This window comes from Leuciscus leuciscus (genome assembly GCF_965113295.1).
Source record: "Leuciscus leuciscus genome assembly, chromosome: 1".
Lineage (NCBI taxonomy): Eukaryota > Metazoa > Chordata > Actinopteri > Cypriniformes > Leuciscidae > Leuciscus > Leuciscus leuciscus.
Window position 1 is genome coordinate 26,654,666 of NC_138725.1, and position 144,179 is coordinate 26,798,844.

General features: G+C 40.3%; 4 protein-coding genes and 1 long non-coding RNA gene across 13 annotated transcripts; 3 read left to right on the plus strand and 2 right to left on the minus strand.

The window, feature by feature from the left end:
- Positions 1–20,616: 20,616 nt before the first annotated feature.
- Positions 20,617–73,917, minus strand: LOC309497802 (uncharacterized protein). 8 transcript variants are annotated; one of them, XM_082168096.1, is made up of 18 exons: positions 73,837–73,917; positions 70,644–70,995; positions 68,921–70,556; positions 67,075–67,434; positions 63,133–63,555; positions 56,798–57,226; positions 45,633–46,079; positions 39,703–40,149; positions 38,985–39,407; positions 30,725–31,141; positions 26,281–26,538; positions 25,938–26,192; positions 25,608–25,850; positions 25,179–25,436; positions 23,452–23,754; positions 23,110–23,358; positions 22,950–23,033; positions 20,617–22,647 (listed from the first exon to the last, which is right to left on the minus strand). In XM_082168096.1, exons 2-18 carry the CDS (start codon positions 70,975–70,977, stop codon positions 22,581–22,583), a joined length of 6,633 nt encoding a protein of 2,210 aa, XP_082024222.1. In that variant the 5' UTR covers positions 70,978–70,995; positions 73,837–73,917; the 3' UTR covers positions 20,617–22,580. The 8 variants fall into 8 exon arrangements, with proteins under 8 accessions (XP_082024222.1, XP_082024223.1, XP_082024226.1 ...); XM_082168097.1 differs by lacking the exon at positions 73,837–73,917 and adding an exon at positions 71,257–72,342; XM_082168100.1 differs by lacking the exon at positions 56,798–57,226.
- LOC309500030 (uncharacterized protein) lies at positions 26,545–30,661 on the plus strand. The gene is made up of 2 exons (XM_082171570.1): positions 26,545–29,327; positions 29,361–30,661. Exons 1-2 carry the CDS (start codon positions 28,611–28,613, stop codon positions 30,174–30,176), a joined length of 1,533 nt encoding a protein of 510 aa, XP_082027696.1. The 5' UTR covers positions 26,545–28,610; the 3' UTR covers positions 30,177–30,661.
- A 26,066-nt stretch (positions 73,918–99,983) lies between the features above and the next one.
- On the minus strand, positions 99,984–109,404 carry LOC309501468 (uncharacterized protein). Of its 2 annotated transcripts, XM_082173590.1 has the most exons (10): positions 109,271–109,404; positions 104,500–104,690; positions 104,041–104,161; positions 103,808–103,914; positions 103,632–103,694; positions 103,257–103,340; positions 102,988–103,125; positions 102,340–102,560; positions 101,408–101,567; positions 99,984–101,042 (listed from the first exon to the last, which is right to left on the minus strand). In XM_082173590.1, the coding sequence occupies exons 2-10, from the start codon at positions 104,687–104,689 to the stop codon at positions 100,993–100,995; spliced, it is 1,134 nt and encodes a 377-aa protein (XP_082029716.1). In that variant the 5' UTR covers position 104,690; positions 109,271–109,404; the 3' UTR covers positions 99,984–100,992. The 2 variants fall into 2 exon arrangements, with proteins under 2 accessions (XP_082029716.1, XP_082029717.1); XM_082173591.1 differs by lacking the exon at positions 109,271–109,404 and having other exon boundaries at positions 104,500–105,088.
- A 1,381-nt stretch (positions 109,405–110,785) lies between these two features.
- On the plus strand, positions 110,786–112,075 carry LOC309503824. The gene is made up of 2 exons (XR_014207883.1): positions 110,786–111,662; positions 111,821–112,075. It is a non-coding gene; the product is annotated as an uncharacterized lncRNA (long non-coding RNA).
- Positions 112,076–112,163: 88 nt separating this feature from the next.
- On the plus strand, positions 112,164–122,290 carry LOC309498019 (alpha-2-macroglobulin-like). The gene is made up of 34 exons (XM_082168493.1): positions 112,164–112,373; positions 112,596–112,779; positions 112,846–113,002; positions 113,114–113,166; positions 113,331–113,351; positions 113,453–113,618; positions 113,700–113,784; positions 113,857–113,971; positions 114,050–114,170; positions 114,252–114,361; positions 114,431–114,601; positions 114,680–114,907; positions 114,995–115,207; positions 115,286–115,435; positions 117,719–117,844; positions 117,917–118,010; positions 118,309–118,456; positions 118,551–118,776; positions 118,862–118,985; positions 119,056–119,177; positions 119,252–119,303; positions 119,399–119,482; positions 119,571–119,747; positions 119,888–119,963; positions 120,043–120,199; positions 120,267–120,341; positions 120,427–120,589; positions 120,671–120,855; positions 120,924–121,142; positions 121,227–121,348; positions 121,467–121,548; positions 121,637–121,720; positions 121,793–121,898; positions 121,982–122,290. The coding sequence occupies exons 1-34, from the start codon at positions 112,291–112,293 to the stop codon at positions 122,020–122,022; spliced, it is 4,320 nt and encodes a 1,439-aa protein (XP_082024619.1). The 5' UTR covers positions 112,164–112,290; the 3' UTR covers positions 122,023–122,290.
- The last annotated feature ends 21,889 nt before the right edge of the window (positions 122,291–144,179 follow it).

Here is a 144,179-nt window from a genome sequence, read left to right on the forward strand (position 1 = left end):
GTTTGGGCATGGGCTAAGAAAAGATGTGCGGCCGTTACTGAGCGCATGTGTTTTCAGGACATTAACACTTGATGGCTTGTGAGTTGTTCCTAGGCAGATGTCACCCACGATGACCCATCCCAGGTCTAGCCTTTGCGCATAAGGAGCACTGTGGGGTCCGTTAATATGCTCTCTCACCTTGTGCACCCGCAGGATATCTCTTCCCAAGAGTATGAGGATGGGAGCGTCTGGATCCACAGGAGGAATCCTCTCAGCAACTCGCTGTAGGTGTGGGTGACAACGTGCCACCTCAGGAGATGGGATCTCTGTGCGGTTATCAGGAATCATGTCACATTCAATCAAACTTGGTAGTGGTAGTTGTATTTTGCCATCTATGGATTCGATCATCAAGTTTGTAGCTCTTCTGCCCATTGCTTTGGTTACCCCTGAGCAAGTTTTCAGTGTGTATGGATATTGAAATGTTATCCATACACACTGAATGTGTATGGATAACATTTCAATGTTATCCAGAATTCTTTCATCTTAATGTTAAACAGATGAAAGAATTCTGATTTAGCGAGTGACTTATTACTTTGTTCGTCTAACACCGCATACATTTTCTTTGCTTCCTCTCTTCTTCCAGCAGGATACACTATCACTGGACTGATTTTGGAGCAGGAATGTTGACCATCTGAATTGCCGCATATCTCTGAGCATTTGGATGTCACTGGTGTCAAAGCGTTTCCACTCACCTCCCCGCCATCATCTTTGTCGGCTTCTTGGCTCCCTGTTGCAGTGGGAGGAGGACCAGGATGTAGAGCTGTTTCTCACTGTTACACTCCAGACATTTAAGTGTCACTCTGCAGTCTTTTGCCATATGCTGTACTGACCCACAACATCTGAAACAAATATGGTTCTCTTTCAGGAATGATTTTCTCTCGTCAATATGTTTAGCTCTGAAGCTCCTGCATTTTTTTAGCGGGTGGGGCTTTTTATGTATAGGACATAGCTTATCAGGACTTTCCATAATCTTCTCACCAGAGCTACACTGGATAGTCATATAATCTTGTGGAACATCTGTTTTGTGCACAGTCACAGAAGCTCTGTTGCCACTTATTGTGTATTTCTCAGTTTTAAAGCTCTGGGTGCTGGAGGATGTAAAGGCAAAACTGGGGTCGTTTTTCACTCGTGCCTGTTGTCTTACAAAGCTGGAGAAGAAACGAAAAGGTGGAAATGCGACTCCATTGTCATCCTTATATTTGGATCCTGTGGCAACCCATTTCTCTTGCAAGCTGTAAGGTAACTTCTCCACAATGGGATTTACTCCACGAGCTGTATCCAAATATGACAAGCCAGGTAAATATCCTCCCTCTTTTGCACACTCTATCTCCTGAAGAATGTCACCTAACTCCCTTAGCCTGACATTATCTTTGTTGGTGAGTTTAGGGAAATCTTCAACCTTTTTTAGCAGAGCATGTTCTACTGCTTCTGATGACCCATAACATTCCTCTAGTCTTTGCCAGACTAAGTTGAGTGCTGCTGTTGGGTTGAACACATGCACAGAGCGAATCCTCTTTGCCTGCTCTGCAGATTCCTCACCAAGCCATCTTGTTATCAAATCCAATTATTCCCTTGATGAAAGGTTGAGATCTTGGATGGCACTTTGGAATGATGCCTTCCATGCCCAGTAATTCTCAGGGTGGTCGTCAAATTTCAGAAGACCTGCACTCAACATTTCCCTCCGAATAAGGTATTTTGTTACGTCTCGCACACCTTGAGTCTCGGATAAAGGCTTCCTTTGAAGATGAAATGACTCTCTTGCAGGTTCCGGGTAGTGAAGTTTATTGTCAACTTCCTCTTTTTGTTGTGGTTGTTTGACATGATCTTTTCTGCTATTAACAACTCTGTTTTTCTCATAATGATGAGAATCTGCGTCCTTCATGGCCATTTCACACTGCGCACGCGCCACCTTGTGGCAGGCTAGTGGATCAACCTTCAATGGAAATTCCCCAGAGTGTGCTCCTGAATGTTGCCTGACATATTCAGAGGTGCGTTGAGCTGAACTGATAGGTAACTCTAATAACTCTGGACTAAGTTCACTCTTGATCGACTTATCATCTTCTTCATATGCTGCCGCTTCAGCTGTTGCAGCAGCAACAGCCTTCTGACTTTTTAATATATGGAGATTCGCTTCAAGGTCAGCTTTTTGATTTATGATTCTGGCTTCTTCTTCTGCAAAGAAAAGTTCAGCACGGGCAGCCTCTGCCTTAGCCCGAGCTTTTATCGCTGAGGAACTAGCTGTGGAAGCTCTACTTGACTGTCTTGAAGTACGTGACTGTACTGACTTTGCACATGCGTCATCACTTTGAGTAGCTTCTTGCTGTTTTTCCACACTCCCATTCTGAGAAGATGGCTGGTACTTTTTGCCTGACCGTAGACTCATTGTTGCTGCACATAACCTTATTCAATTGTGCCCGCCGTGCGCTTGTCCTTTTACTTTACTGTCCTTGCAATGAGTTGCTTTTTCAAAGCTCGACAGTTAGCTAACAGTGTAAAATTCTCCTTAAGAAAACACAAGGCATAACTTTTCTTGGGTTCCACGAAGACTTTACTTTTCTTATTATACTGTAAAACTGTAACAGGAAGGAATGTCCTTCCTGCTCAGCTACTGTTCGGACGCTCTTGCTTACTGCTCCGCGCTTTGCTCTATCGCTTTTATATTTTATCTTCTATACTTTTATAATTTGAGCTCCTTTTATCCTAATTTTAACTTCAGCAAATCAGCACAGTGCTCAAACGACAAAGTTTGGATTACTACAAAAACGCAGAATTCTTCTACCCGACCAGCTTACATTCCAGGGAAAGGAAAACACAACTGCCTACAAGGATAAGAGAGAAAATGCCTCTTCTGGAATCTACTTGCTGCACTAACTGCCACAGACTTTTACAAAGGATTGCAGTTCTTGAAACAAAGTTATTTACGGGACCACCAAACCAGACGGAACACACAACAGAGCTTCGTCATGGACGCCCTCAGCATATAGCCGGTGAGTCCCATGAAACTAGTGCTCCTCGACAGGTAGAGAAACAAGCCGATCGACTTACAAATCGATGGCACAAACAGGGAGCGAGACCCAAAGGCACTCGAGACATCAGATTGTCACGAGCCTCACATATTACCGCAGTAGCATCCTCTACCCCAGATACAGCTCTGACAAAGATTGCAAACACTGGTCTCCTAGCAACACCTTTACATCTTGAGAACAGATTTGAAGTACTAATGAATGTAAATGAGGAATCCCCAAACGTGATGAATGTGATCGAACACAGACTGTATCAGCCAGTAGCTAACACTGATGCTAACTGGCGCTCAAGGTCGAGCAGACAGCGGCACTCAGCTCAGAGCGCAGCCGAGCCCAGGACTCTGATAGTGGGGGACTCCATAATCAGAAACATTAGCTGCAGGGATACAACTACGTGCTGCCTTCCACAAGCAACAACTTCTGATATAAACAGGGAACTTCAGAACATTCTAATGAAACATAAGACTGCAAATCGACTCATCATTCATGTGGGGAAGAATGACATTCATAAAGAGCAGTCAGAACTCCTTAAGAAGGATTTCAATGAACTTTTTGAAACACTTAAAAAACTGAAAGTTCAGACATTCATCAGTGGACCACTCCCAGCAAGAGGGACAAACAGGTTTTCACGGTTACTTGGGATTAATACATGGCTGCAAAAAACCTGCAATATCAAAGGAGTAAACTTCATTGACAACTTCAATCTCTTCTGGAGTCAGAGACAACTATTTCATCGGGATGGCCATCACCCAAACAAACTTGGTTCAAGAGTGTTAAAGGACAATATCTACTTCTCCCTCAATCATCCTTCTGCAGTGTGTGCCAATCCACTCAATCAGAACGGCACACACACACCTGGACACAGTATGAATGACCACAGGACTTCACTTCAGAATGGACATGATGTTGACATATCACACAAGGACAATGATAACACCACTGAGCCACAACAACCTCTGCTCACGGACACCATCTCAGCTGAGCCCTGCCCACAGAGCTCACCACAGACAGACATATCAGAACTGCTCCAAGATTCAGCACCCAAGGACGACTTCCTGGAAAACAGCCAGGGAAGCCAGGACAGCATATCACAGCCTCCTATAACACCAGAGCAACAGCCCCTTTCACCAGACACTTTTTCCCTCTCGCCAGCAACTCCACTCCTGTGCTTCTCACAGAAAATGGAAGAACTGGTGCATGCTGGAACCAGACTATCCCACTCTTTTGCTGCAAGCCCCCAGATATCAACCAAAAAACGTCGGGCACCGCTACCACCAAAGCCTGCGGGCCGAGCTCGCCCTCCCCCTCCTTCTGTGAGAGCTCTTCGGCCTCTGCCACAAGGCCAGGGCCCACACCCTCCTCCATCTGCTCGAGGTGAACCAAAAACAACTGATACCAGCTCTCAGTGATGTGTGTCGGGTCCCCGCTTTGATAACAGTAACTTTCTCATATGTTTACAGAACAAGCGGGAACCCAGTGTGCCTGTATCTTTCTCTATCGCTGTTCTATTACAAGATAGAAAGTCTAAGGCCTTCAATAGCCGTAGAGCAAACTCAACTAATCTGGTGCCTGTTGCACGTCTAACTAAGAGATACTTCCTGCTCAGCTACTGTTCGGACGCTCTTGCTTACTGCTCCGCGTTTTGCTCTATCGCTTTTACATTTTATCTCCTATTTTTTCTATATTTTATTTCCTTTATTTTATTTCCTTTTATCACCTAATTTTAACTTCAGCAAATCAGCACAGTGCTCATACGACAAAGTTTGGATTACTACAAAAACTGAGAATTCTTTTACCCGACCAGCTTACATACCGGGAAAGGAAAACACAACTGCCTACAAGGATAAGAGAAAATGCCTCTTCTGGAATCTACTTGCTGCACCAACTGCCACAGACTTTTACAAAGGATTGCAGTTCTAGAAACAAAGTTACTTACGGGACCACCAAACCAGACGGAACACACAACAGAGCTTCGTCATGGACACCCTCAGCATACCGGTGAGTCCCATGAAACTAGTACTCCTCGACAGGTAGAGAAACAAGCCGATCGACTTACTAATCGATGGCACAAACAGGGAGCTAAACCCAAAGGCACTCGAGACATCAGATTGTCACGAGCATCACATATTACCGCAGTAGCATCCTCTACCCCAGATACAGCTCTGACAAGGATTGCAAACACTGGTCTGCTACCACTGCCTATACATCTTGAGAACAGATTTGAAGTACTAATGAATGTAAATGAGGAATCCACAAATGTGATGAATGTGATCGAACACAGACTGAATAGGCCAGTAGCTAACACTGATGCTAACTGGCGCTCAAGGTCGAGCAGACAGCGGCACTCAGCTCAGGGAGCAGCCGAGCCCAGGACTCTGATAGTGGGGGACTCCATAATCAGAAACATTAGCACCAGGGATACAACTACGTGCTGCCTTCCACAAGCAACAACTTCTGATATAAACAGGGAACTTCAGAACATTCTGATGAAACATAAGACTGCTAATCGACTCATCATACATGTGGGGAAGAATGATATTCATAAAGAGCAGTCAGAACTCCTTAAGAAGGATTTCAATAAACTTTTTGAAACACTTAAAAGACTGAAAGTTCAAACATTCATCAGTGGACCACTACCAGCAAGAGGAACAAACAGGTTTTCACGGTTGCTTGGGCTAAATACATGGCTGCAAAAAACCTGCAATATAAAAGCAGTGAACTTCATTGACAATTTCAATCTTTTCTGGAGTCAACGACAACTGTTTCATCGGGATGGCCATCACCCAAACAAACTTGGTTCAAGAGTGTTAAAGGACAATATCTACTTCTCCCTAAATCATCCTTCTGCGGTTTGTGCCAATCCACTCAATCTGAACGGCACACACACACCTGGACACAGTATGAATGACCACGGGACTTCACTTCAGCAGCAAAATGGACATGATAACACCACTCCGCCACAACAACCTCTGCTCACGGACACAATCTCAGCTGAGCCCTGCACACAGAGCTCACCACAGACAGCCATATCAGAACTGCTTGAAGATTCAGCACCCAAGGACGACTTCCTGGAAAACAGCCAGGGAAGCCAGGACAGCATATTACAGCCTCCTATAACACCAGAGCAACAGCCCCTTTCACCAGACACTCTCTCCCTCTCCCCTGCAACGCCACTAATGTGCTTCTCACAGAAAATGGAAGAACTGGTGCATGCTGGAACCAGACTATCCCACTCTTTTGCTGCAAGCCCCCAGATACCAACTAAAAAAAGACAGGCACCACTACCACCAAAGCCTGCGGGCCCAGCTCGCCCTCCCCCTCCTCCTGTGAGAGCTCTTCGGCCTCTGCCACAACGCCAGGGCCCACACCCTCCTCCATCTGCTCGAGGTGAACCAAAAACAACTGATACCAGCTCTCAGTGATATGTGTCGGGTCCCCGTTTTGATAACAGTAACTTTCTCAAATGTTTACAAAACAAGCGGGAACCCAGTGTGCCTGTATCTTTCTCTATTGCTGTTCTATTACAAGATAGAAAGTCTAAGGCCTTCAATAGCCGTACAGCAAACCCAACTAATCTGGTGCCTATTACACGTCAAACTAATATTGCTGTGGGGAAAAGTAAGTCTGTTAAGTTAGCTCTTTTAAACATTCGCTCACTTAAAAATAAATCACTTCTAGTCAACGACTTAATAACCACAAACAACCTGGATTTTATGCTTCTAAATGAAACCTGGCTAGAAGACAGCTGCAGTGCAACAATCCTCAATGAAGCAGCCCCTCCTAACTTTACTTTTATGAGTGTCTGCAGAGCTGTGAAGAGAGGTGGGGGTCTAGCTGCTCTTTTTAAAGATATCTATCAATGTAAGCAAATATCATTTGGGAATTACTTGTCTTTCGAATATCTGGGTATTGTGTTAAAAGGTGCTCCACGCATTTTACTTTTCATTATTTACAGGCCTCCAAAATACTCTCCAGCCTTTGCTGAGGACTTTACAGAACTGTTATCAACAATTACCTCAGAGTTTGACTGTTTTGCCATTGCTGGAGATTTTAACATCCATATAGATAATGCAGAAAACAATATGGCAAAAGAAATCAAAACTGTTTTAAAAACTTTTGATCTGACTCAGCATGTACATGGACCCACACACAATCGTGGACACACTTTAGATTTACTTATCAGTAAGGGTCTAAACATTTCATCGATTGTTATTAAGGATGTAGCACTGTCTGATCATTTCTGTATTTTCTTTGATATATTGATCTCTCCTGCCACTGAAGCTAGATCTGTGTCTGTCAAGAGGAGATGCTTAAATGAGAACACTAGTGTCCAATTTATGAAGGCTATATCTTTAACACCAAGCATATCTGCAGACTCTGTTGATTTTCTCCTTGATTCTTTTAACTCAAAAGTTAAAGGTGTAATTGATGATATTGCACCTGTGAAAGTCAGGAAGAAGAGTGGCAGACAAAAGGCACCTTGGAGAAACTCAACAGCAGTGCAAAATATGAAAAGACAATGCAGAAAAGCAGAGCGCATGTGGCGGAAGACAAAACTTGTAGTCCATTATAACATCTACAAAGACAGCCTTCATGCTTTCAATATGGAACTAGGCAAAGCTAGACAGACTTTCTTCTCAAATATTATAAACAGTAATTTAAACAACACACGCACTCTTTTTGCTACTGTAGAGAGACTGACAAACCCCCCAAGCCAGATTCCCAGTGAAATGCTCTCAGACAGCAAGTGCCGTGAGTTTGCTTCTTTCTTCTCTGAGAAAATCAATAATATCAGAAAGGTGATCAGCACATCCTTGACTTGCGCTGGGGTCAGACAGATCAAACCACCTGAGAAAGTAGTTACTATGTCTGATTTCAAAGAAATTGATGGCAAAATTTTGGAAGAAACCGTACAGCACCTTAAAACATCAACCTGCGCTCTTGACACACTTCCCACATCGTTTTTCAAAAGTGTGTTAAACAGTTTAGAAGCAGATCTTCTAGAAGTGGTAAATGCTTCACTTCTCTCTGGGAGTTTTCCAAACTCCCTAAAAACTGCAGTTGTCAAGCCCCTCCTGAAAAAGAGCAATCTGGATAAGACCATATTAATAACCCTCTGGGGACCAAAAACGCGCCCGCGCGTTTTGCTCGTTTTTTTTTTTAGCAATGAAAAATAAACACAAAATGCTCTGTTAATTTTGATCTTTCATTTTCGTGTAATACATCAATCGATCCTGTTCAGTTTCTATTTTTTTTCTGTATACTCACAATACAAATAAAGTGTTTTGCTTTTTGACAAATAAAGAAAAACTAACATGATGCTATTTCTGCCTTCTCTCTGTCAGTAAACTCCCATTTGAAACGCGTTCGAAAATTATCTATAACTCCGCGAAAATTCAGTCAAACAGGCAAACAGACCCACGGGCATAAAGCTTGAGATCGCAGCTTTTAAATGAAGTAATTTATATAAAAAACAAATATTATCAGCTTCTGTAATCTGTATAAAAAGAGAGCGACTCCAGTCGAGCTCATTAGGAGCCATTCAAAAGTAATTTGACCACGCCCCGGAGAGCGCGTGCTATTCAAACGCAAATTCTGAGAACCATTTCAGTCTGTGAAACGCCCCCACATCAGCTGTAAACAAAGAGGCATAATATAGCCTACCTTATGGAGAAAATTTTCCGTGCTGATATGAGGAGCAGATCCCGCTGAGGAGTGAGGTAGGCTAAGTTATCCTTTCTCAAGTGTTAATGTGGAATAACGTTATGGAATAACGTTGTAGGCTTATGTAAACAAAAAGATGAATCGCGTTTCTATAATATGAATAGCGTTTCTGTGAGATGAATGAAGGGTACATATTTGTAAAGACTGTTTAGCCTAAATATGAATCGCGCGTCTGTGTGTGAAAGAATAAACTGCTTTTACAGTTACAGTTACTGCGTTACAGTCAGGCGAAGTATGAAAGACAACATTTTGTTGACTAGATTTGGGTACAGTTTTTACTGTAGAATATACTGTCACATCAAATAAGCTTTTCTGCTCATATATATAAAATACTATTTTGTCAAAAATAAAGTCATAGACTAAGATGTTCCAATGTTGGCTATATTCAAACTAATGAATACATATGATAAAATGTAGGCCTATAATCTTTTTTTTTTTTTTTTTACAAAGAAAGAGTACTTTTTTTGCAGAAATATTGCTGAAATTGTAATTATTGTTGTAATTGTAACCTTTTTAATAAAATAGCAAAACATATTTACAAGATAGATGTAAGCAAAATCTTAAATGGTCAATATAAGTCTTCTTCTAAATATATAGGCTATTTTGTCCTTGCATTGTGGCTCAGTCAGTGTCACACCTGAATGAATGGCTAATTATGCAGAGTCATTATGCAGAGTGGGTGGGACTGGGTAATCTAAGGTGTAAACTACTCCTCCCCCTCGCATATTGGCTTTCCAAGCAAAACCTGTTTTACACCATTTAAATCAATGTATTTTTTTTTTGTGAACGATAAAGCAAGACTATTTTCACATAATTTTGAAGCTAGAACTCCAAGAGAAAACATCCATTAGTCAAAAGTCTTGTGGGCACATATTTTGTATGAGTTTTGTGGTCTTATTTCAGCAACTTTCATTTTTATTTTTTTAAATAACCACGCATAAACATTATTCTCTTAAAAATACAAACATCTACATACATGTTGCTCGCATATTATGGTAGGCCTGTTTGTGCTATATAGAGTGAATTTACACCTTTGCCATTAACATGTTTATAAATAACTGAAAAAAGCACAAATGTCAGAGCATGTCAGAACATCTCAAGGGCCCCAAAAACAGCTTGGTCCCCAGAGGGTTAAGCAACTATAGACCAATCTCAAATCTTCCTTTCATAGGTAAGATCATTGAAAAAGTTGTCTTCAATCAGCTGAACAAATTCTTATGCTCGAATGGATACTTTGACAATTTTCAATCTGGTTTCCGACCGCACCACAGCACAGAGACAGCGCTCATAAAGATAATAAACGATATTCGCTTAAATACTGACTCAGGCAAATTATCAGTGCTGGTACTACTCGACCTCAGTGCTGCATTTGACACTGTCGATCACAACATACTTCTGGACAGGCTGGAAAACTGGGTGGGGCTTTCTGGGATAGTCCTAAAATGGTTCAGGTCATACTTAGATGGGAGAGGTTATTATGTTAGTATAGGAGACCATAAGTCTGAGTGGACATCCATGACATGCGGAGTCCCTCAAGGCTCAATTCTTGCGCCACTCCTGTTCAACCTGTATATGCTCCCAATGAGCCAAATAATGAGAAAGAACCAAATCTCTTACCACAGCTATGCAGACGACACACAGCTCTACTTAGCCCTATCGCCCAACGATTACAGCCCCATTGACTCCCTGTGCCGATGCATTGATGAAGTCAACAGTTGGATGTGTCAAAACTTTCTTCAGTTAAACAAAGACAAAACTGAAGTCATTGCGTTTGGAAACAAAGATGAAGTTCTCAAGGTGAACGCATACCTTCACTCTAGGGGTCAAACAACCAAAAATCAAGTCAGGAATCTTGGTGTGACACTAGAGTCAGAGCTTAGTTTCAGTAGTCATGTCAAAGCAATAACTAAATCAGCATACTATCATCTGAAAAATATTGCAAGAATTAGATGCTTTGTTTCCAGACAAGACTTAGAGAAACTTGTGCATGCTTTCATCACCAGCAGGGTGGTTTATTGTAATGGACTCCTCACTGGCCTTCCCAAAAAGACCATAAGACAGTTGCAGCTCATACAGAACGCTGCCGCCAGGATTCTGAGCAGAACCAGAAAATATGAACATATCACACCAGTCCTCAGGTCTTTACACTGGCTCCCAGTTAAACTTAGGATTGATTTTAAAGTATTATTACTGGTATATAAATCATTCAATGGCCTAGGACCTCAATACATTGCAGATATGCTCACTGAATATAAACCCAACAGATCACTCAGATCATTAGGATCATATCAGCTAGGAATACCAAGGGTTCACTCTAAGCATGGTGAGTCTGCTTTTAGCTATTATGCCAGCCGCAGCTGGAACCAGCTTCCAGAGGAGATCAGATGTGCTCCTACTGTAGTCACATTCAAATCCAGACTCAAAACACATCTGTTTAACTATGCATTTACTGAATGAGCACTGTGCCAATGTTCGTCCGACTGTTTGTACTGTATTTTATTTTTTATTTTTCTAAACTGTTTTAATTATTCTTATTTCTTTTTATTATTTTAATTTCTTCTATGTAAAGCACTTTGAATTGCCATTGTGTATGAAATGTGCTATATAAATAAACTTGCCTTGCCTTGCCTAAGATTGATGTAGGGGAAAAAAGTAAGACTGTTAAGTTAGCAATTTTAAACATCCGCTCACTTAAAAATAAATCACTTCTAGTCAATGACTTAATAACCACAAACAACCTGGATTTTATGCTTCTAAATGAAACCTGGCTAGAAGACAGCTGCAGTGCAACAATCCTCAATGAAACATCCCCTCCTAACTTTACTTTTATGAGTGTCTGCAGAGCTGTTAAGAGAGGTGGAGGTCTAGCTGTTCTTTTTAAAGATATCTATCAATGTAAGCAAATATCATTTGGGAACTACACGTCTTTCGAATATCTGGGTATTGTATTAAAAGGTGCTCCACGCATTTTACTTATCATTATTTACAGGCCTCCAAAATACTCTCCAGCCTTTGCTGAGGAATTTACAGAACTGTTATCAACAATTACCTCAGAGTTTGACTTTTTTGCCATTGCTGGATATTTTAACATTCACATAGATAATGCAGAAAACAATATGGCAAAAGAAATCAAAACTGTTTTAAAAACTTTTGATCTGACTCAGCATGTACATGGACCCACACACAATCATGGACACACTCTAGATTTACTTATCAGTAAGGGTCTAAACATCTCATCGATTGTTATTAAGGATGTAGCACTGTCTGATCATTTCTGTATTTTCTTTGATATATTGATCTCTCCTGCCACTGAAGCTAGATCTGTGTCTGTCAAGAAGAGATGCTTAAATGAGAACACTAGTGTACTATTTATGAAGGCTATATCCTTAACACCATGCATATCTGCTGACTCTGTTGATTTTCTCCTTGATTCTTTTAACTCAAAAGTTAAAAGTGCAATTGATGATATTGCTCCTGTGAAAGTCAGGAAGAAGAGTGGCAGACAAAAAGCACCTTGGAGAAACTCAACAGCAGTGCAAAATATGAAAAGACAATGCAGAAAAGCAGAGCGCATGTGGCGGAAGACAAAGCTTGTAGTCCATTATAACATCTACAAAGACAGCCTTCATGCTTTCAATATGGAACTAGGCAAAGCTAGACAGACTTTCTTCTCAAATATTATAAACTGCAATTTAAACAACACACGCACTCTTTTTGCTACTGTAGAGAGACTGACAAACCCCCCAAGCCAGATTCCCAGTGAAATGCTCTCAAACAGCAAGTGCAGTGAGTTTGCTTCTTTCTTCTCTGACAAAATCAATAATATCAGAAAGGTGATCAGCACATCATTGAGTTGCGCTGGGGTCAGACAGATCAGACCACCTGAAAAAGTAGTAACTTTGTCTGATTTCAAAAAAATTGATAGCAAAATTTTGGCAGAAACCGTACAGCACCTTAAAACATCAACATGCGCTCTTGACACACTTCCCACATCTTTTTTCAAAAGTGTGGTAAACAGTTTAGAAGCAGATCTTCTAGAAGTGGTAAATGCCTCACTTCTCTCTGGGAGTTTTCCAAACTCCCTGAAAACTGCAGTTGTCAAGCCCCTCCTGAAAAAGAGCAATCTGGATAAGACCATATTAAGCAACTATAGACCGATCTCGAATCTTCCTTTCATAGGCAAGATCATTGAAAAAGTTGTCTTCAATCAGCTGAACAAATTCTTAAGCTCGAATGGATACTTTGACAATTTTCAATCTGGTTTCCGACCGCACCACAGCACAGAGACAGCGCTCATAAAGATAATAAACGATATTCGCTTAAATACTGACTCAGGCAAATTATCAGTGCTGGTACTACTCGACCTCAGTGCTGCATTTGACACTGTCGATCATAACATACTTCTTGACAGGCTGGAAAACTGGGTGGGGCTTTCTGGGATAGTCCTAAAATGGTTCAGGTCATACTTAGATGGGAGAGGTTATTATGTGAGTATAGGAGACCATAAGTCTGAGTGGACATCCATGACATGCGGAGTCCCTCAAGGCTCAATTCTTGCGCCACTCCTGTTCAACCTGTATATGCTCCCAATGAGCCAAATAATGAGAAAGAACCAAATTGCTTACCACAGCTATGCAGACGATACACAGCTGTACTTAGCCCTATCGCCTAACGATTACAGCCCCATTGACTCCCTGTGCAAATGCATTGATGAAGTCAACAGTTGGATGTGTCAAAACTTTCTTCAGTTAAACAAAGATAAAACTGAAGTCATTGCATTTGGAAACAAATATTAAGTTCTCAAGGTGAATGCATACCTTCACTCTAGGGGTCAAACAACTAAAAATCAAGTCAGGAATCTTGGTGTGACACTAGAGTCAGACCTTAGTTTCAGTAGTCATGTCAAAGCAATAACTAAATCAGCATACTATCATCTGAAAAATATTGCAAGAATTAGATGCTTTGTTTCCAGACAAGATTTAGAGAAACTTGTGCATGCTTTCATCACCAGCAGGGTGGATTATTGTAATGGACTCCTCACTGGCCTTCCCAAAAAGACCATAAGACAGTTGCAGCTCATACAGAACGCTGCCGCTAGGATTCTGAGCAGAACCAGAAAATATGCACATATCACACCAGTCCTCAGGTCTTTACACTGGCTCCCAGTTAGATTTAGGATTGATTTCAAAGTATTATTACTGGTATATAAATCATTCAATGGCCTAGGACCTCAATACATTACTGTACTGTATTTCATTTTATTTTCTAAACTGTTTTAATTATTCTTATTTCTTTTTATTATTTTAATTTCTTCTATGTAAAGCACTTTGAATTGCCATTGTGTATGAAATGTGCTATATAAATAAACTTGCCTTGCCTTGCCTTGCCTAACAAAGAGCAAAAGACAAAACAGAAATAAGATCAAACCAAAACAGATACCTAAAGTACACAACTTATAGCAACAGAAATGCTGAGTCATAGCTAATAGCTATGCTAACTATCAGTTTAGTCATTTGACATGAGAAAACTCCAATAACCCAAAGATATGCCAAGTACAATTACTTTTAACATTTTTTAGTAATATGTACAGTACTTACGGACAAATAGTATCCAAGGCAACAATGTAAAAAGAAAGAAATGCAGCAGGAGAAAACAGCACTGGCGCTCTGCTCTGCAACTAAATTGTTATGGAAATTTACTAAACTAAAGCTACTGCTGCTTGATAGCCAAAAGGGGGCACTGTTGCGCACACAATTATGATGAAAACCCAAACTCTTAATTTACTTTAGAGAGGTCAAAACAATTTTGACAGTTAATTATTAAATAATAAAACAGTAGAACAACATGTAAATCACCACAGTGGTAGTCTGTGAGATGTAGAACAAGAATCTGGTGGACTTTGCAGAAAACAATTTTATTTAATTTTTTTTTATGAATTTGTTAAATATTGCTATATAGCCAGGTATACAGTATAGGACTTTGACAGTTAATTATTAAATAATAAAACAGTAAAACAACATGAAAATCACCACAGTGGTAGTCTGTGAGATGTAGAACAAGAATCTGGTGGAGTTTGCAGAAAACAATTTGATTTTATTATGAATATATTTTTTTAAAGTCTGCCGACACCAAGCGCATACACATTGAGCCTACCACGCAACCTCGTGTAGACGCGCAATATGTTTTTAAGCGTAGATGGCGCGACCGCGCTTCTCCGAAGCACAGATGGCGTGACCGCAGTTGCATACACACAGCAGCAACGCGTCACTCACATCAGCTCTGAGGCATTGCAGAGTATGCTCAAGGTTTCCATACTCGGCCAGGACAGGTGAATCTTTTAGAAATCCAACTCTCTGAGGATGTTTCAGGATGTTGTAGCAGTTTGAGTTGGTCTTAACTGTGCTTGGCAACTCATCAAAGTTTAAAAAATTTGCCACAAATTGCCGTTTGCTCTGCAGTGTTCGTATGACACTAGTGTAAACTGCATCACCTTTCTGTAAAATGCGGTCTAAATCGAAACTGTGCAACTCATTAAGTTCATTATGGACAGCTAGGAACATTAAAGCATTGCACGTACACTGACGGCCTCTGGAGTAAATCTTGTACCTAGAATCGCTTTGACAGTGGGATGCTGCGACAGACAGGACATACATGTTTGCATCGACGCTATTTGACACAGAGTTACGGCTACTGGAGCCACCCGAAGCTTCTTGCTTTCTGCGCTGTTTCTGAGATGCACTCCTCTTACCTTTACTCGGCATGGTGATGTTTTAACGCTGATAAATAAATGTAGTAGGCCTAATGTATCAAATTACTGATTATTGAATAGGCTACTTATAAATTAAATGGAGCTCCTTCAAGAATATGAAAACCGTGTAGAAGTAAATTTATATCTCTCTCACCGTTTCTGAAGATTCAGCAAGTGAAAGTAAAAAAGCAAATGTTAGCAGTTTGCAAAAACACCAAATAAAAACACTTCTTATTCTTAATATTTGTATTATAATGTATCAGTTGGACTCCAACTATCTAAGTAAAATAATAAACAATTATATAAAGTACACAATATTTAATTGATCTATGAAAAGGAACGTACTATACTACAATGAATATATTTTACAGTAAATATAAAATAGAAACTAATATTAGTTTAGACAATTTATATCAAATTATTTGACCAATATAGGAAATTTGACCAAAAAAAAATCTGCCTGTAATCGATAGTTAAATGTGATATAAATAATACAGAAACTTGTAAAATGCTAACCACTGATATCACCAAACAATATTAGACTGGTTTATAAAATTACACCCAAAGATTGTGAAATCAACTATACAATATAGATGTTACAAGACTGAACTTACTAAACAGAAACTGGACTTTATTAATAAGAGCCGATTCAAAGCAGTCACAAAAACTAAACACAAGCTAAATAAAGTTAAATATGTGATAATACTATAGAAAATAAACAACCCTATGTAATGTAAAGCTAAACAGTTGGTTATCAAACAAATGAATGTGTGTGTGTGCTTGGAGGATGATCTTCCAACGCAGTCCTCAGATCAGCCTGGAGATCAGCAGACTGGAGATCAGGAAGAGCAGCTGGGCAAACTGGAAGATCAGCAGGGCAGAATGGAGATGGAGCTGGTCCCTCTTTCAGGCTGTCCGGCACTGTAAATCAATTGGTTATTGGGTTCAAAGTTTGGGTTTGGTTTTTGGGTTCAAAGTTTGGGTTACTGGCTCGTTTTTAAAGATGCGTTAGCAAGCTGCTTCGGTGCGTTATGGGGTTTGTTTTGCATTGGGGAAGAGATTGCATTGGGTGCGTTTTGGTTTGCGAGCAAGCAAGCAGAGCAGCGGCGTTTTGTGATCCAGGCCAGATTTTTTGTCAGTTTGGGAAGAGAAAGTGAAGAAATGGCAAAGGTTTGAGAAATAAGCAGGATAAAGGTTTGAGTGAAAATGGATAAAAGGTGTTTATAGGACAGGATAGGATAGGACAGGACAGGACAGATAACACACACACACACACACACACACACACACACACACACACACACACACACACACACACACACACACACACACACACACACACACACACACACACACACACACACACATGCAGAGACACATACACACAGAAGAAGAAAAAAACAAGTTAGTTACATTCTTAACACAGAAAAACAGGAATTATTTAATTATTAAATGTTAATAAAAACTATATTGCCATTGCATGAATCATTTTGAATACAATAATAACATCTATACGTAACTTACTTTTTTTGTTATTACTGAAGATGGAAATGATTATTATTATATATATTTTTTAATCTAAGTAATCAACAATCCCAAATTTCACTATAAATATTTGTTGTTGTTGCAAAAACCTGTTTAACAATTCTACTCCCCTAGATGGAGAAGACTTCCAATCTACTGTAGACAAGAAAAAAAGAAAAAGATACAATTTAGATTTGTTCACACAGGTCAAATAAGTCCTCATGTTCACATTTATCAATAGTTTGTATTGTAATACACTCTTCTTCAATATATATTATGTTGTCCCATAATAATTCATTAACATTCTGCAGTGATTTTAAAACTTTCTACCAATTAAAATTAAGTGAACATACAGTGCAAATGGCATTACAAATTAGCATTACAGTAGTACTTACATGGTGAGCTTCTCCAGACATGAGCAACACTGCGAACAAGAAAACAATCTTAAGTTTTAACAGCAAAACAAAACTGCCAACATTTTTCATTCACTATGATGATAAAGCTAACAATCTGTGTAATTGCACATGTTTAATAATGGTACTTTACTCACCTAGATGGACAGAAGATGTCCAATATACTGTAGACAATACAAAAAAAGACAAATTATCTAAAAGTTGTTAAACAATGTCCTTCAAGATATATTGTTTATGTAGTCCAATATTGCATTAACATTTAGCAGTAAGTGTATGCAGTGCAAATGGCATTACACATTAGCATTACAGTCGTACTTACATAGTGAGTACCAGTACATAGTGAGTAATAGTCACCAGATATGATGAATGCTGCAAACCAAAGAAAACAGGTGTAAAAAATTCCATTCCGTTAAAAGATAATCGTAACAATGTTAAAAAAGCACTATAAAAAATATTACTCATTAAATAAACAGACTTTAACAGAAGATATATTCAAAACAAATTCATGATGATACTCAACCAATAATTTTGAGTAATTTAGTTATAGCTGTGGAGTTTGGCAAAATAAATAAATAAATTAAATAATAAAATTAAACTGCATTAAACCAGCAGAATGTGATGCATTCATATTAATGGATGAGCAGGGCATGTGGATCTGAAGTCTGGAGATGGCAGATGATGGGAGATGGCTCTTAAAAGAGCCTTTGGGTTCGCTTATGCTATGAGAAAAACAAAAAAGAAGAAAAATAAATCATCAAAAACCATCTTATATATTATATAGGTGTGTGAGAATTTGGAAAGCATGATTATAAAAGAATACTTACATAGCAGAGGCAATGACTGTTATCTGAAGTGTAAAAGGAAGAAGAAAAAAACATCACTGAATATCTGAGTCAATGTGCAGATTAATTATATACAATCTAAAGAGAAGCACTGATCAATCAATATGCTATGCCTATGATCATATAATGTCTATAATCATATACAGTGAGTCTGAATAGAATAGTGAGAAATAGAATACTTACTGAGCAGAACAAATGATCTGATTTCACTAGAAGAAAGGGAACAAAAAATAAGCAAATTAAAAGTAAAATATTACATAGGTCTGCATGGATAAACATGTACTGATGAACTTTAAACAGTCAGTACAGTAATAGCTACAGTATCTACAGACATTATATCAAAATGCTATACTATTATTATGTAAGCGTTATCATTTATACTTAGCCCCTGGAGTTAACAGACATTTAACTGCACTTTAACTGTACAAAATCACCATGTGGCACAGAAAAATTGTTACTTCTTAGGATGCTAAATAATTAGACAAATGTATAGACAAACAAACAGGATATATTAATTTTATATTATGATAATTTTATACTAAAAAGTCAAGGGTCAAGAGCACAACTAAAGCAAATGCTAACCACCATCATGGTGACTTTAAAATACAACTATTGATTTCATTAAAACGGAAATGAAATATAGTAGGCCTAAATCTGGTTAGTAATAAGTGAAGCTGGTAATGCTGTTTGTGGAGTTGTTTACTCCTCCTCTGCTGAGATCTTCACAGATTTAATGTGCTGCCATGAAGTCACATTTTTTTGCGGTGCTTATTCCAACCAAAATTCAACATCTGTCTGACGTTGGAGCTTGACGCCAAACAAACGTTGGGTTTAGACGTCAACCTGACTTTCATTTTCAACCAAAATATGACGTCTGACTGACGATGGATTAGTTGGAGTCCAATGTCTTCCTGACGTCACAGTGACGTACTGTGCCTGCTGGGTATAAAATATATATGTGAAAAAAATACAAGGTGAATACTTTTGGCTTTTGTATGACAAATTTCTTGAGTCTCATTTTGTAAGTCAGAAATGTCCATTTATAACAAGCTTTACTTTTTTCAAAACCATTTAGATGCCGAAAGGGGGTCGAACTGATCTGACAATGTTTTGTTTATTTGCAGAAGATTTTCGATAAAATAATTAAATTCCTCATTATTCTGTGTATTCTTTTTTTTTCCAGCTTGTAGGTGCTTATACAGCAATGGCATTTTCATATTTATTGTTGCCACACCATGATATTTTATGTTCTTACTTCATTGTAATTTCTTGACACTCCATAGACTATTAAACATTTTGGTTTGTGACTGTCAATTTAATTCAATATTTTCAGCATTTTATAGGCATATTTCTTACATATGAAATCAAAACTACAAGCCTAAGGGTTTGCTGTTTATTTCCGACTTATTTAAAAACTGATTGTAAAAAAGCCACTTTCATTTAACCTTAATGCAAGCCCTTCTTCAGATTGAACTTTAACCTAATGGCTTTACTTTAACTTTAAAGGAACACTCCACCGTTTTTTGAAATAGGGCTTATTCACTTTCTTTCCTACATTTAGATAGGTGGGCAAATGCATTTTTGTCTCAGTGCATGCATTGTTTTAGTTTGACAGGGTCGGCGCTAGCTTAGCTTAGCACAATGAATGGAATCCTTTGTTGCCAGCTAGCATGTCCTGAGTAAAAGTGATATAAAAAAGTAAAAAAACCCACCTAATTACTTCTTGTGGCCTGCGTATTCACAACAAGTACAAATAGTGATGCAGATTAACACTAGGCGATTTCCTAGGCAGATATTAGGAAAACTGGGGGGTCTGGGGGTAATATAACTGTAATATATTAGTGAACACGAATGGAAGACACTTCAACAGCTGCTCATCTCTTTCTCAAAGATGTTGAGATGTTTTATGTTCTGTAAGCTCTCAGTCGTCCTACTGAGATTCCCTCATACAGACACATTCAACATCAACTGAAAAACACTGAGATTGTTTCAGTGATTGGAGCCGTTGTTCCAGCAAGTCTATAGAAACGGAATTGCCATGGCAACAGCGATGATCATAAACTCTGAAGAGGAAAACACAAGTGCCCTTATCGTCTCTCCTAATGTGCATCTCGATCAGATCGTCCTCTGTTTCTCTAACTTAGAATATTGTTCAAAAGAACTGCTAAAATCAGATGAATATGTTTAAAAAACTAAGTTCAGTAGCTTTAAATTCAGAAAAAAACTTTTATTAAAGTCCAGCACAATATTATGTTTCAAAATGAATGTATGCTGGATATGACACGAATACGGAAAATGTCAGATTTAATTTTAATCAGTAACAGTTTATTAAAGCTATGAATACAACACAGGATTGAATGCAAAATTTATCAAAAATACATCTGAAAACCAGTCAAGTAACAGTATGACACCTTGTAAACGTCCTGTTAACATTTGTAATACATTATATATAAAAGATATAAAAACGAAATCAAGTTTTACTCGCCTAACTGACCAATCATTTCAGTCAGAGGAATGAGGTGAGTGTGTTTTCCTGAGTAAAACGTCTCTCTTGTATTCTGTCTGCAGTAAACACTAGAGTTCAGGCAGTCAAACGGTTTCTACTCTTCTTCATGATGAAGAGGAGAAGATCAGGTAATCAATGGAGTAAATACATTAGTGTATGTCCTTCAGTTTGGATGTTTTCATTATTAATGAGAGGGCAGTCGTGGACTAATGGTTAGAGAGTCAGACTTGTAACACAACAGTTGCGGGTTCGATTATCAAAGAAACGACTGAGATGCCCTTGAGCGCGGGCACCTAACCGGGGGTTTGTGTGTGTGTTTGTGTGTTTTCACTACTGACTGCTCCTAATGTGTGTGACCTAACTTGGATGTACAGAGGACAGATTCTGAGCTTGGGTTACCAAACTGGGCCTTTGCCTCACTTCACTTTCCTTTCACTTTCACTTTAACAAATCATTGCTGCCCTCTACTGGAAATACATTGAAATCGAAAATTAAATATATCAAAAGCATCTTTAGGATTCACAAATTACTAAAAATAATCATCTACAAACAGTTAAAAATTAAATCAAAAATGCAAATCTGCAAAAATAAAATCTATCATCCATCCATCATATATTCAGATTATGCTGATAACACACATACACAAATATTCCAACAGCAGTGAAGCACGTCAACGTCTTTTTCAGAATAAAAGCTTAACCACATTATGGTTTGTCAGTGTTGCCGTGTCGGGTTTTTTAAGATGCTCAAACAAGTTGTGCATGTTACACACATCACCTTAAAACGGTTTACATCTAAACTGTTGCCATTCGTGAAAACGGGTCATAAATGCAATGCAAGGCCCATATCCAATGAAGCATAAACATCTGGGAAAACATTTTAAATACAGAGATTAAATAATCTCTCTCTAAAGGACTGAAAGCTGCATGCATGCTTTGGCTGTCTTCGATAATTGGTTGAAAAAAGGGGAAAAAGGACCAGACATCCATATTATCAGTAAAGAAAACTAAAAGAAAACATTTTCATTAAAAATGAAGATTAAACTAACATAGATTTTCATGACTCCAAAACGTACTAAAATAGACCACCAATTAATTTTTCGGTTTTGATACATAACATATCAAACTTGAAACCTTTACAACTCGCCTGAATTAAACATGAAAAAGCCTCAATAGCAAAAACACTGAATTGAAAGACTTCGCTGAAATATTTAACCCTGTTTTTATTTTAAACGATTCCAGTTAGCATATTATTTACTTTAGAAGACTACAAATGCTAAAAATAAAAACTAATATAAATACTAAAATATATCAATAATAAATACTAAAACTAGAATAAAAACTAAATAAACTGTCCCTGAGAAAAATGACACTATGAATGACTACTATGAAAGTATTAACTACACTAAAACTAAATTACAGTGAAATCTAAACTAAATTGAAAATAACATAAAAACTAAATTCAAAACTATAACCCTGCATGACAAAAATAATATAAAAGAATGGAGAAGAGGAAAGAAAGTTTACAGATGGATTTGGTCATTTTACAAAACAGTTAATGCAATAGATTATGACTGAAGATGATGATGATGATGATGAAACATGAATATGGTCAAAAATCTGCTGCTAGATTCATCTCTGGGACTCTGATGGGCTGATTCTTCAAAAGTGTTCACACCTTTTACCTTTTCACGAGCCTCTAGATCTCTCTAGATCTGCTTTGGTTGTTTCGCTTGTTGATTCCAGAGAGAGTTTATTATCATCACCAGATCTCAAATCGTGGGTCTGTGAGGAAGAGCTTTCTGGATTCAATCCTGTTGTTAAAGAGCCTACAGATACGAACACACACTGATATTAGAAACAGCAGCTGAAACAAACACACCATCATGAACAGAAATCAGATTTATAGACATATAAATTGTGCCAATGTTTACATTTCTTTTTTAATGGATGATAAATTGTAGTAGATAGCAAAGGAAAAACAGTAACAAAATGGCTTTGAATAAAAGAGAAAACACTTCAACTCAGAGATCGCAGTTTTATTTCTGAGCCTCATGTTTGTTGCTACTGTAAGACTTCAGCTCAAATAACTTGAGAAGGGAATGTGATTCTGTGACGTTCAGACACACACCTTACTGTCTTTATGTCACTGTTGCGGCAGACGATACTGTAGATTCTCTGAGCCCCAGTGTCACTGATGCTATTGCCACTAAAACTGCAGATCAAACAAACAAATCAGACAAAATGCAAAAATACTACAGATTATACTTCTTTGTGTCTCAGTCACTCACTCAATGTTTTGTGCTTTGTGGAGGTTTGGGAGCAGCAGATCCAGGCTGGGATCAGTGAGACGGCACTGACTCAGATCCAGTTCAGTCAGTCCTTCAGAATATTCCAGAATCAGCGCCAGACCTCGACAGACCTGCGGCTCCAGAGGAGTCTGACTGAGGTCCACCTCGTCACCCAGAGCTCGAGAGAGAGACTCCGCTTCCTCAGGACTCACATGAGCCAGAAACTGAAGCAGCAGAGATTTATCACAGCTGAAACACACAGAGAAAGAGATGATTTACATACATATTTATATTAGATTTCTGTCTGTTTGTGTATGAATGTAATCTGTTGATGTTCCTCACCAGAGTTTCACAGCATGTAACACTGGGAACAGCTGGTCCATTCCAGCTGTGTTAATCTCACAGTCCTGTAGAATCAGCTGTGTGTGTGTTTGAGCTCTCTGAATGACTGTGGTCATCACACGGCAGTCCTCAGTGGTCAGATGTAGAGTCTCAGAGTGTGTGTTTGCTGTCAGATCCAGAGCAGAACGACAGGAGAAGTCCAGCTTGTGTTGCAGGACGGAGAGCAGAACTGAGGAAAACTCCTGCTGGACATCAGAGACACTGCAGCAGCGAAGCATCTTCAGTAACAGCAGCCTGTCAACCCTGAACACACACACACACACACACACACACACATCATCAACACTACAGCAGCGAAGCATCTTCAGTAACAGCAGCCTGTCAACCCTGAACACACACACACACACACATCATCATCAACACTGCAGCAGCGAAGCATCTTCAGTAACAGCAGCCTGTCAACCCTGAACACACACACACACACACACACACACACACACACACACACACACACACACACACACACACACACACACACACACACACACACACACACACACACACACACACACACACACACACACACATCATCAACACTGCAAGCAGCGAAGTATCTTCAGTAACAGCAGCCTGTCAACCCTGAACACACACACACACACACACACACACACACACACACACACACACATCAACACTGCAGCAGCGAAGCATCTTCAGTAACAGCAGCCTGTCAACCCTGAACACACACACACACACACACACACACACACACACACACACACACACACACACATCATCAACACTGCAGCAGCGAAGCATCTTCAGTAACAGCAGCCTGTCAACCCTGAACACACACACACACACACACACACACACACACACACACACACACACACACACACACACACACACACACACACACACATCAACACTGCAGCAGCGAAGCATCTTCAGTAACAGCAGCCTGTCAACCCTGAACACACACACACACACACACACACACACACACACACATCATCAACACTGCAGCAGCGAAGCATCTTCAGTAACAGCAGCCTGTCAACCCTGAACACACACACACACACACACACACACACACACACACACACACACACACACACACACTGCAGCAGCGAAGCATCTTCAGTAACAGCAGCCTGTCAACCCTGAACACACACACACACACAATCAACACTGAACACACAGACACACACATCATCAACACTGAACACGCACATCATCAACATACACACACACAGACACACACACACATCATCATCAACACTGAACACACACACGAGCATCATCAACATACACACAGTTTTTTCCCCCTATAAAATACAACTAACAAAATAATTTGTCTTTAACTAGTTGCAAAATAACGCAAGCTTTGATCCACAAGGCTTTTATATCACACAGATCTGTTGAATGTAAGAAACAGGCCGAGAGAAAGAGGAGAAGAGAGAAATCAGGAGTTTCTCAAATGAAAGGCTGCATATCTCGACTTTCACGTCATCAACACTGTCGACGGCTGTTTCCATTTGTAGGATCTTTGGAGAGCAGCCTTTAAGACCGCAGATTATTGCCATTTAGCACTACATTAAGTCAGAAGATTTAAAGATTTTTAATACAACACTAGACTCCAGTGTTTAATGCTCCAGAAGGACTGGTAAAGGAGGAACGTAGCCTTTGCATTGAGAAGCCTCTCCAGAGAAAAGCAGCGAGACCTGATGTGGGAGACGTGTCTGAAGAGAGGCACAATGCTCTCCAGCTCCTCCTCTGGTATGGAGGTCCACAGCAGGTCGAGTGAAACTGCAGTGCAGTGCTGCAGTGTGAAGCGCAGCGCCGCACAGTGGACAGAGTCCAGATCTCTGCTCTGCAGGGTGATGTAGTTCTTCACTGAACTCAACAGACTGGCCACACACTCAACAGAGCCGCTCTCATAGATCTCTGTGATTACAGACAGCATGAAGACAGAGCTCATCCTGTACACACACACAAATCATCATGATTAAAGATTGATCCTTCGTATCATTTCTTATTCAGTTCCAGATTTTATGTGAACATTAAAACCTTTAAATCTTGCCATTCATTTAGAGGTTTTATATCATTTCTAAAGTGTTTTTGAGATAGAAATAATTTATTGAATAGCTTACCGTTTAAACTGAATCCTGTTCAGAAACGGCAGGATTTCTCGGATGTTGCACTGAATGTTGCTCTTTCTGAAGTTCACAGTGATTTGTTGAATTCTGTGCTGCAGGAAATAGTGAAGCTCTTCCCAGCTCAAGGAACAGGAAGTCAGATCTCCGTCCACTTTCTGCAGGAAGTGCTGAGTCAGTTCCTCTTCCTGAGCTTCATACACACATTCAACCAGCTTCTGGAGACTTTCTTTAGATGGTCTACACACACAGAGCTTAATGTTTTATTTCTATGCCATGATAAATATAAGGTCAAACACTGCTGAAATGTGTCTTATAGTCTAATACCTGAGCATCACTGGGCCCTGGTGACACAGTAGGACAGATGGAGAAACAGACGCCATCTTGTATTCAGTCAGGTTCAAACACTGGACAGTCCAGAGTCTCAGAAAGATGGCCAAACTGCTCAGGACTCTGGACCACTTCCTCTCTGACAGCCGTTTACCATTCAGATCAAGTGTGAGTTCATTAACAGTGACAGGAGTTTGAACCCTCATTGACCTCAACACCTGCACTATTCTCAGCACCATATAACCACTCAGCCTGAACAAAACAGTACGCATTGTAAATATTAGCAGGGAAATCAATCAAGATCAACATCTGAAATGATTATTAATAATCCTGTCTGTACCTGAGTGTGTGTATGTGTGTGATGTGTCTGAAGAGAAGCCTTGTTCCTCTTAGAGAGATGGCTTCGGGTTTTAGAGTGAGGCTGAGTCTGTCAGAAGAGAAACGTAAGACTCTTCCCACAGACCTGCAGGATTTACTGGGTAAACTTCCTTCCAGACTGACGGAGGAGCCGAGAACCTCCAACAGTGAAGTCACCAGCTCTGGATTCTCTCTGAGCTGAACCACTTTAACTAAAGTTAACAAACACCGCTCAGAACAGCTGAAAAATACAATACATACTTGATTAAAATGACATATGACTCATTACAATTGGAAAAAGAAATTAACAATGCATTGTATTTCATGTGCAAAAAATCTAAAGGCTCTTAGGGCCAGTTCACACAGAACGTGTTTCTCCATTCACTGCGTTACTTGTCCATTGTTTTTCAATGTAATCATGCGCTAGACGGACGTGTTTGACCGCTGCGCTCGTGTCTCGCACAGGCCCCGTTCTAGGATTGCGTGACTTGGGGGGAATTTCAAAAACGTATGTAATGTTTGTTGGTCACACTTGATTCAATTTATGATTCATTGTTTTGTTTTTCTTTTCTTTTTTTGCAAATTCAGAATGATTTACTTTGATTTCTAATGCAATTGTATTAAATACTAGATAAAATGCATTTTTTGCAGTTTTTTGAATACCTTCTTTGTCTTTTTAATACTTTCTATGAAAAATAAACTACTTAGTATTGTTTATTGCATGAACAGTAATTTTAGAGGAACTTTAAATATATGTACAGTTCCAGTCACATGATATTGTTTACATATAGACCACAAGACATAATAATAACTGAATTTACACAATAGATCCAGTTCATATGTGTTGTTTCCTGAATGATCAAAAAGCTGCAAACATTCACTGATGCTCAAGGCAACACAACACATTAAGAGCCGGTGGGTTTGAAAAGGAGGATTGGATCATCTTTATTTTATTTTAAGATCTTATTTTTTAGTGCTGCCCTGCAGAAGCTGCATAAATACTTACATATTTCCAGATGACAAAATAAGAACAATTTACCCCCAATCATCCTGTGTAAATATTTACACACCGCTGCATTTTAATGCATTGTGTTTCCTTCTGGAGCGTCAGTAAATGTTTTCAGTTTGTAAATTATGTACATTTATGTAAATTCCATATTTTACTAGAATAGTTACATATTTACATTTTTTTTTTCTTTTTTTTTCTAGATTTTTCATGGGCTAAATCACAATTTTAAAATGACCAATTAAAATGTCCAAGTTTTCCATGATTGTGTAGCAATGCATCAATGGTGTGAGCGCGTTTAAATACAAGAGAGCAATTATGAAGGAGCTGTCATCTGTCTCTAGTATTTCACGTTTGTAACCAGAGTATGTGAGCGGTGCGGAGTGGGAGCGGAGCGAGGAGCGGAGTTGCGTGATTTTGCCAGGAGCGAGGAACGGATTTTTTTAATGTCGGAGCGTTGTGATTTTCTCTCGCTCCAAAAACGCTCCACTATCGCTCAGGACCAAACCACTGTGAGGCAACGGAGGGGGACTCAAAATGTTTCTAATCATATTTTGCATTTGTATTGTTTTACTAGTACCTTCACAAACATTTATATAAAGTATATATCATGTAATTAATTTTACACATGCTTTTAATTATATTTTTACCGACCCCCTCGCGATTTCTACCTGTGCAACTCCATTAAATGATGGATGATTTTATAAGGCCCTGCCTGTTTACACGAGAACGCTCGCGGGTGAAAACGTAAAAATATTTTATCAGATGTGCCTTTCGTTTAGACGGCGACAGCGTTTTTGGGGCTTTAAAACGCAAAAAAAGTGAAACCACCCTCCAGAGTGGAAATCTTAAAAACGCTCCACCGTCGCGTTTCCATCTAAACGGTAAAAGCAAAAGTCTGCTAGACAGTGAAGGCACCGATCAGTGCTTCACATTGCCACCTTGCCGCTGAGTGCATACTACATTGAATTTCACACACTTTTGCGTCACCATATGCACGCAGATTCCCCCCCCCCCCCCCCCCCATAACGGTCGTCTAAACGCAGAATAAAAGTTATTACTTTCGCGTTTTCTCTTCAGATCGTTTCCGAAATATTACCGTGAAGAAGGGGAAAAAATATAAATGTATTGTAAAAGGTAGTGATGACAAAGGAGAACGCGAGTGCGGGGAGGTGATTACAACGTCAAAAGATTCCTTGTGATTCCTATTTTGCTTTGTTTTAAAGTGAGCTAAAGGATAGCCTAATTTATTGGTTTGGGGAATAACCAGGAATCCAGCAGTACGGATCTCGCCTGATCTTCCCAGCATGAGCCGGGAGTTCGCTGGACAGATCGCGGCCTTGGCCCTGGATAGCCTCGATCTGTTCCAGTACACCTGGGGGTTTGTTCCTCTCGCTGCCTCTTGCTCTCTGGGTGACGAGGCAATTAAGTTGTGTTACCGGCTGGGGGCTCAGGAGGTCGACCCGAGAGCGCTCCCCGATCTCTCTGGTCTGGATTGGAGAGAGGCACTCTCCAGATGTCTGGAGAGCTTCCTTCCGTGGCACGCCAGTCCAGCCGAGCCTGCACTTCACGCCAGTCCAGCCGAGCCCGCACTTCACGCCAAATCTGCTGAGACCAAAGCAGTATGCGTCGTGCCCGCCGCCCCTGAGACTGAGAGCGTCATGCCCGCCGCGTCTGTGACAGCAAGCGTCATGCCCGCCAGCACAAAGTCTTCACCGCTGGTCCCATCCAGCACTGAGCCCTCTTCACCGCTGGTCCCGTCCAGCGCTCAGTCTTCTTCGCCGCTGGTTCCGTCCAGCACCAAGCCTTCACCGCTGGTTCCGTCCAGTTCAGAGTCGTCTTCGCCGCTGGTCCTAGCCAGCTCAGAGTCCTCTTCGCCGCTGGTCCTGCCCAGCGCTCAGCCTTCTTCGCCACTAGTCCTGCCCAGCGCTCAGCCTTCTTCGCCGCTGGTCCTGCCCAGCTCAAAGCCCTTGCCGCCGCTGGTCCCGTCAAGCTCAGAGCGCGCTGATCCTGATCCAGAGACTGTTTACGTCACTTCTGCCGATCCAGAGACTGAGCTTCACGTCACTTCTGCCGATCCAGAGACTGAGCTTCACGTCACGTCAGCCGATCCAGAGACTGAGCCTCACGTCACGTCCGCCCGTCAAGAGTCTCGTCCCGCCGAGACTGAATCTGTTCCTGAGCCTGAATCTGATCCTGATACTGAGCCTGAATCTGTTCCTCTTCCTCTTTCTGCGCCTGTGTCTTCGGACAAGATGGCCGACTCCACGCCTGTGTCTTCGGACAAGATGGCCGACTCCACGCCTGTGTCTTCGGACAAGATGGCCGACTCCACGCCAGTGTCTCCGTACAAGATGGCCGCCGCCGAGCCAGTGTCTCCGTACAAGATGGCCGCCGCCGAGCCAGTGTCTCCGTACAAGATGGCCGCCGCCGAGCCAGTGTCTCCGTACAAGATGGCCGCCGCCGAGCCAGTGTCTCAGGACAAGATGGTCTCCGCCGAGCCAGTGTCTTCGGACAAGATGGCCGCCGCCGAGCCAGTGTCTCCAGACGAAATGACCACCGCCACGTCGCCTGAGTCCTCAGCAGAGATGGTCGCCGACACGGTGTCTGTTCCTGTTCCTGAGCCGGTGTCTGTTCCTGTTCCTGAGCCGATGCCGGTTCCTGTGCCCTGGTCGCCTGCACAGCCTGCTCCGCCCTGGTCGCCTGCACAGCCTGCTCCGCCCTGGTCGCCTGCACAGCCTGCGTCTCCAGGTCCTCTTCCGCTCTACGGGCCTGGCCCTCCATCCCGCCCCCGGGTCCGCCTCCGCTCCACCACCCTCCTGGACAGTTTTGGGAGCGTCTGGAATTCGCTCCTTAAAGGTGGGGCTATGTAACGGTCACCAGCTGGAGTGCCCTTGAGAGCCACCAGAGGGCACTCCACATAAGACTATTATCACTCACAAACTACATTTCCCATAACTCACTGCCCGGACTCATCACTGATCACATTCACCTGTACCTCATTCACTGATTGCATTCACCTGTATCCCATCCTGTTAGTCTCAGTCTATTTATACCATGTTCATTCATTCACTCACCACAAAGTCTTGTTTAAGTGTTACACTGCATTTCTGAGCATTCTCCTGGTTTTCTTGTCTCTTGGTTTTGGATATCTTGCCCTGTTCCCTGGATTACTCTCTTGCCTCTGGTCCCTGCCTGTTTTGTTTCTTTGTTTGTTTCTTTGTTTTGACTGCCTGTCTGTGTATGACCTTTGCCTGTACATTGGATTACGCCTCTGGATTGCCCCATACAATAAAGCTGCGTTTGGATCTAAACCTTTGTGTCTCGGAGCAGATCGTAACATTGACACATTCTGTCACCAAACTAAGAATAATATCAACCTGAGAACACTGACACTGTAAGTTGTTGTAGATTCTCTCACCTCAGCTGTGAGATGTAGGACAGACACTGAAGGAAACTCTTCACTTCTTCCTCTGAACATCCTCTCAGCTCTACTGGTTTCTTCTCTGTCTGGAGTTTCAGCACTTCCAGGAGGACGGAGGTCTTTCTCTGTGAGAGATCTATGATCCAGACATCAGGTAACTGGAAAACTGACTGTAATGCTGGAAGGAAACTCCTGCCTGTTTGAGTCTCATAGTTCTTCACATGTGAGTAAAGATCCAGCAGGAAATCACTCTGTTTAATTATGTCAGTCTCTTGATAACGTAAAGATGTGTAGGTGAAGACTGATGATAACAGTTTCAGCATCTGCTCTCCTGTCTGTGTCTCAGTCTCTGCTGCTTTACTGAAGAGTCTCGGAAGAAATCTGTTTTGAACACTTTCATTCAGATTAGAGAATCTGTAACAAAATGGAAATGAGAAATGTGAATAAATAGAGATATCACTGAACTTATTATAGCTATGACGTGACTAAATAATACAAATTAAAATAATGTGTTTGTTTCCTGTTTTCAGCTCACATTGTTGTAAACACTTGAGACAGAACATCAAATTAGTCATTAAATACTGACAGAGTAATTAACACTTTATAATGAATACATTTCCCCCTAAATATATATTTTAAAAGTATTTACCATCTCACTTTTTTACTTAATTCTTAAAGTGTTTAAATATTGAACAACAATATGTGCCCTGAAATGATCAACTTACATTTGAGACTATTTTTCTAACCTCAGCAAAACAATGGACTCTAGTCAATTTATCAATTATAAACTACTCTAAATAATTTCATCTATTTTCTATGCTATGTAAAGTTGTTAATGTCTCTGTGATGACGAACCTTTGTGATGACATCATCATCAGAGTGCCATTTCGGTATGCCTTAGTGAGTGTTAAATGTTGTTATAATTAGTCTGCCTAGTATATCGTTCAAGCACTTTGTTTACATGTCATTACATCATCCTAAGTACACTCTTGACTAGCTATTGACGCTAGCAACTCCACAAGGACTACATTCAGTAACATCATATAAGTTACATTTCTTTGACTGTTACGGTTAGCACTTGAAGTGTAATAATCACAAGGAGGCAGTCTAGTGGTTTTTACAGACTGTTTATTGGTCATTTAAATTATGCAGTTCTGTGGGATTGTATTGTGCTTTCCTGTTGATTCTTCTGTGCTCTGCTCGTTCCGGTAGTGCGTGTAACCCGGAACGTGCTTATAATAGCAGCGGTCATACCATTTTGTATAACTAGGGGGTAGTGTTGTCAAAAGACCCGGTACTTCGGTACCAAGTCGGTACTAATTTTTTTTTTAACGTCACGGTACCAGGTTTTCTCAAACCCGGTACTTGATGCGCGTGCATGCCCGAAGCGCGTGCAGTTGCGTCCTCTTCATAAAAGCGCTGATGGCGATCGGCGGTGCTGCTGCTGATGTGGTGCTGATGTTTTTGCGCGTGCAGATACGTTATTTCAAATGGTGCGCGGCAAGCGCGCGCATAATAGAAGCGGCGCGCTCGCTTTTCCATGTGCGTTCATGGATGCATAGCAACGACAGACGCCACGGGAGTACAAACGCTTGTGCGAACTGCGCTCTCCATGACGACGAGGAAGTGTGACATAGGCCTATTAATTGATTTCTAGCCCTTGCATTAGCTTTACTACTAGATATATTTATGGAGATGAGAAATAAAAAGCCGTCATTAATATCAGTCCGTCAGAAAAGCAGTTCTAGTCTCATTCTTGGCTGGATAACTCTTAGCAGGTTTAAAAAGCCCTTTTAAAGTTAAATATGAATACAGTTTTGGATTAAATAAAAGTATAGTCAAGTCAAATAAAACATATTTTATCTCCTGTATAGTTTGGTAATGCTACAATAAGATACCATTCATTAACATCACTTAATGCGTTATCTAACATAACACATTGAGTGAACAATATATTTTTATATGTTTGTGAATGTTATTTAAAGGGGACATATCATGCTAAATGCACTTTTTTAGCCCTTAAATGCATTTTGTTGTATATTTGGAGTGTTTAGAAGTACAGAAAAGATGAAATTATTCTCTTCAGGTGCTTCGTTGATATCTTTATATTCTGTTTTGGTCATATTTTTCAACCGGTTCAGATTTTTCTGTTATCTATGACGTTTTTTGAACTATCACGTCACAGTATTTGCAGCGGAACTGCCAAATAAGGACATTGACTTCCGGCCCAACACTTCGAGCAATCCGCCATTATTATTTCTCGCTGCAATTTTGTAGTCCAAGCTAAAGGATGCAGAAGTTACGAGAGGGTAAGTTAAAATGTTCGGTTGTTGGATGTAGTAACCCACACGCTTCATTACACCGTCTAATTTAGATGAACTGCCGTGCTTGTGACAGGAGCATGTTTAACTGAAAGAACGAGCAGAGAGAGAGACCCGGTCGCGCGCGCGCTCACTCTCTCTCTTCAGAGCCAGGCGAAAGTGTAAACAAGACATCACCGTCTCCAAACTAGACGCTGTCTTGCTCTCTCTCCCTCGGACATATTAATCAAAATAAATCGACACGGTGGTAAAAGGTCGGAAGACCAAAGTTTCATGTGTAAATACAGTACACACCATTGCGATACATCCATATGAAGACGTTGTTCTGCAGGTTCGTCGTCTTCATTTTCATCTCGCTCCGGCTCTGGCTCGAACATGTAAGGCTGGCTGGACAAGTCTTCCGTTGTTGACATTTTGTTAATAACGTGTGTATAAAAGTTTCTGTGCGCTAGATACCGGTAATCCTATCTCTGCTACCAGACTACAAAAATGGCCAAACGGGGTGGAGTTGAACCGAGTGTCACCGCTACAACCTGGAGAGGGGGCGGGGTATGAAGTGTCTCAATATTATTTAAAGAGACCGCACCAAAACGAGTTGCTTTCAGAAGCACATTAGAAAAGGGGTAGAAAAGGGGCCTGTGGATCTATAATAATGAGGAATTCAGACCCAAGCATTGCAGTTCCGCTTTATATAGACTACAAATGTATGATTTATATGTAAAAAGGAACAATTTAAAAGCATGATATGTCTCCTTTAATACAAAACACTTGATTGGTCATGTTTGTTCACTTCATTCATTGTGCATTAAATAATGTTAACAGAAATAATGTTAACTTTTGATTTTAAAAATGTATTTTTAAATTAACCCCTAAAGGAGAATAATTGCGACAGTATATAACTATTGTTTTTTTTGTTAGGTCATTTTATCTAATGTTATCTAACAAATGGAATCTTATTGTAAAGTGTTTTTAATACTACAGTTTCCATCTTTGTGATATACACTTTAATATAATTATGTAAATTTAATCTAAATTAAGCTTTGGTACCGAAATTGGTACTGAGAACCGTGGATTTTCACTGGTATCGGTACCGAATACTGAAATTTTGGTACCGTGACAACACTACTAGGGGGCAACATATGTGGGGAGTGTGATGTTTGTTCTGTTTAATGTATGTTTATTATGTTAACAGTTACTTTGCTTAAAACTGCACTCACTGTATTTATTGTGCTGTAGAAAAGAGGTTGTTGTTTTAATGTCATTAATGTAATGGGCATTATTAGAATAAGGCTACCCCAGCTAGCAGGGAACGTTCTCAGAACGTTGGCTTACATTCCCTACAAGTTTGGTTAATGTTTTAAAGAAAACATTTGAATGTAATGTTCAAAGAATTTTTTAAGGATGTTTTCTCATTTCAAATAATGTTTCTATAAGGTTAAATGTAAACTAAGATATAACGTTTTAACTGTAACATTTTGAGGATGTTTTTAGAGAATGTTGTCCTACACAGCAAAAACTCCAGTGTTAAATTAACTCTCCTGGGAATTTATTTGATCCACACTCAAAGGGTTAAAGTGTTAAAATATGAGTATTAAACGAACACTGAAGAGTGTTAAAATTAATTAGATAATTAAGTTATTAATTGTGTGATGATTAAGTATTATTGAAGACACCTGATGTTAACAAGCAGAATCACCAAAGGAGAAAATCTAATTTTAAGTTACCATTATGGTGATCAGTGTTTGCTTTAGTTGGGCTCTTAACCCTTAAACTATTAACTTTAGATCTTGTTAGGCTGTTGTAACCGAGTTATATCAGTCAGATGAACAAAGATAAAAAATGATCAGGTGGTGTTGGTTATGTTTTGACATAATCATCCATTGACCTGAATCGTTAAACTCATTTACATTTAGTCATTAAGCAGATGCTTTTATTCAAAGCGACTTACAGAGGTCTGAAGTTTAGACAGTTAGGTTTGCCTTGTTGATTACAGCAGCCCAGTGATTTTATAGCATACGATTTTGTAGCATTTTCTATAGAATCAAAAATATTTCTTAAAAGTTCTGTTCAAAAGATTTTGAAAAAAAATGTTTTATTTAGACACACAGACATCAAGAGTCTGCCTGTGAATCTCAACAATGGTGACAATAATAAAGCATGTTGCAGTGCATTCTGGGTGCCACCAATCAAAACTCATTCATGGCTCCCATCATGCATTGCAGTATGAATAAATTATTATCTGGATTGTCTTATTTATTTCCTTTACCTAATTAAATATTTCATTTGTCACCATTGTTGAGATTCATACACTCAATCTTGATGTCTGTTTGTGCCTAAACTATTTTTTTTTTTTTTTTTTTTTATTAAAAAAACTTTTAAGAAATACTTTGGATTATATTGAAAATTCTGGATCTCATTTTTTAGAATCACAGTGATGCTGTAATCAACAATATAAATCTAAGTCAGAGATTAGACTCTAAATGGGTTTTGTGATTCAGGTCAAATGATGATTATGACAAAACATAACCAACATTATCTGATCACTTTCTCTCTTTGTTCATCTGGCAGTTATAACATGTAAGAGTACCCTTACAACAGCCAAACAAAATCTTAAGTAAATAATGTAAGGGTCAAGAGCCCAACTAAAACAAACACTATTCTCCATAATGGTGACTTAAAATTGTGATTTTCTCCTTCAGTGATTCTGCTTGTTAACATCAGGTGTCTTCAATAATGCTCAATCATCACTCAATTCATCACTTAATTATCTCATTAACTTTTATCACTGGAGTTTTTGCTTTGTAAGTTTTAGGAGAACGTTCTGGGAACCAAAATAAAACTACCTGCTGAAAACATTATTAGAACTTCATGGTAATGTTCTCAGAACGTTTTTAGAACAAAACATTTCTAGCTGGGACCCTGCGCCAATGGTTTTTCCCATTTCCGTTTGGCGGGAAGATTCCTTATTTAACCAGATCGTTCCTGTGATTAAGGGGGGTTGGTGGTTTGCTCTGTTACTAGAGCACAGTAGAATGTGAGTCCTACTGTAGATGGAGGGCTGTTTCAGCTATTTTCCTTTGTGTTCAATCTGCAAAGCACAATGTTGCCTCATAAGCACTGATCATGTAATTTGTTTTATTATTTATTTATTTATTTATTTATATTATCAAGTTGTAGTCTACTCTACACGGATTACCAGACATGGGGACTTGTGACTTGGTGACTTGGACTCGAGTCGACTCGAGTCGCTATTTTTATGACTTGTGACTTGACTTGACAAAAAATAAAATACTTGAGACTTGACTCGGACTTGGAAGTTAAAGACTCGGGACTTGACTTGACTTGAGACACGATGACTTGAATGACTTGAGTGTTAATCACATCATGTTTTCAGTTTGAATATAAAATATATAAATTATTTTAAAAAATAAAGTTGATTACCCAGCTGGAGCGCAGGCTGAGAATAGCGTTGTCGTGACTGGATCATGACACTATCATCAGTCATGCCCTCTCGTACCTTACGCACACCACGCCCACTTAGATCAGATATCACATCAACATGTCAGCCGGAGGGGTACCGAGGGTCATCGCTTTCGGCTTCAAGAATTATTCACAAGATGGCAAAAAACGAACAGCGCTTTGCAAGACATGCAACATTAACAGCCATTCTGCCCAGTAAGTGCTTGTCAGTTTGTTAATGTTATCTGGTTAGTTGGTAGTTAGCTAATGTAATAATAGCTAAAGCAGCCATTAAGGTTTTATCAGCGATTTCAGGCCCAAAAAAGGCCCAAATATAAATGATCACATTCATTTAATCTTTCCTAACGATCCGCTAGCTGCCCGCCCCATAAGCAGGCGGTCAAAAAAACGCGTTTCTGTAGGCCCACGTAAAAAAAAAAACGCGTGTGTGTGTGTGTGTGTGTGAGAGAGAGAGAGAGAGAGAGAGAGAGAGAGATAGAGAATGAGTGAGTGAGTGAGTGAGTGTGTGTGTGAGAGAGTGAGTGAGTGTCTGTGTGTGAGAGAGAGAGAGAGAGAGAGAGAGTGTGTGTGAGAGTGAGTGTGTGAGAGAGAGAGAGGAGAAATGTAACAAAGTTTAATGTTGTACGTAAACTGTGTTTGAGAGAGAGAGAGAGGGAGGTGTTCAGAGAGGAGTCTGTTGGATGTTAAGCTGTTATTTGTTTTATGGACTCAATGTTGACAATTTAAAACATTTCAAACACTGTTGGCAGAAGTGAAAAATAATTTTTTTTATGAAGTTACAATTTTGTTTGATTCCATGATGTATTTTACTGAACATGAGTATTTACAATGCAAATCCAAATTATTGTAATTTACTGACAGTTAAGGGCCATACACACCGGGACGAATATCGGCGCGCGTTATTCGCCAGCGTTTTTCAACGCGTTTTTTGTGTTCACACCCAAGCGATTTTCGCTGACGATGAGCCGAGTGAACATGCAAATTCATTCCCTGACATTAGATGGCGCTTAATGTAAAACAGAAATACAATACCACTCCATAACAGTATATACTCTGCAATACCACTCCATAACAGTTCTCTTTTATCAAGATTTTTGTAGTCGCTGGCGCGTTTGTCATATAGTTCTTTATGTTCTGACACCAACGAGACCAGCAGCTCTACATTCATCTTGCCTTGCATCTTCCTCGTCTTATTTCTTCCCGGCAGTGTCTGTCTATGGGCAGTGTAGACGCTACTTGGCGTACATCTTCTTCGCTGTTACGTATGTGTGCTCGGCAAGACCGTTTTGTGTTTGAGCGCCCCCAAGTTGTGTTTTACTGTAACTTCAGAAGCTCCAGACACGTGAGCAAAAGCGCCAATCTCATTGGTCGGATAGTTTTTGACGCGGCGCGTCAAACCAAAAAAACGAACCCGAGGCGTTAAAAAAAAAAAAAACGCTTTTACGCGTGGCGTTTTTCGCGTCGGTGTGCACACTCACATTGGCGCCCTTTGATTAGTCACGAGGCGTTAAATGTCGGCGAATATCGCGCGCGAAATTCGTCCCGGTGTGTACGGGCCTTTAGGCTACTTATATCTTGTCTTTTCACTTTATTAAGATCAGATTCTGCAGGTAAAATTACAATAATAAGGTGACTTGACTTGACCTACTACAGGACTTGACTTGACTTGACTTGCCCAAGAAAAAAATACTTGGGACTTACTTGAGACTTGAAGGTTAAGACTTCAGACTTACTTGAGACTTGCACATGTGTGACTTGGTCCCATCTCTGCGGATTACCCTTGGATTGTCAATAAATTATTATTTTTTTGCACCGGAATCCATCTTGTCATGCCATGCCTTCCTGACTCCTCTCTAACCCTTGAACTACAGCACCTGGCTTTGGACAGTCTCAATGATTTGTATTAAAATATTACATAACTGCCTACAGTTATATTCAGAGAAGAGCATTTCTATTATTTTGATTATGACAATGGAAAAAAACTGCTAAAACCAAACAATTAATGGAGGAAAATGTACTTTCTGAATGTAAGTGACAAAAGGAGAAATACGCTATTTGGTTCAACAGCCGTGGACAGATTCTTTACTTTTTATTTTGTTCAACTTTATTTATTTTTATTGCAGTTTTTTATTTATTTATAGTTCTTGGTTTTAATATTCAAATTTATAAACTTTTTAAGTACTGAATTTGTCCTTACTGATTGTAATATTTTATATGATGTGTGCATTGAATTGTGTTATGAATCCAAAACTTTCCCTTTCTGTATTAAAAATCAATATAGTAAAGGAGCAATGTATTTCCAAATTACACCCAATCCAAAAAACTACATAAAATGCATTTTCTCATCAATGCCTTCCTAAAACATGTTTAATGATGAAAAAAAGAAATATCATGAATATCAATGCCTGGGTCTCTGAGAGTTAAATCAACAATCAAAAGCATGTAAGTTCAGGTACCTCAGCTGTGAGATGTAGGACAGACACTGAAGGAAACTCTTCACTTCACTCTCTTCCTCTGAACATCCTATCAGATCTACTGGTTTCTTCTCTGTCTGGAGTTTCAGCACTTCCAGGAGGATGGAGGTCTTTCTCTGTGAGGTATCTATGATCCAGACATCAGGTGACTGGAAAACTGATTGTAATGCTGGAAGGAAACTCCTGCCTGTTTGAGTCTCATAGTTCTTCACATGTGAGCAAAGATCCAGCAGGAAATCACTCTGTTTAATTCTGTTAGTCTCTTGATAAGGAAAAGATGTGTAGGTGCAGACTGATGATAACAGTTTCAGCATCTGCTCTCCTGTCTGTGTCTCAGTCTCTGCTGCTTTAGTCAAGAGTCTCAGAAGAAACTTCACTGCATCACTGATATTCCTATAGTCAAACCTGTTTCCCCCCCAAAAAATACAATAAACAGACATAAATGATCACAAAATTCTGACAAAGACAAGAACGCAGAAATTCTATTTGTGCTTGAAAGCACATTTCAGCTTCCTTTGTTATAAATAGTTGAATAAGTGCATCGGATGAAAGGGAAAAAAATAATAATTTAAAACTCAAATCATTGTGAAAATGATTTTAAATTAATATAACATATCTTTCCTTAAACAGATTCAGATACAGTGAAGTGAAACTGATTGAGAAGTAGGTAGAGTAAGTGAATATCCAAAAGTTCAGGTACCTCAGCTGTGAGATGTAGGACAGACACTGAAGGAAACTCTTCATTTCACTTTCTTCCTCTGAACATCCTCTCAGATCTACTGGTTTCTTCTCTGTCTGGAGTTTCAGCACTTCCAGGAGGACGGAGGTCTTTCTCTGTGAGAGATCTATGATCCAGACATCAGGTAACTGGAAAACTGACTGTAATGCTGGACGGAAACTCCTGCCTGTTTGAGTCTCATAGTTCTTCACATGTGAGCAAAGATCCAGCAGGAAATCACTCTGATCAACAGGATCATAATCATGCCACTCTTCATCAAAAGGGAAGGTTTTGTAACTGCACACAGACGACAGCAGAGTAGAGAATCTTGTTCCTGTAACTGTGACATTTTCTACAGAAGCAACACTGAGATTCAGCAGGAGTTTCACTGCAGACTTCTTCATTTCTTTATTATCATAGAACCTAAACCTGATAAAATACAGAAAACCAAAAATCTCATTAATTCATGACAACATACAGCATTTATAAATCAACTATACAGTACATAAAAACAATTATTCTGATAAGAAGAAACATAAAAGCAACATTTATATGAGGACAGAATCTAATGACATTTATTACACTTTTTTCCAAGGTCCATATACAGTATAACGTGTAGCGTCTGGACAGAATCACGATGACCGATTCAGTTCTAAACATCAGAAAGCTTTTAACCTTTTTGGACTTCTTCATGTAAATCACAGGCCTAGCGCCGATGAGTCTGGATCAAATTGCCCTCATTGTCACTTTAGTGTCCTGGCAGAGGCTGAACAGAAACACCTTCGTGAGCTTCAAAAAGATCTGAATCAACTCAACTTCCCTCCCACGCCAGGAACAAAAGAACATGTGGCTTGGAAACTGGAGAAACGCACCCAATATACAGAGACATAGACATCAGCTGTGCAGCCTCGCAGCGCGGGTGTTTAACGAGCAGCTGGTGCAATTGCACTTCAGCTTTTTGCTTCGGAGCCAAGCACTTCGATGCGTCTTACAGAGAGTGTGACTTACTTCAACGAGCTTTTCTGGACCTCTCCTTCCCGGTGCGGGCGTTACAGCACGGCAGCGCGAGCGGTCTTTTTTCGATCGCTGCATCGGAGGGTGGGTCAGACTTCTCCGCGGATGACGACTCTCCTTCGGGTGTGCCAGCGGTGCCTGAGACGGACCCAGAGATGATGGCCATGCATTCCCGGGCCGCCAAAGGGGTCGGGCTCATGTGGAATCCTCCACCGTGTCCCGAACCCTCGAGGTTAGACGATTGGTATCTCGGGGTGGCGCGCGCTGGTTCTCAGCAACCCGGTACCCAAAGCGGTAGGTGGGTCGTGCGATGTCCACCTTGGTGGTCCAGGAAAACCATCTCTGGCTGTGTCTGGCCAACATGAAGGAGACCGACAAGCTCCGGTTCCTTAACTCCCCCGTGTCCCAGACCGGCCTCTTCGGCGACGTGGTCGAGAACTTCGCCCAGCAGTTCTCGGCTGTACATGAGCAGACTGAGGCCATCTGACATATCCTGCCGCGGCGGCCAGCTGCTGCCCCCACCCCACCGCCTGCGGCCCCTTAGTCTGCTCATCGCCGAGGGCGGCCTCCTGCGTCTGTCCCTGCTCCCGCGCCGCCGCAGCAGCCTCCATCTAAACGGCGTCGTGGAGCCAGTCGCAGGCAGAACAAGCGGTCCTAGGACGGGCGACCCAGAGATGGCAGAGACTGACCGCATCGCTCCATCCCCCGGAAGAGGGCCGGGTGGAAAATCCTTGTTTTCCTTTTGTTTTTGTTCCGCCGCTGGCCTCAAAACCAGCGGTACCCACATTTTCAATAAAAGAGCGGTTTCTTCCATCTCTAGGTCCGAAGAGGGCCCGGAGAGCAGTGGGGGAGATAATCCTCACCACTCTCATCCGCCTCTTCTATCGCCAGCAGGCAGCAGTGTGCAGTTCGAGAACGCAACCAAGCCGTCTCCTGCACCTCCAGCCTCGTGGAACCAGGTAAGTGTTGCACAGCACACTCAGACTCCGCTACGGGCCGCCTCCCAGAGAGAGCCTCCCGAGCCGAGCCCCTGTGTTCCACCTCGCTGCCCCACTCCGGGATCGCCTACGGTCCCTTTGGTCCCGCTTGTACGGTCTCTGTGAGCCTGGCTAGCGCTCCCCAGTCCGTCTCACTGGCTCATTCGGACCATCAGGCTCGGCTATGTGATTCAGTTCGCCCGGCGTCCCCCCATGTTTTGGGCCATCCACTCCGCTACAGTGAGAGCAGCCGATGCCCATGACTTGCGCGCGGAGATCGCAGTCCTACTGGCGAAGAACGCGATAGAGCCGGTCCCTCCAGCTGATATGAGGTCAGGGCACTACAGTCCCTACTTCATTGTACCCAAGAAAGGTGGTGGGTTACGACCGATCTTGGACCTGCGAGTTTTGAATCGGAGCCTTCACAAGCTACCGTTCAAAATGCGATCGACCTGAAGGACGCGTACTTTCATGTCTCGATTCTTCCTCGACACAGGCTGTTTCTGCGCTTTGCGTTCGAGGGTCGAGCATATCAGTACAAGGTCCTGCCCTTCGGGCTGGCCCTGTCTCCCCGTGTCTTCACGAAAGTCACGGAGGGGGCCCTTGTTCCCATGAGAGAACAGGGCGTTTGCATTCTCAACTATCTCGACGACTGGCTCATACTAGCACACTCTCGAGATCAGTTATGCGAACAGGGACCTCGTGCTCAGGCACCTCAGCCAGCTGAGCCTTCAGGTCATCTGGGAAAAGAGCAAACTCCCCTCCGTGCAGAGGATCTCTTTTCTCTGTATGGAGTTGGATTTGGTCGCACAGACAGCGCGCCTCACAGAGCAACGCGCTCAGTCGGTGCTGAACTGCTTGAACACGTTCAAAGGCAGGACGGTGGTCCCACTGAAATTCTTTCAGAGGCTCCTGGGGCATATGGCAGTGGCAGCAGCGGTAACCCCGCTCGGGCTGCTTCATATGAGACCGCTTCAGCACTGGCTTCACGGCCGAGTCCCGAGATGGGCGTGGCATCACGGCACTCACGACAATCACACCGGAGTGCCGCCAGACCTTCAGTCCGTGGTTAGACCCCTCGTTCCTTCGGGCAGGAGTCCCCTTGGAACAGGTGTCCAGGCATGCTGTGGTATTCACAGATGCCTCTGCCACCGACTGGGGTGCCACGTACAATGGGCATGCAGTGTCAGGGGTGTGGACGGACCCCCAACTGCATTGGCACATCAACTGCCTCGAGTTGCAGTACATCTCGCTCTGAGCCGCTTAAAAAGGCCGCTTCAGGGCAGAGACGTGCTGGTCCGTACGGTCTACGGCGTATGGTCTACGCTCCCGTCGCATGACGCAACTCGCCCGCCATCTCCTCCTTTGGAGTCAGAAGCATCTAAGGTCGCTTCGAGCCATGTATGTCCCCGGTGTGCTCAACCGTGTGGCCGACGAGCTACCCGGGAGAATGGCGACTCCACCCCCAGGCGGTTCAGCTGATCTGGAGAGAGTTCGGAGAGGCTCAGGTAGACCTGATTGCCTCCTCAGAGACCTCCCACTGCCAGTTGTTTTACTCCCTGACCAAGGGAACACTCGGCACGGATGCACTGGCACACAGCTGGCCCTGGGGCCTCCGCAAATATGCATTTCCCCCAGTAAGCCTACTTGCACAGACCCTGTGCAAAGTCAGGGAGGACGAGGAGCAGGTCCTTCTGGTGGCTCCTTATTGGCCCACCTGGACTTGGTTCCCAGAACTCATGCTCCTCGTGACAGTCCCTCCCTGGCCCATTCCTCTGAGGAAGGATCTTCTGACTCAGAGACGGGGCAACCTATGGCACCCGCGTCCGGACCTCTGGAAACTCCATGTCTGGGACACGGAGAGGTACTTAACACCATCACTTCTGCGCGAGCGCCGTCTATGAGACGTGCGTACGCCTTGAAGTGGAACCTGTTCGTCGAGTTGTGTTCCTCCCGCAGATAGGACCCCCGAAGATGTTCGATAGGGTCAGTGCTTTCCTTCTTGCAGCAAGGGTTGGAGCGAAGGCTGTCTTCCTCCACCCTTAAAGTACATGCTGCTGCTATTTCAGCATATCATGACCACATAGATGGCAAAACAGTTGGAAAGCACGACTTGGTCGTCAGGTTCCTTAGGGGGGCGAGACGATTAAATCCTCCTCGTCCCCCCTCCATACCCTCTTGGGACCTTTCCCTGGTGCTTAGAGCACTTCATGATGCTCCCTTTGAGCCTTTGCAGTCAGCAGACTTAAAGCTTCTCTCCTTGAAGACTTTGCTGCTATTGCACTGGCCTCGATCAAGAGGGTAAGGACCTTTTTTCTTTAACCTTTATTTAACCAGGTTATCTCATTGAGATTTGAAACCTCTTTTCCAAGAGAGACCTGGCCAAGATGCCAGTGTGTTGACAGCGGACAGTAACAAATATAAACAACAAACACACATACATAAACAATCAGCATAAGACTACTTAAAAATACATATTAAAAGCAGTGACAGCAATTTATAGCATCTATTTCCAAAGATTTCATGTAATGTTTAAATTGACCAAAAGAAATCAAATTTTGCAACTTCAAATCAATCTGCAATGTGTTCCATGTGGAAGCATTTTCGGTCGACGAATCGTGCCTAGAGTTCGGGCCGGGTGACAACCATGTTGTACTGAGACCTCGGCCTGGCTATGTGCCCAAGGTTCCTACCACTCCCTTTAGAGATCAGGTAGTGAACCTGCAAGCATTGCCCCTGGAGGAGACAGACCCAGCCCTGGCGTTGCTCTGTCCCGTTCGCGCTCTGTGTATGTATGTGGACAGAACTCAAAGCGTCAGGACTTCAGACCAGCTCTTTGTCTGTTACGGAGGCCAGCAGAAGGGAAAGGCTGTCTCCAAGCAGAGGATGGCCCACTGGATAGTGGATGCCATCGCCTTGGCTTACCACGCTCAAGGCATGCCCTGCCCGCTCAGGTTGCATGCACACTCCACGAGAGGCGTTGCATCCTCCTGGGCACTGGCACGTGGCTCCTCGCTAACAGATATCTGTAGAGCTGCGGGCTAGGCGACACCTAACACGTTCGCTAGATTCTATAGCCTACGTGTAGAGCACGTGTCCTCCCGTGTTCTCACCCTAAACAGGTAGAAGCACTGTGAGTACCGGCTCTGTCGGCTTGCTGCATCCTACTGTGCACCTGAGGGAGGGAACGGAGACGTACGTCCCGTTGCCACATCTGCTGCTAGCCGCCAGCTTTTCAGGCTTGGCTCCTCAGCAAAAAACTGAAGTGCAATCGCACCAGCTGCTCGTTAAATAACCGCGGTGCGAGGCTGCACAACTTATGCAAATGATTGCACGCCAATGTGTATTGGCCTGTTTTAGTTTCACTCGAAGTAGATTGGCCTCTCTAACGAGATTCCTATCTGTCGTTCACCACGACGTACGTCTCCGTTCCCTCCCTCAGGGAACGAGGGTTACCATATGTAACCGAGACGTTTCATTTATTAAAAACCATTATATGCTTGATTGTGTCTGTTGCTGCTCACAGATCATAGTCACTGAAATGTTTGATCTTTAGCCACCAGCTTTTATACTGTTGAGTGCTTTAGTTAGTAATCTAATAGAACAGAAAAGTTATTCTTCATGACCAGAAGAATAATCTTTCTCAAGAGTTGATAAGAAGATTGTACCGTTTCCTTTTTGAGCTAATTTGCTACAAAAGTTAGTTGAGGTTTCTAGAACCAGTCAGTTTAAATTTCCTGACTATTTTCCAGCTTCTCTGTGACCCTTAGGATAACAGTTTTTTTTCAATCAATTTTACACATTTCTGCATCTAAAGGTGAATCAAAAACAATAAAAAAAAATGAATGATCCATTTAATACACAAAGACTTACTTCAGCTTTTTTAAAACATGTTGAGCAAAAGGCTGTACAATATCTTACCTCAGCTGTGAGATGTAGGACAGACACTGAAGGAAACTCTTCACTTCACTGTCTTCCTCTGAACATCCTCTCAGATCTACTGGTTTCTTCTCTGTCTGGAGTTTCAGCACTTCCAGAAGGACGGAGGTCTTTCTCTGTGAGAGATCTATGATCCAGACATCAGGTAACTGGAAAACTGACTGTAATGCTGGAAGGAAACTCCTGCCTGTTTGAGTCTCATAGTTCTTCACATATGAGCAAAGATCCAACAGGAAATCACTCTGATCAACAGGATCATAATCATGCCACTCTTCATCAAAAGGGAAGGTTTTGTAACTGCACACAGACGACAGCAGAGTAGAGAATCTTGTTCCTGTAACTGTGACATTTTCTACAGCAGCAACACTGAGATTCAGCAGGAGTTTCACTGCAGACTTCTTCATTTCTTTATTATCATAGAACCTAAACCTGATAAAATACAGAGAACCAAAAATCTCATTAATTCATGAAAACATACAGCATTTATAAATCAACTATATAGTACCTAAAAACAATTATTCTGATAAGAAGAAACATAAAAGCAACATTTATATGAGGACAGAATCTAATGACATGTATTACACTTTTTTCCAAGGTCCATATACAGAATAACGTGTAGCGTCTGGACAGAATCACGATGACCGATTCAGTTCTAAACTTCAGAAATATTTTAACCTTTTTGGACTTCTTCATGTAAATCACAGGCCTAGCGCCGATGAGTCTGGATCAAATTGCCCCCATTGTCACTTTAGTGTCCTGGCAGAGGCTGAACAGAAACACCTTTGTGAGCTTCAAAAAGATCTGAATCAACTCAACTTCCCTCCCACGCCAGAACATGTGGCTTGGAAACTGGAGAAACGCACCCAATATACAGAGACATAGACATTCTTTCCATTTAACTCATAATTAAGTCATCCCAGAATGTATATGACATATTCCTGTGTATGAATGTCCCCAGCTTATATTAGCCTAGTTACAACTTTCTAGCTGTGTTAGTTAAACTCTAAGTGCTTATAGTCAAGTGTAAGAATGTTTCTCTGCTTTGATATCTTCCAGCCATATCTTTCTTGGTATTGAAATATTCCTCTCATTACGCCTTAATTAACAATGTTTAGTGTTACGATAAACTGTATAATACTGTTTTTACCATCCTTTGGAGTAAAATTGACCAATTCTGACATCATCATTAAACATGCAGATTAGACTGTCAGAAGGAGACGAAGAAACTCTCTCCCGCTAAACGTTCCAAACTACTATTGGTCATTTCACCCAAAATAGGTGTGGACTGATTTATCCTTAAAGGATGATGACAATAGCTCATTTTCACTCATTCCTTCTTCCCTGTCCGCTCTTTTTCCTGTCCTTCGGATGAGACAACATCTTCTTGATTTTCGGCAACTTTGCTTTCAAGTTAACCTTTTAATCTTCCCGCAGACGACGCGCCCTCCAGAAGAACCCAAAGAACACTTCAAGCTCACGAACCACGCACCGAGGATCCACACACACACACACACACACACACACACACACACACACACACACACACACACACACACACACACACACACACACACACACACACACACACACACACACACACTCGCTATGCACCAAAGAATAAGTGCAAGTATTATTTCTATTGATATTTAGATATTTAGATGTTTAAGATTGTTTGCCCCTGCCTTAAGGTGATTTGATTCTTTGCTGGCTCTCATAGATGAACTGTTTGTGATATTTGCCATTCCTTAATCTCCTCTCTCTCTTTCTTTACTTTTCGTTATTCTGTATATATGTATTTTTTTTTACGTGTAGTCGTATGTATTTATAGTTCCCTTATCGGTCGGTCACTCTCGACGTACGTCGTGGTGAACGACAGATAGGAATCTCGCTAGAGAGGCCAATCTACTTCGAGTGAAACTAAAACAAGCCAATACACATTGGCGTGCAATCATTTGCATCAGCTGTGCAGCCTCGCAGCGCAGGTATTTAACGAGCAGCTGGTGCGATTGCACTTCAGCTTTTTGCTTCGGAGCCAAGCACTTCGATGCGTCTTACAGAGAGTGTGACTTACTTCAACAAGCTTTTCTGGACCTCTCCTTCCCGGTGCGGGCGTTACATCACGGCAGCGCGAGCAGTCTTTTTTTCTTTTCTCTCTTCTTTTTCTCTGTCTTTTTTGTTTTGAGGTATTGAGCAAACAAAAAAGCTGTTATAACAGCTGGTAAGGTGCGCCATCAGAGCGCTCAAAAGCTGTTCTTACAGCTGGTAAGACCTGCCAGCGAGAGAGAGAGAGACAGCACACAGACAGGTGCACATTCCTGTCTGTGTTCGCAGTGACTGTTCCCCGTGACTGTTGGGGAACAGTCGTGTTCCCCAAAGGTGCGTGTTTCACCTTTGGTGCGTGTTTCAGCACCAGTGAGAGCAGTCCCTAAAAGAGCTTACACAGATAGAGAGCGTCTTTTTAAAGATGACTTTCTATCTGTGTGTTTCTGGATGCGGTCGTTAGGGATGGTCACACACGCTGCCTCGTGTGTCTGGGCATTAACCCTCTGAGGTCGAGAAACGCGCCGACGCGTTTTGCTGGATTTTTTTCACATAGCAGCAACATAAACTTAAATTACTCCATCATTTATGGTTATACAGAAAAAAGAAATATAAAAAAATAATCTGTGATATTTCTACTTTTGTATGTGTCCACTTACAATCAAATCAAAACATTGTGCTTTTGTAAAATAAAGAAAATAAACAGGGTGTGCGTTCTGCCTCTCCGTCGCGGTGAACTTTTTTTTCTTGAGCACGTCTATAAACTGAAACAAAACTCAGCGAATACTTGTCACACATTTATGAGCCATATACCTTTATACACATTTAAGTGCGTACTTTTAAATGATCGGATTCAAACTGAAAACAAATATTCTCTGTTTAAGTAATTTGTATAAAACCAACAGGATGTCCAGTATCTCAAACGCTTGCTAATTACTTTTTAATTCGACACGCCCACTCACGCAAAAGTGATTCACATGCAAATCTCCACATGCAACGCGAACGCCCTCGTTACCTCAAACACAAAACACCAAAAAACTTAACAAGTCTCTGCTTTTCGTCGAGTTTGGAAGACACGTCTGAGCTTACATTGGATTTACCCCCAGAAGAAGAAGAACGCGATTTGAAGACAAGAAAGATGTAAGGTAAGAAATTCTTACTTATTAGATTATGGTATTGTTGCATAAACTTCACATTGCAGTTGAACTGTTGCTAGATATATGGTGAATATTATACTATTTAGACCCGTGTTTACTGTTAAATACTGTTTGTGGATATCTGCTCAAACATAGATATGTATAACCATAATGTTTAATATTTTGGAGCGCGATGGCGTTTGAATGTATCATATTTTGGAGCGCGCTGTGGGTTTGAATGTATCATATTTTGGAGCGCGCTGTGCATTTGAATGTATCATATTTGGAGCGCGATCGCGTTTGAATGTATCATATTTTGGAGCGCGCTGTGGGTTTGAATGTATCATATTTTGGAGCGCGCTGTGCGTTTGAATGTATCATATTTTGGAGCGCGCTGTGCATTTGAATGTATCATATTTTGGAGCGCGATTGCGTTTGAAAGGAAAAATGCACCAAACATTAGGCTTTATGTTTTTACTATTATCTCATTTCATATCATCATAACAAATGGAAACATTTGAAGTAACATATGATAATCAATATATTTTTCTCTAGCGTAGTTGTTCTTGAAATCTTTTGGAAGATTTAATTTATTGTTATTATTATTTTATGCAGCACTGCGGTAGCCTATGCCTACAAGGCACAACAAACCTGGTGTTCATTATCATAGCTGCCAACTTTTGAGTTTTGCTTGGAGTGAGATTTATGTTTTGGGGGGGGGGGGGGGGTTATGTTGACAAGATTATGTTGACATAAACAAGATTTATGTTTTTTATTTTTTTTTCAATAAAAAAAATTATTGCATCACAATAAGTGTATTGTGATTGTCAAAACATTTTAGTAACTAAACTGAATTTTATTAGGTTTAGCGACAACATGTTACAATGTTTACATGGTTCAATTTCTGGTAAGCTACGCTTTTTTATTATTTCAATTCAATTCAGTTATTGTGATTTGATTTAATATTGACTCATTTGGATAAATATTAGGTAGGCTACACAAGATAGGCATTCATTTTTCTCAAGAAAAAAACAACTCACCTAATGCTGTAAACATACAGAGAGCCCTATCAGCTGGCAGTATTATTTAAGGTTAAAAAATAACACAAATTAAATATAATGCGTTTTTTTTATTATAATAACAACTTTATTTAATGATATAAGTAAAAATATAATAAATATGCAATATAGTACACATATTTAGCCAAATACACTCTATAGCTCTTTTTTTCTAGGCAACTAACGTGCTATAGCCTATATTATGGTCATTAAATGGCTTTCCTGAGGTAAATGTTATGTGACATGATTGTTCTCCAGCTGTTTTATTGACACCTTTGTTTGATTGATTGGTCGATATTATGTATGAGGAATATACATTTCGGTAAGTTGTACTGTATCTTTCAACAGTGTTCATTCGTGTTTAAAGTTATTTACTATCAGCAAGAGATGATCGGTTCACGTGCCGCTAGGGATCTGTCGCGTCACATTTACAAGCGCCAAAACGGTATTTATTGTATGAATTTCGTAATAAAAGTGACAGAATCTGAGAGCTGAGATTTTTTTTATATCATAAGTAACCTGCTCTGTCTAGTCTGTCGGTCTCCGTGTCCTCTTTGCTTCGCGATTTTTCTGTGCGTGAGAAAATGGATGTGTGGCGTGAGCGCGTGTGAAGAGTGGCAATTGCGTGAGTCTCACGGTGAATGCGTGAGAGTTGGCAGCTATGCATTATATATTGTTGGAAACGTGTGTGTGTGTGTGTGTGTGTGTGTGTGTGTGTGTGTGTGTGTGTGTGTGTGTGTGTGTATTCTGTGAATTTTAAAAAGAAATTTTAACCAGAAAAATCTAAAATCTATTCCCAAAATCGTGCAGCCCTATAGTTTCACTTGATATCAGTATGTTCACAGTTTTTTCTTTTTTTTTCTTTTTCTTTCAGGGACCAGATGCAACTGAGTCCTGCTGACTTCAACATTCACATGAGTCTCTGTACATGAACATGGTAAAGTGAAAATCAAACACCTTGGAAATTAAAGGTATGTACAATGTTTTTAGGAATGGCACAAAGGTCTCTGTCTTTGGATCATTGTTTTCAATGTGCTCTTTTGTCATTTGTTGTGTATTTTTGGATTATGTTGTGTTGTAAATAAATCCAAACAATCTAAAAGCCATTCTTTTTTAAATCTCCTCATTCTTTGTGCAAGGTTGCTCTGAATGACAGGGCCTGATCGCTCCTAATAGGGCAGTTAGGGGAGTGTCTTTGTCTTTCTCAGGTGTTGAAGGCTTACATATTCATGAGATGATCACGCCTTTTCGCATAAGGCTTTTTCACACAAAACACGTCTTAGAAATTTTAAATCAATATATTGTCTTATCTGAATGAGCAGTCAGGGTGATTTTCACATAGTTTTGGAGCAAATGTTCTAGGCTACGTCATACAATTTTCAAAAGTCTTGTGAAGAAATAATCAGTATGGGTTTCATGGCCTTATTTCAGTGAGAATTTTTTTTGTATTTTCACAAACCACCCATAAATGTCATTATCTCAAAACTACAAACTTTTACATACATGCTGCTGATATATTATTGTAGCAGAGTTTGGAATCCTCCACCGTGTCCCAAACCCTCGAGGTTGGACGATTTATATCTCTGGGTGGCGTGCGCTGGTTCTCAGCAACCCACCCCAGTGCCTTTCTTCCCGGAAGTGCATGAGGAGCTTACGGGGACGTGGACGGCACCTTTACCTGCCAGAAACCGTCCCGGTGGCTCCTCCTCCCTCACCACCCTTGATGGCGGGGCGGCTCCCGCGGCTCCGGCTCCCGACGCGTATCCCGCCAGTGGAACGGGCCGTTGCTATGCAACTGTGCCCTAACTCCACTTGGCGTGGAGAACCGTGTCTTCCTTCCCGGGCCTGTAAGTACTCGTTGGATTTAACCGGCAAGGCTTGCAAGGCTTACAAGGCCTGTGGGGAAGCTGCCTCTGCCATGGCGTTGCTGCAGGTCCATCAGGCCAAGGCACTGAAGGACCTGCACGAGGGTGGTCACAATCCCCAAGTTCTTCAGGAACTTCGCATCGCAACGGACCTCGCGCTTCGTGCGACGAAGGTGACCGCGCGGTCGGTGGGACGTGCGATGTCCACCTTGGTGGTCCAGGAAAGCCATCTCTGGCTGTGTCTGGCCAACATGAAGGAGACCGACAAGCTCCGGTTCCTTAACTCCCCCATGTCCCAGATCGGCCTCTTCGGCGATGCGGTCGAGAACTTCGCCCAGCAGTTCTCGGCTGTACAAAAGCAGACTGAGGCCATCCGACATATCCTGCCGCGGCGGCCAGCTGCTGCCCCCACCCCACCGCTTGCGGCCCCTCAGTCTGCTCGTCGCCAAGGGCAGCCTCCTGCGTCTGCCCCTGCCGCAGCAGCCTCCATCTAAATGGCGTCGTGGAGCCAGTCGCAGACAGGCCGCCCCGCCCGTCCAGGCCCCCGCTAAGAAGCCAGTAACAAGCGGCCCTAGGATGGGCGACCCAGAGATGGCAGGGACTGACCGCATCGCTCCATCCCCCGGAAAATCCTTGTTTTCCTTTTGTTTTTGTTCCGCCGCTGGCCTCAAAACCAGCGGTACCCAAATTTTCAATAAAAGAGCAGTTTCTTCCATCTCTGGGTCCGAAGAGGGCCCGGAGAGCAGTGGGGGGAGTGAATCCTCACCACTCTCATCCACCTCTTCTATCGCCAGCAGGCAGCAGTGTGCAGTTCGAGAACGCAACCAAGCCGTCTCCTGCACCTCCAGCCTCGTGGAACCAGGTAAGTGTTGCACAGCACACTCAGACTCCGCTACGGGCCGCCTCCCAGAGAGAGCCTCCCGAGCCGAGCCCGTGTTCCACCTCGCTGCCCCACTCCGGGTATGCCTACAGTCCCTTTGGTCCCGCTTGTACGGTCTCTGCGAGCCTGGCTAGCGCTCCCCAGTCCGTCTCGCTGGCTCATTCGGACCATCAGGCTCGGCTATGCGATTCAGTTCGCCCGGCGTCCCCCCAAGTTTTGGGCCATCCACTCCACTACAGTGAGAGCAGCTGATGCCCATGTCTTGCGTGCGGAGATCGCAGTCCTACTGGCGAAGGACGCGATAGAGCCGGTCCCTCCAACTGATATGAGGTCAGGGCACTACAGTCCCTATTTCACTGTACCCAAGAAAGGTGGTGGGTTACGACCGATCTTGGACCTGCGAGTTTTGAATCGGAGCCTTCACAAGCTACCGTTCAAAATGCTCACGCAGAAACGCATTTTCGAATGCATCCGACCCCTTCGGGCTGGCCCTGTCTCCCTGTGTCTTCACGAAAGTCACGGAGGGGGTCCTTGTTCCCATGAGAGAACAGGGCGTTCGCATTCTCAACTATCTCGACGACTGGCTCATACTAGCACACTCTCGAGATCAGTTATGCGAACACAGGGACCTCGTGCTCAGGCACCTCAGCCAGCTGGGCCTTCAGGTCAACTGGGAAAAGAGCAAACTTGCCCCCGTGCAGAGGATCTCTTTTCTCAAAATGGAGTTGGATTCGGTCGCACAGACAGCGCGCCTCACAGAGCAACGCGCTCAGTTGGTGCTGAACTGCTTGAACACGTTCAAAGGCAGGACGGTGGTCCCACTGAAATTCTTTCAGAGGCTCCTGGGGCATATGGCAGTGGCAGCAGCGGTAACTCTGCTCGGGCTGCTTCATATGAGACCGCTTCAGCACTGGCTTCACGGCCGAGTCCCGAGATGGGCGTGGCATCACGGCACTCACGACAATCACACCGGAGTGCCGCCAGACCTTCAGTCCGTGGTTAGACCCCTCGTTCCTTCGGGCAGGAGTCCCCTTGGAACAGTTGTCCAGGCATACTGTGGTATTCACAGATGCCTGGACACCGACTGGGGTGCCACGTACAACGGGCATGCAGTGTCAGGGGTGTGGACGGACCCCCAACTGCATTGGCACATCAACTGCCTCGAGTTGCAGTACATCTCGCTCTGAGCCGCTTAAAAAGGCCGCTTCAGGGCAGAGACGTGCTGGTCCGTACGGTCTACGGCGTATGGTCTACGCTCCCGTCGCATGACGCAACTCGCCCGCCATCTCCTCCTTTGGAGTCAGAAGCATCTAAGGTCGCTTCGAGCCATGTATGTCCCCGGTGTGCTCAACCGTGTGGCCGACGAGCTACCCGGGAGAATGGCGACTCCACCCCCAGGCGGTTCAGCTGATCTGTAGAGAGTTCGGAGAGGCTCAGGTAGACCTGATTGCCTCCTCAGAGACCTCCCACTGCCAGTTGTTTTACTCCCTGACCAAGGGAACACTCGGCACGGATGCACTGGCACACAGCTGGCCCTGGGGCCTCCGCAAATATGCATTTCCCCCAGTGAGCCTACGTGCACAGACCCTGTGCAAAGTCAGGGAGGACGAGGAGCAGGTCCTTCTGGTGGCTCCTTATTGGCCCACCCGGACTTGGTTCCCAGAACTCATGCTCCTCGTGACAGTCCCTCCCTGTCCCATTCCTCTGAGGAAGGATCTTCTGACTCAGAGACGGGGCAACCTATGGCACCCGCGTCCGGACCTCTGGAAACTCCATGTCTGGTCCCTGGATGGGACACGGAGAGGTACTTAACACCATCACTTCTGCGCGAGCGCCGTCTATGAGACGTGTATACGCCTTGAAGTGGAACCTGTTCGTCGAGTTGTGTTCCTCCCGCAGAGAGGACCCCCGAAGATGTTCGATAGGGTCAGTGCTTTCCTTCTTGCAGCAAGGGTTGGAGCGAAGGCTCTCTCCCTCCATCCTTAAAGTACATGCTGCTGCTATTTCAGCATATCATGACCACATAGATGGCAAAACAGTTGGAAAGCACGACCTGATCGTCAGGTTCCTTAGGGGGGCGAGACGATTAAATCCTCCTCGTCCCCCCTCCATACCCTCTTGGGACCTTTCCCTTGTGCTTCGAGCAGTTCAGGATGCTCCCTTTGAGCCTTTGCAGTCAGCAGACTTAAAGCTTCTCTCCTTGAAGACTTTGCTGCTGATTGCACTGGCCTCCATCAAGAGGGTAGGGGACCTGCAAGCATTTTCGGTCGACGAATCGTGCCTAGAGTTTGGGCCGGGTGACAACCATGTTGTACTGAGACCCCGGCCTGGCTATGTGCCCAAGGTTCCTACCACTCCCTTTAGAGATCAGGTAGTGAACCTGCAAGCACTGCCCCTGGAGGAGACAGACCCAGCCCTGGCATTGCTCTGTCCCGTTCGCGCTCTGTGTATGTATGTGGACAGAACTCAAAGCGTCAGGACCTCAGACCAGCTCTTTGTCTGTTAAGGAGGCCAGCAGAAGGGAAAGGCTGTCTCCAAGCAGAGGATGGCCCACTGGATAGTGGATGCCATCACCTTGGCTTACCAAGCTCAAGGCGTTCCCTGCCCGCTCAGGTTGCATGCACACTCCACGAGAGGCGTTGCATCCTCCTGGGCGCTGGCACGTGGCTCCTCGCTAACAGATATCTGTATAGCTGCAGGCTGCACAGCACACTCAGACTCCGCTACGGGCCGCCTCCCAGAGAGAGCCTCCCGAGCCGAGCCCGTGTTCCACCTCGCTGCCCCACTCCGGGTATGCCTACAGTCCCTTTGGTCCCGCTTGTACGGTCTCTGCGAGCCTGGCTAGCGCTCCCCAGTCCGTCTCGCTGGCTCATTTGGACCATCAGGCTCGGCTATGCGATTCAGTTCGCCCGGCGTCCCCCCAAGTTTTGGGCCATCCACTCCACTACAGTGAGAGCAGCCGATGCCCATGTCTTGCGTGCGGAGATCGCAGTCCTACTGGCGAAGGACGCGATAGAGCATCTTTTGCAGCGATTTTTGTGTGAGCATATCAGTGGACACCCCTGACCACTCGGTGAGTTTCACGTCTTTTTAAACGAAAGTTTAATGCATTTTAGGAAGGATTGTTCCAGTGCACATTTGCAGCCATTCTGGAGGTGGGGGGGGAAAGCGAAAGAAACCTAAAATTCTCGGGACAGCAGCATGTGTGCAAATTTTTATCTTAACCATTCTATTTTATCAGAAACGATCTGTAAACAGGGCTTTAAGTGTAAAATACCGAACTTGTCCTTTAAAGGATGATGACAATAGCTCATTTTCACTCATTTCTTCTTCCCTGTCCGCTCTTTTTCCTGTCCTTCAGATGAGACAACATCTTCTTGATTTTCAGCAACTTTGCTTTCAAGTTAACCTTTTAAACTTCCCGCAGACGACGTGCCCTCCGGAAGAACCCAAAGAACACTTCAAGCTCACGAACCACGCACCGAGGATCCACATACACACTCGCTATGCACCAAAGAATAAGTGCAAGTATTATTTCTATCGATATTTAGATGTGTTTAAGATTGTTTGCCCCTGCCTTAAGGTGATTTGATTCTTTGCTGGCTCTCAAAGATTAACTGTTTGTGATATTTGCCATTCCTTGATCTCCTCTCTCTTTCTTTCTTTACTTTTCATTATTCTGTATATATGTATTCTTTTTTTACATGTAGTCGTATGTATTTATAGTTTCATTTATTTAAAATTATACACTTGATTGTCTCACAGATCATAGTCACTGAAATGTTTGATCTTTAGCCACCAGCTTTTATACTGTTGAGTGCTTTAGTTAGTAATCTAATAGAACAGAAAAGTTATTCTTCATGACCAGAAGAATAATCTTTCTCAAGAGTTGATAAGAAGATCGTACTGTTTCCTTTTTGAGCTAATTTGGTACAAATGTTAGTTGAGGTTTCTAGAACCAGTCAGTTTAATTTTCCTGACTATTTTCCAGCTTCTCTGTGACCCTTAGGATAAAAGTTGTTGTTGTTTTTTCAATCAATTTGTACACATTTCTGCATCTAAAGGTAAATAAAAAAAATTTTAAAAAAATTTAATGATCCATTTAATACACAAAGACTTACTTCAGCTTTTTTAAACATGTTGAGCAAAAGGCTGCACAATATCTTACCTCAGCTGTGAGATGTAGGACAGACACTGAAGGAAACTCTTCACTTCACTCTCTTCCTCTGACCATCCTCTCAGATCTACTGGTTTCTTCTCTGTCTGGAGTTTCAGCACTTCCAGAAGGACGGAGGTCTTTCTCTGTGAGAGATCTATGATCCAGACATCAGGTGACTGGAAAACTGACTGTAATGCTGGAAGGAAACTCCTGCCTGTTTGAGTCTCATAGTTCTTCACATGTGAGCAAAGATCCAGCAGGAAATCACTCTGATAATCAGGAACATACACATCAAAAGGGAAGGTTCTGTAACTGCACACAGACGACAGCAGAGTAGAGAATCTTGTCCCTGTAACTGTGACATTTTCTACAGCAGCAACACTGAGATTCAGCAGGAGTTTCACTCCAGACTTGTTTTCTTTATCATAGAATGTAAACCTGATAAAATACAGAGAAATAAAAATCTCATTAATTAATGACAACATGCAGCATTTATATATCAAATATTCTTATAATAAGAAACATAACAGCAAAATGTATTTAAGAGGACTAAATCTAGTGACATTTATTACACTTTTACAAGGTCCATATACAGTATAATGTGTAGCGTCTGGACAGAATCACGATGACCGATTCAGTTCTAAACTTCAGAAAGCTTTTAACCTTTTTGGACTTCTTCATGTAAATCACAGGCCTAGCGCCGATGAGTCTGGATCAAATTGCCCCCATTGTCACTTTAGTGTCCTGGCAGAGGCTGAACAGAAACACCTTCGTGAGCTTCAAAAAGATGTGAATCAACTCAACTTCCCTCCCACGCCAGGAACGAAAGAACATGTGGCTTGGAAACTGGAGAAACGCACCCAATATACAGAGACATAGACATTCTTTCCATTTAACTCATAATTAAGTCATACCAGAATGTATATGATATATTTCTGTGTGTATGAATGTCCCCAGCTTATATTAGCCTAGTTACAACTTTCTAGCTGTGTTAGTTAAACTCTAAGTGCTTATAGTCAAGTGTAAGAATGTTTCTCTGCTTTGATATCTTCCAGCCATATCTTTCTTGGTATGGAAATATTCCTCTCATTACGCCTTAATTAACGATGTTTAGTGTATTACAATAAACTGTATAATACTATTTATAAAACGGTTAGTTCCAATCCTTGATTCTGATTGGTCAATAGCTGTGCTTTATTCACGATAAAACACGGCTATGACCGCTTCACCCAACGGTTCTATTTATCACTGCGCCCATAGCAACACCCTTAGCAACCACACGTATCAACATAACATTCTCGCCGAGAATTTGTAAAGCAGCAGGCACCTCCAAGGTTTACACAAATCACTGCCTTCGCAGCACCATGGTGCAGAGATTGTCCGATGCTAGTCTTGAATCGAGGGAAATTATGTCTGTGAGTGGACATAAGTGTGAAAGTTCACTACAGAGCTACTGGAGGCCAAACTTAAAACAAAGAAAGCACTGGAGCGACATTCTTGCTGCAACAGAAAACACTGCTGACAGTGCTGAGCCCCAACTAAAGAGAACCGCGTTAAATATCACCACAGTGGAGCCGATTGAAATGAGACAAATATTTAATGCGTGCACAATAAACGGAGATGTTCAAATAAATTTAAATAAACAACAATAAAAAAAAGTATCTCTTGTTAGGCAGCATTTTAGCAACTAAATTAATAACATTAATACAATTTTTTTTTTTTTTTTATTTCTAGCGGAAGGAATGCTTTTATTGATTTAACTTCATGAAAGTTGCACTAATACATTTTTTTTTTTTTACTTTAATATTGTGTGGTAACCGTTTTATAAAAGCAATAAGGTACTCGAGGCAAGTGCTGTATCGTGAATAAGTAACGGCTGAAGGGGTTGCAGGCACTCCGCGAACAACGCCCTTCAGCCGTTACTTATTCACGATACAGCACAGCCTCTCGTACCTTATTGCTTACTTTTACCCTCCTTTGGAGTAAATATGACCAATTCTGACATCATCATTAAGCATGCAGATTAGACTGTCAGAAGGAGACAAAGAAACTCTCTCCCGCTAAATGTTCCTAACTACTATTGGTCATTTCACCCAAAATAGGTGTGGACTGATTATCCTTAAAGGATGATGACAATAGCTCATTTTCACTCATTCCTCATTCCGAACTGAATTCAGTTAGATTGAAACAAATGTGTGCATGTAAACAATGAATGGCGACCGCAGAACGCAAAAGCTGAATCCCGGACATTTTGGATGATCTCGACGGCCGGACATGTCCGGGAAAAAGAGGATGGTAACCCCTACTACTCAGCTTTCTCCACAGAACAAGAGCCTGCTAGCTTAGCTTCTAAAGAAAGACGACTGTCACTGTGTACATTCTGTGAGTGAGATCCCACCTCCTATGGGCGGGTTGAAGACATGCAGAACAGCTCCTCCTACTGGCTGTAGTCTTTAGCCTCTGGCCAAAAAATCCTCCGATGACGCAAAATGACGATTTTTGAGTCATTGGAGGATGTTTTCCAGACAAAAAATACATAAATCTCTCGTCTCAGGGGGATATGAGGGAGGAAAGCACGGTAATTCGAAAATACTACAGGTTTTCTACTAATACAAAGCTTAATGCTAAATCCTGAAGTATCCCTTTAATCAACATGAGAACAAAGTCCAACATGTAAATGTGCCAGATTTAGCCATACAATTTCATCTGCATGAAGATGCGTTTAAGATTGTTTGCCCCTGCCTTAAGGTGATTAGATTCTTTGCTGGCTCTCATAGATTAAAGGTCCAATATGTAACAATTTTGTAATAAAATTTCCGAAAATAACTTGCACAGTGTGATATATTTCCTCCAGTTGTGTACTTACAATATCTCAAAAGTCTCCAAAGTTTTTTTTATTTCAGAGAAATTCCGATTTTAAATAACTGTCCGTCCCAGAAAAGAAATGTCGCCTCTCAGTGACGCAATTTCCGCACTATCCTTTTTTTCCGGTGTGGACCATGTGATATTCCACCACACCGGAATATCACATGATCAAATGCGGAAGTGGTGGTTATAGCGTTATAGCCACAGACTGTATGGTTATCGTTGTTATGGATCACGATTACTCTTTGGCGAGTATTGAAGTGCCAACAAAAAGAAAGCGTCCATATTCGGATACATGCAGACTGTGTGACAAACGGCGGAATAAAACCCGGATAAATATCGGCCAGGCGTTTTCGAGATGGAGAGATCTGCGTGACAATCTTGGACTTGACAGAGACTCTGCTCTCGCGAGTGTATTGATAGACAGGTAAGCAAATCAATTTTTTTTTTTATTGTACAAGTAACGTAATAATTACAGTAAAGATGATTTTAATATGAATTACACCACATGCCTGTACAACCCAACAAATCATTTGACAAATAGCTGTAAGTTGTAACGGGATAATATAGCATAACATTTCACGTTCCTTGCAGTTCATTATTTATGATGACATAAAATAATACGATCAGACATACAGGTAATACAAAAACGAATAAATTACCTCATCCGTGTTCATGATTCATTAATTCCATTTAGATACATCGCTAGATGGTGAAAATGCATTAAAAACGACATCTCCCATCTTCACCTCCTTCATAGCGTCATCAAGCTTCGCCTTTGTTATTGTTGGAAACTGCGCCCTCTTGTGGTGAAAAAATATTACATATTGAACCTTTAACTGTTTGTGATATTTGCCATTCCTTGATCTCCTCTCTCTTTCTGTCTTTACTTTTTATTATTCTGTATTCTTTATTTAAAGGTGCCATAGAATGGAAAACTGTATTTAACTTGGCATAGTTGAATAATAAGAGTTCTGTACATGGAACTGACATAACGTGAGCCTCAAACACAATTGTTTCCTCCTTCATATGTAAATCTGATGTTTGCAAAAGACCGCTGAAAAATGGGCGAATCCCAACATAACACCGACTGTGACGTTGCAGTCAGGATCATTAATATTTACACCCCCAAAATTTGCATATACCAGCCCATGTTCTAGGCTAAGCAGTAACGTGGACCTGCACAGCCGAATCATCAGAAGTTCTGCAGGTATTGTGAAGAAGCAAGCAAGGACAATAGCGAAAATGGCAGATCATGGATATATATGTTATGTTCCAGGCAGTGCAGAGGATGTGAGCACTTTTCACACCCTTCCCACAGAACAGAACTGTCAACAGGCATGGTTGATGTTTATCTACAACAGGATAAAGCACCACTTTAATTCACAGTCGTTAGTTTGCTCTGCCCATTTCACCACTGACAGTTTTTCTAACCTGGGACAGTCTCAAGCAGGCTTCGCTCATCGTTTGATACTGAAGGCAATTCCAACTATATTGCCATTACAACCCCTACCGCAAGCAGTAACGTTAGTGATTTCATCCACTTCTTGACTGTTGAAGTCATTTCTGTTTAAATCTAAAGTTTCTTAGTAAGCTAACAACATTAACAATAATTTACCCTTTGTTGTCGAACGCAAGATGCTAGTACAGTAATGTTAACCTTAGCTAACTAGCAAGCTCCAAGTAACGGGCATAGATAACTAAATAGTATGACAACCTATTTACATGGAGGTTAATATTATTTCAGGCCTGTGTTGTCAAATAAATCTGCAAAATACAACTGTAGATACATCTATAGCCGCGTTTCCACCGCAGGAACTTTCCCCAGGAACTAGGAACTTAGGGCTGGTACTCGATGTGTTTACACCGCAGGAACCAGGGTCTAAATGAAGTTCCGGGTAAATATTTCCCCCTCCGATAGTCCCTGCTCATGAGGTAGTACTTTTTCAAAGTTCAGGAACTTTCAGGGGTGGGACTTGTGCGCTGCACAAGCTGATTGGTTGTGTTCACACCGCATTTTGGTTGGATGATTCCACGCAGCATTTTATTTTTATTTTTAACCTTATTTTTAACCGACACGGTTCGTGTCGTGGCTTCATGCAGTAAGAGTTGTCTGTCTGCAAATATGGAATTTAATAAAAAAAAACTGGTGGACTGGCGACGAGTTTCAGGCTTTATTAAGGGTATTTGTGGAAGAGGAAACTATCTGCGCGTTCGTCTCAGCCATCTCACGGTCAATGTCCGCAATAGCTGATAACATACAAATGTTATATCTAACGTTAGCATTACGAGCTTACTGAACACGCTTTATCAGTGCTCGTCTCTTTTCAGCCACAGCTTTTATTATTAAGTCATTATGTTTACACATTGTCATCTAGCCTATTCCAAGGTTAGGTTAGTAAAAAACAACTATTTACAAGACTGTCACTATTTATGATTGATAGACGGGGTTCAGGCTTTTTTTAAGCGTATTTGCGAAAGAGGAAATTTTTGCGCGTTCGTCCTAGGCATCTCACAATAACTGATAACATACGTTGTCTAATTTTATACGCATACAAGCTTTCTGAACACGCTTTAGTATCAGTGCTCGTCTATTTTGTTTTGTTAATTACCTCGTTAGTAAACCAATACATAACTGCAGCACAGTTTGAATCTCTTCCATACTTATTATAAATGTGGCGCTCAAAACTGATTACTGTCCGTCGCAAACTGGGAGGAGCAGTTGCGCGCAGTTTACCTTCTCGGTACTTTAGACCACGGTGTAAACGCAGAAAGCAACCGGTCTGGGGCGAAAAAAGTTCCTGGGAAAAAAGTTCCTGGTACAAATTGTTCCGGGTAATTTCGGTGGAAACGCGGCTTATGTCAATCCCTTTTGTCGGGTTGCCTTTATTTCATCAACAACACATAACTCATGAGCTAACCATTAGATTGGTTGCTCACAGATAGCTCACTCGCTCCTTCAAGCTAACGTGACCTTCTCCACCACTTAAGTTGAAACGATTGTCATTTAACAATGCATCTAATCAATTTGTTAAAATATTTTTAGTTTGAGAACTGAAGTATGATTATTTTGCATGTTTGTATTTCAGAGTACATCACAGCTCATGTGTACAAATCTGTGAAACAACCAATCAGAGCAAAGCTCAACATTATTATTCATGACCCTTCCAAATAAGGTAATAACAGCCCATTTCATTCAAGGGACAAATCCTAGGGTTGTAAATGGACATGTAAAACCGTATCTGGAGAACTTTTGCCCTTACCTAAGCCACATACCTTCTATGTAGATATCAGAGAACACATTATATATATATATATATATATAACCTAAGCCCTAAATTTATTTAAATATTTCCTTTTTGAGCTAATTTGATTTAATTACAAAAAAAAATTAATGATCCATAATAGTACACAAATACCTACACCAGTTTTTTTGTTTTTTTTAAACATGTTGAGCAAAAGGCTGTACAATATCTTACCTCAGCTGTGAGATGTAGGACAGACACTGAAGGAAACTCTTCACTTCACTCTCTTCCTCTGAACATCTGCTCAGCTCTACTGGTTTCTTCTCTGTCTGGAGTTTCAGCACTTCCAGGAGGACGGAGGTCTTTCTCTCTGAGAGATCTATGATCCAGACATCAGGTGACTGGAAAACTGACTGTAATGCTGGAAGGAAACTCCTGCCTGTTTGAGTCTCATAGTTCTTCACATGTGAGTAAAGATCCAGCAGGAAATCACTCTGTTTAATTATGTCAACCCATTGATAAGGTAAATATGTGTAGGTGAAGACTGATGATAACAGTTTCAGCATCTGCTCTCCTGTCTGTGTCTCAGTCTCTGCTGCTTTACTGAAGAGTCTCGGAAGAAATCTGTTTTGAACACTTTCATTCGGATAAGAGAATCTGTAACAAAATGGAAATGAGAAATGTGAATAAATAGAGATATCACAGAACTTATTATAGCTATGACGTGACTAAATAATACAAATTAAAATAATGTGTTGTTTGTTTCCTGTTTTCAGCTCACATTGTTGTAAACACTTGAAAAAAGCACATTAAATTAGTCATTAAATACTGACAGAGTAATTAACACTTTACATTTACATTACATTTAATCATTTAGCAGACGCTTTTATCCAAAGCAACTTACAAACGCTGTGTTGATGTATTACAAATTTATTAAATATTTAATTTAGGTTGCAACAGTAAAAGTTGAGTACATTGAAGTTAGCATTTTAAGATTCAGTTATGATGATTATATCAAGAGATTCCTGCCAATCCTGTTCTCTAATTGCTGAGACGACTCTCACCCTCACCCTTTGTCTTTATGCATTTCCTGACCATTAAGCTCAATGTACAGCTGTGCTTTTGTCTCTATGATAATGTTAATGTATGGGCAATCTAGTCAGGCTGATTGGATTAGCATATATATGCATTTGAATAGTTATGCTGATTGGATTGAGACTGGTAACCAGGGTGGGAATTATGTAATTTTAGGGGCAAGGCCATTTGGCCTCCACCTTTTCTTTTTTTTTAGGGGCACCAAGGCCATATGACAGGGCACAAAGGCCATTGAGTACAATTCGATGGTTTTCCCATTCAGATTGATACCATAACATCCTAATTTGGAATAAGACATGGATTATGACTTTTTTAATAAAAAAACAAAAAAAAAAATTAATGAGAGAGAGAGAGAGCGCCATTACATCCAGAAGGTATACACCCTCACACAACAATAGAAACAACATAAATGCCAATAAAATCATTCAGAAACACCACAAATGCCAATAAAAGCATCCAGAAACAACACAAATGCCAATAAAAGCATTCAAAATAATAACGGCTGACAGGACAAGAAAGTCAGTTTTTCTGAGGTGAAAAACTTTATCTCAGCGTACACTTAAGTCACTGCCTGGTAGTTCCTAGTGTGCTGGGTTTTCTGAAGTAGTCATGATTCGCCTCTCATAACATAACATGCTCTAAACACGCACGCAGAGTGGAAAAGGAGGCGCGGGGAGCAAGGATCAGCGCAAATTTTAACTATATCGATATGCGATATGGTCTAATTCCATATCGCATTTCAAAAATATATCGATATATTTTTTATATCGATATATCGCCCAGCCCTACACTGCACCTACGCGAATCCATGAACTAATTGAAGTTCAGAGACTACTTGGGTGGCTCGCTGTAATTCAAAGCAAGCCCACTATGCCGCACTGGCGCTTTATACATGGAACTTGGACAGGGCCAGGGCACACAGGCCACTGTGGCCGTACAATGATTTTTTTTTTCACGGGGCATGAAGGCCAAAGTGTAGGGCAACGGCGGCCATGGCCGCGTGGCCGCGGTATAATTCCCACCCTGCTGGTAACACGCTGGAGTCTAGGGCGGTTCCTTAACCTGTATACTTAATTTATATGCTTTGTTCAACCTCGATAAATCCCTCCCCCTAAATGTATATAAAAGTGCAAGGCAACTTTCTTTAGATTAGACTTGATGATGATGAACTACAGACTTGATGATGATGAACTACAGACATAATAACAGACAGAATAAATCTCTTCTGCTTATAAAATCCATCTCAAGTCTCCTGGTTTCTGCTTCGATGAAGGAATAAAAGTTTCCAGCAGCGGAGAGCAATAGAAGCAGTGAAACTAACAATAGGACAACAATATGTAAGTGTTGTGATGATTTCCAGTTTAGTCTAACGCAGTATGTGTATTTTTTTTTTTTTTTAATAGATATAAAGTAAAAGAGAATAGAAAAGAAAGTGTTAGTATTAATGGATCAAGTGTTGCTGAAAAAGATGTGTCTTCCTCCGTTTCTTGAAAATGGCTACGGACTCGGCAACGCGGGTTGAGTTCGGCAGGTCATTCCTCCAGCAGGGAACCGTCAAGGAAAAGGTCAGTAAAAGTGATTTTGTGCCTCTCTGAGATGCACCACGAGTCGACGTTCACTTGCAGAACGCAAGTTTCTGGATGGCACGTAAGTCTGGAGTAATGAGTTTAGGTAAAAGGGAGCAGAGCCAGTGGTTGTTCTGTAGGCAAGCGTCAGTGCCTTGAATTTGATGAGAGCGGCAACTGGCAACCAGTGCAGTTTTGTGAAGAGAGGAGTGACTCTCTTCGGCTCAATAAAGACCTCTCTAGCTGCGGCATCTGGATCAGTTGCAGAGGTTTGACAGTGCAAGCTTTTTCATACTAAAGTCTTAAAGTGTTTAAATATTGAACAACATTATGTGCCCTGAAATGATCAACTTACATTTGAGAACATTTTTCTAAAGCTCAGCAAAACAATCAAATCTATTCAATTTATCAATTATAAACTACTCCAAATCATTTTCATCTATTTTCTATGCTGTGTGAAGTTGTTAATATCTCAATGATTTGTATTAAAATACTACATTACATAGCCTACAGTTATATTCAGAGAAGAGCATTTCTATTATTTTGATTATACCAGACAATGGAAAAAACTGCTAAAATTAATGGAGAAAAATGAACTTTCAGAATGTAATTGACAAATTCTTTACCTTTTATTTTGTTCAACTTATTGATTAATAAATGAATAATTGTGTATCTGATTGGTCCAGTCGGCACATATGAATAGACATTTCACAGAACTCTGAAAGGGGTCACACACACACACACCGAATGAGAAGCGCAGCGATGGGTCTTTAACATTGAAACACATTGTTTTCAATGAGTGTACGAACACCGGCAGCGTCACTCGATGTCTGTCCGCGGTGCACAGATACAACACTGTTCATAATCCTGACGCACCACTGAACATAGTTTTTAATTCAATTACATTAAATTTGTCCAGAATTGTTGTTAATGTACATACTGACTTCACCCTGTGCTGCAAGATACATTTAGTTTTACTTCCGTAGTTTTACAGCTTGAATAAAGCCTAAACATATTGGAAAAATATATAATAAACGTAACCCCATCTAATCTTTCATCTTGCCCTGTTGTGCCATTGCTAATTATTAAACTAAAGTATAGAATATTAATTTCATTGAAAGAAAAAAGTTTGGTTACTTTTACAATCTTTTACTGTATATAATGTAAATCTGTTATAGTTTCACTGTAAAAAAAAATTACATCCCCAAGTCAAAAATTTCAAGTGACCGATAACATCTAAATTTTTCAATTAGTCTGACGTATTATTTCTCATTGAGCCAATGTTAACAGACTATTGCAACAAGAATTTCACTTGGGCCAATTGAAAAATTTAGATGTTATCGGTCACTTGAAATTTTTGATTTGGGAGGGTTAGACATTTTTTACAGTGTTGGTTGACTTCGAAATTGAGCTTGTAGGCATAAAATGTGCGCAGATTCAAACCGATTCAAAATACAGTGAAGTGAAACTGATTGAGAAGTAGGTACAGTAAGTGAATATCCAAAAGTTCAGGTACCTCAGCTGTGAGATGTAGGACAGACACTGAAGGAAACTCTTCACTTCACTCTCTTCCTCTGAACATCCGCTCAGCTCTACTGGTTTCTTCTCTGTCTGGAGTTTCAGCACTTCCAGGAGGACGGAGGTCTTTATCTGTGAGAGATCTATGATCCAGTCATCAGGTAACTGGAAAACTGACTGTAATGCTGGAAGGAAACTCCTGCCTGTTTGAGTCTCATAGTTCTTCACATGTGAGTAAAGATCCAGCAGGAAATCACACAGTTCTGGGTTGTTATTGCAGCAACTGCACTGAGATGCTTTATGGAAGAATTCACGAAATAATGTGATTTGCTTCAGTGGTTCTTTCCAAATCTTTAATCTGCAACACAGAAATCATATATCAATAATAATAATACAAAATTTAAATTATAACAATTAAGCAAATTAATAAAGAAATACATTACTATGGCAATAATTCTATTGTACTATAAAATAAAGACATTTAATAATAATAATAATAATAATAATAATACAATTTAAATGTACAGAACATCAGTAAAAGTATAACACTAATATTTATGTATATATATAACCCATCATTTAATTGTGACTTAAGAAATGATCTTTTGAATAATATTGAATATTTTTCCTTTTTTCTTGCATTTTGTGCTGGTGGCTGTACCATAGCACAGGGGGTGGGGGGTGGCTGTTATCATTTATATCCTACTCTGCGTGGATGTTGAGAAGTATATAGTTTAAAGGCTAACACAGCACAAAATGCAAGAAAAAAGGAAAAATATTCAATATTATTCAAAAGATCATTTCTTAAGTCACAATTTAGCAAAAGTAAAAGTGAAAAAAAGGAGAGGAAATGGCAATTATCCATTGATAAAGTAACGGGGGGGGGGGGGGGGGGGCTGGATAGATTTTTTAATGGATAATGGTTAAATATTGAAATAGGAAATACATTTCAGATTTCAATATTAATAAAATGTTTTAAATAATCTTACACCATTAATTAATTAATTTAATTTAATTTAATTTAATTTAATTTAATTAATTAATTAATTAATCGTAACTACAGTGTAAATACATTCATGCCATTTCTGAACTGAATTAAACAGTCTGTGATAAATTCAAATTTAGATGCAGCTTTTGGGGGTAAAAAGTCATGGCCATTGTAGTCCAAGAGTTGTTGGTTGACTAGTCAAATATCATGATCCTTCTTTAATAAAGTAGGGGTGTAAAGATACACTCATGTCGCGATTTGGTAAAATACACAATACTGTAATCATGATACCATTTAAATGTAATTCTGTCACTGAAACTTAGCTTTTTTCCTTTGAATCATCAAAATAAAAGTTCAAATTAAAATTCTGTCTTCATTTACTCACCCTCATGTCATTCTCGCACATCACACACACATACATACATATATTTGAACGTCTGTTTACACTACAATATGTGTGTTGATCAGTAATTCTGTTCATCATATAAAGCGATCATGTCTCTTCAGAACACTAGGATTAAACTGATCGATTGATTTTTTTTTTTTTTTACAATGCTTTTTAAACCTTGTTGGATCTTTTACGTTTTATGGAAATGAGCTTTAAATAGAGGGACAGAAATCTCTCAGGTTTCATAAACAATGTGATGAATGAAAATCTTACGGATTTAAAACGACACGGGGGTGAGTGCATGATGAAAGAATAAATATTTATTCTTAAGGTATTTATAGTACATTATAAATACAATAAGCTCAGTCTGACAAAAACTATATTGCGATTGATTTTCACATCCACGATACATTGTCACATTTTTTTTTTTATATTGCTATATATCGTTTCACCCCTATTCCCTGGTACCTGATCTTGGGTGAGCAGCTGAGTATCATGTTCATTCCTGCGTCAGACATGTTACAGTCCTCCAGATTCAGATAAACCTCTTTATCTCTGGACTGAGTGATCACGTAAGCCAAAGCACAACACTGATGAGGGTCGAGATCCTCTTCAGGCTCAAGCTGATGGTCCATCTTCTCCAGGAACTTTAAGCACGCTTCAGGAGACTGGAGCTCATACAAGCACTGACACACATAGAGAAGATCAAACTCTTCACTTTCACTCTGAGGTTGGAGGAAAGTTTCCAAAAACTTCTCAATGAACCAGTCAGATGTTTTCTTTATCTGATCCTCTGGGAAGAGACATTTGATGAGTTTAATGTTGTGTTCTCCCAGAAGTCCACATAGGAAGGGAAGAACATGTTTCATGTGTTTATTCTCCTCAGTCTGACAGAGTTGTAGGACTTTCTCAATTTCATTTGGATGTCCAAGAAGCCACAAAGCTGAGAAGAATTCCTGCATTGTGTTATGGAGAAACACACAGGATGTCATTGCTGAAGATAGTGAGTCTGTGGTTGTGATCATTTTCAAAAAAGCATGACAAATATCTTCCTCAATACTGCTTATGTCTGGAAGGATCAGGGTTTTCTGCATAGTTGCATTGAATGCATTTTCCATCAAGAGATGAACCTGATCTTTGTTCTCTCTCAGGTATTTATCTATTTGCTGAACTGTTTTATTTTTATGTTTCTTCACTGCAAGACGGAAAATGTGGATGTACATTTCTGTGACTGTGTGTTGATGGTTGAAATCTGTGTCATTTTTAAACGGAATGAATGTGGCAACCATGAATGCATACATTGGCACATGGCTGAGACTGAACAGCTCTTGATTCTTCAAAACAACATCTAGAAGAACAGGATCGTGACCCAACATCTTCTGATAGTAAGCGTTGATAGACTCTTCACTGAATCCTTCAACATACACTTTCAGTGTCGGCCAGTTGAAAAGAGGCTCATCTTCTTCTTCTGATCTGCATGTTATTATAATCTTTGCTTCAGGTAGAAGCTCGTGATCCATGATCTTCTTTAAGACAGAATGTTCTTGCACACAAGAGACTCCATCAAATACAATAATAACATTCTCAGAGTTTTCCTCAATATCTTGAAACACGTCCTTTCTGTCTTTTTCCATTGGTTTCAAATACACTTTAAACAAAATAGATTCCAAATCGTCATTGGTAGAACCGGACAAAACACTTTCATCAAAGTAAAACATGTAGTCCAGCTCTCGGTCATCTTTCTCTGCCCACAGACGCAACATTTCCTGGACAACTGTAGTCTTTCCTATTCCAGGTTTGCCTATGAGGAGGATGTTCTTATCTTGGCATCTCAGCAGATCCTCAGGTGAAAGTGCTTGTTTCTCAGTAGGAATGTAAGAGATGAGCTTTTTGGGCCGCAGCTTTTTGCATTTTTTGTTTTTCCATTTGATTTTGCATTGAGGAGTTTTCATCACAGAGTCTCTCTCTAAAACAACAGGTATAAAATGGAAGTTTCCTTGTGCCTTGCCATCCCGGTATTTACCGTAACGTTCTCTTTGGTTCTTCAGAATCCTTTTTGCTTTCTTCTTGAGTGCTGTCTGGTAGTTTTGACAGGGCTTTGTACCTAAAACAGCAATAAAAACACAATTTACATTGGAAATGTGTTAATTTCACCAAAATGTTTTTTTTTTTTTTTTATGTATCTATTTACCAAATGAACAGCTGGTCTCTTCATCTTCCACTCTTAATGGAAAACAGCTGATCCAGGGGTGTAAATCAGGATGTAATGTCCTCTTCTTAGTGACATCCAAAATCTTGAGTAATTTATAACTGGCCTCTTCCCCTTTTTTAGTGACCCAGTCCAATATACATCTGGCTTTATCAAACTCTGTCTTCTCGGCTTTGAGATCTTCGACCTCATGGTCATTGAAAACCCTCTGCTGATAAAGATTCTCCATGATCAGAGGAAGGTTCTCCATATGGGTCACCAGTTTTGCCCAAGTATTTCTGAGGTACTCCGTAGGAGACTGCCGTGCACAAGCCATGCTGCAGGCATTTCAAACCTGAGGTACAAGACAGATGTACTCAAACAACATTACAATTATCAATCAAATTTCCACATTTGAGCAATTTCACACAGGAGTGTAATATAGAAAAACATCTTAATACACTAGGTTTATGTGAACTTAATTCTCTATAATCATACTACTCAAAGTGCAATTACTGTATATGTTTAGCTCTATCAGATGCCAAAAGCAAACAAAAAATGGTGCTAATATAAACTCATGCTATCTGCTGTAAAACTACCAAATCATGATTCTAACCTTTATTTTCATACCAAAATCTCAGATGGCCATTGATTCCTCTTTAATGAATCGTTAAAATATTGGTGTCCAGGATGCAGTGAGCCTAGAGACTGAACACCGTGAGTTTTTAACGTGAGAATTAACTAACACAGAAGCGCAGAGGTCTTTGAGCAAAAAATAAATAAATAATGCCAGTCACAAATTAGAAGTTTGAAGAAAAAAGTAGCAGTGCTTCACCTTCTGAGAACCCAGTACGTATACGGTTAGAAGATGTCTGTGTCTCATGTGACCTTGTTATTTGTACACGCTGTGACTATACAAATCACAACATGTAAATAGGAAAATGTTGGCGTTATTTTGTCACTTATTGGGAGCAGTCGGGTCTTTTTTTTTTTTTACAGACCGGGCTTTGGTCGGACTCGGGCTCATTTAGCTTCTCTCTTTTCATCGTGCCCATAATATACGTGCAGAGCGCAGGCTACTGTATGAAATATTGTTATATTGATAATATTATAAAATATGCAACGCAATATGCAATTACGCGAGTGCAATGCATTAGGTGACAGTTGACCATGGAGAGCATCAGGGAGAAGTTGGAGTGTGGGGAATAACTAAAAGTTCTGGAAAAGCTACATTTTAAAAGAGTTTTGATTTGATTATCACAACAAACAATGAGCCTGAAGCCTTCAACAGTGGATGCTATTCTTTTTCTTCACAACACTCGCAAATAAACAGTGAATGAGCCTAACGTTACTCAGTTCAACAGATTTTTTATTTATTTATTATATTTTTATTATTATTTAACGTTAGCCAGTTGGCGAAGAGTTCTTTGAAACGTTGTTTTACGGTAAAATTACTTAACATCAAAAAAAGGTAGGCCGTAAATCTTTATTTACTGCTGGATCACATTTGGCTATATTACTGCATGCTTATGCTTCTCTGTAATGGACAGTCTGTATTAATATTTGTGGGCATAATTGTCGGTGGTGGTAATTATGTTTGAGGCCTATAATAAAATTTTACCTAGTTGCGTGTGTGTATGTGTGTGCGTCTAGCAGAGACAGCGGGCATCAGAGAGCGCGCGTCAGAGAGAGCTTAAAGTAACACTGACTACGTTTACATGCAGCCAATAACCCGTTCAAAACCGGGATATTAGCAATAACCCGGTCGCGCACGGCCATGTAAACACCGGCAAAAACCCGGATATGCTCATATCCCGGTTTTTAAAAACCCGGATATTATACCTGGGGTACCCCCTTTCTAACCCGAATATTTGGTCATGTAAACGCGTATCGGCATATCCCCATCAAAAGGGACATTGATTTGTGTTCTGCGCATGTTCTATTCGCAAGGAATCTTGGTCTTTTGAGTAGGGACAGCGCATACAGAAACCCGCGTGCAGTATACCGGAAGTAAACAAGAAGTAGAGGTAAACATGGCGAGACGCAGCACAGCACCACACTTTTGGAGCGAGGAGGAAAGCGCAAACAAAGGCGATCGCTATCTGCCCCAAACTATTCATTATCCGCGTGCTGCTGCTGTTGTTGTTGTCTTTGGATACAGGAAAAAGAATCGGAAATGACGCATATTGCGTCTTAAGGAAGTCCGTACGTCCAGACGCTAACCGTGCGTCGCCGTTTACATCGGGATATTGTAAATTCCATGTATACAGGAGTAACTCTCTCTGCTCACGCATGTAAACGCGTTATTCCGAATGTTTCAGAAACCCAAATAGTGACTCTAACCCGACCATAACCCGGATATTGGCTGCATGTAAACGTAGTCATTGATGTTGGTCTCGGGTCGGGTTCGGGCTGAAAAATTGCAGACGTTTTCGGACTGGGGCCGGATTAGTTTTGCCCCGTGCAGGGCTCTAAGCAGTATGCTAGCTGTAGCCGTTCACCTCCAGTCTTTGTGCTAAGCTAGGCTAGCGGTGGGTGGGTCAGACAGAGTTACAGAACGCACGGAGATGAAAAGGGTATGTATGGACTTATCTAACTCTGGGGGATACGGTGAATAAGCTAAAGTCCCCAAAAAGTCGGCATGTTCCTTTAACTTCAAGTTGTAATATGAAAAACAAGACAGGAATTACTGATGTAGGCTACTCTACAAATTTTAGAACGGCAAGATTTTGTAACGTTTTTGAGAAAAGTCTCCTCTGTTCACCAAGGCTGCATTTATTTGATCTAAACTACAGCAAAGCCAGCGCCCAGCGAGCACAACTGTTTTTATCGCATTCAATGCAGACTGCAAACTTGCATTGACAACATAAATATTTACAGGCTGTACTTAAATTCACAAAGTATGTTGTTGTTGTTTTTTTTTTGTTTTTTTTTTGCGGCGCAAGAAAGCTGTAATCATCCTTCCAGTTTATCCGAAGATATACAGTATACAGACTTACAGAGTTCAGTTCCCTTAATAGAAGCAACCAAAATGAAACCGAAACCACATTGAATGAATCATGCGACGCGAAAACTGACATAAAATGATGCAAAGCATGAAAGCATACGTACAAATACAAAGAATATAACGATTTGTTTCAATCAAAATGCAAAATCAAGCTATTTTTGAGCTATTTTGTACTGGATGAAAATTTACCCGCAGCAAACTTTAGACAGCACAGGAAAGACGGACCTCAGCCGACTTCTTCTTTTGTTTTTTGGTGGTTGGCAAACGAGCTTGAGGTGCGTTACGCCTCCTACTGGGATGGAGTGTGAAGCCTCGATGAAAGAAAGAAAGAAAGAAAGAAAGAAAGAAAGAAAGAAAGAAAGAAAGAAAGAAAGAAAGAAAGAAAGAAAGAAAGAAAGAAAGAAAGAAAGAAAGAAAGAAAGAAATTATGTCCTTCTAATCAAATCTGTATCTCTTGAATACTTTATAATAATATTATACACCCTTAACTTTTTCTGTGCATTCAAAAATATAAAATATATTGTGTAATAGACTAAATAATTTAGGGGATTTTACATGATTAATTCAGGTAAATTTCATTAAAGAAATCAAGCCTTAAAAACTACTCAAAAATATCATGTGTATATCAAGTGTAATATTGTTACCATATTTTTTAAGTAAATAGCACATACCATTTTTACAGTGTTGTGGGGTCCTGTTATCTGCTGAATAAGTCATAGATTAACTTATTCCAACCCTTGGTCCAATTCATCAAAAAAAATCCATTATCCAATATAAATGTTTCCTATCACTCTCCACTTTGCATAAATTAGATGTTGAAGCGATCGGTCTATAATTTGATGCTATGTGATCCTTTCCAGGCTTGGCAATTGGAATTATCAGGGCCGTAGCTCGAGGAAAAAAATATTGATGTGGGCCCCCACCACCCTCCACCTTGGAGCAAATGCAAATGAAATCTGAAACTAAAGCAGCTTGCATGTCTCAAGGGTGATTTATGTGCATTATTCGGTTGTTACGTCGTGACGTAACCACTCTCCGATAATACTCTTTCCGGGTCCAAAGTCCAGGTCCTCTCTACCTACCTACCGCTTTCGCTAGTGTTTTGGTTATTATTGAGTGTTTTTACAATGCCGCAGTGCTGTGTCCCGTGTCGGGAGCTAACTCACTTCAACCTCGTAAATCTTCTTTTTCATTGATGCCTGGACTCTACCCTTAATTATGCCACCTGAGTGATGAGCTACACTAACCACTCTGTTGGTGTTAAAGGAATTTAAACCCTTTTTGACCGCCAAGGGTGCCTCACTAAGAAGGACGTGATCGTAAATAAATGTACAGGTTTCACCGTTGTTATTTCTGGACGAGAGGAGCGATTGGACCCAAAACGTCACGTGTGACGTCAGACTTAACAATCGGATAGCAGTCCATTGGGTGCAAATGTGACTTAACCTTTTACTTCTAGACTCTCTCTGTGTGTGTGTGTGTGTGTGTGTGTGTGTGTGTGTGTGTGTGTGTGTGTGTGTGTGTGTGTGTGTGTGTGTGTGTGTGTGTGTGTGTGTGTGTGTGTGTGTGTGTGTGTGTGTGTCTGTCCTGTATTCAGTCAGGCAGTGCTGCTCACACTTGATCATCCCAGTAAGGGGGGTTTTGGAGGGAGAGAAAACTCGATAAAGACCTTAAATGCTTCATATTTCTGCTCTGTATGTCAGCTGTATACAAGCAAATGACTGCATTATTTTTTTTCCAAGACCCGAAGGAAGAATAAAAACAAAAAGGTCAAAATCATGACTATATTACAGTTTTTCTGAATTGCTAAAACACTAAATCCCATTGTAAAAACTAAACTGGCAACTGCCAAAACTCTTTTATCAAATCAATCACACTGTTGTCAAAATCTTAAACACTATTCATCTGTTTAGGACACAATTTGCGAATCTGAATCGCCCATTTACCAAAACTCTAAACACATTCTCAAACACAGAACACAACTTTACAGTGTCATACACTTGTACCCAGAATGGTGCACACAGGCTACAGAAGTTAAACACAACTAACACACTGTTCTCATCCTTTACACACTACCACTCAAAATTGAAAACACATGTGTCCAATCAGTGCACACAATTAGAAAACAGTATTTAAGCCTAGTCAAATGCAAATGGCATGAGTTGATCCAACAATGGAGCAGAACAGAGGAAGAGGTGGAGGAAGAGGAAGAGGAAGAGGAAGAGGAAGAGGAAGAGGAAGAGGAAGAGGAAGAGGAAGAGGAAGAGGAAGAGGAGTCTGTGTCAGAGGTGGTGGGCGAGGACAAAGACCAAGCAGATCAATCATTTCAAATCACATTGGAGCAACTGTCATAGATCATGTTCTGGTGCATGGCATGACTATGAGGGAGGCAGGGCAACGTGTGCAACCAAACCTAAGCAGGTTCTCAGTGGCTTCTATAATCCGGACCTTCAGAGAAGAAAACAGGTAAAGTATACTTGTCTCAGAAAGGGGACAATGAGACATAACTTTTCCATGGTACTGTGTTTTTACAGTAAAACATTTACTGAATAAAATGTGTGTGTATGTGTATACTTCTAACTAAATGGGGTTCTTTTTACAGAATTGAAAGACGGCCTCATGAGGGTGGAAGGACACGCATGTTCTCACAACACCAGGAGACACTTATTGTGGATATGGTCCGTCAGAACAATGCAATTCGACTGCATGAAATACAGCAGCGGATTGTAGAAGACAACGTACATTTCGAGGGAATAAATAGTGTGAGTCTGTCAACAATTGATCGTGTCCAGCAACGCAACAAGATAAGGATGAAACAAGTTTATCGTGTACCATTTGAGAGAAACAGTGAGAGAGTGAAAGAGCTACGATGTCAATATGTGCAAGTAAGTAAACTCAGTACTAGAAAGTACTGTGTAGTTTGGGAAGCAGCACATGTACATCTTACTGTGTCATTTATGGAACTAAATGTAGTTTTCACTGTGTACAGAGAATCTTTGAGCTTGACTCAATGGCTATGCCTCATGAATACATCTTCATAGATGAAGCTGGATTCAATCTAGCCAAAAGGAGAAGAAGAGGTCGCAACGTGATAGGTCAACGTGCCATTATTGAACTGCCTGGCCAGCGTGGTGGAAATGTAACCATCTGTGCTGCCATCAGCTGCTATGGGGTTCTCAACAGTCATGTTACTGTTGGGTCATACAACACCGAACTGCTACTAACATTCCTGGATGGTCTACGGGGTGCTCTACTCGAGCAGAGGGAGCGCGAGCAGGTGGAGCGTCCCATGTATGTTGTCATTCGGGACAATGTGAGCTTTCACCGTGGTCCGAGAATACGCGACTGGTTTCAAAATGAGCAGCATTTGATTAATGTCTTTCTTCCACCATACTCTCCCTTCTTAAACCCTATCGAGGAGTTTTTCTCGGCATGGAGATGGAAAGTGTATGACCATAACCCTTACACACAGGAGAACCTAATTCAAGCAATGACTGCACTGTTAACCCTTGCTGTAAAAAAAGGCGTAATTCTGACAGTATCATACTATTTTCCATTAAAACAGTAATATACCGTAGAAAACAAAAATAGCCTACAGGAATATACTGTAAATTAACAGTGCTCAAAATCGACACTCAGAGGCTGTTTTCCCAATCACACCCTATACCCTCATTCACTATTCCCTACATTAGTTCACTAATATAGTCCCGTTGACAGAGTGAATGAAAAGAAGAGAGTGAATTGAGACACTGATGAACACCTGATTAGCAGAATCACTGAAGGACAGAGAAAAAAGAACAGAAAAAAGAGAAACACAAGAACTACAACTGACTTCCAGTAACACTGAGTGTGAAACCAGTTTACAAACCAGTTTACGATTATTTATTTCATACATGTACAAAAGTTCTTGTTGAGAATTAACAGAGATTTAGTTAATAATAAAGTTTGTTGTCACCATGATGAAGATCAGTATTTGCTTTAGTTGGTCTCTTGTCCCTTGACTTCTTACCTTTTATCTCTCTCTGGCTGCTGTAACAGTGAGTTTATAAAACACATTTGTTATGGCAAGACAGAGCCAAGAGTAAAATGATCAGGTGTTTTTATTCTTTTGTGATGATGTCACAATCATCTTGGACTATCTGATTTTCAGATTTTTCCTGTATTTATTCATTGAAATTATGGGTATGTCATATTTAGCATAAATCTGTGTATCTACAAAATGAAATCAATATTTCTGTAATCAGGTCTTCTGAAAAATAACAATCATATAGTGTATTCAATTTTATTTTACTCCTGCTTTGTTCAGACACACAGATATCAACAATCAGCACATGGATCTCAACAATGGTGAAAAGTTTCATGTCGCAATGTATGCTGGGTTCCAGGATAATATAAAGCTCCCAGCATGCACTGCTGCATGAATAATAATAAAAATATTAAAAAAATATTGCCACCATTGTTGAGATTAATGTGCTAAATTGTGATATCTCTGTGTTTCTAGAACATAGTGTAGCGCTGTTTATGCATGATGTGTTAAAAAAAAATAGTCATAGTAATTTATTGCTGTGGTTTCACAGTGGTGCTAATGTAACACTTTTGATCAAGGATAAAACACTGAATGAATAAGAATTAATTCCTTAGTGAATGAACAGGCAATATGATGATTTTGTCATCATAAGCATTACAACCACAATCATTCATAAACTGTGTGTGCGCACAAATGTGACTTGCAAAAACACAGCTCAAGCAGCAAAAGAAAAACAAATGTTTTAGCATCAGCATCCCAACTAAAGCAAGCACTGATCTCTATAATGGTAACTTCAAGCAAACATTTTCAATAACAACTTCTGTATGACAGAAATAAAGTCATACTGGTTAATAATAAGTGTAATAATGTGTAATGGCTGGAAGTCAGTCGTAGTTATTGTGTTTCTCTATTTTCTGTTCTTGTGTTTCTCTTTTCTTCAGTGATTCTGCTTATTAACAGCAGGTGTTCATCACTAATGCTCACAATCACTTACATATTCTCTTAATTATCTCACTGCAACACTGTCTCAATGTTACTTTTTACTCTTTGTAGTGTGGATTTCCCTGTGGGGTTGAAAGGGTTAACAGTGTAAGATAAAAAGACACACCCACAAAATGTATTTTAACAGTAATAAACTGTAAGTTATAAAACAGGTTTATACTGGCAACACTGTTGCCAGTAGTTTACTGTAAAATTTAGTTTTTTGGGTCACCATTGTGCAGAAGAGTAGAGCCTGTGCTTCAGTCCAGGAGAAGATCTACAAATATTGATGAAATGCTGCATGTTGCTTTATTTAACAGGTGGTGACTGTGTAGTTGCTGGTCCAGTGGAAATCTCTTTATTTACAAAAGTTTTGTTGTGGTTTCAAATGAAATAAGTTCACAGTAATACTTTGCTCACGTTATTAATGCATTATACATTTTAGTTTAATACATTTAAATGACAGTTGGTCAATTTAAGGTTTCTGCAAGTGAAATTAGTTAACTCGAGTTTTAGTGCATTTCACAGTAACATACTGTAGATTACATTAAAGAACTGCACAATTAACAGTAAATTACTGGCAACAGTGTTGCCAGTATTTTACTGTAAAAAAACCCGGTAAGGTCTAACAGTGTGGAGCATGTGGCGACATCAGCGTGGAATCTTGCCAGGGCTGGATTCGGCATGCTAAAGGATTCTTTCCCCGTTGCCTTGCAAGGGAGAACATAGCATTTGACGTGGATGAAGTCCTGTGGCCTAACCCAGCAGAGAGGCGTGATCCTGAGGCAGAATAAATGCTGTAAACATGTCTTATTTTTTTTTTTTCTTTACATAACTTTTGTTTCTCTTTTTTGCTGCAGTTTTTTTAAAAGCTTTATTTCATTTCTTTTTGTTTAAATCTGAGTACAAGAATAAAATGATTCCCGCTATCCCACAGTGTTTTGCATTTTATGTAGTGTGTAATGGTTGCTAAGTTGTGTTTGCACATTAGCTGGTTTTGTGTGGTTTTTGATGGTAGTGAGTGATTTTGATTAAAGTTAAAATGGTTTTGGGTCAAATGTTTGGTTTTGCAAGAGGAGTCAGAGGTTTTGTGAATGTAGCTTGAAAATTGGGTTTTGTGTTCACAGTTTAGAGAAAGGAGAGCAGGTTTCAAGAAATGTGTCTTAGCAATTCAGAAAAACTGTACTACAGACTATTGAAGCAAACTGCTAATTTTCATTTACCTTAAAGAATTGTTATGTTCTAAAAATTTAAATAAATCATGTGAAAGTCACTTTTTTCTTTGAAGAAAATATTACTTTGTATGAAGTCACTGAAATTGTTCAAACTGTAAAGATGAAAAGTTAGTATTTTCTGTATTGGTGTTTGATGCTAGTGTTTTTCTTCTCAGTGTGTTCTGAGTGACAGTGTGTTATCTCAGTGAGGGTTGTGTGTAGTGTTTTTACTCTCAGTGTGTTCTGAGTGACAGTGTGTGTTATCTCAGTGAGGGTTGTGTGTAGTGTTTTTACTCTCAGTGTGTTCTGAGTGACAGTGTGTGTTATCTCAGTGAGGGTTGTGCATAGTGTTTGGCTGCACTGAGCCTGTTTTGAGCCATGTGTTAAGAGTTGTGGTGTTTGGAGTGAGTTTTGCAGGTGATGTGAACTGTTTAGCTCAGGTGACTGTTGGTAGTGCAGACTGTAGTTAGAGTTTTGCACATGTAGCTCCAGTTGTTCTCACTGTCGTTTAGCAATCGAAAAAAACTGTAAGCTTGTCCTGCCAATTCAACACATCCTCATTTGAGCCATCGATTTCATTTTCAACCATAAAACTGTTCTCAATGGGTATTATTTTCTTATTTAATCATCCGACTCATCTGATAATTTTTATCAACTGCTGAGCACGATGAATCAGTCCGTTCTTAGGGAGTTGAGCGTTAGTGGAAGATCTTCTCCAGCGCCTTTCTCTCCTTCTCCGTCTTGAGAGCTCTCCTTGCGTTGTCCCTCCGGAGGTGTTCAACTATAAGATCGTCCATTAAAATCTCAACCTTGTCTGTTACATTAACATTTCTTATTTCTGGGTCATCTCCATCCGTTACATTCAAAGCATGCAGATAGTGTTTAATATATACCATTTCTGGGGATTTATCAGAAGAATTCATAATCATCTGTTCTCCAGTTCCAACATTTATTACAGAGGGGAAGAGACAGGGCAAGAGAAAAACAAAGAGAAAAAGAGAGTGATGGAGATGAGGAGAGAAAAATTATCTACTTCCCACTGAAATGGTTATAAAGCTATTGTTATCCAATTTTTTGGCCTTCAAAACATCTTAAAATGCACATATGTAGATCAGAAAAATCTAAACCGAACCCCCCCTAACAGCCTCACATTTGGGACCTCAGTGATTATAAGACTCTGCCTTTATAAACAGCCGATATCCTAGTAATATGCATGTTAATAAGCAACTAGTTAATAGTGAGAATTAGATCCTAAACTTAAGTGTTACCGTTTTTAAATCATACACTCATTGGGAGCTGAGCCCCGCTAAAATGAAAAACCTGTGTGAAGCTCGAGCATTATGTGATGATGATGTTGTGTATATGTGGCATTATGTGTTGAACTGAACTAACAGACGTGATCCACAGATCCAGGAGAAACTGAAGTCAGTGTGAATGCTGGATTATTATACAGAGGTACGACACGTTCATTTATACTGACAGCTTTATTTATTACTTATTTATTACTTTATTTATTTATTTATTTATTGGGGATATTTTGGGGATATTTAATTTAATTTTATCAATCAATAAATTCCTCTTGAAACAAACTTTGTTGTATTATTTTAATTTAATACTGTGAAGCTGCTTTGATGCAATCTGTATTGTGAAAAGCGCTATACAAATAAACTTGACTTGACTTGACTTTATAACATTAAACTATTAGTCAGTCTGTAAAAGCTTCATCAATAACTGTTGATACACTGTTAGACCTTACCGGTTTTTTTTTACAGTAAAATACTGGCAACACTGTTGCCAGTAATTTACTGTTAATTGTGCAGTTCTTTACTGTAATCTACAGTATGTTACTGTAAAATGCACTAAAACTCGAGTTAACTAATTTCACTTGCAGAAACCTTAAATTGACCAACTGTCATTTACATGTATTAAACTAAAATGTATAATGCATTAATAACGTGAGCAAAGTATTACTGTGAACTTATTTCATTTGAAACCACAACAAAACTTTTGTAAATAAAGAGATTTCCACTGGACCAGCAACTACACAGTCACCGCTTGTTAAATAAAGCAATATGCAGCATTTCATCAATATTTGTAGATCTTCTCCTGGACTGAAGCACAGGCTCTACTCTTCAGCACAATGGTGACCCAAAAAACGAAATTTTACAGTAAACTACTGGCAACAGTGTTGCCAGTATAAACCTGTTTCATAACTTACAGTTTATTACTGTTAAAATACATTTGTGGGTGTGTCTTTTTATCTTACACTGTTAACCCTTTCAACACCACAGGGAAATCCACACTACAAAGAGTAAAAAGTAACACTGAGACAGTGTTGCAGTGAGATAATTAAGAGAATATGTAAGTGATTGTTGAGCATTAGTGATGAACACCTGCTGTTAATAAGCAGAATCACTGAAGAAAAGAGAAACACAAGAACAGAAAATAGAGAAACACAATAACTACGACTGACTTCCAGCCATTACACATTATTACACTTATTATTAACCAGTATGACTTTGTTTCTGTCATACAGAAATTGTTATTGAAAATGTTTGTTTGAAGTTACCATTATAGAGATCAGTGCTTGCTTTAGTTGGGATGCTGATGCTAAAACATTCATTTTTTTTTTTGCTGCTTGAGCTGTGTTTTTGCAAGTCACATTTGTGCGCACACACAGTTTATGAATGATTGTGGTTGTAATGCTTATGATGACAAAATCATCATATTGCCTGTTCATTCACTAAGGAATTAATTCTTATTCATTCAGAGTTTTATCCTCGATCAAAAGTGTTACATTAGCACCACTGTGAAACTACAGCAATAAATTACTATGACTCATTTTTTTAACACATCATGCATAAACCAAAAAAAAAAACAGAGCTACACTATATTTTAGAAACACAGAGATAGCACAATTTAGCACATTAATCTCAACAATGGTGGCAATATTTCTTTTTTATTTTTTATTATTCATGCAGCAGTGCATGCTGGGAGTTTTATATTATCCTGGATCCCAGCATGCATTGCGACATGAAACTTTTCACCATTGTTGAGATTCATATGCTGATTGTGGATATCTGTGTGTCTGAACCAATTAGGAGTAAAATAAAATTGAATGAACTATGATTGTTATTTTTCAGAAGACCTGATTATAGAAACATTGATTTCATTTTGTAGATACACAGATTTATGCTAAAAATGACATACCCATAATTTCAATTAATATATACAGGAAAAATCTGAAAATCAGATAGTCCAAGATGATTGTGACATCATCACAAAAGAACAAAAACACCTGATCAACTACCTCTTGACTTTTTCTTGCCATGTCAAATGTGTTTTATAAACTCACTGTTACAGCAGTCAGAGAGAGATGAAAGGTAAGAAGTCAAGGGACAAGAGACCAACTAAAGCAAATACTGATCTCCATCATGGTGACAACAAACTTTATTATTAACTAAATCTCTGTTAATTCTCAACAATAACTTTTGTACATGTATGAAAGAAATAATCATAAACTGGTTTGTAAACTGGTTTCACACTCAGTGTTACTGGAAGTCAGTTGTAGTTCTTGTGTTTCTCTTTTTTCTGTTCTTTTTTCTCTGTCCTTCAGTGATTCTGCTTATCAGGTGTTCATCAGTGTCTCAATTCACTCTCTTCTTTTCATTCACTCTGTCAAGTGGACTATATTAGTGAACTAATGTAGGGAATAGTGAATGAGGGTATAGGGTGTGATTGGGAAAACAGCCTCTGAGTGTCGATTTGGAGCACTGTTCATTTACAGTATATTCCTGTAGGCTAGTTTTGTTTTCTAGGGTATATTACTGTTTTAATGGAAAATGGTATGATACTGTCTGAATTACGGCTTTTTTTACAGCAAGGGTTAACAGTGTAGTTGAATACCCTGGACTTCAGTCATGTACAGTTTCTCTTCTTCCTCTCATGTTTCCTGCAGTGATTGTGATTATTGTTGAGATCGCAGTGTTTGCTGCTCCTACTGTCCCAGCCAGCAGAGCCATGTGGGGCCCAAATGGGTTTGACCTGGGCTATCTAACTGGGACCCAGCCAGTTTTGCACCCAGTTTCCATGTAGGCCCCACATGGGTTTGCCCAGATGAAATGAACACTGCTTAGTGTGCACACTACAGGCTGTTTAATGTAACACTTAATCAGTGTTGGAGGTAATGAGATAATTAAGTGATTGAATAATGATTGTGCATTATTGATGAACACCTGCTGTTAACAAGCAGAATCACTGAAGGAAAGAGAAACACAAGAACTACTTCCAGCCACAGCCTTGGATGAAATCAACTGAAGATAAAATACATCAAATCTCTCAAGATCTGATTAAACAACTCCACAAACAGCATTACCAGCTTCACTTATTACTAACCAGACTGACTTTATTTATGTCAGACATCTACAGAAGTTCTTATTGAGAATTAAGAATTAAGAAGAGGTTTAGATGTTGATTACTTATTTGAAAGTAATAGTTTGATTTGATGTTACCATTGTGGCGATCAGTGTGTGCTTTAGTCGGGCTCTTGACTTTTTAACATTAGTTTTTCTCTGGCAGCTGTGTCTGTTTGTTATGGCGAGAACAGCAAGAGAAAATGTAATCAGATGCTTTAAGCTGATTGATGATAAGAATATAATCATCATGTATTGGCTTAACTCACTGATATTATGTGGGAGGTTTATACGGGTAGTTTGTTATTAATTCTGTTTTATTGTTGTGATTCTACAGCAAGAGAATAATAGAATTTAATCAGAACATCAAACGATTTTTAACACACCATTTACATATTTTGGCCTCCTGTGAGTTTCACTCACACACAGACATCAAGAATCAGCATATGAATCTCAACAATGGTGACATGCTTCATAGTGCAATGCATTCTGAGTGCATCATACGAAACTTATCCATGGCTCCCAGAATGCATTGCACCATTGAAGCATGTCACCATTGTTGAGATTCATATGCTGATTCTTGATGTCTGTGTGTGAGTGAAACTCACAGGAGTCCAAAATATGTAAATGGTGTGTTAAAAATCGTTTGATGTTCTGATTAAATTCTATTATTCTCTTGCTGTAGAATCACAACAATAAAACAAAATGAATAACATACTACCCGTATAAACCTCACACATAAAATCAGTGAGTTAAGCCACTACATGATGATTATACTCTTATCATCAATCAGCTTACAGCATCTGATTATAGTTTTTCTTGCTGTTCTCGCCATAACAAACAGACACAGCTGCCTGAGAAAAACTAATGTCAAAAAGTCAAGAGCCCGACTAAAGCACACACTGATCGCCACAATGGTAACATCAAATCAAACTATTACTTTCAAATAAGTAATCAACATCTAAACCGCTTCTTAATTCTCAATAAGAACTTCTGTAGATGTCTGACATAAATAAAGTCAGTCTGGTTAGTAATAAGTGAAGCTGGTAATGCTGTTTGTGGAGTTGTTTAATCAGATCTTGAGAGATTTAATGTATTTTATCTTCAGTTGATTTCATCCAAGGCTGTGGCTGGAAGTAGTTTCTCTTTCCTTCAGTGATTCTGCTTGTTAACAGCAGGTGTTCTTCACTAATACAAAATCATTATTCAATCACTTAATTATCTCATTACCTCCAACACTGATTAAGTGTTACATTAAACAGCCTGTAGTGTGCACACTAAGCAGTGTTCATTTCATCTGGGCAAATCCATGTGGGGCCTACATGGAAACTGGGTGCAAAACTGGCTGGGTCCCAGTTAGATGGCCCAGGTCAAACCCATTTGGGCCCCACATGGCTCTGCTGGCTGGGGTGATTCTTCTTCAGATCATCTGTGCAAGAAGAGCTGGTGAGTTTTGAGCCGCACACAATCTGATGATTCACACTCATCTGATCTGGAACATCTGCAATCATGATAAAAACACATACGAGAGGTCAGTCAATGCTTTTATTTTGCAGGGAGGAAGGACTCGAAGCACCCAGAGGAAATAGAGATGCCTGCAATATTACAATAAAATACTGATGAGTTTAGAGCCAATCTGCAACAATATTTACAATAGCAAAAACTCACAGAGGATTGTTCATTGTTTTATTTTCTTCTTCTCAGAAAACAGAGAAAAAACTCTGATCACAATGAAGAAATAGTGACACCAAGTTTAGATTACATTTTCTTGTGCTTCATATGTAAACCGCTTTAAATATAATATTAAATACAGTAATGGACAGATTCAGACTGTATAATCCTCTCTTTGTTCTGTGTGATGGAGCTGATCTGGTGATTCTTGTATCTTCTGCTCATTCCTGTTTTTAGCATCTTTTAAAAATTTTTTGAATGATTAATGCTAATTTTCTTAATAAAACCTCTGCAATTGTGTTTAATATGTCTCCTTTCCTGAGATGTTTGTTACAAATATGTTGATTCCCCCTCATGAGCTCGTAATGTATTGTAATATAGAATAGTCAGTGTGAGTATTAATGGGTCGAGTGTTGATGTAAAAGAAGTGTTTCAGTCGTTTCTTGAAAGTGGCTTAAGTCTCAGCAGTTCTTAGAAAATTGGTTTGTTACTGAAATGCTACTCCTGAAATGCATATATCTTCAACAGTCGGACACTAGAAGACTGAAACCAGTTTCATCTTGACCTGCTAGATACACTGTTCACAGCAAAGTCTTTGGGCCTTATTTTAACGATCTGAAACGCAAGTGTCAAGCGCAAAGCGCAAGTAACTTTGTGGGCGGGTCTCGGCGCTGTTGCTATTTTCCCGGCGGGATAAATGCCTCTTGCGCCCGACGCAAATCTAAAATGGGTTGGTCTGAAGTAGCTTCATTATTCATAGGTGTGGTTTGGGCGTAACGTGAAATAAACCAATCAGAGCGTCATCTCACATTCCCTTTAAGAGCAGACGTGCTTATTCCATAGCTGATTGCTATTGTAACGGCGGATTTGCCAGATCTATCTATCTATCTATCTATCTATCTATCTATCTATCTATCTATCTATCTATCTATCTATCTATCTATCTATCTATCTATCTATCTATCTATCTATCTATCTATCTATCTATCTATCTATCTATCGTAATAATGTATGATTTGCAAAAATGAAAACTGCTGCTTCTGTGTAGATGAGAGAATAAAAGTGTATGCGCGTTGTGCACACGCAACATTGATTATGGCCAAGCATGCGCCCTTAAAATAGCATATGAATAACATGCGCAACGCGCCACTGACTTTAAACAATTTTTTCCTGGTTAGTGGTGCAATTGTTTTCTAAACCTGCAAAATAGCATGAAGGAACGTTTGCGCCGGAACACGCCTCCTTTTTTGCGCTGAACCGCCCCCGCGAGCGCAAGTTCATTCCCTAGTTTAGCGACGTGCTTCTGTGGAGGGAAAAGCGCGCTTTGCGCGGGTGCAAAATAGGAATGATACTTGCGTTGGTGTTCAAAGTCAATTGCGCTGGGTGCAAGATAGGGCCCCTTGTCTCTCATCCCGAGTCCTCCAGTCGGGATTATGTAGAAATTAGGCATTATTCTTGTTTAACAGCTGTTTGCAAAAACACAGTCTGTGTCAAATCAGAATCATTTGTTTTTCATAGTGCCTGGTTTGTTAACTTTCACAATCCGTTTTTGTTTCATGTTTAATGCTCTGTCCACTTTGTCTTGTGTTATAATGATATACAGGCTGTGCTGATGAATAATGGTCCAAGCCATTAGATAAATCAGCTTTAGGAAACGCAAAAGAGGAATCAATTTCGGTGTTCGAGTGCTATCTGAAACCCGCCTTTCTCACTCTCTCTCTCTCTCTCTCTCTCTCTCTCTCTCTCTCTCTCTCTCTCTCTCTCTCTCTCTCTCTCTCTCTCTCTCTCTCTCTCTCTCTCGTCCCGATCTTAAATATATACTTAAATAAAGCACTGTGGGACACAGTTGTCACTGTTTGGCATGTCAACTAATAATTTCATACTTAAGATATGAGAATGCAACATATCAAGCTTTACACTCAAAATAATTTATGAAGACCGTTTTGACACACCCCACCCATCCCCCATAAAATAAAAATAAAAATAAATAAAAGATTTTTAAATAGCCATGCATTTTACTAACCTCTTTAAGAGGAAGAAGTAGATTTTCCCCCTGTGTGGATGCCCCATCTTGGACTGGTACCATATTTTACGGCTGTTTTTGACCTACACTCTTTTACATGAGCACTGTTAGACCTTAACGGGTTTTTTTACAGTAAAATACTGGCAACACTGTTGCCAATAATTTACTGTTAATTGTACAGTTCTTTACTGTAATCTACAGTATGTTACTGTAAAATGCACTAAAACTCGAGTTAACTAATTTCACTTGCAGAAACCTTAAATTGACCAACTGTCATTTAAATGTATTAAACTAAAATGTATAATGCATTAATAACATGAGCAAAGTATTACTGTGAACTTATTTCATTTGAAACCACAACAAAACTTTTGTAAATAAAGAGATTTCCACTGGACCAGCAACTACACAGTCACCGCCTGTTAAATAAAGCAACATGCAGCATATCATCAATGTTTGTAGGTCTTCTCCTGGACTGAAGCACAGGCTCTACTCTTCAGCACAATGGTGACCCAAAAAATTAATTTTACAGTAAACTACTGGCAACAGTGTTGCCAGTATAAACCTGTTTCATAACTTACAGTTTATTACTGTTAAAATACATGTTGTGGGTGTGTCTTTTTATCTTACACTGTTAACCCTTTCAACCCCACAGGGAAATCCACACAACAAAGAGTAAAAAGTAACATTGAGACAGTGTTGCAGTGAGATAATTAATTATGTAAGTGATTGTTGAGCATTAGTGATGAACACCTGCTGTTAATAAGCAGAATCACTGAAGAAAAGAGAAACACAAGAACAGAAAATAGAGAAACACAATAACTACGACTGACTTCCAGCCATTACACATTATTACACTTATTATTAACCAGTATGACTTTATTTCTGTCAAACAGAAGTTTTTAATTGAAAATGTTTGTTTGAAGTTACCATTATAGAGATCAGTGCTTGCTTTAGTTGGGTTGCTGATGCTAAAACATTACTGTTTCTTTTGCTGCTTGAGCTGTGTTTTTGCAAGTCACACTTGTGCGCACACAGTTTATGAATGATTGTGGTTGTAATGCTTATGATGACAAAATCATCATATTGCCTGTTCATTCACTAAGGAATTAATTCTTATTCATTCAGAGTTTTATCCCCGATCAAAAGTGTTACATTAGCACCAATGTGAAACTACAGCAATAAATTACTATGACAAATTTTTTTTAACACATCATGCATAAACCAAAAAAAAAAACAGAGCTACACTATGTTTTAGAAACACAGAGATATCACAATTTAGCACATTAATCTCAACAATGGTGGCAATATTTCTTTTTTATTATTATTATTCATGCAGCAGTGCATGCTGGGAGTTTTAAATTATCCTGATACCCAGCATGCATTGCGACATGAAACTTTTCACCATTGTTGAGATGCATATGCTGATTGTGGATATCTGTGTGTGTCTGAACCAAGGAGTAAAATAAAATTGAATGCCCTATATGATTGTTATTTTTCAGAAGACCTGATTACAGAAATAAAGATTTCATTTTGTAGATACACAGATATATTCTAAATATGAAATACCCATAAATTCAATGAATATATACAGGACAAATGCGAAAATCTGACATGTCCAAGATGATTGTGACATCATCACAAAAGAACAAAATCACCTGTTTATCTTACTCTTGACTTTTTCTTGCCATTTCAAATGTGTTTTATAAACTCACTGTTACAGCAGTCAGAGAGAGATGAAAGGAAAGTAGTCAAGGAACAAGAGACCAACTAAAGCAAATACTGATCTCCATCATGGTGACAACAAATTTTATTATTAACTAAATATCTGTTAATTCTCAACAAGAACTTTTGTACATATGTGACCCTGGACCACAAAACCAGTCTTATGTGTATTTTTTTTAAAATTGAGATGTATACATCATCTGAAAGCTGAATACATAATCTTTCCATTGATGTATGGTTTGTTGGGATAGGACAATAATTGGCCGAGATACAACTATTTGAAAATCTGGAATCTGAGGGTACAGAAAAATCGAAATATTGAGAAAATCGCCTTTAAAGTTGTCCATTTCTATTGGCGATAGTGCTGCATTCACTCACAAAAATAAATGTTTTATATATTTAAGGTGGGAAATGTACAAAATATCTTCATGGAACATGATCTTTACTTAATATCCTAATGATTTTTGGCATAAAAGAAAAATCTAATTTTGACCCATACAATGTTTTGTTGGCTTATTGCCACAAATATACCTGTGCAACATAAGACTGGTTTTGTGATCCAGGGTCACATATATGAAATAAATAATCGTAAACTGGTTTGTAAACTGGTTTCACACTCAGTGTTGCTGGAAGTCAGATGTAGTTCTTGTGTTTCTCTTTTTTCTGTTCTTGTTTCTCTGTCCTTCAGTGATTCTGCTTATCAGGTGTTCATCAGTGTCTCAATTCACTCTCTTCTTTTCATTCACTCTGTCAAGGGGACTATATTAGTGAACTAATGTAGGGAATAGTGAATGAGGGTATAAGGTGTGATTGGGAAAACAGCCTCTGAGTGTCGATTTGGAGCACTGTTCATTTACAGTATATTCCTGTAGGCTAGTTTTGTTTTCTGCGTTATATTACTGTTTTAATGGAAAAGGGTATGATACTGTCTGAATTACGCCTTTTTTTACAGCAAGGGTTAACAGTGTACACCTCACCTGATTATTCAGATCTCTGAAACACAAGCAATGTAATAAGGTGAAGGATGCCGACAGCTTTTCTTTAGTGCTCTATCAAAGAGTCAGATGCTTAAATGGACACAAGTGTTGAATCTTCACAAAGGTCTCATGTTTAGGAGCGCAGTGTTTCATTTAGGGCGCGGAAGTTGCCGTTTCCTGTTAAAGGTCGGACCTGCAACTGAACTGTTTCTTCATACAGCAAAAACTGCTACCACGTCGTCTCTTCTTGTTGTTCTGTCACTCCATCTTCCTTCCTCTCTCACCATGCACATCTCTATGCCACTCACTCTTCATCTTTACATATTTAGTCTCTATTTAAACCACCACAGTGCAGTTAAAACAGGATGCTCTGCTCTCATATTTTCCATGGTTTGACATTCTGTAGTTTGTCACCCGTCTGTAGCTGCAGCACACTAACTTCGCATCATTTGACGTGAATGGCCCTTGCATTGTGTGATCCGTTCTGGTGAATATTAGCAGATAACATTCAGTAGTATTGGAGAAGACCACTGATTTGCATTAGGAGAGGGAAAAGCTTTAGACCGCAAAGGAACAAAGGTGTCGAATCTAACATGTACCAAACTCTCTGTTAGGAAGAATCAGTGGGAGAATGTGTTTTTTCAAAATAAAGACAGTGCTCATTAATCTGAGCATATCATGACTAGTCTATATGTAGATTTACATCCTAAAAGCAACTGTAAATTAAAGGAAATAAAAGGGAAAAAGAAGCAGTTTTTTTTTTTTTTTTTTTTTTTTTTTTTTTGTCTCTACTGAAATAACTGGCAACAACAAAAATAAAAACACAAAAAGTTTAAAACAAGAACCATCTGCATTATCTACACACTAAAGGGAACAAATGCTTTACTATTTCCAAGGGAGACATAATTGCATAAATTTGTTTATGATTTGTTTTCATAAACTTGAATCACAAGTCCTATATAATCAAAGCATAGACACTGAACAAGATCAGGGATTCAAGCAATTACATGATGATATCATCATCATCATCATCATCATCAATAAACAGCCAACATCTCCTGATCTCATTTTCTCTTGGCTTTTTTAGCTACAACACATGTGCTTTATTAACACACAATTACAGCAGTCAGAGAAAAATGTATATTAATGAGTCAAGGGTCAAGAGCACAACTAAAGCAAACGCTAACCACCATCATGGTGACCTTAAAATACAAAATATGATTTCTTTAAACCAGAAATTAAATAAAGTAAATCTGGTTAGTTTTAAGTGAAGCTGGTAATAAGTGTACGGCCATGCATTTCACCTTTTTGTTTGGCAAAATGACATCAGCAGAGGTCAAAATCTTGACATCAAATTGACATCGACACTTTGACGTCAATATGACTTTCATTTTTGACCTATTTCGTGACGTCATTTTGACATCAATGTTGATGTCATATTGATGTTAAATTTGCGTCAATGTGCCCGCTTTGTTTGATTGCAGTGCCTCGAGAAGGGTTTGGACTCGGCCTGAAGACAGTGAAAGAAATATTGTTTTTAAACTTCCTCTTCCACTTCTCTCTGTCCAGTCCATATTAATCACTTTCACCCTCTTTTATCCTGTCTAAAGAACTCCATCATTCCCCTCTGTTCAAAGGGTAACTAAACCCTAAACCAACTTTTTTTAGTTAATGATCTGTAAGAATGGGGCTTTATTAGTGCTGTTCATTGATTCAAGTAGTGTTTTTGACATTTGTGTTTAAAGTGTTTTAATTTTACAAAATATGGTGTAAAAACGTCTGAGTGCTGCCCTCTTCAGGTTGAACAGTGGCTACTGCAGTTGAATTTTCCTATTGGAAGTTGTGGTACCCTCTGACGTCAGAGGGTACCAGTTAACCACGCCCTTGCCTGCAGAGAGATACGTCACAGATACACGCCCCCTCTCCACTGGGCTCTGCCTACTTTTCCAGCATTTTTCAAATATTGCCAGTGGGTGGAGTCAGGCTCTGACCAGGGGTTTAGTTACCCTTTCAACAAAAGCACTGCCAGTTACAAAATTATGAAACAACAAAACTCAAAGAACTCATTTGTTTATTTATTTATACATGTGTTTATGCTTGTATATGTTAATATATCATGAACCATGTAACACATTTTGGTGCTGTCAAGACTCCTGAGGATTTTTGTTCTGCACAATATTTGCATTGACCAGCAGGTGTCGCTGTGTGCATTTGAAACCTTGAGAAATCAACCACATTTACACACATCAGGCTGAAGCTTCATCTCACCATCACTACCTTCAGGTTCACTTAGCTCAACAGTTATATGGTATATTCGCAAAAAACAAACAAACAAAAAAACACTTCACATGAGAGTATTCGCTAAAAAATGAGTTCCCTTTCAGACTGTAAAGTTCGACGTCACATCAGAACGTACCGATGAATTGGGATCTGGCCTGAGAGATTCTCCTGTTTATTCAGCTTGAAAGAGTGAGTGCTCCTGCCATTTCCCCTGTGCGCTTCAGCACTATAAAGAGAGATACAGTTCCCTGAAAGAGCGTTATACACGTGTGACACTGCGTCTTTTTCAAGATGTCGTTCCACCCGTGTGTTTCTGGATGCGGTCGTTTCCTGGCGCCGGCTGATGGTCACAATCGCTGCCTCGCATGTTTGGGCATTAAGCACACTGAGGTAGAGTTCGTGGTTCAGTGATGTTCTCACTGCGGGAAGATGATCATCTCTGAGAAGGAAATAATTGTTTAAGGTCTGGTGTTACCCGGACACATTTAAATGGTGAACAGACATGAAGTAAAGCTTGTTATGATATGTTACTCCCTGTGTCCGTCTCATGCTTTCCGCTAACATAACATGGTGTCAGAAGTTTAGGAAAAACCAGTTAAAGGGATAGTTCACTTTGAAATAAATTTTTGGTATGTTTTATACCGCAGACTGGTGCATAGATATATACACACTAGATGTCGCATTGTCTACGGCAGTTCATTGGAACGAATGTCTTTAAGGCGACATCTAGTGTATATATCTATGCACCAGTCTGCGTACACGTCAGATCAGATCACTTGGACATGGCTGTGTATAAGTGGTAAAAACTATATAAATACTGTTCGTTTTCTCACACAAACCGCTCGTTTCGTGTCTTAGGCCATCAATGTGTACTTACGATGGGGAATTGTTTAATTTGGACGACGGGGAATTGTTTTAATTTGGACTCCGTGCATGCTCTTTGAGACTGTGACCATAGACCTGCATTATGACTGACAGACAAGAACGGTTTGACCTAAAAATATCAAAATTGAAACTACTGCGGAAAAAAAGACACCTACATCTTGGATGCCCTTGAGGTAAGCTAAAACATACCAAAAATTAATTTCAAAGTGAACTATCCCTTTAACTGTTAGTTGTGATGCCGCCATAAATACTCGGGAGAGAGTGTGTGCGTGGACAGAAAACGAAGATTAAAGCGGGGCTCAGTAGTTTCAGGATTTCTTCGCTGTATTCTCTCTTTTTGCTCGCAGGTTTCTCTCTAGAGCTCCCCCCACAGCTTCGGAATAGATATTTGACAACACTGTTGTAAAAACTCGTTGGCGATTCTCAGACACCAGAGGCTAGTAGATCAACGACATCAAAACAGATGGGACAATCTTTAAAACGTCTTCTTCATTCGGGTTCAAACAGCGTGAGGGAGCGCAATAATGAAAGCATTTTAGCAGATTTCTTTTGGCCGTAAAGCAATTGTTTACATCGCGAGACCTGATATCACGCGAGACTTCCTGACGCAGCGGCCGGTGGCCCGCCGGCTCAAAGTTGCAAGTGCGGATTTTCCTCTCACGGGCACCAGGGGTGTGCGAAACGACCACCATTCAACCCGAAATAAGTAATATAACCATTCCAGTGACTCCGAAGCTGTTCAGTTAAGGTAAAAAAGTTACTTAGAGCACCTTTAAAGCAGAGATCGGAGAAGCCGCGAGTGAGCGAGACGGAGAAAAGAGGACAGATGAGCTGGTGAGATACAGCAGGAAAAATAAAAGGAGGTGACAATGGATGATGAAGCAGCAAGTATGCGGCATCTGATGCCGTCGCTGATGCCCCCAGGCAAGTTTGATTTCAGCCATATTAGTGAATGGCCCAAATGGATGCGATGCTTTGAGTGTTAAGAATTGCGTCAGGCGTAGACAAGCAATCACGAGAATATCAGGTTAATACGTTTATGTATACCATCGGTGACGAAGCTGAAGATATCCTGAATGTTCTTCCCCTGTCTGAGAAGGAGAAAAAGTCGTATGAGACAGTGGAAAAAGCGTTCACACAGCATTGTGTAAGCAAACATAATGAACATTTAACAGACGTAATCAAGAGGCAGGAGAGTGTATAGAAGCTTTCATCTCTGCTGTACATGCTCTGGCAGAACATTGTGAGTTCGGAGCTTTAAGAGACGAACTGATGAGGGACAGAATTGTCGTTGGTATACAAGATGCAAGACTGTCTGAAAGTTTACAACTTGATCCTGCACAGCAAAAACTCCAGTGTTAAATTAACACTCCTGTGAGTATATATGAGTCCACACTTGTAGAGTGTAAAGTGTTAAAATATGAGTGTTAAATTAACACTCAAGAGTGTTAAAGTTAATGAGCTAATTAACCCTCTCAAGGCAGGTGTTGCTGATTTGCAACAGTTAAAAACTAACTACCTTATTACTCCAGATACATATTTTATGAGTTTTTTTTACTCAGAAGTACCACTGCAGGACTTGGTTGTCCATTAGCAACAAACAGTTTCCCACTTGCTCACCAGATGGCAGTGTAGTCTCCCTTCCAACATGTCTGTTTCCATGGGTTCCCTGAAACTGATTTTCTTGGCATCAATTTCGTGTAAGTATCACTATCAACCTCCATTAATTTGAAACTAAAACTGCATAAGAAGAATCATAAGTGTATATAGACACAGTAAATGCCAATTAGTAGATTTTATCTCTTCTGGATTTTTCCCCTGGTGCAGCTCTATTTCAACGTTGCAGATTTGCAACGTGTGGCCAGATAGGTACCACTGGATCCCACATGCTTTATCTACTAGTTTGCCTATATTTTGAGCAACAATTTATACTAGGGTTATTTTCCTATCACCAGTGTTTACGTATTACTTTGAGGTGTCACTGAGGGTATATCATATGGAAAATTTAATAATTTGGAGCAGACGAAAGTTTTACTCAGCCAGGGAAGTCATTGAGTACATTTGCCTTCCTGATGGTGCTTTATCTGACACAGAATCCATTCCAGACGATAAAATTGCTGCTCCTTGCTCCTGAAGCATACGAGTCTGACTCCAGCTTTGATGATGATAAGCCACTGGCAGCAATACCAAAAGCTAATCTCAACCACCTTGATGTTGAAATTCGTGGCATGCATGCGGGCGGTGGCACTGGGGTCCCGGATGGCGGTGGGCCTCGGCCGGGCCCGGCTCCGGTCGGCGGGGGGGCCCCCGGCGGCTGGCATGGGCTCTTCGTTCCGGGGGCCTGCATTCTTGCCTCCCCCGGACGGGGTGCCGGGTCCGGGGTGGTGTTTTGATCAGTTCGTGGACGGGTCTGTGTTTGGACGTGTTTCTTTGTGGGCGGAGGTGTGCATGCGATTAGATTTCCGTGCGCTTTTTAAGACCGGAAGAGCAGTTGTTTGCGTGGGCTACTGGCTTTGTTTTCCGTTTGAGGCCCTGTCCCAAATGGCACACTCCGGACTTGTGGACTTCCTCAGAGTCCACACTTTGGTGACGTCATGTAGTGCAGACCTATAGGGCCCTTGGCGCAAGTCCATGAGAGGGCATTGAGAGGTATTTTTGGGACAGACTCGATCGGCATGCCGGAAATAACGGTCTGGTTGTTGTTGGACAGGAGAAATCACATTTTTTGCGCTCCGACGTCTTATCTGCATGTCCACTACACAGCCTAATTTTACAGTTCTGTATTTTGATATTGTGTATGCCACCTGGGCATTAGACAATAGATAGCCTACATCATGCTTATTTAAATGATACAGTTGTACATAATAATACATAATGTTCCATTTGAACTAAGATTACAATTTTAAAACATAATTTAAACATATTTTTTTTTCAATTTACAGGTTTCAATATTCATACTATGTTTACATATGACTCAGTAAAGCCCTGCCATAATGCGATCGTATTATTAAACGCGCTATTATTGTGTTTGAGACATCAACCACTGCTCGATGACCATAATGTTTGCATAAACTGTAGGTAACAACTGGTAAAATGTACATTTAGGTCATAAAAACCGTAATATTTTCTTCTCAGCCATGTCAACAATTATCTGTGAGTGAAATCTCCTCTCATCTGTTGTCTGATTGGCCTTTCGCACGGATTCCTGGGTAGTTAAAGGCTATTTGCGCCTTTGGGAGTTCGTGTGTTCCAACTCCACGAGGAATATCTTTAGATCTGAGTGATTGATTTTGCTGAGTTTGGGCTCTTTTTAATCGCGCGAGTCTGCTGAAAATAATGATGTGCATTTTTCTACGATCTGTGCATGCTTCGTGAAGTTATAAGTGAAAACCAAACGCGAGTGCTTCATGAGTACTAGGATAGGTGCGTCTGAGGTATTTTTTGTGTTAGAAAGCCGTGAGGAAATATCTTTAGATCTGATTGATGGAATATATTGAGTTTGGGCTCTTTTTAATCGTGAGCTCCTGCTGTAAATAACGATGTGTCATTTTTCATGATCGATGTATGTTTCATGAAGATACGAGTAAAAAGGCCAAGTCTAAGCTACCTTGCTAGGCTGTGTGAGTCTGTGGATTTTTTGTGTGTTAGAACTCCATGAGGAATATCTTTAGTTCTGAGTGATGGATTATGTTGAGTTTGGACTGTAAAATGCTGTAAATAATGATGTGTCATTTTCCACAATCGGAGCATGTTTCATAAAGTTACAAGCAGAAATGTGTCTAAAATTCAGAATCCTCTCCAACCTTTTTGTGGGCTACCTCAAGGGATACAATAATCTTTTTGAGTTTGTTATACTCAAAAATATTTATTATACATATAACATGGTGCTTTTTAACTTTACCTTTACCTTTACTTTTTTTTTTACTTTTTTTATTTTTTTATTTTTTTTACTTTTCACCATAATATGCGAAATAATAAAATATCTTGAGATCTGGTTCTGGTTCAGACAGTTTTAAACAATTCCTGAAAAATTATGAAAATATATATTGACTTTTTTTTTCTCTATAAACCTATAGTAGGCTATGTGTTATCAAAAACAAATATTTAGTATAAATATAAATGCAAAATAAATAAACTGCCATAACTTCTAAACAAAAAACTTTACTGCATTAAATTTAATAACATTACGTTTAATAACAACTTAATAACTTTAATAACATGACTATATATAAAAGTTTGTTTTACTACAGTTTTACTACAGTAAAGTTGTGGAGTGAAATGTTTTCTAACTGGTTTGTTCTTGGAACAATGTTTCGCCTGTTTTTTGCTCTGTTTCGTCTTTTAACTAACTTAAATCACATAGTCATCTGTGGGTTTATAATAGAGAATTCTGCGCTGAATTGAAATGCTTCTCAGTGGATCGCGCAGCTCTGTGTAATAATTTTCGCGTTATCGAGATCAGCCCTGCTTGCTTTGGCCGCGCACAGATCAAACAAGTTTCGTTCCGCTTTTTGAGCGTTTCCCATTTGATGTTTATCAGACGCAACTGCTATATAGCCTACTATAACTTATAACTATTCAAATATAATGCAAGCAAATTTAAAAGTGCAATAGCTAGGTAAGCCTTATAAAACTATTAAGTGGCTAGTAGGCCAACTCTTTTTTTTACACGTAGCATATAAGTGATCGTATTAGTGCCACTGCTGTTGGCTGTTCATATTGCTTTATTATACTTTTTTTTTTTTTGTGCCGACGGCCCTCGGTTGGACGGCCGTTCTGGACTTTTCCAGAACGCACAGATTGTCAGTCCGTCCCTGGCTACAGTAGATAGCCTACATGTTAATTTTTCTCAAGAAAAAATACATATCACATAATGCATACAGTCAGCTGGTATTATTAAAGGTTAAAAATGAACAAATTAAGTTAAATATAACTTGGTTTTCATTATAATAACAATTATGACACAAGTAAAAATATAATACAAATGTAATATAGTGCACATATTTAGCAAAATACTCCTCTCTGACTATAGCTATTTTTTCTAGTCAACTAAGGTGTTGGTCATTAATGGCTTTCCTGAGGTAAATGTAACGTTCTGTGACATAATTGTTCACCTGCAGTTTTATTGCTTTTTCCGTGGTTGAAAAACACTGATTGATCGATATTATTTATGAGGCATAAATAAATACCTTTCAGTAAGTTGTACTGTATCTTTAAATAAAAAGTAACAGATGATCGGTTTACTTGAACTGAGGCGCTACAGCGATCGGTCACGTCACATTTACAAGCGCCAAAACTGTATTTATTGTCTGAATTTCGTAATAAAATGGAAAAAAAAATTCATATGAAAAGTAACCTGTGTGTTTGTGTTAGATATTAGTTTTTATGTGTTAGTATATAATCAATAAAGTATCCCACACAGCAAAAGGACTCCGCAGCGGATCGGCCGCGGAGGTATCGCGGCTTCCGGAACGGACCCGCGAAACGGACCCGTATCGGCGTCCACTTGCGCGCAGTGACGGATCCGCAATGAAGGCGGATCGTGGACCCGCCGTGGCTCCGTACGGCCTCCGCTCTGCATCCGCGATTATTGATACACATCCGCCGCGGACTCAAAAAATAGTGGCTCATTTGGCCCGGGGTCCATTTTGGACCCGTTTATCTCATTTTTAAAATCCCTTCTGTTCTTGCTGTAGGCTAGGATAAAATAGGATTAACTAAACTATAGGATAAAACCCAAAACTATCACTAGGCCTAAGTAACCTATGTTACTACAGCATATAGACCTTAAGCTTAAAATCTGCATTGCATTGCCTTGTATTTTTAACCTAACAATATTTATAGGCCTAACAGAAAAGTTCCAATACAAGACATACATTTACTGTACAAAAGTAATCACTACTCAATGGAAATATGAAATTGACATTTACATTTATGAAAAGTTGTAGGTTAAAGGCTATGCAGTTTTTGTTAAGTATATGTTGGCTTGGCTAATCTACATTCATTTTGCAGTCAACCTAATTTAATGCTTTATAGGCCAAGGTCGGTGCAAACATAAAATATTTGATCAATTAGGCTACAACTTCAATGAAATGCTGCACGATGCACAGCTAAACTATCAGAAAGTGAGTGAACAACAAGAGGTTCAATAAAAATGTTTTATTGTTAATCACTTCTATCACTCAGTTTGTGTGGATGGAGGCGGGACACGTCTCCTCGTTGCCCGATCTGCCGCCAGGTTGAACCACCTGATGGCGTGCTTTGTGACCTCCGCATCCGTGGCTGAGCGTGTCACTGTGTTTTTCCTCACAGCACCTGTAATAAAACAGACAGATATGTTTATGTTTATGGTATGAGATGGAATATTAAACGAAATATAGTAACACATAGCAGTTGAAGATGGAGATGACTGATAAAACAACATTTTTTTACTTTGAATTAGAAATGTCAAATAAAGATATATTGCGGTCTCTGCCATTGAGACATGGGTACGTTATAAGTGAAAGACACCTGAAGCGCGTTTCGTCTCAAATTTGCTGGTTTGAATGAGCCGAAAGCCAGCGCGCAAAGGGAGCGCGTGCAGCGTGTTAAAAGCTGTATCACCCCAGTTTCTACACATCTAACGTTAGCTCCTTTTATCAGGCACAATGGGATCTCTCTGTTCATTGAACAACAATGGTGAGTACAGAATCCAGCAGTTAATAACTGAGTCTTCTCTTACCACAGGACAGTAATGGCAGAATGCAGCGGCGGATAACGGGGTCTCTCTGTTCATAGAACAACAATGGTGAGTACAGAATTCAGCAGTTAATAACTGAGTCTTCTCTTACCACAGGACAGTAATGGCAGAATGCAGCGGCGGATAACTGGGTCTCTCTGTTCATAGAACAACAATGGTGAGTACAGAATTCAGCAGTTAATAACTGAGTCTTCTCTTACCACAGGACAGTAATGGCAGAATGCAGCGGCGGATAACGGGGTCTCTCTGTTCATAGAACAACAATGGTGAGTACAGAATTCAGCAGTTAATAACTGAGTCTTCTCTTACCACAGGACAGTAATGGCAGAATGCAGCGGCGGATAACTGGGTCTCTCTGTTCATAGAACAACAATGGTGAGTACAGAATTCAGCAGTTAATAACTGAGTCTTCTCTTACCACAGGACAGTAATGGCAGAATGCAGCGGCGGATAACGGGGTCTCTCTGTTCATAGAACAACAATGGTGAGTACAGAATCCAGCAGTTAATAACTGAGTCTTCTCTTACCACAGGACAGCAACAGCGGAATACAGATCTTCACAACGACACACAGAGCAGAACTTCTCCTTTCTCTAAATGATTAGTTCATCAATAACTAACCACTTATAAATGACTTACAACTGAACGTTATTATAAAGTTCAAAAGAGAACATCAAACGTCCAAAAAGTCTATGGTATAGGATCCAGTCTAAAAAAAAGGCTACACTGTCATATTGGGAAGATGGTTGCTGTGATTTTTAAGGCTGCCCTAACATTTACAAACTATTGACTTCCAACATATTTAATATTACTTTGAATTATATACTTACTGAAAAGCAAGGTCTTTGTTGTCATCCTATTGAATGACTTTTTGTTATTAGCCCCCTTCCAGTTAATTTGATGAGACACCTCATCTGTGAAGATCCTGCCCAGGATGTTCCAGGTCACCCTCTTCACATCCTGGCCTCCAATGGTGGCCAAAGAAGAAATCTAAAAGGCAAAGGCATCTTTTTTAAATAGACAGCAAGGTAAACATTTCTAAGCTCAAGTTGAATTTAAAGGTGCATTTAAAATATTTGTGTTCCTTTTGAAAGTGTCCAGAAATGTAGAAAAAGATAGAAAACTTCTATGTTTCTACTTTTGTCTCTAAAGAAAAAAAAATTCTTCTAAATGATGTTTTATTAAAGTTCGGGAGGAGCACATTCAGATAATTAACATGGGTGGAGAGGTGTATAGATTCAGCAGTCTCACCTCAATCCATTGCCAGTTTAGCAGCATCCCTCTGCCACCCCTTCTCCACACTTATAGTCCTAACTACTTACATACGGAGGGAGTACTCTGTGTTTGGGCCGAACTCTGAGCTCGGAGCCCTCTCCCCGGACAGCACGCCATATACACATTAATCTTTACCCCCTCTAATTGTAAGTGTGAACTCGTGAAACATGAAACATGTACTTGGATCACACCCTCATGGACCTGTGTCACCTTTAAACACATTAGCCATGTTTCCACTGTCGGGCCAGGGTCGAGCCAGGCTAGTGCGTGCCAGGGCCAGTCGCGTTTCCACTGTCACTTCCGAGGCTATTAGCCCGGCACGACCCGTTTAAAGCCCTGGCCCGACAGTGGAAACGCGGCTAATGTCAAACCAGGGAGATTGTCGCTCACAGACAGAATCTTACCACTGCTTCAATAGAATATTTGCAATAATCATGGACAATCAATAAACCTAATGGCACCATTCATATTAAATAAGAAAACTCACCACTCTCTGTCGAGCTGGGCCATTTGATGGTTCTTTTAAAAAGATTTCGAATGCCTCCACTGCCTCCAATTGTTCCAGGGGAAACTGGATATTTTCAGGCATCTCGACATCTGGCCCCGGGGTGCTGTTCAGCCTGCTGGTGAGGTAGTTCACCTTTGCCACAAGCTGGTCCTGTTGTTGTTTGATTGTTTCCAGCAGGCTAAGGATGTGGACCTCAGCCGCTGTTGACAAACATGAAATATAGCTAAAATGTAGTGCATTAAAATATATCATGTTTCAGTGTTTATCCTCATTACTCATAATACTGACATTAGTTAATGACAAAAGTTATTGTCAATAACTAGGGGTGGTGGTGGCGCAATGGATAAGACACATGCCTTTGGTGTGAGAGACCCGGGTTCGAATCCACTGTGAGACACCAATGTGTCCCTGAGCAAGACACTTAACCCCTAGTTGCTCCAGAGGCGTGCGACCTCTGACATATATAGCAATTGTAAGTCGCTTTGGATTAAAGCGTCAGCTAAATGAATAAATGTAAATGTAATGAATAAATGTCAAAGTTTGAAGAAAATATGTGATGGCTGTGGGAGTTTTTTCCAAAATTTTTGGCACAGAATGACCCTCTAGTATTTGTCAGTTATTGCTCACCAGAACAGGGAATGGTATCAGCCATTCTTCCCCCTCGCCATGTTGGTCTATATGTCAGGCTTGGACAGGCTTCCTCTGTTGGCCGCATGTTGAGGGCTGGTGTGGGGGGTGGAGGGAGTTGTGGAGGGACTGCCGTTCCTGATCCATAGTGAGGTGAGCGGTGTGTGAGAGGGGGACATTTTTTATTAAATGGTAGTAATCTGTTAATCATGACTGATAATACACATGGGGCCTTTCTATTCACTAATATTTCAGAAATCAGTCCCTACCTTGAGTAACTCTGCGCATGGTAAATGCGGGTGCAAGGAGTTGAGGTGGTAAAGGGTTTTGCTGTCCTGCCCCATAGTCAGGTGCTAAGGGAGAGAAATTGGTAAATGTCTGTGATCTGTTAACCATGGTAGTCTGCAAGGCTGCAAGCTACAGGGCAAACAATGGCAAACAAAAAAATCTCTGGTCATGCTAAACATGAATTTATGTTTCAACATTTTGGTATTCTACCTATTTCAACCCCATGAATGGATTGACATTGAAAATCTGAGATGGTAATGCAGATTTAATCTATTAATTTGAAACAGAGTGACCATTGCTGTGTTAATATTGATGGGGCCACTGTATTCAATATTATTTCGGAGAACAGTGTTTACCTAGACAGTTTTCTCCAGGTTGAGAATTTACTCTGCTGCCTGGCACTCGGCGAGATGGTGGAGCTAAAGGTATGGATACAAGGAGAGGGGAATATCTTTAGCACTAAGAATGTTAACCATATCTTTAATATTAATATTATGATATGTTATTTCGATGTTAAGAGATTATTCCTTACTCGGCCAGTGCAATTGGCTTGAGGCTTCAGCTGATACACCAGGCATCCTCAGAGATGCAAAGTCACCATTTTCTTCCTCACTCTCATCAGAGTCCCCAAAATGATGGCTGTTAAAAAAATGGCCAAATATACATAGTACAAGCATCTCTGGTCTATTTTTGAATGTTACGGGAAAGAACCTTCCTATTACTGCATAAACATAACAAAAACAAAACAGAACAGAACACACTTACACTGGCTTCCTGAATCTTTTTTCCGGCAGCTCCCCCTCCTGCTCTGCGTCAGACTGTAGGTCAGAGGTGTTGCAGCCAGTCTGATACTGATTCATTAGCCTAACGGCATCTTTGTAGTTGTCTAAAATTGATTATGTTAAAATGAACATGAGTTTCAAATTAGCTGTAGAGCTGCACAGAGTATTATTATTATTGATGATGATGATGATTATAATAATAATTATTATTATTATCATCTTTATTTAACCAGGTTGGTCTCATTGAGAACACAAAATATCTCTTACAAAAGAGACCTGACCAAGAATAGCATCAGTAGATATATATGGAATATTTTAAACAATGCAAGGCAAAGACAATTTCATGGGCATTTTCAGAAAATAGAAATAATACGTTATTTCAAGCAGAAGGAGAAACAACCATGAAATTATTTTTAAACAAGAGTTTTATGAATTGGCTTACCACAAGTTCTGACGATCTTTACGTCATATTTTGGCCAGTTTGGCTCATGCTTCTCATTGTTAGCGGCTGCCCTTTTCACCCGTTCAGTGCTCTTAAAGCTGGGCCAGTACACCATCCCATCATCATACCAATCAACTGGAACAACAGCAATGTCCTTGCTTGCTTGGAACTCAATTAGGTGAAAAGGCATCCTTAATGTAGAAAGAAAGAAAAGGGGTATTTATTAATCATCAAAAAGGAATAACATGACTAAAGCATGCACAAGTGTAAAGTGTATACAAATAAGCAAGTAAGATAGCCTGAAAGTTAACTAGAATGGTGCCCCAGGGTGGGAAGAAGTATAAGGAAGGAAAATGTACAGGTCATAATAGCTAGGTAGAACTTAAGCACAACTGTAAAGTAGGGTACTATTGCAATTTTTTTGGCAGAATGTGTTGGGGTGTTGTTTCATAAAAAAAATCATTGCATAATGTTAATAATTTAGTAATTATAGTCTATTGTATTGAGAAAGGTGGGACATGTATCAAATTGCATGTTAAATTCAGCATAAAATATCATTTCCCCTGGCATTTTATTTCGATGTTAAGAGATTATTCCTTACTCTGCCTTTTACAGGATAATATGTCATCTCATATTTTGAAAATGTGAAATTATGGGTGTAATCAGTGTATGGAAAAATACCAACTTTGTGAAATACTTACAGCAAATATTCATCCAGACAGAGTAATGGAAGTCATAGTCAGTAGTCAACTATATTATTAGAGTTTTTAACTTTAACTGATTGTTTAAACTGATTGATTGAACTGATTTGTGTGTTTTTTTTGTTTTTTTTTTCATTTAGTGGAGGAGGGGTATGGCCACGAAACCATCCCTGTATGGCAAGGCTACACATTTCTGTTGCAGCGCTGACACTTCAACCGACTTCAGCTCATCAGATTGATCATTTATGACAAATATGTTCATTCTGTCGGAGTTGAAGGGATATGTATAGAATGGAGACTGCCGGGAAAATTCAGTGTAAATAGCGTACACACCATTATCATTTTGGATAATGTTTTTGATAAGGCACACTTTATCCCCCACCAGAAACATGTTGTCCCCTGTTGTTAATTTGATGGTCCACCTTTCAACTCGCATTTCCCCATATTGCGCATTTACTCCCATGCCAACAACAATTGGGCCCACAAAATGCTCCCTTTTCAGTCTAATGTCTGCATCAGCATCCAATTTGGTAGCTGTAACTTCCGAAAGGCGCCGAATGAGTTGAGCTAAAGGGAACTCCGGTTTTCTAATGAGTTTTTTTATTTTCCCAAGGTGGTTCTCATATGGGAATGCTGAAAAAGAATCCAGACAGCCATGCCTCTTCACCTCGTCTGCCAGGTGGACCAGACAGTGGACATTGTATACAATCTGGTCTGTCCCATACAGCTCACCAAAATGGTTTACAAAAGATTTTAGCATTTGTCCAGCATAGTCAGCAAGGTTGAGATGTTCAGGGCTTATCAAAATAGATATAGCAGTTGACAGGAGCATGAAATTGTGGTACATGTTCCGGTCCAGGAATCCTGCCAGCACCACTGGGCCAGTGTACAGTAAGAACTGTCGGAATTCAGTCGCCTTCCAACGGTCCAACTCCCTAAGCGACCGTGGTCTCCTGGCAAACTCAATTGGCACGTAGGGCCTCATTGACTGGAGTTTGCCTGACATCCTGTCTACTATTAATGCCGGCAGTCTTACTGTTAACGGACCCCGGAGCCAGGTCTGGAGCAGTTTCCTTACAATGCCCAAACACACTAGATGCATATAATCCAAGGGAAACTGCGATACCATGCCAACTTTCACATTTTTAAATGGATGTGGCCCCTCGTGGTGGTGTAGTTCATCAACCTTCATATTGAATGAGATGTCAGTTCTCTGGGGGTGCTCTGATCCAGGGAACGTCATACGCCGGTTCTGGTATTGCCCTGGGTGTAGGCACTTATCGCACCCATGGTAAGCATTATGGGCCTTTGTTTTTTTTACAAAGGACCGTGCAGGGGCATCACAGATTACCGTGTGAAGCTTCATTTTAAGGTTCTTATCTCCAATGCAAAACCCAGCCTCTAGCTCCTGTAGTTCATTGACAAAATCAGATAGGAACTCTGTGGCCGAACTAGGTTTTTTCGGTCCACAGTAGGCCCCAATGACCACAGGTTCCTTCATGGGGACGGTAACCAGTAAGCCAAGGATGGGCCACAGCTGTACAGTGGAACTTTTAAATAAAGGTAGACCATCTATATTAATCTGCAGCCCCAATGTCATGCCCTCTGTCAGTGTTTTGGCATATTTGCTTATAGTGGCCTTCAAAGAGGGAAGGATGCCAAAGTGATGGTAGTTCCCCCCAGCCTTCTCCTGAATAGCATAATGTGTTTTTGTCTTGAGAAGGGTCCTACCATCCTTTGGCAGATTGGGATGGGTTATATGGAGTATACTCAGCAGTGCAGTCAGCGCAACAAGGGAAATGCCAAAACTCACTGCCCAGTTGGCAATGTTATCGGAAAGTGATGTTAGGTCATCATCATTTTCAGAATTCGAACCTGATGTCCCATCCCCATCACAATACATATCACCAAAATCTGCCTCCAATTCCATGTCCTCTTCAGTTAACACTTGCACCTCTGGCATTGCATGTGCAGCTGAAGAGGGTGGGGCAGTGTTCTCAGAAAGAACTCTGTCATCTGCCACAATTCCTGTCATGTCCATATCAGTCATGTCAGTCATGTCTGTCCTAATTTGATTAATCCTTTTTTGAACGTCTACACGTGTCCTTCGCCTTACGGTTGATAAGGAGACAGGCACAGTCTTTCTATTCATTTTTGTTCTAAGAGAGAAATTTCAAGAAAGACAGGTTGCAGGTTTTTTTTTCAAGAACGACAAGTTGCAATCAGGTGTGTAAAATTGATAATTGTTTCTAATGTTGCATTTAAATAAATACATTGTTGAATTGTGGTGTTTTCTGTTTCATTGCTACAAACTAGACAAGAACAGAGAAATAGAGCAACATTAAAATTTGGGATGCACTTCTTGATTCGGCCCCATGAATAGGTCTAGATTTACATTGAAAATTAATGTTTAAAAAATCTCAATCCAGTTGGGACGTTTTATTCGTGCCTTCGTGGACTATCTGCTTGGCTTTGACATTTCCTTTGTTTGTTTGAAAATAATTATATTAAGTTGGTATTCATTTAACAATAATAAAAAAAAATATCTAAAAAGTAGGTATTCATGAAGACCTAATATTTGTTTGATGTATAACAGGCCTTGTGATTTGAAACATTGGCTTTGATTTGTAACAATATTATGTCATGAGAGGGGGTTCTGCGAAAAATCAGCAGCTGAGCTGACCATACCTGCCAATAAAACCGGACATCAGCTGCTGTTAATAACCAGAAGTCGGAGGTGGATACCGCTTTTAGCTAGGCAAATAAGTTATTATTTCAATTTATATAATTTTCTTTTACTTATTTAAATAAACAAGGCCTACTTCTATCAGTAATTATTTTATTAAAAAAGGTTTATCAAATATAAATCAAGTAACGAAGATCATAGACATGATACAAAAAAACAAACATTAAGCTACATTTGAAATTATAAATTTCCCCTAGATATTCAGCAGCGTTCGTGCATAGAGGCTGTCGACCGGAAGGGGAGGACGTGCCAGGGCGGGAAGTGCCCTGATTAGCTCAAGCGTCTGAGCCGCCTCGCCATAGGTTCGTGCAGCATTTGCTGCAGCACAGCCAATGACCGCTCTAGACGCTCGTGTGTCTGCTATGCAACTTTACTCACAAAAAAATTGGCTTCAATATTCTCGAGAAAAGGAGTTTTCCCGTAATACAAGACCTCTCGGAACACAAATTTAATTGAGAAAGGTCATAACACTTGTATATTACTGTTAGTTTAACTGATTTTATTGTTCTAATTTGTAAGTCGCTTTGAATAAAAGCGTCTGCTATATGAATAAATGTAATTAATATAAAAGTCATTTGGTGTCCTTCCGCTGTTTATGAAAAGTCATAAAGTCGTAATTACACGACTCAGCAGAGCTGTCTGCTCTAACGTTACTGAACTCAAGCGAAATGTTATCCGCTCCCTCGAGCAACTAACGTTAACAGTGACAAGACGTCGTCACTCGCGAAGTTATGGCAACCAAATAACAGTATATTGTATATAATATATTATAATATATTTGCCTATAGGGAAAGTGACAAACAGCGACGAAAGCCGTGACATGAAATCCACACTCACAGGTCCCGTGAAATATGACAGCTAACGTTACAGCTTATTGGAAAATATAGCATTGTGGACACTGAATTTGATTAATTTAACTTAACGTTACTGTTTATCAGACCCCAGACGACACAAGAAATGTTTATGTTCACAAGGTATGGTTTCAATGTCACTTAGACGGTATAACATTAGCAGAAGCCCGCACTTTTGAGTTTGACGTTCAAATAGGCGGCATAGTTGTCTGAACCGACTCAAACAGTGATTAAAATGCTGTAACTTAATTTTCATTATATAAGAGGATGGCTGACACACACACGAGACAAAAATTGGCAAAATGCAAACTAAATAATGCACAGCTAGCTAGAAGCTAGCGCTAAACCATTAAGTGAACATTCTAAAGTTGTCCTAATATCAAACAACGTCATTACAATCATTAGTATACAGTGATTTAAAAAACAATGTTTACTGTGAATGTCGCAATATATCAATAAATCAATATACTTACTCAAAAGAGGGTTCAACACAACCGCGTCACAGCAAAAATATTCTCGACTGATAAATCGGTTCTTGGTGACGTGCTGTAGTCCAACCGTTGCAGTAAAAGGCGCGTCCGCGTCCGAGCATCCGGCATGGGTCCGCTCAGGACCATAGACTGTAAAAAAATATGGACGTAGTGTCTGTGACGTCACCCGTAGGTTTCTGAAGAGCATTTTTGAAGCCTAAAGTAGGCGGAGCCGGCCGTCGCCATCTTGGCCTTGCGTCACTCCCGGATAACAGAAAATAGGCAAAGAGGCGGGGCGTGAGTGGAGCTGAGGAGCCTTGCTATGATTCTGTACTATTCTGCTAGTTGAAAATGTATTATGCAGTAACTTAATATTACTCTGAGAGTGTGTGTGTGACAGTGATTTATGTGCTTAACGTTACATGTCAGTCACTCTCTTTTTATAGTCTATGGTGCGTCAGCGCGGCATTGCTCAAGTTCGTAGAGAGCTTATTCAGTCCGTTTTAAATTCTGATTTTGGCCGCCTCTCAAATGGGTTAAACCATAGATATATTGCCTATGAAGTTCAAGTAAATGCGCTAGAAAATCCGCGCTCATTCATGGATGTGCATTTATTGCATGGACGGAGAAAGCGCCGACATCTGCAGGATTTCATCTGACGGTACATAAGCATATGATATTATAATCTACCTGTTCCGTGAGAGCAGAACGAACGAGCCTTTATTGACGTTTTTAAATCTGAAAACTCCAAAAAGCAACGAAATTGTCAGACATCCATTAGTGCATGTTCACAGAGGAAAACAACTGAAATACTGCGCTGGTTGTTCTCTCGAACGATACTCGACGACAACGACGGAATCCTAAGCCGTGGGCGAAGTAATGGGTGTATTAAATTGTATGAAATAATCCCGGAAAAAAGCACAAAACACTGCAGAGATGGCAAGTTCAGCAGCTAAAATTTGCTGAGGTGAAGTGACGGCTAGTAACAACAGCAGACAAACGGCTAGCAATGACATCAGCGGGAATCCATCTGTCACTCAAGTGGCCACACCCTTAAATTATGCAGAACTTTAAATATTAATCAACTAAACGGATGAGTTATAAAAAAATTCACCCCCCTCACAGTTGTAATGAAGGGCAAAATTAGCTGTATAGACCAAAGCCACATAGAGATCCAGGCTGTAAACATGTTTTTTTCTGCTGTAAAGTTGGTCATTTTAACATGGGGGAGATACAGATTTGACTCACTTCTGCAGCCAGCCCAAGCGGCCAGTCAATGAATTGCAGTTTAACTCACTTCCGTGTTGGTTTCAAGAGAGAGACGGGGAGGTTGCCGCTTGCTCAGGACCCGCTGTTTGACAGTAGAATTTACGGAGCCTCCCGGAGGCGGAGCTGATCCTCTGGGCGGCGCCAAAACGAATTTGACAGTCACGCGGGTTTGGCGACTTGAACGCGGATCCGCATAGGAGTCTCCTGCTGTGTGGGATTGTTCGTATTTTAACAGAGAGATTACTTGTGTTAATCTGTTTACATCTTATTGTCTTGAACTTCGATTTAAGTTACCGATGCTTGTACCCGTGATTATTTCTTAATTTATTGTTAGCTGGGGATTAATTCTTTCTTGGCCAGGAAGATATTATATTTCCTAGAGTTAATACTTGTTTATGCTTTCTGTTCATTGGATGAACTGATAAAATTATCATACTATTGATTCTGCTACGGTAAATTCTGAAGATAATTAAAAATAATTGAATTATTAATTATTGATCATAATTCGTTATGAATAATAATTAATTCGATTTATACGTGGGCGTATAAACGCTGCAGTACAAAGAAAAAAACTTCTCAGTTTTAAGGATTCAATGATTGAATAAGTGCACTCAATAACGTCCACTATGGTTTCTACCACTACAAATGGCTGTCGACCCAAATACTGCCCTATTTGAGGATATATTATCAGGGCGATTTTGGATTCAGCCGTTGTCGTGTAAACATACCTTTAGTAATCCTGAAGATATTGATTAGCTTATTCAGGTGTGTTTTATTAGGGATGGAGCTAAACTCCGCAAGACAGTGGCACTCCAGGACCCCCTGGGATAGAGTCTCGTATTTGGACAGACATTTTATTGGACAGAGTAAGAGCGTGTGTTCAGGCTGCGTCCGAAACCTCATACTTCCCTACTATATAGTAGGGAAAAACAGTAGGCCAGCGAAAAAGTATGTATGAATCCTTAGTATTCATAAAAGAGTAGGCGAGAAGTTCCCAGATGGCCTACTGCTTCCGCCCAGATTCTGAAGCACTCAACGATGGATACTTTTCTATCCAAGGAGGCCACAGGAGAGGATACATCATAATCGAACATCGTGGAGATCAGCGACGAGTATACTAGTTTGAGTGAGTATACTAAAGAAATGAATTTTAAAAAAATCTGGGGGACCTGAAACAAAAATATAGAGTAAGATAAAACATTTTTTAACTTGTAATACAGAAAACAAATGACATTGTGCTGTTAAAATAAGTGCTTCTGTATTATGTTTTGTGCATTATTGTAGGATCTGAAATGTCTTTAGACTGATGTGAGCAGTGAGGATGGAGAGCCCAGAGCTGAATCCTGGAAACGATGCCATGGATGGAATCATCCATCACTCCACAGGCCCTTATTGACTAAAGCTTGCTCTACTATGCTTCGCTCACAGGAGTGTTTACTGTTGAAATGAGTCTCACAGGTTCAGTACAGGCTCTCTGTGAAACTGGGCCTACATCACTGGCAGTATTTAGATGTGTTTTAAATCAATACCAGATAGAAATCCTAATTAACAGACTAAATTAATTCCAGGTGGTGGTTAATCAATTAAATTAACTAAATGAATGCATTCCCTGACAATTAAGTGTATTTAAATATCCCTGCCTTCAGTACAAATGATTGAGAGAAGCAGCAATAAACAGTGGTAGAGTGTCTTCAGAGAAGCTCTCTGATAATTTTGAAAAAGACTCTTGATTTAGGTTTGGATGATTTTCCCTCATGGCTGTGAGGGAGACTAGTTTTTGGAAAGGACTCATTTTAGCCCTTTTTCTCTTTGCTGTTGATGGACAGAAACTAGGGCCGTAAGTACTGTTAAATGTGCTTTGAAGTGAACAAGCATTCTGTTGTCTGTTTTATGTTGGATTAACTAAACTTTATAGATGGTGAAAATGAGTTTTGTGAACTGATTGAAGCCTTCTTTCAATACCATTGTTAAAGATCACCACTCTTCATTTGTTGTAAACCAGTGATAAAATAGATGTCATGTGGTTTCTGAAACTAAACCTCTCTGTATTTTTCCACAGGTTATTCATGGTGACGTTCCCTGCAGTGATTGAGTCTGGATCTGATGCCAAATTATGCATAACTCTTCTGAAACCCCAAGAGAGCCTCACAATGACAGTTTCTCTGCTTGATGAGAAAAACAGGACAACTCAACTTGTGCAGCAGGTTTCTTCAACGTCGTTTCACCGCTCTTTCAGTTTCCAGGTCTGTCATGAGACGCATGTGCCTTTTTTCTTTTTTGGGTTTGTTGTTAACTTAGTTTCTTTACAGGCTCCTCGAGTAGATGGAGAAGTGGTGCAGAAGCTGAAGGTGGATGTTCAAGGGAAGGTCTTCAGAGCGACTGAAGAGAGAAAAGTCATGTTCAGACGTTACCAGCCTTTGACCTTCATCCAAACAGACAAACCCATCTACAATCCAGGACAAACGGGTGAGCTGTGAATGTCCCTTGGTTTAATATTAGAGGTGTAGAAAGTCCAATACGCTACAAGTATTGATAATCTTCAAGTGCATTGATGTGAGTTTATTGGTGTTTCTGCAGTGAATTTCAGAGTTGTCACTATGGATACCAGATTTGTGCCTTTTGATCAAATGGTAAGATCAGATGTTTCACCATATTGAGTGTTCTAGCCACAAAGAAACCTGCAAATTTAATGCAGGTTATTTTTACGTGCACTGTTTTGCACTTTCAGTGATTTTTGCAGCATCTGTGTGTTGGTGCTTTTTAAATGTTTAATATTCCTGTCTTTGTCTTGCAGTACAATCTGGTGGTAGTAGAGGTGAGTTCTGTTGGAAGTCTTTGAATGGAGCCAATGCAGCTTTTTGTACTTCTGCTTTGTTTGCTGTTTTTCCTCTGAGTTGTTAATTGTTTGGTTTTTAGGACAATAATAATAACCGGATTGGTCAGTGGACAAATGTTTCCTCAACGGGATGGATATTGCAGCTTTCTCATGAGTTAAACCCAGAGGCTCAGATAGGGATGTACACACTAAAGGCTTTTATTGGTGACCGAACAATCTCCCATGTTTTTGAGGTGAAAAAATATGGTAAGTCATTGTGTATAAATTGTGTAGCAGTTCAATGACACATCTGAGGTCTTGATCCAAGTCATCTGGTTTCTGGTTAAGTTTTGCCCAAGTTTGACGTGACCGTAAACACACCACAGACGTACAGCGTTGCAAATGTGGGACTGAAAGTTGAGGCTTGTGCCAAGTGAGTAACACCTCTATTTTCTTGTCTTGTGGTTGGTCAGTTCTTGATCTTGTTCCTTGTGATGTTTCTCAGATACACATATGGCCAACCTGTGCTTGGTCAAGCATTGGTGGAAGTCTGCCGTGAGCCATTTCCATATGTTGTGGTTCCTGATGTGACCCGTCGTTGCCTGACTAAAACTGCAAAGGTGTGACTCCTGCCTTACAGTGGAGGGTTTTCTTCTGCTTGTGCTTGACTTAAATGTGACTATTTGTTCTGCTACCAGATGAACGACACTGGCTGTGCCTCCCTTACCGTCGATACATCAGTGTTTTTCAACACCAAATTTGAAAATGATATGCAAGATACTTTCCTTGTAAATGTGAATGTCACTGAGGTGGGAACAGGTGAGCTATTGGCTGATCTGAACCAATGGTACTTGCTTAAAGTTTGTTTGCAGTTCACCTTTTTTCTATTGCATTCCCCAGATGTATTGATGTCAAAATCTGCAACAGTGTCCATTACGTTTGAAGTCGGCAAAGTCACGTTTGTGGACCTCCCAGATTATTTTGAAACTGGATCACTGATTAATGGAAAGGTAAGTTGAATCTTTGTCACAGAAGCCTTCACATTAGTTCCCTTTCCTAACCTTGATCATTCCCAACAGATCTCGGTGTCTCGTTTCGATGGTGCTCCAATTGCAAACAAAGCGGTTTATCTCCTGGATGGTAACAGCTGGCCCAACAAACTGCTGCTGAATCTGACCACAAACCAGAGAGGACTGGCCACCTTCTCCCTCAGCACTGCTAATCTTCCTAAAGCTGCTCTCAATCTCGTGGTACGATTTGCTCCGTTTTGTGACATGTAGACTTCTCCCTATCTCTCGCATGAAACAATGCCATTCGTTGTTCCCCAGGCAAGTGCGACTCCAGAGGTTGTTTATGGTTACAAATCACCATACTTCACTACAGATACAAGGGTTGTTCAGATTCTCCAACCTGCTTCTCCTGACAACCCATCACTTAGTGAACTGACTATAGTGAAGCTCGAGCAGCCACTCAAATGTGGTGCTGCGTTTCCAGTGACGGTCAAGTATTCTTTTGTTGGAGAGACTGGTGGCTACAGCACTGACATCATCTACATGGTGAGTGAACATTAGTGTTGTGTTTTTTTTTTTTCGTTTTTTTTCTGCACTGGTCAGTTTCAGTACCTTTTTGCACCCATTTGTCAGGTCATGTCCAGAGGATTGATCGTCCTCCATGGATTTCAGACAGTCACAGCAAGAGCTTCTAATACAGTCACGAGCGGCTCTGTGTCTTTCCAGCTGTCTGTCAGTGTTGATATGGCTCCAGTAGTGCAGATTCTGGTCTACTGTGTTCTGCCCAGTGAGATTGTTGTTGTTGGTAGTGCATCATTTGACACAGAAACGTGTTTCCAAAACAAGGTATGATGTGCACTAGCATCTTTTGTCTTTAAGTGGGGAATGGTGATGTGTTCTACAGCCTGTTGATTCTTGTTCCAGGTGTCTCTACAGTTCTCTCCTGCTACGGCTGTTCCTGCTGAGGGAAATGTTCTGACTGTCTCTGCTCAAGCAGGATCTCTCTGTGGCATCAGTGCTGTAGATCAGAGCATCCGGATCATGGAGCCAGGAAGACGTCTGAGTGCTGAAATGGTATCATGTGCCTCAATCAGATTTCCATTGTAGCAAATTAGCTTAAATATTAAAGGGGTGGTATAACGCCCTTTTCACAAGATGTGAAATAAGTCTTTGATGTCCCCAGAGTGTGTAAGTTTTAGTTCAATACCCCTAAGATATTTTTATATAGCATGTTCAATTTGTCATTTTTGAGGTGAGCAAAAATGCACCGTTTGTGTCTGTTCCTTTAAAGGCAAATGAGCTGCTGCTCCTGGCACAGAGGGCGGAGCTTCAACAGCTTGCACTCACACAGACATGCACTGAAAATTTCAAAAACTAAGCCTTTTGTTCAAACTGGATTCAAACAATGGAGAGACTCAAGAAGTGACATGTAGAATACAATGGGATGTTTCTGAATGGTTAGTTGATGAATTTATGTAGCGTATGTGTAGTTATCTTCTAGTCACTGATTAGCATATTCTGTCTTGATAATCTATAAACCGGGGGAAGGGTTTATGTAAATTGTAGGGTTGGTGATGTCACTAACCCGGGAGGAATGTCGTGTAGTCCCTACCAGCCGTTTGTCCTTAAAGCGATTTCTTTAAAAGCAAATATCTCCCTTTGCTTTGAGCACTGTAACTTTGCAGATGTTTATGCTCAAACAGAAACATTACACTAACAAGTTAAGTGAAATCATAATCAACCACCCCTTTAATAATCATAACTTATTATATTTGGATCAGTTAATAGAATTAACTTAATATAGTAATTACTATTACCATTAACCTGTTTGTCCCATAAATTAGATTTTTAATTTTCTTTCTAAGAAATGTACATTTCCGGTGTATGGGAAGTCTTTCTTACTGTTCAATACTCAGAGCAAGTAGTTAAAATCTGCATGATTAGCGACTCCAGTATATGAGCATGAAACATGGACAAATTTACATGTGACATGAACAAGACTTTAACTAAACTTAAACTACTCTAACTTGCATGCATTCAGTTTACCAAGAGAAGAGCTGAAGCAGAATACAGGAAAGCAAGAAGTTGTAGCATTGTTTGAAATTCAGTAGATAAACGGCCTTGAGCAAACCATCAGTTTTGTTCTAACACTCCCTTTAAAAGGGGCAAGGATACTTAATGTATCAAATAATGAGACTAAGTTTGATACTTGCATGTCTCGCCCATTTGAGTAAAACTGTCATGATGCAATTTGTTGAGGCTCCATTTGATCTTTGCTGATGTCTTGATGAGAGAATCAATGGGAGTCAGAGACTTTGGTGAATGGAAAGAAAAGGCCACAGCCTGGCACAAATGGGAGTCAGAGACTTTGGTGAATGGAAAGAAAAGGCCACAGCCTGGCACAAGCATGGGGGTCCTTAAACTTCTAGTTCAGTCCCTTTCTGAGAAATCCTGATGTGGAGATGCTAAGACATTATCTTTTGATCATTTATTTTTTAAAGCATGAAGATGTCACACCCTTTGGAGGTGTGAGCCAATAAGTTCCCTTTGGAGGGAATTTCTTGACGGCCCTTTGTTCTCGCAGGCTGTTGAATGTAATTTGATTGGGTGTTTAAAAGAATTTTCAAGATTCTTATACAATGTGTCACAAAGTTAGCAAAATGTAAATAAACTCCAATCTTTGTCCCCATTTGTTAAGAGTCCAAACATGCTACACATGATTTTTGGTTAACCATAGTATGTATGTCTGAAACAATCTAAAAGAGAATGAATACATATGCCAAACCCCATAAAAGGGAAATCATGAGATGGGGGAAAATTGGATACATGTTTATACATTTCTCATGTTGTATGTATTATAGGATAAAGGTTTATTTCTCATTCTCAGCAAGAACACATCTCTGCAAATTCTTTCTGGGTCATAAGTCTTGTCAGTCTTAATGTGTCCTGTAACAGTATTTTAGGGATTCGTTTGGGATGTTAGTTTTGGGGAAGTTTCATAGACCTTTGTTAGTGAGTTTGCTGGATTATTCATTAAATATAATAATTTGTCTGATTGGTCCAGATGCTACACATTTTTAGACCTAAACTTAAGTGGCATTCTAATCAGATGTGTGCCACATTAAAATATTCCGTTTACTGCAGATCAGAGATGGGGAAAACCCTGACATGCCATCACTGAACTACTTTTCAATTTGATTAAACTTAAACTTGATTAAACCTTAAAAAGGACAGACACTTGTCCTTTTTAAAATGTGTTATCACTATGACTTTGCTTTTTGAAAACCTACAGTACATCTTACAAACCTACAGTACATATGTGACTTACTACTAGAAGACAACTTTCTCTGTTCTCAGGTGTTCAACTTGCTCCCAGTGCGGTCACTATCTGATTATCCATATGAAGTTGAGGATGAACAGGAGTGCCTAAATGTTCGACCCCGTCGGGCTGTTCCTACAGACCAAGCCTCCGAAACCTTCAAGGTATAAAACTGTTCATTATCCTGTTTACTAAACTCACCTTAATCTTCAAATGTTTTTCTCTTGCTCTGACAGAGCATGGGGATGAAGGTTGCCACAAATTTGCCTATCAGAGTACCTGAGTGTGTGATGTACAGAGGCCTGAATTATTATCGCAACTTCCGTGATGGTATGTCAGTTTGTTTGTTGCTCTCATAGACTCATGACTTGAAAGATTCCTTAAGTTTATTATAGTTGGTAGCTTCTGTGATCTGAAACTGCAAGTCATTTGGAAAAACTCAAAGTCTCTTACATAGTAACAGTGTATATTCAATTTTATTATTAATGTGCTATGTAAAGTCACAACTAATCAGTTTTTTTTTTTTTTTTTTTACAACTGCCCAAACATGCATATTTGAATTTGTATGAACCCTGTTTTATCTGCAGACACTAGGACAGTTTGTAGTAAAATTGCTGGTCTCTTTCAGTAATGTATTATCGTAAGCCTGTAGCCATGGCGATGGCTGGAATGGCTCCTCCAGAAGCAGAAAGGGCTGGAGGTGACACTTCCTCTTTTGATGTGACCGTCAGGACTTACTTTCCAGAAACCTGGATCTGGCAGCTTGCTCAAGTGGGGTTAGTAAAACCTTTTGTTCCATCTAAAGCTACTTTCGCACAGTTTTTACTTCTCCTGTCCCCCTCATTTATAGTTTTGAGTCCTTGTCTTCAGAGCGACTGGATCCACACGAGTTCCCCTCACTGTTCCTGACACCATCACCACATGGGAGACGGAGGCGTTCTGTCTGTCCTCAAAAGGTTTAGGTCTTGCTCCTCCTGCTCTGCTGACTGTCTTCCAGCCCTTCTTCCTGGAGCTCTCCCTGCCATACTCCATCGTCCGTGGGGAGTCTTTTGATCTGAAGGCCACGGTCTTCAGCTATCTGTCCAAGTGCATCATGGTCTGTCATGGTTTCTTTATATACTGTAATGGATCTGTATAGAGAAGGTCATGTGTATTTGCTCCATGTGCTGTTTCATTGGCAGGTTAAATTAACTCCAGCTTCATCCACGGCCTTCACTCTTAAACCATATACTGATCCGTATTCATCCTGTATTTGTGCCAATGGGAGAAAGACCTTCAAATGGGTTCTCTCAGCTTCGGTTCTCGGTCAGTTTTGGACCGTCTGTTTCCAAATTTAAAGTTAGTGGTGTTGCTCACTTCCTGTCTTGCACTGCAGGAGCTGTCAATGTGACTGTCAGTGCTTCAGCTGAAGCATCCCAGACTCAATGTGGCACTGAAGTCGTGACTGTGCCGACAAGAGGACGCATTGACGTAGTCACTCAAAGTCTACTTGTCCTGGTGAGTGTTACCAGCCTTCTGGAGTTTGATCATGATCTCATGCTGATTTACTGATGTGGTGTTATTGTTTATAGCCTGAAGGAGTTGAAAGGACAAACACCCAGAGTTGGTTACTGTGTCCAAAGGGTTTGTTTGCACTCAATGATTCCCAAATACATTCTCCCTGTATAGCCAAACATTAGCCTAGCACTCAATGCTGATCCATTCTGTTCGGTCTGCAGGAAAAGATCTTTCTGAAGATGCGACTCTGACGTTTCCAACAAATGTGGTTCAGGGATCAGCCAGATGCTCAGTTTCAGTCCTTGGTAAAGCATTTCATTGAGTAGAAACTGACAGGTAATATTTAGCAGAATAACTGTTTCTGATGTGGGTTTAATGCTTGACCTCGTGTAGGGGACATAATGGGTCGTGCACTGAAGAATCTAGATGGATTATTACAGATGCCATCTGGCTGTGGAGAACAGAATATGATCATTCTTGCTCCGAATATTTACATCCTGCTGTACCTGGAAGTCACGGGGCAACTCACCGCAGCCATCCGAGAGACCGCCACAGGATACCTTCGGAGTGGTATGGGCGAGCAGATCCATTTTCAGTGTTGGGGAGACAATCTTCATGACTTAGTCTGTGATTCCCATCAAAGCGGTCAAGACTCCTTAATAAGCTCTCATCTCATCCCCTGCCCCATATTTTTTTTTTCTTTTGAACAGGATACCAAGGACAACTAAACTACAGGCACAGTGACGGCTCATACAGCACATTTGGTTATGATGCATCCAATACATGGTGAGTTTCATGCCGTTATTCTAGTTGTGTAACCTTTGTCACAAGCGGTTTGTTCAGTTTAAACTTTCTCCACGGCCAGGTTGACCGCTTTTGTCATGAGGTCTTTTGGTCTAGCGAAGCGTTTCATCTTCATTGATCCGAATGTCCTTCAGAGTGCAAAGGACTGGCTGATAAGCCAACAGGGTGCAAATGGTTGTCTCATGCAACAGGGAACTTTGTACCACAACGACATGAAGGTACATGTGTTATCAAATGGACCTTAACCATTTTTCCAAGATTGTTTTTAATCTGTTTGTGTTTTAGGGTGGAGTTGGTGATAACGTGACCATGACTGCCTACATTGTTGCATCGCTGCTTGAACTAGGCATCCCCGCCACAGTAAAAACATCTCCAGTAGTTGTATGAGCTCCTTGCAGATGGCCTTCCTTTTCTCGCTGTTGTCTGATATCTGCTTTGCTTTCAGGATCCCGTCATTACCAACGCTCTGTCATGCTTGAGGCCTGTCGCCGGGAACCTGGGAAACACTTACACCACAGCTCTGCTGACCTACACCTTCAGTCTGGCTGGAGAGACCACCACTCGATCACAGCTTCTAACAACCTTGAACAATGTTGCCATTTCTGAAGGTAAGATTTACCCGCTTTTTTTTTTTGTTGAGAAGTTCAAGTTCTTTGTCATCGACTTTCTCTCCTTCATCTCATCCTAAGGCACTAAGCTCCATTGGTCTCAGACAACATCTGGTGATACTCTGGCGGTGGAGATCAGCTCTTACGTGCTGCTAGCGGTTCTCGCTGTTCAGCCTCTCACGACAGCTAATCTGGGTTATGCTAACCGCATTGTCAACTGGCTTGTGACCCAGCAGAATCCCTATGGAGGGTTTTCCTCCACCCAGGTGCCTCTGACTACCAAACATGAGTGCAATCATTTATGAGGAGTTTTTAATCTGGTGCTTGTTTTTAGGACACTGTGGTGGCTCTTCATGCCCTGTCTGTGTACGCTGCTCAAGTGTTCAGCTTGGATGGCTCCAGCACTGTTACCGTACAGTCCTCAGTAGTAGGAGACTCTTATAGCTTCAAAGTGAATCGGGATAACAGGCTGCTGTATCAGGAGAAGCTGCTGAAGAACGTTCCTGGCAAATATAGTGTTAAAGTGTCAGGATCCACTTGTGTGTCTGTGCAGGTATGCATCTTAACCCTCTATTTCTGTTTCTTTTGTGCACATCCAAATCTGATTAGTCTTGTCTGCCCTGCCCCCATACCGTAGATTGCATGTTTCTACAACATCCCGACACCCATTAAAGTCTCCAGGACACTGAGTGTTGACACAAAGGTGACTGGAGACTGCCGACCGCTTGGGGCCAATCTTATTTTGAACTTCACAGTAAAGTAAGAACAGCTTTGGCTTGGTGTCCTGAAACCAGCTCTTGTTTGACTCCTTCAAAAGGATCCTGCATTCTTGATTCTGTTGACCTAAACCTCTTTATTCCCCATCACTATCATTCAGATACGACGGTGTAAAAACAAGCACTAACATGGTTCTAGTGGACATTAAGCTCCTGTCGGGCTTCACAGCAGATACGTCACCGGTTCGTAGGTTTAAGATTTAGAAAATCCCAAGATGCTTGAAGCTCCTTCAGATGTAATTGTGTCTTTAAATGATGGTCTTTTCCTTAGCTTGGATCTCCACCCCAATCGTTTGCCCCGCTAGTGGAGAGGGTTGATGCTGAAGATGATCATGTCCTAGTGTATCTGAAAGAGGTGAGATTGAGACACTAGGTATATTACTAGCTGCCATCTTTCTCATATGCTGCTGTTCATCCTTTCTCGTAGGTTCCCAAAGGCGTCCCCAAGAGTTTCACTCTGCAGCTGAAACGGGTTCTTGCAGTAAAAAATCTCAAGCCAGCAGTCATCAACGTTTATGACTACTATCAGACAAGTATGCTTTCATCCTAATCATTCACTGCTCTAGCTGAATTCACTATTGAACATGATCCCACTAGGTTAATGTTCTTTTTTCAGGTGATTCGTTTGAGACCACCTACATGTCTCCCTGTCCATGATTTGATTCAGTACTGGCTGTATGACACGTGACTTAATTAAAACTGCTTTTATACAACCAGTTCTTTTGTTGCCTGCTTTTGTTCCTCATCTGTGTTTATTTGAAGCAGGTTTATTTTCAGTGTTCATGTTTCTATTTGTCCTGTGACCAAGTCTTTACTTGGGCAGTGGCTGTTAACTTTTGTTGTTGAAAGTTTAACTTTAGACTGCAACTAAGCTTTTTTTTTTTGGACTGTTTAAACTTTCTAACCATGGTAATCAACTTTTTTTTGTTATTTATGAAGGCATTTACTTAGACATATAGCCAGTTTTACTGTAACAAACCAAAAAGCAATAAATGGACAGTACCAGAAAAATGTAGTCATTCTTCAAGGAGTCTCTCAGTGCAGTTTTAATTTGACTATAAATGTATATTAGTAGTTGATATGGTGTCAATGTTTGACCTCAGGTAAGTGCACTTAATTGGACAGCCCTCATGTTTGCTGTGCCATTGCCACATGGCCCAGTTCTGGTTGATACATGTCATTGCTGATGGGGTTCCAGCTTGGACACATTCAGGCCAAGCTTGCCATGTGGGTGTATTTATGAATACTTGTCTTCTAATAAATGTCAGTGTCATTAAGACAACACAGGACCACTATAGTAACAACCTCATCTCTCATTTACTGTTAAGTTTATCGCTCCTAGGCAACTGGCTACTTAGACCTGTAACATGATCATAATTATGTATTGTGTGTGTATATAAGATATTATGCATGAAACTTTTGTAAGTGACATTTAAGCTGAACAAATATTTAAATTTGTTAAATTAAGAGATGTTAAAACCACGTTACCGTATGTCATCCTAAAAGAACAAATTGAGACAAACACATTGTAGTTATGCCTGTTTCCTGGATCAAACCTAAAAGACAGACTCTCAAAACACAGTATTAGTGTGGACTGAAAAAAAAAACGCCTGAATCAACTAACCTTTCACATAAAATAACCAAGTTTACATTTATATTGAAATCATATTTAGAGACATGTACAAAAATTGTTTTGTTAAGGCCAATGATCTTTATTAAATATATCTGACTTAAAAATAAAGTGGTTGAAACAAACTTAGCTTATACAAGTCTTTAATGTCATGCTGGATGTTGAAGAATCTGGATTCTAAGGCATTAGTAAAGCCAATAAAAAATGGCGTGAAACTGATATCATCATAAAATATTGTATTATATTAAAAATATATTTAACATTTAAGGCAAAACTCCTTTTCCAAAAGTATTTACCATATCTGAACTTTGACCCTTTTTTTTTTAGGGTGCCACCGTTTATAAGTGACTGTCCTATTAGGGTAGCCTATTCATTTTTGGCAAAATTGTCTGAAATTTCAATAATCAAATGCATTTTCACTATCTGAAAATTAGTGAAAAGGTCTTATAGTTGTTACAAACCCCACTATTAAAGTGCTCGTTAAAGGAGGGGGATAAGCAACAAAGTCACACGATGCAAAATTTAACAGTTTTAACTTTTTTTTTTTTTTTCTTGGAACAAGACTCGCGTATCAGCAGGCAACCGATAATGTTGACAGAAATAAACAAACATAGACCAACAAAACATTGAAACACAGCTTATTAGTGTTTGGCAGAAACATCATGACGCACACAGGGCTCTCTCATCACTCCTCTCAAGTCCTTCTCCCTCTGACAGAGCTGAAACAGCGATCACGCCGCTGTGGAAACAAATCGTAATTGGTCAACGTCCGCTCTCTCATTATACATCCGGCCCAGAACATCACTGAACAGGCTGCAGGGGCGTGGGGCGGAGCCTAGTCCGAAAGAGAGAGAACCAGATCAACCAAAGAAATAGAAGTACACACAAATAAACATAAGGCTCAGGCCGTAACATAGTTTAAACAAAATATTAAAAAGCTTTATTAACATTCCATTTCATCTTGTGCTACTATATTTCATTTCGAACCTACAATTAATTTGGATTTTTTTTTGCAATTTCCTCCAAAAATCAATGGTAATGGCATTGAATCAATGTTACAATGTGATTTTTGTTCAACATCAGGCTTGCACTCTCTGAAAATGAAACAAAACAATATATACACACTGAAAAAGAAGAGCATTGTTGATTTTCACTTGTGCTACAATCATTGGAATTTGGAATTCCAAGAAAGAAACAATGTTAAAGAGGTTTTTAATGTTTTTTTGAAAGATTGAGACATGTTTTCCCTACTTTCCAGGCAGCGAAGTTGCATCTGAATTTTTCTGTCTAACTGCCAGCAACCATATCACCCTGTAGCCCAAGACTAGTTGCCCACTGAAGCTAAGCAGGGTTGAGCCTGGTCAGTACCTGGATGGGGGGAGTCCTGGGAAAACCAGGTTGCTGCTGGAAGAGATGTCAGTGAGGCCCGCAGGGGGCGCTCACCCTGTGGCCTGTGTGGGTCCTAACGCCCCAGTGTAGTGACAGGGACACTATACTGTCAAAGAGCACCATCCTTCAGATGAGACGGAAAACCGGTCATTAAAAATCCCATGGCACTTCTCGTAAAGAGTAGGGGTGTAACGCCGGTGTCCTGGCCACATTCCCTCCATTGGCCCTTACCAATCATGGCCTCCTAATAATCCCCATCCACTGAATTGGCTCTATCACTCTCTCTCCTCTCCACCTATAGCTGGTGTGTGGTGAGCGCACTGGCACCGTTTTTCTGTGGCTGCCATCGCATTATCCAAGTGTATGCTGCACACTGGTGGTGTTGAGGAGAGATCCCCTGATATGATTGTAAAGCGCTTTGGGTGTACAGTAGTACATATGAAAGTGCTATATAAATGTCTCCATTCATTCATTCATTGTCAAGTTTTTGACATTTTCACATCCAAGATAGCAAGCAACCATCGAAAAAATGTTAAATCGATGTTAATGGGTCAACATAAGTAATTTCATTTCATGAAGTCATACTTTTTGGAGCATTTTCTTGTCAGTGTAGTGAGGCAATAGGCAGTGTCATATTTCCTGACCTCTGATTGTATTATGGATCACATCTTCCAAACTGGCAAAGGATCTGCTTGACTTCCACAAGAAACTATGACTTATATTCTTCATCTTTGCCATCACCCTCACTGCTTCTATCCTCCTTGATCTTCAACTTCTTCCTTTCTTATACGGCCTTGTTTTCTGATGCACTCCCTTCACTATCATCAATACTTTCTGGAAAAGGTACAGCTTTTCCTCTCTGTCTTCCATAAAATCTTACTAACATAAACCTAAAACACAGGCAAAAAGGCTATTATACTGCCTGCCAGTAATGAACAATAGTGGATTAAACAATAGTGAACAATGTTCCCTATAGTCTCCTAAAAGGACTTTGTCATTTATGCATATGTAACCTGTTGTATCACTCTATTGTAGGGTTCTAAATAAACTGATCAGGGGTGCGTTTCCCGAAAGCATCGTTGGCCAACTATGGTCGCAAGTTCATCGCAATGTCCATTGAACTCTATTGGTAACGACGGAACTTGCGACCATAGTTGGCCAACGATGCTTTCGGGAAACGCACTCCCGGTTGAATGGGCACAGTATAGTTAACATCAGTGTTGGGCAAGTTACTTAAAAAAAGTAATTAGTTATAGTTACTAGTTACTTCTCACAAAAAGTAACTGCGTTAGTAACTGAATTACATCATTAAAAAAGTAACTAATTACCAGGGAAAGTAACTATTGCGTTACTTAAAAAAAACAAAAAAGTTTAAATATAAGACATTTCTTGGATACCCCCAATATGAAATGTTAAATTAATGAAATTGACACTAAATAGAACATCTTATTTTTATAAAACATTGTACACTAATCTACACTATTTTAATGTTGCGGTGGGACAATGTGAGAGACACCTATTAACTTAAATATTAAAATATTTTCATTACTATAGTGCAACAATAAAACAATAGATGGTTTAGAACTTTTAATATTTATTGCACAGACCACAACTAGCCAACAAATAAGTCTAAAAATAAATGATGCTTCTTAAGAAATGTACCAAAAATAAATAAATAGTAGCCTAATAAAAATATACATACACTAGTGCATATAATTAAAATAAAACTCCCACACCTTTACAACTGGTAGACATTCTGTATAGACTACTTGAAGTATTTTCTTCCTCACAATAGTAAGTTTAACAAAAAGTGCTTTCAATATAATACTGAACAATGTATCAACATAAATAATATAATATAATCTTTTGGGGGTTTATTTTTATAACCTACAGAGAACGTCATCATCAGAGGTTATTTTAGCCAAATTCTAGTCGTGTTTGCCGCACGTGTTCACAACCGTCAAACAAATATGTTTGAACGTTCCCTGCAGGTTATTTTGGAGTTTATGTTATATAAACTAATTAAAACATTGCATATGATACCAATATGCTACAGAGATTATTCAAATGCTGATATGTGTAATTTATTTATAAATAAAGTATTTATGCTCGGACACATTCGGTCTCTGTCGCGCACTGTCGAGCGCATTCTCGGACACACTCGGTCTCTCTCGCGCACTGTCGAGCGCGTTCTCGGACACACTCGGTCTCTCTCGCGCACTGTCGAGCGCGTTCTCGGACACACTCGGTCTCTCTCGCGCACTGTCGAGCGCGTTCTCGGACACACTCGGTCTCTCTCGCGCACTGTCGAGCGCGTTCTCGGACACACTCGGTCTCTCTCGCGCACTGTCGAGCGCGTTCTCGGACACACTCGGTCTCTCGTGCACTGTCGAGCACGCTCGCGGCATTCGCCTCGCTTTTGTCGAGTCCCGCGCCTCATAAACACACACACACCAGAGAAAAAAACTTTGCAGCTCCTATGGCTGAGAGAGAGCCTACTCGGATGAAAACCGCTTCAGTGAGCTCAATTAAAGTAACGCCGCATTTGTATTGACAGTAACGGTAACGGCGTTGTAATGGAGGAAGCAGTAATTAGTTAGATTACTCGTTACTGAAAAAAATAACGCCGTTAGTAACGCCGTTATTTATAACGCCGTTATTCCCATCACTGGTTAACATCTAAGTTCGGAAAGGAGGATTGAGACAGCAATTTCAACACAACTTGAGAAATTAAAGAAAATGTACTGTATTGGTACCAGTTTGTGAACATACAGTTAATAAAAAGAATAATAATTAAAAAAAAAATACAATCAGGCCTGTTGAGTATAACAAATAAAATAAATAGGTCCCCAAACACAGTTCAGAAAGTATTTTCCTTGTGTTGTTATTTGTCTTTTTTTTTTTCCTTTAAAGTCTGATCCTTCCAGGAAAGAAATATTGAAGTAGAAAAAATAGAAGCAGAAGTGGTCATGTGACAAAAAAAAAAAAAAAAAAAAAAAAAAGAAGAATTTACTACCCGGGTAGTTTTAAACTCAGTTTCACTCAAAATATCCAAGATGTATGGTGTGTTGTATTCTCTTATCTGTTTGATGACAGATTAAGGATACTGAGCTCGCTCCAGAGAAAGATGCTTTGTGACATCAACTAGGCACTGTTGGCTCGCCGTTCGCTCGTCCACGGTCAACTCAAGAAGTACACATCAACCGGAAACAAAAAGGAAGAAAAAAAACAGTAACTGGAGTTCTTCGAAATAAAAGTATGAAAAGATATTTCTTCCCCCGGATTTCACTTGAAAAGAACTTAAAACTTTGTCTTCACATTCTATTACTCTCTTTTATAATAATTACTCTCCGAATCGTCTTTTTTTCTCTGCTCTCTCTCTCGTTTTGCAAAAAATGGCGTTTCTTTTCAGCTATTTTAACTCATCACAGAGAAGCGCCCTCTAGTGGAGAACAGCAGTCACTACACTTTTTTTTTCTTCAAATTAAGAGTCTGTTTACTTGCTACATTTAAAGGGGTTACATCCTCCCCCCCCTAAATCTGCATGCGTCCCTGCATGTAGTAAATTCATACAATTTCATGAGGTAATAGGGAACTAACTCTAGGACTCATGTCATAGTCAAGGGCTTGGGAGAATGCTTTGTCAAGTCCCCTAAATAGAGATTGCATAATGAGGACTAAAGGATTCAGTTTAAGAATAAAGTCAGTTTGTGTGGTGGAACTCTTTGTCTAGTGGATCTTCTTGGTGTGAAATGTTCCTGCACCAGTTCATCACTTGATTGAGGTATTCCTTCAGTTTCAGAAGTGTCAGACTCTTTAGAGACATCAGCTTTAACTTCATCTTCCTCTTCTTGGCCTTTGATTAATTCTTCTGGAGCAGTCAAATCTGTTTCTGCACCAACTGACGGGGTGTCAGTCAATTCAGTCAACAGTGATGTTGTCTGCGGATAGAATGGTTGAGCCTCTGGGCTTAAGGTTGACTCTGCATAATCCTCATGTTCAGATGTCCTAGCTCTTTCCTGAGACTGCACAGGACACATGTTTTCTAGTTCAGTAGTCTGTTCTTCTGAACTACATACTTCTCGCTCAGGTTCAACCACTTGTTGGCTTGGAAGCGGGAGGTCAATTGTTTCGATCCAAGACAATGACTGGGGTGAGTACTACTCTACTACATGATCCTCAGGAATGTGATCTGAAACATCATCAATCTTATCTGTGGGAGCATCCTGGGGTACACTGAAACTCTCCATTCTTGGTTTAGATTCTGCACTTTTAGATTCATCTATGCAGGTAGACAGGAATCCACAGGGTAAAAGTTAGATCCCTGTGTAGGGTTCTCTCTGGACCTTCTGAGTCCACAGGTGCAACAACATAAACGGGTGAGTTGTCGATCTGCTTCACAATCCTATACACAATTTTTCTCCATTTGTCAGCAATTGTATGCTTTCCACAAAGTCCCACATTCCTTATAAGCACTTTGTCACCAGACTCTAGGATGGATTCCCTGACTTTGAGGTCATATCGTTGTTTGTTCCTTTGTGCGGTTCTGTCACTCTGTTCAATGGCTAGTCGGTAACTCTCTTTAAGGCTCTCTTTCAATTTCTTTACATACTCTGAATGAGACACTTTACCAGGGTTCCTGGGAGTCAGGCCGAATGCAAGGTCAAGGGGAAGGCTTGGTTGTCGACCAAACATCAGCTAGTATGGGGAGAATCCTGTTGTGTCATTCTTGGTGCAATTATAAGAGTGCACTAAAGGCTGAACAAATTCCTTCCATCTCAGCCACGTGGATGGTACAGCGTTGTCCTGGTTTTCTTTATACCTAGCAACTGACAGAGGTATTTTATGAGAGAGGACTCAAAGTCATGGCCCTGATCACTATGAAGTCTCTCTGGGAAGCCATAATGAATAAAGAAGTGGTTCCATAAGGCTTTGGCGACTGTCTTCGCTTTTTGATCAGAGGTTGGCACAGCAACGGCATATTTCGTGAAGTGATCAGTGATTACAAGTATGTTCCTTTTGCCCTTTCCATCTGGCTCCAAATATAATTAGTCCATACAGACCAATTCAAGGGGACGACTTGTGTTTATGTTGACAAGAGGAGCACTCTGCTCTACCCTTGCTTTGCGTCTCACACACCTCTCACAAGACTTAATCCTCTCCTCTACATCCAGTGCCATTCTGGGCCAATAAAACCTTTGACGCACAAGGTCTACTGTCCTTTCAATGCCCAGGTGACCAACGGAATCATGCAGTTCTGTAAGATCCACTTGTCTGAAAGTTTTAGGAAGGACGAGCTGGAATAGAGGCTCCCCTCCAATGATGTGCTTCTGATACAAGGCATCATTAGTAAGAACAAACTGGTCTACAACTCTCAATATCACCTGGACTTCTCTATCCTCATGCAACCTAGCACGGCAGGAAAGGTGCTTGTTTGACTTAACAATGTCAATCACTCGGTTCACAGCAGGGTCATTCCGTTGCTCTCGAGCCCAATCCTGCTGGGACATACTTGGAAGCGTGCTAGATCCAAGGAAGGAATCTGTGGATAAGAAATCAGGTGGAATAGCCTCTTCACTCATGGCCAGACACTCAACAATTGCTGGTTCGCTATCTGCTCCATCTTCAGACTCTGCACTGTCGAGCACGTTATGCCTCTGACACACTGCTTTCAGAGCCTCCTTAGAGAATGCTGGTTCCGATCCTTCTCTCACAAACCGAGAAATGAACTGTTGTATCCTGTAACAGTCAGCAGATGGTCAGCCTGACTTCTATGTGATTAAATGACTGGATCCTAATCAACAACACGGACTCTGTTCGGACACAGAGCAAATGGCATCGAGCATTTGCATAAATCATTGACTTCTGATCTGAGACCACGGATCTTCTCCTCCTGAGTAAACAGAGAACCTCTGTTTTACTGCTCAAACTTAAGATTTGCTGGCCAGCAGGCGCCGAAACGGCGAGACCCGCTGAGATCCCCGGGAAAATCCCCCAACGCGCACAACACCCCGAAAACAAGCCACTATTGTTTCAACCAGATATGCAATGCTAATCTCATCAACCCCAGAAACGCACACACATACTGACCAATATCCCCGAGGGAGTGACAAAAGTTCACGGCGCAGTTTGAACTTTCAGTGACTTCATGACTCTACGCACACACATATACATACACACTCACACAAGGACTGCATCTATTCCCTGACCACGTGTGGTCAAAATTACCCTTTAAAATGTATAAAATTTATTTCTTGTTATGTTTCATGATCCCCATACCCAAATTACTCTAACTATAAGCTTTATTGGTATTTAATCGATTTGATGTGCATGTAATCACGAAAAATCATGTATCTGCTGGTTAATAGCTCGCAGAATTATCATTCATGGTATTGTTTTATTCCAAAGAACCCAACGGTGTCGAATCCGTAACACAAAGTTCAACCTGATGCATTCCGTCATTAATACCAGTTTATGAATGTACTAGAAATAAGTTCTGTCTCCACTAACATCATTTCCAGGAGGCAGAACTTCGCAAACAAAGAAGTTTACCGCCACGCGTCCTCCCGAATGATTGGCTCATACACGTGAGAAGGCGTGACTTTGGCTGCTTCAAAACAAGGCGCCACACGCTCATCTATGCAGTTCGCCAGAGAGAGAAAACCCGCCTTCTTCCGGCAGCTCCAGCTGGAGCTTTCTTCGTTTTATTTTCTGAATTTCATTTACTCTAAGTCTTTTATTTTATCTACCTCAGTTTGATAATTTTACTTCGTTCAGTCTGCGCGAACAAAACTAGTTTAGGACTAGTCATCTTTTAGCAAAGTTTACGAACGTGCTGCAGCCGAATCATCGCAACATCCGACTCCGCCCGGCGGGGCAAGAAACATCCTTTTCAAACCAGCCCACTCAAAAAGGGTCATCTCAAAGCAAGTAACGTAATCTTAATATCGCAAATCTGAAAAGAAAGTGCTGTTTAAGGTTGTCTAGAACTTCTTAAAGCCTTTGGGTCTATTGAAGTAACTGACTGAACTGTTTTTGTCCTGAGAAGATTTTACTTTCACTTTTACTCTCTCTCTCTCTCTCTCTTCTCTCCAATATTTCATATGATCATCAATTTTGTATTGTTTGTTTTGTTATGCATATTTACTCCTGCGTGTTTTTTAAGCAGTATACGTAATCCTTAGTTGTTTATTAAACTCCATAATCTTTTAACTGAATCTGTCTCATTTGTCCCATGAACTGAAGTCCCTGAAAATGTCGATCTAAAGCTAAAAGCTCTACGAGGTTTGACTATTAAAATATCTTAAGTGCCTTACACGAGAATATCATTCCTTATGGCCAGAGGAAGGTTATTTTCGTTGTTTACAGGCCGGTAAATTCTGATGAGAAGTCTCGCATCCAGTTCGCTAAACGGACAGATTACGCAATAGCCAAATTCGAATTACATGGAATTTACACTGATCATTTATATGATTTTACCAACCTGTATTAATAATTATTACGAGCCATCGTGTTAATTATTCATATACGGTAAAAATTTGTCTATTCCCTATTTTTAGATAATTTAATTTGTATATGCAAATATATACATATTCATCTTCTTATGAATATTACCATCATTTGAGTTAATAATTCCCCAAAACAACTCAGTGTTGCTACAATCCGATCGTCCTCCTCCTTGGAACAATAATCGTACTCGTTCTGTGTGTGTGGTCTTCGGGATAAACCGTCTGCATCTTGGTTCCTTTTCCCGGCTCTGTACTCTATACTGAAATCAAAACTTGAGAGGGCAGCTAACCATCTGTGTCCTGCAGCATCGAGCTTAGCTGAAGTCAACACATAGGTTAAGGGGTTGTTGTCAGTCATGACGACAAATTTGGCCCCATAAAGGAAGTCAAAGAATTTGTCTGTCACTGCCCACTTGAGGGCAAGAAATTCAAGTTTATGAACAGGATACCGCCTTTCACAGTTAGACAGTCCGCGGCTTGCATAAGCGATTACTCTATGTTGGCCATTCTGTTCCTGATATAGAGCCGCTCCGAGTCCATGCAGACTGGCGTCAGTGTGCAATATAAGGCTTCCTCAGGTTTGCAAATCCCAAGACAGGTGCAGATGTCAGCTTCTGTATTAAGGTCTGAAAGGCCTCTTCACACTCTGAAGACCACTTTTCATTGAAAGGTCGTTTCCAGTCAGCAGGGGAATATGGTTTACCCATGGGTCTCTTGAGAGGGTTATTTTACAAAAACCTTGCTCAAGTTTAGTAAAAAGCCTGAAACAATTATGCTTGTTGTATTCTACTCATTGAGACCTTTCAAATGACATATGACACAGGACTATCTGAGCTGTATGATGTTTTTGACATATTGCAGTATGTAGTACAAAAAAATTGTTAAAACATTATGATTTTTTTCTTCTTCTATTTATCAGCAGATAATGCCTAATGACTATACCCCCATTGCAACTCTCTGTCAGTGCATTGAAGAAATATATACTTGGATGTCACAGAACTTTCTCCAGCTCAATAAAAATAAAACTGAGGTTATCGTTTTTGGAAGAAATGAGGAAAGATGTAAAATCTCTACCCTGCTCGAAACAAAGGGCTTAATAGTAAAGGAAGTGGTAAGAAACCTTGGTGTCCTAATAAATAATAATCTAAATTTTAATAGTCACATAAAAACAATCACAAAATCAGCATATTTTCATCTTAAAAATATGAATAAACTTAAAAGATTCATGTCTAAGGAGGATCTTGAAAAGATCATACATGCTTTTATTTCTAGTAGGATTGATTATTGTAATGTGCTTTTAACAGGACTCCCTAAAAATACTTTAAAACCGCTCCAAATGGTACAGAATAGTGCAGCCAGGATCCTTACAAAAACCAAAAGAATAGATCATATTACTCCAATTTTAAAGGCAAGGCAAGGCAAGTTTATTTATATAGCATTAATAATTAAATAATTAAAACAGTTTAGAAAAATAAAATAAAATAAAATAAAATACAGTACAGTACAAACAGTCGGACGAACAGCGGCACAGTGCTCATTCAGTAAATGCATAGCTAAACAGATGTGTTTTGAGTCTGGATTTGAATGTGACCACTGTAGGAGCACATCTGATCTCTTCTGGAAGCTGGTTCCAGCTGCGGCTGGCATAATAGCTAAAAGCAGACTCGCCATGTTTAGAGTGAACCCTTGGTATTTCTAGCTGATATGATCCTAATGATCTGAGTGATCTGTTGGGTTTATATTCAGTGAGCATATCTGCAATGTATTGAGGTCCTAGGCCATTGAATGATTTATATACCAGTAATAATACTTTAAAATCAATCCTAAATGTAACTGGGAGCCAGTGTAAAGACCTGAGGACTGGTGTGATATGTTCATATTTCCTGGTTCTGCTCAGAATCCTAGCGGCAGCGTTCTGTATGAGCTGCAACTGTCTTATGGTCTTTTTGGGAAGGCCAGTGAGGAGTCCATTACAATAATCCACCCTGCTGGTGATGAAAGCATGAACAAGTTTCTCTAAGTCTTGTCTGGAAACAAAGCATCTAATTCTTGCAATATTTTTCAGATGATAGTATGCTGATTTAGTTATTGCTTTGACATGACTACTGAAACTAAGGTCTGACTCTAGTGTCAAGATTCCTGACTTGATTTTTAGTTGTTTGACCCCTAGAGTGAAGGTATGCGTTCACCTTGAGAATTTCATCTTTGTTTCCAAACGCAATAACTTCAGTTTTGTCTTTGTTTAATTGATGAAAGTTTTGACACATCCAACTGTTGACTTCGTCAATACATCGGCACAGGGAGTCAATGGGGCTGTACTCATTAGGCGATAGGGCGAAGTAGATCTGTGTGTCGTCGGCATAGCTGTGGTAAGCAATTTGATTATTTCTCATTATTTGGCTCATTGGGAGCATATACAGGTTGAACAGGAGTGGCGCAAGAATTGAGCCTTGAGGGACTCCGCATGTCATGGATGTCCACTCAGACTTATGGTCTCCTATACTCACATAATAACCTCTCCCATCTAAGTATGACCTGAACCATTTTAGGACTATCCCAGAAAGCCCCACCCAGTTTTCCAGCCTGTCAAGAAGTATGTTATGATCGACAGTGTCAAATGCAGCACTGAGGTCGAGTAGTACCAGCACTGATAATTTGCCTGAATCAGTATTTAGGCGAATATCGTTTATTATCTTTATGAGCGCTGTCTCTGTGCGGTCGGAAACCAGATCGAAAATTGTCAAAGTATCCATTCGAGCTTAAGAATTTGTTCAGCTGGTTGAAGACAACTTTTTCAATGATCTTGCCTATGAAAGGAAGATTCGAGATCGGTCTATAGTTGCTTAATATGGTCTTATCCAGATTGCTCTTTTTCAGGAGGGGCTTGACAACTGCAGTTTTCAGGGAGTTTGGAAAACTCCCATACCCCTTTTCCACCAACAAGAACCGGGTGCTGGTTCAGAGCTAGAGCTATTGCCAGTTCGGAGTTGGTTCGACTGACGAGCTTACTAAGAACCGGTTTGCGTTTCCACCGGCCAGAGAGCCACAACAGAGCTATATCTTACGTCACTGCATACGTATCATGTTGCCCAGCAACGCTAGTGCGGCAGCGCCAAACACAAACACACCAGACTTGTTCGAGATGCATCGGCTTCTCGCAGAACGATCAGCACATGAAATCAAAGCATTGCGAAAGCGATCAAAAAGCACAAGGAGTCGTATGATCTCCAAACACTCCCGCAGCTCTGATCGGTCCACGCTGCTCCGATGCATCTCGAACAAGGCATCAACAATAATAGAAGTTGCGTTACTATGGATGCTCATGGGTTTGCGAAAATAAATCGGCATCCAAACCCGGCGAATCCAACGCGTTCGTGCAGCTCGCCGTAACTTACATAGACGGATATTATAATCGAGCTGCTATAAGCTCGACTAGCTGCAATTTTAAAAATGGTGGTCACAAGTTTCTCTTCAGTCTACGGTAACCCCGCCCCCAGCCCCTGACGCAAGCGGTTCTTTCTTGGCTCCGTTCTAGACCCTGCAATGATTTGGTGCTACTTAAGAACCAGTTTTACTGGTTCGGAGCTGGTGCTTTGGCGGTGGAAAAACAAAGAACCGATTTGAAACTAGGCTCTGGCTCCGAACCAGCACCAGCTCTGCCTTGGTGGAAAAGGGGTACCAGAGAGAAGTGAGGCATTTACCACTTCTAGAAGATCTGCTTCTAAACTGTTTAGCACACTTTTGACAAAAATATGTGGGAAGTGTGTCAAGGGCGCATGTTGATGTTTTAAGGTGCTGTACGGTTTCTTCCAAAATTTTGCCATCAATTTCTTTGAAGTCAGACATAGTAACTACTTTCTCAGGTGGTCTGATCTGTCTAACCCCAGCGCAACTCAAGGATGTGCTGATCACCTTTCTGATATTATTGATTTTCTCAGAGAAGAAAGAAGCAAACTCACTGCACTTGTTGTCTGAGAGCATTTCACTGGGAATCTGGCTTGGAGGGTTTGTCAGTCTCTCTACAGTGGCAAAAAGAGTGCGTGTGTTGTTTAAATTGCAGTTTATAATATTTGAGAAAAAAGTCTGTCTAGCTTTGCCTAGTTCCATATTGAAAGCATGCAGGCTGTCTTTGTAGATGTTATAATGGACTACAAGTTTTGTCTTCCGCCACATGCGCTCTGATTTTCTGCATTGTCTTTTCATAATTTGCACTGCTGTTGAGTTTCTCCAAGGTGCTTTTTGTCTGCCACTCTTCTTCCTGACTTTCACATGAGCAATATCATCAATTACATTTTTAACTTTTGAGTTAAAAGAATCAAGGAGAAAATCAACAGATTCAGCAGATATTCTTGGTGTTAAGGATATAGCCTTCATAAATAGTACACTAGTGTTCTCATTTAAGCATCTCTTCTTGACAGACACAGATCTAGCTTCAATGGCAGGAGAGATCAATATATCAAAGAAAATACAGAAATGATCAGACAGTGCTACATCCTTAATAACAATCGATGAAATGTTTAGACCCTTACTGATAAGTAAATCTAGAGTGTGTCCGCGATTGTGTGTGGGTCCATGTACATGCTGAGTCAGATCAAAAGTTTTTAAAACAGTTTTGATTTATTTTGCCATATTGTTTTCTGCATTATCTATGTGAATGTTAAAATCTCCAGCAATGGCAAAACAGTCAAACTCTGAGGTAATTGTTGATAACAGTTCTGTAAAGTCCTCAGCAAAGCCTGGAGAGTATTTTGGAGGCCTGTCAATAATGATAAGTAAAATGCATGGAGCACCTTTTAACACAATACCCAGATATTCAAAAGACGTGTAATTCCCAAATGATATTTGCTTACATTGATAGATATCTTTAAAAAGAGCAGCTAGACCCCCCACCTCTCTTAACAGCTCTGCAGACACTCATAAAAGTAAAGTTAGGAGGGGCTGTTTCATTGAGGATTGTTGCACTGCAGCTGTCTTCTAGCCAGGTTTCATTTAGAAACATAAAGTCCAGGTTGTTTGTGGTTATTAAGTCGTTGACTAGAAGTGATTTATTTTTAAGTGAGCGAATGTTCAAAAGTGCTAACTTAACAGTCTTACTTTTTGTCCCCACAGCAATCTTAGTTTGACGTGTAATAGGCACCAGATTAGTTGGGTTTGCTGTACGGCTATTGAAGGCCTTAGACTTTCTATCTTGTAATAGAACAGCAATAGAGAAAGATACAGGCACACTGGGTTCCCGCTTGTTCTGTAAACATTTGAGAAAGTTACTGTTATCATAGCAGGGACCCAAAACATATCACTGAGAGCTGGTATCAGTTGTTTTTGGTTCACCTCGAGCAGATGGGGGAGGGTGTGGGCCCTGGCGTTTTGGCCGAAGAGGCCGAAGAGCTCTCACAGGAGGGGGCGGGCAAGCTCGGCGCGCAGGCTTCGGTGTTTGAGGTGCTTGCCGTTTTTTGGTTGGTATCTGGGGGCTTGCAGCAAAAGAGTGGGATAGTCTGGTTCCAGCATACACCAGTTCTTCCATTTTCTGTGAGAAACACAGAAGTGGGGATGTTGGAGAGAGGGATAACGTGTCTGGAGAGAGGGATAACGTGTCTGGTGAGAGGGGCTGTTGCTCAGGTGTTATCGGAGGCTGTAATATGCTGTCCTGGCTTCCCTGGCTGTTTTCCAGGAAGTCGTCCTTGGGTGCTGAATCTTGGAGCAGTTCTAATATGTCTGTCTGTGGTGAGCTCTGTGGGCAGGGCTCAGCTGAGATTGTGTCCGTGAGCAGAGGTTGTTGTGGCTCAGTGGTGTTATCATTGTCCTTGTGTGATATGTCAACCGCATGTCCATTTTTCTGCTCAAGTGAAGTCCCGTGGTCATTCATACTGTTTCCAGGTGTGTGTGTGTGTCGTTCAGATTGAGTGGATTGGCACACACTGCAGAAGGATGATTGAGGGAGAAGTAGATATTGTCCTTTAACACTCTTAAACCAAGTTTGTTTGGGTGATGGCCATCCCGATGAAATAGTTGTCTCTGACTCCAGAAAAGATTGAAGTTGTCAACGAAGTTTACTCCTTTTATATTGCAGGTTTTTTGCAGCCATGTATTAAGCCCAAGCAGCCGTGAAAACCTGTTTGTCCCTCTTGCTGGGAGTGGTCCACTGATGAATGTTTGAACTTTCAGTCTTTTAAGTGTTTCAAAAAGTTCATTGAAATCCTTCTTAAGGAGTTCTGACTGCTCTTTATGAATATCATTCTTCCCCACATGAATGATGAGTCGATTTGCAGTCTTATGTTTCATTAAAATGTTCTGAAGTTCCCTGTTTATATCAGAAGTTGTAGCTTGTGGAAGGCAGCATGTAGTTGTATCCCTGCTGCTAATGTTTCTGATTATGGAGTCCCCCACTATCAGAGTCCTGGGCTCGGCTGCACTCTGAGCTGAGTGCCGCTTTCTGCTCGACCTTGAGCGCCAGTTAGCATCAGTGTTAGCTACAGGCTGATTCAGTCTGTGTTCGATCACATTCATCAAATTTGGGGATTCCTCATTTACATTCATTAGTAGGGGAGGGGGGCACAACCTAACGCTTTTTGACTTTCTCAGTTTGTGTAAATCTACTTATGGTTCAGAGTATTTATTTTTTCCCACATTAATTTCCCACATGTCTAGTACAATTATGTGGTTTTGTTTTATTAATACAGTATATACTTTTTTCTTGACATACCCCGAAAGAATGGAAGTGAAATGTGACAACATGCCCCATAGGTGGGGTACATTGTAACATGTGCAGGGGCACATTGTAACATAACATATGACAGCTTAAAATGTTATCTGATCTAATAAAAAATATATACAAAACAAACTAAAATATTTTCTAAATAAAATACAATTAAAAAACTTTTTCATATAAAATAATGGCAATTTTTAATAATTAAATATAAACAAATTTTTGAGTTTTGACTACGAACACATGAAAACACCAAAACAAATAAATAATTAGTCATTTCTGAACATTGACTCTCAGTCTTTATTCACCTTTTTCTCACGTTTTCCCAATTAAATTAATAAAAGTATAGAATATAATAGCATATTTCTAATAGGGGCACATTGTAATGCAGTGTTACAACATGCCCCCGCCTGCACAACTGGGGTTTAAACCCTGCTAGTGTCTTCTGCTAGTTAGCGAAGCATTAAAGAACTATCTCAACTGTTAAATAACATCTTGGAGATTAAAATAATATCAGATTTGTCTTATTTTAAATAAACACAAAAGATAACTCTTATCTCTGAAAATATCTTGGCAAAATTCCCTTGTTTAATGCAGAAAAACAGCGATAGTGTCAAGCTGAAAATACTCTCTAATGCATTCTATGCGACCATTTTCTCTAACGCACGGCAGAGGTGAAAAAAACAAAACAATCGCCGTATATCCCATACACCTGTCCGTCTCTTAACACTACAAAGATAGTTTACCTATAAAATAAACCACAAAACATGTACAGTGAATGTGTATTAGTGCGCATTTCGCGCCAATCCTGTTTAAAAAAAAGAGTGCCAAGCGTCCCGACGGTGACAGTTATTAAACCTGTTTTTCTCAAAATTCCGTTCCATGTTGGATTGGGATTGGAAAATGGCTGCCACGCTCTGTCTCTGAGTTCTCCAGCTCTCTACAATCTAAAACAAATCATTGTAATCACATATTGGACCATTACTTTAAGGTCAACATTTGGTCAATATATGCATTTAGTCTTCACATTTTGAATATTGGACTTGTGCGGCGAGTGAATTGGACTGTTTTCATCTTTTCAACTGTTTGAGAGGCTTCTGGGCTTGGTGGGCCTGCCACTCCTATCTCAGTACATCTTGGTAAGATTGTGGAATCATGCCTCCCAAAGGTAGTAAACAACCATCAGAGGATGATACAGTTGTAACTATGGGTGTGTTGACCCACATGATGGATCAGCAGAGAGAATTTTATAAGGAAATGTTAAAACAACAACAGGACAACTTCAAGAGCTTCGTTCAAATCATTATGGATGGAAATGCGAAAAGGCTGGATGGTGTGATTAGAGATGTACAAGAACTAAAAACTAGTCTGCAGTTCACACAAGGCATCATGGATGAGATGAAAGCTAAGAAGAATGATATTGACATAAAAATTAGATCATTTGAGAGCAGCATTTCAAAATCAAAGCAGGAATTGGAGGATCTGTTTGAGAAGCTGGATCACATTGAAAATCAGTCAAGGAGATCTAATCTACTGATTGATGGGATCGCAGAGGAAAAAGGCGAAACAATCCGTGGATTAGAAATGAAGATTCAACAAATGCTGTCTAATAATTTGGGTCTGGATAGTTCTACAATTGAGATGGAAAGGGTCCACCGGATTGGCCAATTCCATGAGGGAAGAAAGCCAAGGAAAATTGTTGTGAAGCTTCTTAGATTTAAAGACCGACAGCGCATCCTTTTCTCCACCAAGAAATTAAAGGGTACAAACATTTTATATCAATGAAGACTTTTCTGATTTGGTGCAGCAGAGGAGACGTGAACTGCTGCCAAAACTGAAAGAGGCAAGAGAGAAAGGTGAAAGAGCCAGCTTAAGGTATGATAAGCTTATAATTTGGCCGGCAAATGGACCAAAGCAAGCATCTGAATATTTTTTTTTTTTTAAGATGTTTTTGTTTTGATTTTATTAATATGACAAATTTACTTTCAAACTTGCCTAAGAAAGGTTTAGTTTTAGCTCATTTGAACATTTGTAGTCTCAGAAATAAGGTTCATGAAATTATAAACATCTGTTCCAATGGGATTCATGTATTGGCCTTATCAGAAACACACTTAAGACCGCAGTTTTGATAATTCACAGCTAGCTGTTGAGGGGTATAGACTATTTAGAAAGGATAGAAATCAAAATGGTGGGGGTGTTGCATTCTATATTAGTGAAAATATTGCAGTCACCCCAAGGGAAGATTTGATGGGCAGCGATATTGAAATGATATGGCTACAGTTAAATATTCAGTTTAACAAACCCATTTTAGTGGGCTGCTGTTACCGACCTCCCAGTTCAAATGTAGATTACTTGGAAAAGATATGTGATAATATTGAGAAGGCAGCTGCTCAAACCAAAGATATCTTTCTTTTGGGGGATTTCAACATTGATTGGTTTTCAAAGAAGTGTTATTTACGTAGAAAGATGATTACTATAACTAATGCTTCTAATCTTAAGCAGATTGTTACACAACCCACAAGAATTTCGTTGAATGGTAAATTTAAATCAACATGCATTGACCACATTTTTACAAATGTGTATGAGTTGTGTTCACATGTCATCTCAGTTGGAGTAAGATGCAGTGATCATAATTTAATCACACATGTCATCTTCTATCTCTCTGGTAGAAGTCAGCGGGTATTTTTTCAATGGGAAATTTTCTGATTGTAAACAGTTGTCATGCGGTATTCCCCAGGGCAGCTGTTTGGGTCCATTGTTGTTTTCTGTGTTTGTTAATGATCTGTCACATGCTGTTTCAAGAGCAGATGTTGTACTTTATGCAGATGATGCTACAATGTTTTATGCATCACCTACAATAACTGACATAAGTTGCACCTTGCAGAATGAACTTAATGCCTTTACAAATTGGCTTTCAATATATCTAAAACTAAATGTATAGTCTTTGGTACTAAACGTATGCTTGGCAATCCTTGCAACTTAAAGGGTTAGTTCACCCAAAAATGAAAATTCTGTCAGTAATTACTCACCCTCATGTTGTTCCAATCATGTAAGACTTTCGTTCATCATCGGATCACAAATTAAGATATTTTTGATTAAATCTGAGAGCTATCTCACTCCTCCATAGGCTTCCAGAGGGACCGAAACTCGCCGGCCCAGAAAGTCAGTGAAGAAAATGTTGAAATAGTCCAAGTGACTACAGTGGCTCTACATTAAGTTTATCATGCGACGACAATACTTTTTGTGCGAAAAAACAACAAAAATAACGACTTTATTCAACTATTAGTGTTCTTCAATGTGGGCCTCTGACGAGAGTTCACGGGAGCGCCACGACGCATGCGCGAGAACTGAGATTATGGCGTTCTTCTTCTACTACTACTTGTTACTGGCTGCTCACTCCTTAGGAGTAGTATCGCCATCTACTGTACAAGATGACGTCCCGACATTGCCGGGAGCGCAAAACGGTCTGTTTACAAGCAGATGAAGACACGCGCTGTATGTAAAACTGTATTCGTAAATATGTCCGCAGATTTCGATGTAGATGAAGATTTGATTTTTTTTAACCAACCATACTTATTCGAACCAGAATACACAGACATTGAACTACAAGAGATGGAAGATGCTGCAACACAACCACAGTCTGCTTCTGAAAGACAGAGAGCATTGGACAGCTGATGGTGTAAATGTAATCAGTGCCAAGCGATGCCTACTAAGGCCATCCTTAAAAATATTTTGGTTTGCCGTAACAGCCAAAAAAAAAAAAAAAGGGGTCGGTTGGTCGGTCTATATATAGCCTATATTCTTTCTTCTTTTTTTTTCAAGATTTAATGTAGAGTTTCGGTTCATTTAAGAGACGAGTGCGCGGGCGCCTCCATGTCCTGATTATGTTGCCTGCATGCTATATTTAGCCTGCCTCTTATTTATTAAATCCAGGAAATTGGTTGATGAAAAAAATGTTAAAATTAAGATACAATTAATACAAAACGAAATTCACTTTAAAGAAAGGCTTTCTACAAAAAGCTTACAGTAGCCTACAGAGAAATTTAATGTCGGAGTGTCTTGCCGGTGAGCATGTGGTGGGGGGAGAGATACGATTTTCGATCAATCATCGAATATTGTATTATTTTGCTTGATATTCCAATCCTTAATATTTGGTATTTTAAATGCCTGTTTGAGATCTCGTGAAAGTTTAAATTGTAGTGCCGCTTTCAGAGCGCTCACGTCCGTAACATTGTTTCTTCCTCATAAATGCGAACACGAAAAATAAAATAAAATGAATATATTATGTTCTGTGGAGAGCCGCCGACCCTTCTTCATCCGGTGGGTATATTACTTTCGGTTGGCGCAGTGTAATTCATAGAAGTACTAAAACATATTTTTCCACCTAAAAGTTAAAGATTTTTTTGTGTCACGTCTGTAAGTGTATTTCCCTCATATTAAATATAAAACGCATGTGTATACTGATATTTTTCTAACGTCTGGACTCATTTATTAAGGATGTATAAACAGACGTTTCAATATATTAGTAGGCCTACGCATTTTCTGATAATTTATATTTCAAGTTTTGACTGCAAATGTCACGTCCATAATGCTAGAATTGCCCAATAGTAGCCTAATGTAAAGATGTGGTAGCATTAGCATTTTTATTTAAAAGAAAGAGCGTAGCCTATGCTTGTATGTAGGCCTATGGGCAATTTATATTCACAATACTTACTAAAATATAATTCATATCATTTTATTCCATATTAGTTGTTTGAAGAGTAAAAAAAAAAATCATTCGGTCTTAACGCAAGTTTACAACCGGCAAGTCGTTTTTTATCAACTTAAAAACCAAAGGGGACTTTTTTTAGTCCAAAAGGGGAAAACAATTATTAATTGGGTCGGTCCTAAATTGACAGGGTCGGTCGGGTTACGGCAAACAAGAATATTTTTAAGGATGGCCTGAACAGGAGAGCGTGTGCTGCATCGATTGCCTCTTAAATGAACCGAAACTCTACATTGAATCTTGAAAAAAAAAAGAAGAAAGAATATAGGCTATATTTTTTTTCTTTTTTTTCTTTTTTGGCTGTTACGGCAAACCAAAATATTTTTAAGGATGGCCTCAGTAGGCATCACTTGGCACTGATTACATTTACACCATCAGCTGTCCAATGCTCTCTGTCTTTCAGAAGCAGACTGCGGTTGTGTTGCAGCATCTTCCATCTCTTGTAGTTCAATGTTTGTGTATTCTGGTTCGAATAAGTAGGCTATGGTTGGTTTAAAAAAAAAAAATCAAATCTTCATCTACATCGAAATCTGCGGACATATTTACGAATACAGTTTTACATACAGCGCGCGTCTTCAGCTGCTTGTAAACAGACCGTTTTGCGCTCCCGGCAATGTCGGGACGTCATCTTGTACAGTAGATGGCGATACTACTCCTAAGGAGTGAGCAGCCAGTAACAAGTAGTAGTAGAAGAAGAACGCCATAATCTCAGTTCTCGCGCATGCGTCGTGGCGCCCCCGTGAACTCTCGTCAGAGGCCCACATTGAAGAACACTAATAGTTGAATAAAGTCGTCATTTTTGTTGTTTTTTCGCACAAT

Excerpts from the sequence above, each read along its gene's own strand:
- LOC309501468 (XM_082173590.1), bottom strand. The coding sequence starts at position 104,689 with ATGCCTTTTCACCTAATTGAGTTCCAAGCAAGCAAGGACATTGCTGTT. Across the intron at positions 103,695-103,807 it reads AAGCCAATTGCACTGGCCGA|CTCCACCATCTCGCCGAGTG; the intron begins GTAAGGAATAAT and ends CCATACCTTTAG. Across the intron at positions 101,043-101,407 it reads AACAAAGACCTTGCTTTTCA|AGAGACCCCGTTATCCGCCG; the intron begins GTAAGTATATAA and ends TTCTATGAACAG.
- LOC309498019 (XM_082168493.1), top strand. The coding sequence starts at position 112,291 with ATGGCTGTGAGGGAGACTAGTTTTTGGAAAGGACTCATTTTAGCCCTT. Across the intron at positions 120,590-120,670 it reads CAATGTTGCCATTTCTGAAG|GCACTAAGCTCCATTGGTCT; the intron begins GTAAGATTTACC and ends TCTCATCCTAAG. Across the intron at positions 121,721-121,792 it reads TCCTAGTGTATCTGAAAGAG|GTTCCCAAAGGCGTCCCCAA; the intron begins GTGAGATTGAGA and ends CCTTTCTCGTAG.
- LOC309500030 (XM_082171570.1), top strand. The coding sequence starts at position 28,611 with ATGAGCCGGGAGTTCGCTGGACAGATCGCGGCCTTGGCCCTGGATAGC. Across the intron at positions 29,328-29,360 it reads CTGATCCTGATCCAGAGACT|CTTCACGTCACTTCTGCCGA; the intron begins GTTTACGTCACT and ends CCAGAGACTGAG.
- LOC309497802 (XM_082168096.1), bottom strand. The coding sequence starts at position 70,977 with ATGGCTTGTGCACGGCAGTCTCCTACGGAGTACCTCAGAAATACTTGG. Across the intron at positions 40,150-45,632 it reads TCCTACATCTCACAGCTGAG|GTTTAGGTTCTATGATAATA; the intron begins GTAAGATATTGT and ends GTATTTTATCAG. Across the intron at positions 26,193-26,280 it reads ACACACATACACACACTCAG|GCTGAGTGGTTATATGGTGC; the intron begins GTACAGACAGGA and ends TGTTTTGTTCAG.